Below are 144,179 nucleotides of genomic sequence, written 5' to 3'. Positions count from 1 at the left end.
TTCTCCTCTCTGTAACTTGCTTTATGTAGAAAATGACTGTTCAGTCAGGGATATACTGCATGTAAGAGAATACTGCTTCAGCCTGTAAGTTAAGACAGTGTCTAAAGTGAAAGAAATTAATAGTGACATGCCCCCAACACACACACACACACACACACACACACACACACACACACACACACACACACACACACACACACCTTGTACAACTCATTTAGAACATCTAGCTAGGATAACACATCCTAGGATAAATGTTCCCACTCTCAAACCACTTCACCCCAAAGTATCCTCAGTTTCTCTGTGTTTCTTATCTGACTTTGATTGAGTCCTCAGTGCATCCTTTTGCCACACTCCGGTGTAATATTACTTTTAAAAGAGCAGAACGAGGAGAGAGCCCTCACAAACAAACTAGTTCCCATCCAACCGTTTGTAGCTTCCATTAACCCGGACTATGCAGCCTCACTGGTTTCACACTACATTCCCCTTCATTCACATTAACACGCCATTGAGTCTCAAAAAGAAAAGGGTAGGATGTAATTGCCTTTTGAGCGATGTTTGTGTCATTATCTTGCTTCAAAGTCAACTACTAACAACAACCATTTAGCACCACACACTCAGAAAGCTTCAAAAGTCTCAGCTGGTAATTTGGAGCATAGATAGTGACAATCAAAGGACAGACTTTGGGTTTTAAAGAGTCAATTTCAACAGTGTTTAATGCTGATCACAGGTTCCCTGTAGAGTAAATAAATATTGGAAGGAAACTTTGGAATGCAGGATTTTTCAACAGCCTGCATAGCTTTTTAGGAATTTAATATGTCTGTTCTTTTACCATTCTGAAGTTGCTCTTAAGTTAGTTTTCCAGTCCATATAATTCTCAATTATGCATGATTTTATTTTGGGCATGTACTAGAATAGCTTTATAACATTAGATTGTGAAAACCACCGTATTCTTCCCACAATGTACCACATTTCACCCTCTGTCTGAAAGGTTCCACTGGCTTTTTTACAGCACTAATTTTAACATGGTGTTACTAATAACATAAATGAAGGATCTGCTGGATCTAGTTATTAGTAACAGCTGTGTTTACTTGCTATTCAAGATTCAAGCCTTATCTACTCTGTATGTTCAGTGAAAATGAGGCAAAGGAATACCAATTATGTCTATTCCTATCCTTAATGCCATTGTACTGGAATAAATGAATAGAAGTAAATAAAAGCATTCACACCTGATTTTAGACAAAATAAAACATCACAGAAGACATAGCTTTCATTATAGATGTGATTAAATCAGTTTAGCTAGGGAAAGCCCTGTAGCCAAGAAAGCCCTAGCACTCTGCTCTGTATGCTGTTAGGTCTGCTAAGAATTTACAGCTAAATGTGACAGAACATCCTCAATCCATGACAATTACAGAATTAGGGAACAAAAGATAGAACAAACAGGAAGTTCAGAACCTAGAAACTCTCTGGTCCTAGAAACATAGTTGCTGTAAGTATAAGTACAGTTTTCTGAGAGCAGAACTCAGCTGTGCAGATGTCGATCAGCATCAGACCCAAATTAAGGAGAAACACTTGCAGAAGTTGCTGTGTTACACAATGCATTCACGTAATGTTGTTGCTGTTTTTTTGGAAAGTACTTGCATAATCATGACTTAATTTTCTCATGTGCTAGTAGGGAATTATTTTCAAAATATCAAAAGCTGACTTTTGAGGCAGCACTTTGAAACACAAGGTGACACAAAACACATTAAACTCCAGTTGTTAACTGGTTTCTAATAGGGATCTTTAAGTATCTACAATCTTCCATTGCTTTGACCTGTGGTCATATATTCAAATCTGACGTGGTTTTAAGTCGTATATTTTTAAGAAATTAACTTAATTAGTTTAAGTTCTGAATTGTTATATTGACAGTGGTAATAAAAACCCTTAAAGGCAAGAGTATATAGGAACACTGTGGTTCCTGAAACATTATATAAATATAATTTTAAAAAAAACACCTTTTGCAGTTTATATAATTATCATTCGTGTTACAAGCATGATATACTGTACATATATCTGAGCTTATTCAGCTACAGATGTATCTGATATGAAAATGGGATTTCCATTCATCATAATGTGATACACAACACTGTAATAGCTATGTCTAAGCTAGGTTTCATTATAAGCCAAGCTGACTCCAACAGTTGCATAAACACAGCTGTTGTTTGTTTATGTTTAGAAAGGCTTGCAAGCACCAGTTGTTCTTCAATTCCAGATTCAAAGGATAACGGAATTACGTGCTCAATTTCTACTCCAAAAATCTGCCGAAGCACTGACCAGAAATAGACTGCTGTTTGTCAAATTAATGAGGGAGTCGTTTGCCAACAACAGACATGCTCAGCTGGACTCCCTTATCAAATAACCATAGTTCAACCCAAAACACAGCTTTGGTTCTACCTGGAATAAACAAAGGAATAAATCATATTCATATTCGATCGGTGTTCTGCAACAGCGTGGCGACCTGAAACTTGTCGTCCTTGTAGCCTGAGTCACGTGCTCCTATAGCATTGGCACATATGTTGCAGCATGCATATTTTAATGTATGTGTGCTAGACTGTACAGTTTGAGTGTGGTTTTGCTGTGCTTTGAATGCTAATCTGCTCAGACAACAGGACCAGCCGGGTCCAGGGGCTATGGGCTAAGGACAGAAGGACCTTGACAGCGCTGAATCTGTGTGAGTGTAAAGATGCCTCCACCCACACTGACTGGTCGGCCTCTTTCACCACATGACTGTCAAGACAATTATGATTGCTCCCATAGCGTAGAATTGGATAAATAAGGCTTGGGGGAGACAACTGGCTGAAATGTAGACAACCATCTAAAACGCAGGCTCGGAAGCAAGTTGGCCATTTTTCAAATACAAGAGGAGAGTCTTTTTTTTTCTTTTCCTTTTCCTTTTTACATTAAAGTGAAAAGACTAAGATAGAATAAAAAGACAGGAAAGCCTAATTGAGTGATGGGACAGAGAAAAAGATAGGACCTTGACAGGAGAGTCTGAGATTAAAGAGAGAGAGAGACAGATGGAGAGAGTGTAGAACAGCACACTAGTGTTATACAGTATATTGCTATTAAGGCACTGTTGAGTTAAATGCCTCCAACAGCCCCAGTCTTAATATACACACACAAGCAAATCTATACACCAACCTCTGCACTTATGCACCTGCACTCCTTTTGCTAAAAAGCCGGCTCCAGTTATTACACGATAGATCTTTGGCCCCCTTGCTAGAACTCTTGCTAGAACTGAGCCACCTGGATATCAGATGAACTAAAAAACGTATCCTCCTACCGTTGTGCAACACAGTGAAAGAAATGACTCAGTCAGGGAGTTAGAACTAAGATAAAAAGAATGCACATATTTGCCAGGTCAATGTAATAGTAGCAGTCACCATCACAAAATCACATGCATCATCTCTAATAGTGCTCATTTATCACAATGCTCACTAAGGAAAGCCAACCTTATGCATGCAGTTCTCCCTGCATTGACTTATTGCTTGTTGTCAGTGTGAGAGGCAATTCGCAGACAAGATTCGTCACTGACCTCATCAAGTGCACAAAGAAAAACAAATTGTCTGAAAATGTAGCAGGTTTATCATTAGTTGACATGTGGCCTATTTTCCACCACCTCTTGTCACTCTGTAATTTGAAGCATCGACGCCGCAGTCTGCCGCACAATGCACAGAAATGTAACAGCGCTGCTCCACGGAGAGCGGGCGTTGACTTGTATCTAGACAAACAAATCGATAAGCAGTCCACTCTATTCCATTATCGGGCAGAAAAGTTAACCACCAACGCCAACAGTGGGAGCACAGCATCAGTGGAGACTAGCAAGGGGGAGGAGGAACAAAACAAAATGAATTCCCAATTTATTTCAGAGCAAACACTTAAAATGGCATCTTATTGATTGAGGACAAGTTGGGTGGAAACTATTCTGTCAGTGTTTTAATGCTGAATTCAGCAGAGCTTTCCCTGCAGTGCCGCCACTACTGCTGCCAAAAATATCACATATGGCATTTAAGCTCGACCTTAGTTCCGGCTAAAGTTTAGTCCACACTTTAGATGAAACTTTGAAGGCATGTTATGTGCAAGGCTGTACTTACTGTAAATATCGGGAATTAGACTTCTCTTTCAGGACATCTGTTGTCAGTTTAATGGGGAGCATGTTATTTTTTATGTCTTTCAGATTAATTTAATTTAATCGTTCATGAATGCATTACTTATGCTAGAAGGACTCTATAAGAACAGATGTTGATGGATAATTTATCCACAATGGAAATGCTACTTCCTGGAACAACCAGAAATAAATGCTATTATTTAAATGAGTAATTCTCTAAAAATCTCTTGGAAATGCACACTGTGTGCTTGTTGTCTAAGGGAGCCTAAGGCAGTGAGGTTGTAGCCTCTGTAGGAGAGGTCATTGCTAATCACCCAAACCAGTCGGGGCATTTAATCTCTCTCACCTAAGCAGCAGAAAGTCTGGCCACTCTAAGGGCTTTTGTAGCCTGTGCGTATATTTTCCAGACTGTCTCCCTCATTATTTTCCTGCTTTCCCTCTTGCCTTTCTTTTGTTTTTTAAAAAAACAGAGTCTTGCTTCTTCAGAATCATTGCCGGTGTTACTATTTTTACCAATCTAACAAGGTTGCTTGGTCGCAGAGGACTGTGGGGAGTGGTGAAGAAAAAAATGCTCACTGTGATCGAAGGCGAATACATGGAACTTCTCTTATGCCTGCCCTTAGAGCAAATGGCCCTGGGGCTGAAAGTAGAGCCCCTGAGATGGAGAGAGACGGGAGGAAAAGAACACAGAGCAGGAGCGCTAGCTCCTGCTACTGTCTAGACGATGGTTAGTCAAACTCTTAACCTTGAAGACAGATGAAAAGAATCAGCCTGGAGCTGAGTGAATATGAAGGAAAATCACAGTTTAAATCAGACTTGTGTCCTTTCATTTGGCGAGGAAAAGTTGGAACCTTTGAACAGTTAAAAAACTAAAAGGACTAAAGACTTTGATGTAGCTACTAAGTGAAGTGGAACTTGTGTGAATTGTTCCTACCCTCTGACCATGTTAATGCCATCCAGAAGCATCAGGTGATTTAATGATTGAATTTGTAATATTTTTGTTTACACAGAGTTGTGTTATATGTTTTCTGCTTGCTTTTAACTTTTGAAATTACCCATTCCTATATAGTTCTCTGTATTTAACAAATGATATGAGCCTGAGATTAGTTTTAATTTAACTATGAGAGTTAAAAACCTCTGTGTTATACAGATACATGTAAACAGATAAACGAAGTCTAATCATGGCACTTGCCTAAAATGAGTGGAACCTCACTCTGAGAGCTCAAATATTCCCTGTGGTATGCAAGATATTTGAAGTGTGTTCTTTAATCAGTCATAGGAAGAAAAAATAAGCAATTAGTGCCCTTGTATTTACTGTGCTTTCTAATTCTTAAAATTAAATTTAGGGCTTCTACATTAGTACGAATGATTAGAATATAGGTGGATGATGTTCTGTTTAGAACTTCTACATCTAAATTCAGGTGTTTTCATGACAAGGTCTACGCCTTCAGAAAGCAAAAGCTATAAATGCCTATGTGGCTAAACTGCCCCAGGCTGGTGGCTTGCAAGGACTGAAAAGAGGAACAAATAAAAACACCTGAGAGTATCCTGCATCTGGGGAATTTTTCATGGAAGAATGGTTTACATGGGCAGAAATCTGTGCCATCAGAAACTGAATTTGAATAAGTTAAATTTGAATTTGAATTGCTCAGATTGAATCTGAATTGTAACTTGAAAAACTGCTTTTAAAAACTGAATGTGAATTAGCATGAATTAGACTAACTATTTACTTTAGCTAAAGTTATTAAGTTGGGATGCTGTGTAAGACATAAATAAAGCTAAAATACAAAGGTTTGGACATTGTTTTGCATGTTTCCCTACTGTATGGGTCTCTGCAAGTATACAGGGCTCTGAGAGGGAACAATAGGACAACTTTGGAATTCTACTAGAAACAGTCGATCATATTTGTTTGTCAAAGCTGAATCCAGGGCAACCTACGCTAAATTAGCGTTTTTAGCTAACAGCTACAATAAGCATAAAAGTTACCTTACAGCTATCATTTGTTAACATGACGCTTGTTCTTATACATGTAATACATTTATTACCAACCTGAGAGTTTATCCGCTGGTCATTCGACATGACGAATGACTTCTGAAGTCTTAATTCAGCTCAAGACGCTGTAGATTCCCATCAGTAACACTTTCTAGTAAAACTTAGTTCTATTAATCATTACTCTTGAACCGGAACCGGATGTAAGTCCCAAAAAATGAATTGTAGAACTGAAACTGAATGGTGGGAAGTGAATCTGAAATTATTCGAGAACTAAATTTTTAAAGGATAAAATACAGTTTCAAAGCAAATGAATTCATTTTCAAAATATAAAATTCAATTTCAATTTAGTGATAATCATTTTCAAACCAATAAATTGAATTTCAAATTAGGCTAATTCAAATTCAGTTTTTAAAAGCATTTATTCAAGTTACAATTCAGATTCAATCTGAGCAATTCAAATTCAAATTTAACTTGTTCAAATTCAGTTTCTGATGGCACAGATTTCTGCCCATAGGTTTAGCTCCTCTGGGCTGCACCTTGGCACAGTCCAATGTTTAGTGCTTTAGAGCAAGAAGGTCCAGGGTTTGAATGTGATGGCCATTATCTTGCTCAATGTAAGAGTTCTCTTACTTTGGTTTATTCCCACAATCTAAAGATTATTACCATGTGAATGGCTGTCTCTTTATATTAAAGGGTAAATGGCCTGTATTGTAGCACTTTATTAGTCCCTAAGGACCCCAAAGCACTTTACACATCCAGTCATCCACACACACACACACTCACGATGGCAAGCTACATTGTAGCCACCGCCACCCTGGGGTACACTGACAGAGACGAGGCTGCCGGACACTGGCGCCACCGGGCCCTCTGACCACCACCAGTAGGCAACGGGTGAAGTGTCTTGCCCAAGGACACAACGACCGAGACTGTCAAAGCCAGGGCTTGAACCGGCAACCTTCCGATTACAAGGCGAATGTGGCGTGGGTGTGGTCCTTGGCCAGCTGCAGAGGAGGCGTGACGCAGTGAGCTCCCGGGGCGGCGCAGGGGCGGGGTGAACAGGTGTGCTGGGATCTGACAGTGATTGTGTCTCTTTATGTGTTGGCAGTGACAGACGGAGAAGGAACGTGACAGCAGAGAAAGAGAGCGCGGAGTACATGTGTCCACTACAACCCGAGCTTAATAAAAAGTTCTGCACTGTCAAAAGTCGCTCCGGCTGGTATTTCTTGGGTCCACCGTTACACTGGTGCCGAAACCCACGCGTGATGTCCGGTCCCCTGCCGGCTCCCCCTGCTCCCCCGGCGGCGCCGCCGCCCGCCCCGCCGCCCGCCCAGCCGCTGCAGATCTTGGGCCAGATGATGATGGACATGGCGGCGATGGCGGCTCGTCAGGCGGCCACGCAGGACCAACAGTTGGCGTTGCTTCGCCTGCAATCGGAGCAGCAGACCGCGGCTCTGGGGCAGCTGCTGGGGAATGCGGCCGCGCCGGCTCCCGCCCCTCCGCTGTCGGTGACGTTGCACCGGATGCGGGATGGGGAGGACCCGCTGGTTTTCATCGAGGCTTTCCAGGCCACGGCGGTGGCCTGTCGGTGGCCGGAGGAGGAGTGGGCCGCCCGGCTGCTGCCGCTTCTGTCGGGTGAGGCCCAGACGGCGGCGCTGAGCCTGCCCCCCGGCTCGCGGGGGGTGTTCGAGGACGTGTGCCGGGCGGTGCTGGATCGTTTGGGGCTCTCCCCGGAGGATTACCGCCGTCAGTTCCGGGCCAGCAGGATGTCGGGGGGGGAGCGGCCGTTTGCCTGGGCTCGGCAGCTGGAGGATGCGGCGGCGAGGTGGCTGCGACCGGGCCCCTCGGCTGGGGAGACGCGGATGCTGACCATGGTCGTCCTCGAGCAGTTCGTGGGAGGCCTGCCCGAGGCGACGGCTCGTTGGGTTCGCTGCCACCGCCCGGCGGATTTGACGGCGGCGGTGACGCTGGCAGAGGACCATCTGGCGGCCGACCCGGGACCGGGCCGTGAGGAGCCGCGGCGGGGCGCCCGTGTTCCGCCGCCCAGGCCACCGGCGGCGGCGTCGCAGAGGAGAGGCGGCGGCCCTGCGGGAACGGAGCAGGCAGCAGGGTGGAGCCCCAGGAACCCGTTCCGGCCGCTGCTTCCCGCCGGAACCCCGGCGGCCGCCGAGGTTGCCCCGGAGCCACGGGGAGCCGCACAGACGCCGGGGCCGGACTGTTGGAAGTGTGGGCGGCCGGGGCACCTGCGCCGAGACTGTCTGCTCATGGAGGTGGGGCAGGTGTTCCGCGTTGCCGGCGCTCCAGCGCCCGCCCCCGGTCCAGGAGTGACGTACCGCGTGCCGGTAAGGTGTCAAGGGGGTATTCGCCATGCTTTGGTGGACACGGGCTGCACGCAGACTCTGGTCCACCAAAGTTTGGTTCGCCCCGGGGCATTGTTGGAGGCTGACTGGGTGGAGGTTAAATGTGTGCACGGGGATGTTCACAAGTACCCAGTAGTGTCACTGTTGCTGAAATTCAGGGGCAAAACGCATAGAGTGAAGGCGGCGGTTAGCCCGCGCCTGTCGCATCCCCTTATTTTGGGTACGAATTGGCCGGGGTTCCACAGCTTACTGGGGCAGTACGCGGGGATGCGATCGCGGTCTGTAAATTCGTGTGACGTTTGCGCGGCGCTCGGCGGTGACGCGGGGTCGACCGACGCTGACTCTGGGGGGGAGGAGGAGGCGGGGACTTCCACGGAAGCCCCGCCGCCTCCCGTTGTGTACCCCACGGAAGATTTTCCACTAGAGCAGTCTCGGGACGACACCCTACGCTCAGCCTATGACCAAGTGATGGATATTGATGGTCGCTCGGTGCGCCCCGACGCTGCGCGAACGTACCCTCATTTCCAATTGCGGAACGATCGGCTTTATAGAGTGAGCCGTGACACTCACACTAATGAAATCCGCACACAGTTGTTGGTGCCGCAAAGCCGCCGGGAAATGATTTTCCAGGCGGCTCATTCGAACCCCATGGCAGGGCACTTGGGTGGCGAGAAAACTCTGGAGCGCATAATGGCCCGATTCTATTGGCCGGGCATTTGGGCCGACGTGCGCCGTTGGTGTGCGTCGTGCCCCGAATGCCAGCTGGTTAACCAGCCGGCCGTACCAAAGGCGCCGTTGCGCCCATTACCGCTGATGGAGATCCCGTTTGAGCGTATTGGCATGGATCTCATCGGGCCATTGCACCGGAGTGCACGCGGCTATCGCTTTGTGCTGGTCCTGGTGGACTACGCAACGCGGTACCCGGAAGCAGTGCCGCTACGCACCATTTCAGCGAAGAGCGTGGCGCAGGCACTGTTTCAGGTCATCTCCCGAGTCGGTATTCCGAAAGAAATACTGACTGACCAGGGCACGTCGTTCATGTCGCGCACATTGCGGGAACTGTATGAATTACTGGGTATTAAATCTATTCGGACCAGCGTCTACCACCCTCAGACTGATGGGTTGGTGGAGAGGCTGAATAAGACTTTAAAATCCATGATTCGTAAGTTCATTCGCGAGGATGAACGCAATTGGGATCGCTGGTTAGACCCTCTGTTGTTTGCAGTGCGGGAGGTGCCCCAGGCCTCCACGGGATTTTCTCCCTTCGAGCTGTTATACGGCAGGAAGCCGCGGGGGGTGCTCGACCTGATTAAGGAAAACTGGGAGGAAGGTCCGAGCCCTGCGAAAAGTGAAATTCAGTACGTGCTGGACCTGCGAGCAAAGCTGCACACACTGGGGAGGCTCTCGCGGGAGAATTTGCTCCAGGCCCAGCAGCGGCAGCGACGCCTGTATGACAGAGGGGCTAGACTCAGGCAATTTTCACCGGGAGATAAGGTGCTTGTGTTACTTCCTTCTTCCAGCTCTAAATTACTCGCCAAGTGGCAAGGACCCTTCGTGGTCACACAGCGAGTGGGGGACGTTGATTATGAAGTGGTACGGTCGGACAGGGGCGGGGCCACGCAGATTTACCACCTCAACCTCCTCAAAGCCTGGAGGGAGGCGGAGACCGCTTCTCTAGTGAGCTTGGTAAGAGGGAGAGATGAGTTGGGGCCGGAGGCGCCAAAGTCTAGCATCCCCGCCTCCCTCCATTGCAGTGACCATCTCACACAGGCCCAGAGGGCGGATGTTGCTGCATTGCAACAGCGCTTTGCCGACGTGTTCTCCCCCTTGCCCGGCCATACTTCTCTCATAGAGCACCATTTTGAGACGCGGCCTGGCGTGACGGTGCGTTCACGGCCCTACAGGCTGCCGGAACATAGAAGGCAAATTGTTTTCCGGGAATTGAAGGAAATGCTGAGGCTGGGAGTAATAGAAGAATCACACAGTGCTTGGTGTAGCCCCATCGTCCTTGTAGCAAAGAAGGATGGGTCTATACGGTTCTGTGTCGATTATCGCAGAGTGAATGAGGTGTCACGTTTTGATGCTTATCCCATGCCCCGGGTCGACGAGCTCCTGGACCGGTTGGGCACCGCTCGCTTTTTTACGACTCTGGATTTAACCAAGGGCTACTGGCAGATTCCCTTGTCTACAGAGTCCCGGGAAAAGACGGCCTTCTCCACTCCGTATGGGTTATACCAATTCGTGACGCTTCCGTTCGGCTTGTTCGGCGCCCCTGCCACTTTTCAGCGCCTCATGGACCGGGTGCTGCGGCCCCACGCTGCCTATGCTGCCGCCTACCTAGACGACGTCATCATTTACAGTGACACGTGGGCGGGGCATGTGCGGTGTGTGGCCGCGGTGCTGGAGTCCCTGAGGCAGGCGGGGCTCACGGCCAACCCGAAGAAGTGTGCGGTTGGACGGAGGGAGGTACAGTATTTGGGGTACCACTTGGGGAGCGGGCAGGTGCGACCTCAAGTGGAGAAGACGGCGGCGATTGCATCCTGCCCGCGTCCCAAGACGAAAAAAGAGGTGAGACGGTTTCTGGGGCTGGCCGGCTATTACCGGCGGTTCGTCCCAGGGTTCGCGGACCTGACCAGCCCCCTGACTGATCTCACCCGCAAGGGTGCCCCAGATCTGGTCCAGTGGACGGAGCGGTGCCAGGCGGCGTTTGTGCAGGTGAAACGGGCTCTCTGTGGAGAGCCGCTGCTGTTCACACCTAACTTCTCCCTCCCTTTCTGTCTGCAGACTGACGCCTCGAGCAGAGGGCTGGGGGCCGTTTTGTCCCAGCAGGTGGGGGGAGTTGACCGGCCGGTCGCTTACATCAGCCGGAAGCTCACGGACCGCGAGTCACGGTACAGCACCGTAGAGAAGGAGTGCCTGGCGATCCGGTGGGCGGTCGACTCCCTTCGCTACTACCTCCTGGGCCGCCCGTTCACCCTCTGCTCGGACCACGCCCCGCTGCAGTGGCTCCACCGCATGAAGGATGCCAACGCCCGGATCACTCGGTGGTATCTGGCCATGCAGCCCTTTAAGTTCAAGGTGATCCATAGGCCGGGCGCGCAGATGGTCGTGGCCGATTTCCTCTCTCGCTCGCGGGGGGGGGGAGTAGGTTCGGCCGGATGGGCCCCGGCCTCAGTCGGGCGGTGGGGATGTGTGGCGTGGGTGTGGTCCTTGGCCAGCTGCAGAGGAGGCGTGACGCAGTGAGCTCCCGGGGCGGCGCAGGGGCGGGGTGAACAGGTGTGCTGGGATCTGACAGTGATTGTGTCTCTTTATGTGTTGGCAGTGACAGACGGAGAAGGAACGTGACAGCAGAGAAAGAGAGCGCGGAGTACATGTGTCCACTACAACCCGAGCTTAATAAAAAGTTCTGCACTGTCAAAAGTCGCTCCGGCTGGTATTTCTTGGGTCCACCGTTACAGCGAACTCCCAACTCTTGAGCCACGATCGCCCATATTAGCCCTGCGTTACACTGGTGACCTCTATATGCTCTCTTGACCAACATCAAGAGAGCTTCAGCCCTGCTAAAACCCTGAAATGGGAAAGACTATAGAAATGGACGAAGAGGAAAAAATCAGCAGGCTTATATTAGAAAATATTGGACAATTATGGAAGGGGGAAGTTGGCTGAATTTTTTGTGCACAGAAAAAATTAAAAAACAAAGAACTTATTTCTGTTGAATATATGACTAAAATGGCTCTTTTCAAAGGGAGGGATCCAAGTGAGTGAATATCTGTAGAAAGTAGGGGTGCAACGATACTCGTATCGATATTGAACTGTTCGATACAGTGCTTTCGGTTCGGTACGCATATGTATCGAACAATACAAAATTTGTAATTGATTTTATCAACTTTCCTTCCGACGATGCTGTCTGTGTTGAGCGCTCAGTGAATCTGAGTTCGACTACTCCGCCTAGGCTGCACTGTCGAGCGCAGATCCACTGAGCGCTCAACACAGACAGCATCGTCAGAAGGAAGAGCGCAGGGCAAGCTAGCGAGACAGAAGTTAAGCTCTCCTTGCAACATGGCAAATTGAACCTCCCCCACCCTCATTCAGATCTGGTGTTTGGAATTATTTTGGTTTTCATGTGACGTATGACCCTGAAGGTAAGCGCGTCATGGACTAAAGTACAACAGTATGTTGGATGTGCCACGCAATGCTCAATTACATGGGTGGGAACTAGTGTGTTAGCGCAGTTAGCTCGTTAACGTGTTGGCCGTCTAGCCCCATGCACGGGGCGATCAGGGGTAGCTCGTTAACGGAGATTTGCCGTGTTGTGGCGTTAACGTCATTTCGACGAGATTAACGCTGACAGCACTAGTGGGAACACAACTAATATGACTGCACATTTACGCCGACATCATCCTAGTGCAAAGACAAGTGGAAGCAGACAAAACAACAAGCATGCATGCTACAAACTTTACCCGAGTCATTTAGACAGCCGTTTGCACATGATTCTCCTTATGGGGACCTGATATGTTTAATATTGTGGTGAGCTCAGACAAGGTGGAGACGGAGGTGTCGTTTGGTCTTGCTTCACGTGAGGTGAGCTAGCCAGGGAGCACAGCCGTTTATTGACATCTGCAGAAGAACACTGCCGCTAGCTAACTGCTCAGCGCGGCAACCACACAGCAACAACAACAAAAACACACAGGGCGCCCTCTGACCCCGGAATGACACACCGTCGCAGCGAGAGGGCGTCACCCGTCACTATGGCAACATAAACAAAACATAACTGTACAAACAGAACCCCGAACAGCCCTGACCCGCTACATAGCCCCCACCTAAGGGGTCAGTCGTCCCCGACGACCCCATTACCCCACACAAAGTCCTGCAAATGTCCAGGTGCCTTCTTTTGGCGCACCGGCCGGTCACGACCGGCGGGGGAAAAGTCACTCGGGTCAGAACATAGGGTGCCACCATCATCCCACTTCTGACACCAATGTGGCGAGCTCAGACAAGGAGGGGGCGGAGGTGTCGTTTGGTCTTGCTTCCCGTGAGCTAGCCAGGGAGCACAGCCGTTTATTGACATCTGCAGAAGAACACTGCCGCTAGCTAACTGCTCAGCGCGGCAACCACACAGCAACAACAACAAAAACACACAGGGCGCCCTCTGACCCCGGAATGACACACCGTCGCAGCGAGAGGGCGTCACCCGTCACTATGGCAACATAAACAAAACATAACTGTACAAACAGAACCCCGAACAGCCCTGACCCGCTACATAGCCCCCACCTAAGGGGTCAGTCGTCCCCGACGACCCCATTACCCCACACAAAGTCCTGCAAATGTCCAGGTGCCTTCTTTTGGCGCACCGGCCGGTCACGACCGGCGGGGGAAAAGTCACTCGGGTCAGAACATAGGGTGCCACCATCATCCCACTTCTGACACCAATGTGGCGAGCTCAGACAAGGAGGGGGCGGAGGTGTCGTTTGGTCTTGCTTCCCGTGAGCTAGCCAGGGAGCACAGCCGTTTATTGACATCTGCAGAAGAACACTGCCGCTAGCTAACTGCTCAGCGCGGCAACCGCACAGCAACAACACACAGGACGCCCTCTGACCCCGGAATGACACACCGTCGCAGCGAGAGGGCGTCACCCGTCACTATGGCAACATAAACAAAACATAACTGTACAAACAGAACCCCGAACAGCCCTGACCCGCTACATAGCCCCCACCTAAGGGGTCAGTCGTCCCCGACGACCCCATTACCCCACACAAAGTCCTGCAAATGTCCAGGTGCCTTCTTTTGGCGCACCGGCCGGTCACGACCGGCGGGGGAAAAGTCACTCGGGTCAGAACATAGGGTGCCACCATCATCCCACTTCTGACACCAATGTGGCGAGCTCAGACAAGGAGGGGGCGGAGGTGTCGTTTGGTCTTGCTTCCCGTGAGCTAGCCAGGGAGCACAGCCGTTTATTGACATCTGCAGAAGAACACTGCCGCTAGCTAACTGCTCAGCGCGGCAACCACACAGCAACAACAACAAAAACACACAGGGCGCCCTCTGACCCCGGAATGACACACCGTCGCAGCGAGAGGGCGTCACCCGTCACTATGGCAACATAAACAAAACATAACTGTACAAACAGAACCCCGAACAGCCCTGACCCGCTACAGAAGAAGCGTATAGTATAGCTTTTATTTTGGAAAGAGCCATTTCTCTGTAATAAACTCTCTTTTCCAAAGATGAGTGATTCCTCAATCAGGCTTGCAAAATCGCTAGCCCGACGTCCCGGGGCTAGAACACCAGGAAAAGTATTGTAGACCTGCACCAGACTGGGAAGAGTGAATCTACAATAGGCAAGCAGCTTGGTGTGAAAAAATCAACTGTGGGAGCAATCATCAGAAAATGGAAGACATACAAGACCACTGATAATCTCCCTCGATCTGGGACTCCACGCAAGATCTCATCCCGTGGGGTCAAAATGATCATGAGAACGGTGAGCAAAGATCCCAGAACCACACGGGGGGACCTGGTGAATGACCTGCAGAGAGCTGGGACCAAAGTAACAAAGGTCACCATCAGTAACACACTACAACGGCAGGGAATCAAATCCCGCAGTGCCAGACGTGTTCCGCTGCTGAAGCCAGTGCATGTCCAGGCCCGTCTGAAGTTTGCCAGAGAGCACATGGATGATACAGCAGAGGATTGGGAGAATGTCATGTGGTCAGATGAAACCAAAGTAGAACTTTTTGGTATAAACTCAACTCGTCGTGTTTGGAGGAAGACGAATACTGAGTTGCATCCCAAGAACACCATACCTACTGTGAAGCATGGGGGGTGGAAACATCATGCTATGGGGCTGTTTTTCTGCCAAGGGGACAGGACGACTGGTCCGTGTTAAGGACAGAATGAATGGGGCCATGTATCGTGAGATTTTGAGCCAAAACCTCCTTCCATCAGTGAGAACTTTGAAGATGAAACGAGGCTTGGTCTTCCAACATGACAATGATCCAAAACACACCGCCCGGGCAACAAAGGAGTGGCTCCGTAAGAAGCATTTGAAAGTCCTGGAGTGGCCTAGCCAGTCTCCAGACCTCAACCTCATAGAAAATCTGTGGCGGGAGTTGAAAGTCGCTGCTCGGCGACAGCCCCAAAACATCACTGCTCTCGAAAAGATCTGCATGGAGGAATGGGCCAAAATACCAGCTACTGTGTGTGCAAACCTGGTAAAGACCTATAGTAAACGTTTGACCTCTGTTATTGCCAACAAAGGTTATGTTACAAAGTATTGAGTTGTATTTTTGTTATTGACCAAATACTTATTTTCCACCCCAATTTACGAATAAATTCTTTACAAATCCTACCATGTGGATTCATGGATTTTTTTTTCACATTCTGTCTCTCACAGTTGAAGTGTACCTCTGGTGCAAATTACTGACCTCTGTCATCATTTTAGGTGGGGGAACTTGCACAATCGGTGGCTGACTAAATACTTTTTTGCCCCACTGTATCTCACAGCAGAACATGCAATCAGTACTGTTCACTTGAAACAATTCTAATCTTTAGAAGACTTAGTGTCCTTCTGCTAATGGCTTTGGTGACAAATACAATGAAGAACATTTAGATACTTGATGGTTTCCCTTTTATAGACATACTCTGTCCAAAAGTCTTTGCAAGTATCTGTCATGTGAAGGCTGTGTGCAGGCAGGAAAAGGACTCAAAGGGCAGACACTCGGAGACAAAAGGTGATCTTAAATACAGCTTTAACCCTCTCAAGGCAGGCGTTGCCGATTTGCAACAGTTAAAAACTAACAACCTGATTACCCCACATACATATGTGGTACCACTGCAGGACTTGGTTGTGCATTAGCAACAAAAAGTTTAATTTGAGCCTGAGACGGTTAATGGTGAACTAACAAAACTAAGACTCCAAGGTAAACTTACACAAAAAGAACACACAGCAAGATAAGGGTAGATCACAACACGGACACAGAAACACAGGGCTTAAATACACAGAGGGAGCAATCAGGGAATGGGTAACAGGAGGGAAACACAGCTGGGGCAAATCAGGCCTAACGAGACAAAGGAAGCAAAACCAGACGCATTTACATGAAACACGGACTTTCAAAGTAAAACAGGAAACATAACACAGAGACGCGAACTTGACAAGGGGATACAGCTGACAGGGGAGACAGAGCAACTAGAGAACACGGCGACATAAACCATAAGACAGCACTCTAAGAAACCAAAGACTAGAAATGATAAATAATATAATAAACTCAAAGCCCTGGGTCACCGGCTCAGGCATCCTAACACGATCAGGTTCTATGAAATCCAATATCCTCCTGTTTACATAGAGGTCACACATGGTCCAGCTGATAATCACTTCTGGCTTCCATGTCATATGAATAATCATTCTCAAAAAACAGAGAAGCGGATTCCAGTGCAGAAAAAAAAATCATTTTTTGCCTGTCAGACATGGAGATCCAGTCATATCAATTTAAATGTGGTCTGTATTATGTCAAACTAGCAAAAAAGATGAGAGAGGCTGGATTTGGGAAAGACAATTTATTTGGTGCTTTAATGAAGATGCATAGAAGCAGATTTTTCTGTAAAATGGAAAGCAAATTCACTGAGTGACTCGGGACAAACAGAATACCTTTAAGGTCATAGAATATCAATATTAATAGATGTAAAACTACAGAGAGCTGTGCTATTCCCCAAAGGTTAATGCTACTGACAGGATACATGACATAACATCCATACAGTCTGGCTAAAGATGAAAACTGTAGTTAAAGGTGCCCTTTTTCTGGTGCCTTATGGTGACAATTTGTGGCACAACTAATTACAGGATGGCATGACGGAAAGATACTGCCATGTGTTCAAATGGTATTCACATTGTGTTCCAAATGCTCAACATTGGATTTGGCTTTGCAAAACTACTTCCAGGGTACTAGTGAGCATTTTTACTGATGTGAAAACAGCTGACACAAATTATCTACTGTCATGTGCTGCTTGTGAGAATGAAAACAATGGACTACAGCCAGATCCAACTCTACCAATATTTTCTGGCGTTAATCTTGTGAGAGTAATTTACATTTTTTCAGTAGCTATTAATATTAATAGAAATGTATGATTGCTCGTGGTCTGGTAAATAATTCCGAGTGACCCTGCTCATCCTCTGACTCTTAACCATCACAACATCCTTTGAGCTGTTTAAAAAATGAAAACATTTAAACAAAAGTTTGCTTTCCAGTGTAAAAAGCCTTAGCCTCTTTTCATTTCTTGTCAAAATTGGACTCTTCCCTTCCTTCTGGGGGACTTTGTCATGTAGAGCCTGATTGTGCAATAATACTGCAGAGTGGAACTGCGCACCATTACTCTTATGACAGCTAAGCCTTCTTGAACCGCCTTTGCAGTCATATGAGGGTTTAACTTTCCATTTCTGCCCTGCAGTTTTATTGGAAAGTTTTCTTGCTCTTTCAGGTCTCTACTGCCGCAGTTCCCCTTAACTGCCATTTCTTAATGACATTTTGGACAGTGGAAATTACAAGCTAGAAGTGTTTTCATATCTTTTTATAGCTGTTCTGCTCTGTAGGCATCAATTAGCTTCATTTTCAGATCAGCAGCAAGAGGAGTTCATGGTTGTTGAGCGTTACCGCAAAGTTTGAAGAGTCAGATAAATTTTCATGCTCTGTAAATGTCATTCACTGTCAATTTTTAATGACAAGTCACCTAACCAGTGAATTAAGTGTTTTACAAATAGAATACATGTCGCGCAATTTTTCAGTTCATGAAGTAAAAGTGTATTTTTATTAATCACAGATAGACTGTGCTGCTAGTACAGCAGTACTTTTCTTTTTTTAAAATGTTTATTTATAAGATTTTAAGTTCAAAGTTACACAACGTCACACCAGACAAAGGACATAAGATTCAAAAACAATAACATTTAAGCACAGAAAAAAAAAGAAAAACCAGAAACCAAACACACAACAACAACAAAAAAAAACAAACAGGAAAGAAAAGGAAAAAATAAATAAATTAAAATACACCAGTTAGCCAGTACAAATCAAAAGTTCAAAAGAAACACCATTGTCCAAAGAAGATGATCTTCTGTGTGAGTTTAGACAGGGCAACAGAGAGTTCACCAAGACCAAAAGATGTGGGAAACAAGTCCAGGAAGGAATCAGGGTCCGGCAGAAGTGCAGTTTCACACAAACACAAAGTGCAGTCAAATGGGTTAAAGTTTATGTTGAATTCCCATTAATATGATTGAGAAAAGGGCCCCAGATTTTGACAAACTTAAAATGGGTGTCAGCCAAACGATAACGAACCTCTTCAATATACAAACAAGCAATCATCTCACGTAGCCAAACCCTGAACAATGGAGGAGATGGTGATTTCCAGGCTCTAAGAATAAGTCTTCTAGCTACAATCATGCCAAACATTAAGGCTTTCTGAAGAGGACGTCTGAGTGCCAATGAGGTTAGGGAGCAGCCTAGCACTGCAAGTACACCATCCGGCTCTAATTTTAAGTCATAAATCCAGTTATATATATTAAATATCTCTGCCCAGAAACTCCTGAGTGTGGCGCAAGACCAGAAAAGGTGACCAAGGGTTCCATCCATTGCTTTGCATCTATCACACAAAGACGAAATAGACGGAAAAATGCTGCATAGCTTTGTTTTAGAAAAATGCCAACGATGAAGGACCTTGAACTGTATAAGTTGTAGTCTGGCATTAACAGAGCATTCTTTAATCTTCTTCAACCCATTGGCCCACAAAGCATCCGATACGTCTACTTCCAAGTCCTTAACCCAAGCATCCTTGATGTGGTTAGTAGGTGGTATAAGTGTAAAAAGTGTAAGTAAAGTAAAGTAAATTGGCTGATTAGGTGTTTGGAAGTGGGATTTTTATTCAAATAATCATAAAAGTCACTATGAGCAGGGGGCTTATTCAGATGGGTAAAAGAGTGTTTAACAAAATTCCTAATTTGTAAGTATCTAAATAAATGAGCAGAGGGGAGCATAAATTTTGATTGCAGCTGAGCAAATGAAGCAAAACAATTGTCGATGTAGAGGTCCTTAATAGTGTGAAGACCTAATTCTGACCAAAGCTTAAACACAGGGTCCATCAAGCCAGGTGAAAAAGAAAGGTTTTCAGTTATGGGAGCAAAAACGGATAGGTCTGGAAGGCACAGAGCACCCCTAACTTGCTTTAAGATCCTAAGAGAACGACCTAGGACAAAATCAGCAGTACTTTTTAAGCTTTTTTTCTTCTTTTTCTTCTCTTTAATGCACAAAGTAGTAAGGACTAAATATAACAGGAAACAATTATTTATTGTTAACATGGTGGGAGACTGCAATGCGATTTCACCCAAACCACGTTACCACCATGAGCTGCTTTATTCTCTATCTGCTGTTCTAACAGGCAAGAAACCAAAACAGAATTTTTCTTCTTTATCTCTAAATGGTTTACACCTATGAGTGAGAACAAATCAATTATCATGACCGAGAAAACTGTAAAATGCTTTAACTGCCCTGAAAACACAATACTTAGTAATATGTACAATGTGTAATTAGTACCGACGTGGAAATGATATACGCCCCCTAGGATGGTTGAGAATGGCCAAGCTAAGAAGTCCTGTGGGACTTCCGAATACAGATGCACAAATTGGTGATGGCTAACCAACCGGACATAGTAGTGGTGGACAAACAGAGGAAGATGGCCGTAGTGATAGATGCAGCCATACTGAGTGATAGCAACATCAGGAAGAAGGAACATGAGAAGCTGGAGAAAGGCTAAGACCTGAGAGAAGAACTCGAGAGGATGTGTTATGTTTATCAGACGTACAGTCAGTGTTGGGAAGGTTACTTTTAAAATGTATTCCACTACAGATGACAGAATACATGCCCCAAAATGTATTTTGTAACGTATTCTGTTAAATTACTCAATGAAATACTAAATTTTGCTCTACAAGGTGATATCTACTTACAAGGAATTTTGTAGGTTATTATTTACAAAATGGGCATATTATAAAATATGAAATAATAAAATATTAAAACTTTTTTAAATTATGTTTTTTCACTTACATAGACACAAACTGGCGTTTTCCAGTTTCTATGAAAACTCAGAGCATCTATCTACACTCACACCTTAAGCCAATTTAGAATCAGTAGTTAATCCGCAAAGGGGCTTTAGTAGAAAAAGATCATCCCTGTCAGACCAATGTTTCTTTTTTAATCTAACTTGAAAGATCATTTAAACTTTACATCTAACAGTAGAATTTATTATTTGTCTAATGTCTGTTTGCATTTAGACAAACACAGAAGGTCTCATGATATTCCAGACTTTAATCTAGAAAAAATACTTTCAAGCAGTTATCATTAAAAAACACAAACATGTGCCTTGTACTGGTTGATAACATATACGCCCTTTCAGCCTTCAGAAAGGTAGTCATAATTACCTTGAGGTCCAATAATTGGCTGAAACGTATGCATTCTTGCAGGCTGTAGACGACACTATCCATATTTCTCACAGTTCACTGTCTGTTCCACATTCAAGTCCCATTATGCTTATATAATAACTAAGTAGTCGGTTAATTTAATAAGGTCTATATTAACTTATTGAAAATCATTTTAAATGTAGTTTTTATTTCTGCAGGGACTAGACATGATCTGTGCTAATTCACTTTTTTTTCAATGTCATTGGAAACACTGTGAAAAAGTAAAACAAAAAAGTGGGAAGGATAAAAATGCACCCCAACTCCACACTGATATATAGAAACACGAAGGACAAGCTGTGCTAACCTTTTCCAGCTCTCCCAAAGCAGTGGCAGCAATGAATTCGTTTTATGGATCCTTAAAAATGGTGTGTTATGTTTGTCATTTGTCATCAACTAATGTGGTCTTACAGATCACTATAAATTCCTGTTATATAAAGAAACAGGAATACCATAAGATTTTGCATTTTAATACAAGTTTGTATAGTTACAGTGAACTTAAAGGGGAACAGAGTCTATTCTTAATAGCAAAACAACCAAAGTAGGTGGGTCTTTTCTTTAACTATATATATAGCATGCTAAATATAAACCCTGTTGCCCAAGCAAGTCAACATTTCTCTTGGATCAAAAAATGTCTTAATGTTGGCTAGCATACACAGCATCTACCTTTGTTGCTTAGCAACAAAAAGATTTTATGGAACTGCAAAAATGATGGGCTGAACTTTTGATTTGACAGTTTTTCTTTGAAGAGGACATCGGAAACCAAAGGCGCACAAAAATCTTGATATAACAAACACGAAAATTAGCCCAATTCCAGCAACACATGAAATCACCACTCTGATGTGCAAATATGTTTCCACATCTTTTGATGGTCTCCCACTTTAGAAGCTATGTGGCATTAATGCACTGTCTTGTAGAAATTTTCTTGTGCCCGACTTCACTTTTTCTTATCCATTTGCCCTTTTGAAGCTGTGGATTCACATTGTACTGGATGGTCTTTTTCCCTGGAGGTGATTTCAGCTTTGTACCTGATAAGAAGTGCTGTGTTCCTCCAGGGTAAGCTGTCTGATGTGAGAGAAGCTTAGTACCCTGGAATACATCCATTTCCTCAGGAAATACACTCACGTTCATACACATGAGCACACACGCCAAAGGAAACCTACAGCTCTTCACTGTAAGGAATACAACAACTTGAAATTATGGTCCAAATAAGCCAATCTCAACAGCAATCTGTACTTATTTACCACAAGCACTTCACACAAAGTAGGTTTCTACAAAGGCAATATTTTGATTCTGCCTTCAACTATATTTTCTTTTATTGTTGTTATATATGCTTTAGGATAATTCAATTCAATACAATTTTATTTTTTAAAACACCAAATTACAACAACAGTCGCCTCAAGGCGCTCTATATTGTAAGATAGAAACTACAATAACACATACAGAGAAAAACCCAACAATCATATGACCCCCTATGAGCAAGCACTTTGGCGACAGTGGGAAGGAAAAACTCCCTTTTAACCTCCGACAGAACCAGGGTCAGGGAGGGGCGGGCGTGTGCCACAACCACTTGGGGTTAGAGATGGATGACAAGATAAAAGACAGATAAAAGTGGTAAGAACTAGTCTTGTGTTGAACAGGCAGGCACAGTGTTAAGAGACTCTGATTGGACTTATAAAATGGGTGCACAGGAAGATACTAATGGCAATGTTGCAGCCAGAAATAAATCAGCAATGAGAGATGAAATAACTGTTAGCGACACAGACTGCACAAGTCCAGAGCTAAACTGGTCTTAACTCTGGTGAAGTCTGAAATGTTTTAGATGGTTACTTATACAACCACAGTCTGGAATGGTCACTAGAGTGGCCTTTTGTCAAGTGCAAAGCAATATGAAATGTGACAGTTTTAGAGGTAAATCGGCCTTTCGGCTAAGTAGGTATGCCATTTTCTTAAAGCAGACCATCTAAAAATCTAAAAAACACTAACTAAAAATCCAACTCACATATTTTCTACACTGTAGTGTTTTTTTTTTTTTTTTTTAAAGGCACAAATTAACTGTCTTTTTGAGAAGGATTGCCTCATCCTTTTCACAGATATTAATAATTTAAGTCCTAACTTATATGACGATATGAAAAAAAGTCCTCATCTTGTTTGGGGTAGGCTTAACATATTAGTATTTGCCTTTTCCACAAAGAAGCAACTTTCCTTAGCATTTAGATAAGAGGTCATTTCACAGTTAGGAGGTTTCCTGTAGAAGAACGAGGGACTCTTTGACCTCGTCCTGTGTCCGATTCTGTAAATCCTCTCAGTGACCGTTTGCTAAGCTCACCCACTTAGTGTTGCAACACACATGTAATTTACAGTGAATGTGGTGCTATATTTAAACTTGGAATGTACAGTAATTAAAGAGTACACGGAGATCTAGAGAAGAAAAAAAACAACAAGACTGCATGCAGCATTGTTCATGAATTTGCAAAGTGGAGCTGTTAGTCTTTTTTAGAAAAAGAAATGCAACTGTCTTTTAACCCCTGGTTGGTTTTAATGTTTGAATGCATATATAGACAACACAGAGCTAATATTTGCAATTTAGCATTTGTGTTTCTAAGCTGTGTCTATTCAGCAAAAGGATTTTATGGTGTAGTGCCTCTCTGTAACCCCTATTGCCCTTGCATTGGCAATGCAAGAGTCACGTCTGGACTAATTGTCTGCATCAAGGCATGCCTGGGTTAGCTTGGGAGATGGTTTTCACCAGACCTTATAGCCTCTTTGTCTTAATAACATTTAAAACAAAATCTGTGTTTTTAAGAGCTTTCAGGACAGTGTCCACTGTAATATTTGGAATGTGAGTTGGGTCAAGAGGAATCAGTTAATCAAATAAAGAGCAGAAAAGAGCAGCTAACATTGTTCATATCTCTGATAGGGAGTGTCTTGGATTCTATTATGCAGATACTCCCTTCCTTCCCTTTCTTTTTTGATAATATTACCAATAGCTTTATTGAATCAAATAATAAGCATAATGCTAAGCTTTTTGTTTGTAGAGGGCCATTTAGTCGGTGGGATAGCTAAAACCAAAATGAACAAAAAGCGTATCGCTTAATACTGAGCTCAAGACTGACATCACCTGAAATGTGTACCATAGACCATATGGCCATGTACCATATAGCATTTTATTACATGTTAAACAAGTAAAGTAAATTAAAATAAACCTTTATTGATTGTGAAAATTTTTTTGCAAATATAAAACTGGATTAGAAGCAAGGTGTTCTCAACTTTTTGATGATGCCATTTTCAGGCTTTGACACAGCAGTGATTACATGCGATGACACGTCTTATTCTTTTAAGCATCTTAAACATTACACGGAGAGTCTAGCAGCTTCTTCTCTCCTGTGCATACCGTGGCCTCAGCTATGTATGAACAATGTCTGCTGCTTTAGTCTCTTGTCATATCACGGTGAGAGAAAAAAGACTCCCACTGGTCCCCTGGGGCAGCTCTGTCAAGGACACCTGTCTGCTACTGTGTTTCGCTGTGTTCGACTGCACTCCAGTCAGCACGCTGGCTGATTACATAAAACACTGAGTGCAATAAAGTGTCCTACAGCAGGACGCCTAAGGCTTCACCAGTCCTGTTGTGCAGGGCCCATCCAAGTTCCTCTCCCTCCTGTCCCAGACTCACTCCACCAGCTGTCTGCTCATCTGTCCTCCTCTCTGCCTCGCTGTTATTTATTCCTCAAAAGACACAGGCGGGCTGTTTGAGAGGACAACTGCATGCTTGCTTCAATATCCCAGCAAGTTCTTCTGGTCAGTCGATGTGTGTGTGCCTGTCTGGTAGAGTGACAAAGAGGTCGGCTCTAATTAAAATCAGCATTTGTTGCCGCCGGGAATGGTAACCATCGTTGTGGCGATAGTCAGCCCACTTGGTCCCCTAAGCAACAGAGCTACAGCTAATGAGACGGGAAGACATGGCTCTGCTGCCAGAGGAGCAGTGCCGCTCTCCATCTCATATTATTTTTTTCTTTTCTCTGGCTTTAATCTCTTCATATTGAGTTCATAAATGGTTTTGTTTTTCCTGCTCGCTGTCTTCCAGTGATTATAACATCATCTACCTTTCATTCATTTTCATTTCATTTATTTATTCATTTTCAGGCACAACAAATACCTATATTGAACATAAAATACACAAAACAAAACTTGCCTGAAAAAGGAGTGGGACGAAGAAAACTTATTAAATCCCACCCCTATACTCACTCATCAACAAAAAAAAAACAATCTCTACCTCTCTCTTTTACTCTTTACTAATTTAGTAGACCTATAGGCACACTTGCCATGCTTTGATTATGTTTTCTATTCTCCCTTCCATTTTCTGACTTCACCCCTACTTTCCAATTACATCTATTTTCGTCCTTTAACTATTCTTCATCTGGCTCTTCTTTCATTTTGCTCTCATTTGTTGCAGTATGTGCATCTCCTCCCTCACTGCCTTTCCTTCCTCCTTCCTTGTTCTCATCTCTGTCGTAATTAACACCTTTACTTCTCTGCAGTTTGCAGCCTCTCTTCCCTCCTCCTGTCTCTCACTCCTCAACAAAGTAAGAATTAACATTTATAAGATGCTCAAATATTTTTGGAGTGCCTGCGTGCATATAAAGAGATTTTGAAATTCAGTGCAACAGTCTGCGGTCTGGACCCTTATCTCTGAAATGTTCGCATTGTTTGCCTGCAGAAATGTCACCAAGTTAATCACTTGCATGGCAATTCAAATGCTTCAAGAAATCTGTATGATCAGAACACAGATTAGGTGTTTCAAAATGCAGAAACCTACCGAACTTTACTTTTTGACAAGGACTTCACTCAAGCTCCATTGACATTACTTTTCTTCCCATCTAACTGCATGATAGAAGCAAAACAAATTCATTTCCCTCACATTTTCCTTGAAATGGCCCGCTTCTTTTTAAAAGTCTTTCCTAAGCGAAAAGTCTTGTACAAGACAAACTTGGAGTTAAGCTGAAAATAAAGATGGAAGCCTGAGGATGGTAAGAATGTCTTATTGCCTTGTCACAGCGTTAACAGCTCACATTCTTTGTCTTGTATCAAGCTGTGGTTTGGGACTGCGTGTGCTTTGTGTCTGTGTCAGTCAAGGCATTCCTGAAGATGAAAAACTGCAGTGTGAACCTCAAAAAGATAATTTCAAACCCACTACAGCATATACTTTACTTTCCAATTCTGTGCAGGATATATTCACACAATGACTAGTGTCAGAATTTTTATCAAGAATATTTTGTCCATTCTACTTCAATTATGTTGTTTTGACTTTCATTTAGCTACCAAGTTGCCAGAAAGCTATAGCCACTGTCTGTGTCCCACGTGTCTTCTTATTTATTCACCTTGGTGTTGTGTTACTCCAAAACAAAGAAGAATGAATAGCTCTCACGAAAGACTCGATTATGAAATAAAGTCGCTAGTGATGTCTCATATATCCAAAAGCTTTCTGATCCTTAGTGCACAACCAGCACTTAGGATTTAGCCAGGGTCAAAGAAAAAATCAAAGCACTATAGAAGTACATTATTGTTTAACGACATGTTTAACTGACATGAATAACTAACCCAATTTCAATCCCAGGTCCTCAAATAAATTGATTATAATGGATGATGAATATAATTGGATACAGTTTTGTGTCATTTTTCTTTAGTGCAGAGGATAGTCTGATAATTAGTGTATTCCCTCAATATTGGGCACATTGAGTGTTGTAGGACACAGCCATGGAAATGCTGGAAAATCTTGTTCCAGCTGGGAACAGTTATTCTTTCAATATGCATTCAACATAGTATTGAAAATCAACACTAAAGCCTTGAAAAGAGCATTTAAATATCTCTTTTCAAGGCTTCCTGACCACTCAAAGCTATTTTACATGCATACACACCAATAACAGCATAGGGGGGCAATCTGGAGTTCAGTATCTTGCCCAAGGATACCTTAAAACATCAAAAAGAGGAGGTGGGGATCAAACGACTGACCTTCAAATAATTTGGCAAACCACTCTACCTCGAGAGCCCTCGTGCAACCGAGGAAGTGGATCTCATGTGCAACTTCTTGGATGTGGACAAATGGGAAGGTGTAAAGGTCTAAGTAAGTTTGACATGAGCCACAAGATTGGGTTGGAGCCAAACTGCAAGGCCTGCGGGGTGCTCCCAGGCAGCAGGGATAAGAGCCTACTAACAGTGGTTCAAGTAGGTAGGCACAAACAAGTGATGGGGTGTTGGGGGATGCTGGAGTCCACGGTAGCTCATACTCCCAGCTTACAGGACATAATGGAACTGCTGTTAAAGTAGATCCTTAATAATACAGGACACATTTAGAGGTCTCAAACAGCCCATGCCTAAGTGGGCCTGGACTGTTTTGATATATAGCACAGTAGGTTTTGGTAGACATAATGTTTTGACACAATTTTTTTTAAACTCTCCGGACAGTAAACCATTTTAAATTTGCCTTTTGAAATGTTTTTAATAGTCATCCTCATTTTTCTTTAGTCGCCTAAAGCTCAATCACTTATTCAACACCACAGAGTAAACATGATAAATGCTTCAAGTAGGCAGCAGGCTATTTTTTCATTTACCAATTCTCAGGGTCTGATGTAACTGTCCCTGGTGTGTTATGTCTTGAAAAATACTCCCCGCATAGCCCAGCAGCTTGCATTAAAAGCTTCAGTTTATGCTTGAATGCAAGACAGATGAAACTGGAACCGTTACATCAAATAGAGCTGTTCATTTTGAGTGATTAGACAAACTAATGGTATGGCTGCTTGAGCTTTAACATCAACAGGCTCGGTATGTTGGATCAATAGTAATTGTTGATCACGATGTCGCAGTTGTAAGCCACAACACTGTGAGGGTTTTACTTTCATCATCACTCATTCTTGTGATGTGTCTAATCAAATTTAAGTTTAATAATCAGTGTGTGAGTGGATCAAACACCTGTATGCTATGTAAAAGGTGTTGCTTTTAGACCAAAAAACAAGACAAAGTTAGTGACTTGCTAATAAACACTGTCAAGTATTTGACCCCACCATGGCTAAAATAAGCTGAAATTAGAGGGATGCCTCCCATGGTGTAGTTGTTAGGGCATTTAAGGTTGTTGGTTCAATTCCAGCCAGAGACAAAAATCTGCCCTTAGGAATATTTTGGAAGAGGATCTAGTAGAAGTCTGCCAATTCAAACATGCAGAGCTACCTTCTGTGGTCAGCCCTTGTGGCAAGTACCTGAAAGTAGGCCCCAAATATGCTAGATTTTCTTTTTATTAGAGTTGGAAAAAAAGTATAGAAATAAGTCTGTGTAAATGTTTGCTAATGTTAGATATAACTTTTAGGCTTAACGGTGTTCTCTAGTTTTTTTCACTCTCCCTTAATGCTCAAAATTAGTGAGTTAAGGCAAGAACAGGTAGGAATATTAAGGCTAATCATGATCATAATTATGTAAGATAGCCAGGCACCTTTATCATAAAACATCTGACTGGGAAATGTGAATTTTTCAGAACTCTTCTCTTAAAGAGATGTATATCACAGCCACAGGGAAACTCAAGGCTAAACATCTAGTGGGAAATTGAAGGGATTGTCCTCTTCTTCTCTCTATAGTAAACTAACCAACAGAGAGAGCCTTGTTTTCTGAGTCACCACTGGTGGATGGACTGCAGCTTCATCTCATGGTCAGTTTGCAATACTGGGGCCAGTATACAGTCACCCACGTAAATTACAGTCTTCAGTGGACTTAATGAAATAATCTGAGAGTACATTCTGCATATAATTTAAAAATGTTACATAATATCTTTACATATATAACATGTTAAAACTATTCTCATCCCCTATATGATTTAGGGCACAGCAAGGAATTTATTGTAATGCAGGCAGGAAGTGCACATAAATGTTCTAATATAAAATAAATATGCAAAACAAAGAAATATGCATATATTATATATAGAGACCATATGTCTAATAACTTCTAAAGGAGAATGATCATTTTTAATGAAAGGTCTGTTCGTGTAAACAAAGGAAATTCAATGGCTGTGTGTCAATTAAACTAGGACGTATCAGAATTTGCATTTCCTGGGTTTGACCCAAAAGAACCAACAGAAAATGTAAAATCTAAAACAGTTTGGATGTTTTATAGTGAGTGGCCGCCCATAGGTGTGCTGTAATCCATGTTGGATGGTGTAATGAAGCCCTGATACATTCATCTCCCTGTGATTGGCTGATTGACTGAGCACATTTACTGAGTGTGGTAGCACTTCCTACGGAGCCCACTGAGCCCAGTGGGTAGGCCACTGCTGAAATTCAACACTCAATGAACTTGATTTCAAGATTAGTTTGGATTCAGCTTTAAGTTTTTGCACCCTGTTACACAGTACTCAGCCCTACTTTTGTTATTTTTTTATTTTATTGACTCATAGGTGAAGGTTTGTGACTGCTTTTAGTGATATATTGCATTTATTCTATAACAGGACCAGGTCTTAACCATGGTAGCGTGAATGTAATCCTACTGTAGAAACGGAGCATAACCAAACTGCAGGTGTAGGTGAAGTATGGGGCTGTGTATCTAAGCTTTCTATCTCTGTTACTCAGAGATAGAAGAGCCAGTAGAGCTCAGGAAGCGTATTTAACACCCATCTCTGAATCACTCCGAAGAGTTCAACTGAAAGTTTGATTGGTATAAAAATATTCGCTCCTCAGAGTGGGACATGAGAGTTATTTGTGAAGCTTCCTACACAAACTCTCAGCGAGCGAATCTCCTTTTAAGTGTGAATGACATCATCAGTGCCAGATTCTTTTTCTTTTTTCTTAGTCTGAATGTAAATGGTAATTAGTAACAGTAGGTGCAGAGTTTGGTGCGGGCTTCTGGTTACTCGTCAGCATTACAGAGCTTTGGATTTTTTCATGGATTCATTTCTAAGGTGTACGTACGCCTTAAGAAATGGTTTTATGTAAGTGATTAAGTGACCTATCCAAGATGAGTCACCAGTCTGAGGAGAACTTTTTGAAATTAGGCTATGAAATTACTGAATAAGTGTGTCACTGGAGTGAAATAAACACAAACACAGTTGCTAGAGAATCAGTGACACTGTGGCGTTGTCACTGGAACTCAAATGGCAAGATTTCCTTTCTTCATATTAACCCATCATAATACCTTACCTAACTAGCTGTATCACATGTTAATTCAATTCAATTCAGTTTTATTTAACCAGCGCCAAATCACAACAACAGTAGCCTCAAGGCGCTTTATATTGTAAGGTAGGCCCTACAATGATACATACAGAGAAAAACACAATAATCATATGACCCCCTATGAGCAAGCACTTTGGCGACAGTGGGAAGGAAAAACTTCCTTTTAACAGGAAGAAACCTCCGGCAGAACCAGGCTCAGGGAGGGGCGGGGCCATCTGCTGCAACCGGTTGGGGAGAGAGATGGAAAACAGGATAAAAGACATGCTGTGGAAGAGAGCCAGAGGGGTAAAGCTAAACTATAAAGCCATTAAAGATATGTCCTTCTTTATGAAAATGCTAATCATTTGAGCATTTCAATGTCACTTCTAGTTGTTTTGAAATGTATTTAAATTCTCCTAATTTTGAAGCCATTCTGGAACAATAACAGAAACTTTTTGTGTAGTTATGTAGCAGCATTGTCTAAAAATTGACTTATAATTTAATGGTTATGTGGACATTAAAAAAAAAAACAATATGTAAAAAAATAATAATCAGTCAAATCTGATCCGATAACAAAAAAACAAAAAAAAAGTTTAAAATGTTTGCTAATTTTGCTGTTTTAAAAGCTTTGAGTGCTTTCACTTTCAGTTTGGTTGTCTCTAGTGGTTTCTGTTTTTTTCTCATGAGTGAGATGTTAAACGCAATAAGCTGCATGTAAATTTAAGATAATAATAATAATAACAACAAACTGGTGCCATTTGCATGAATATTCGCCACCTGCTGATTGTTAGGACAGCTCCACTCTCCAAACACAGGCATTTTTCACATAAGTCATTTTGGCATGTCACAGCAGGGAAAGCACAGCTGTAAAAGAATAAAATTATTGATGACTGAATTCTATTCAGCTTCCTCAGTTCCAGGCTCCTGGTATTCTTCATGCTGGGTCACTGTTGTGACTTACTGGAACACTTGAGCCATTTTTAATGTTTTTAGCAACACCTACGCTTTTTCTACAATGGCAAGTCAAAATGCCTGCTGTGTATAAAAAGGCCTGTTGGAGGAGATATTATTACTTTCTTTCTGTCATTTATAAAAAACCTGGGAACCATGGAGCGTTTTAGAAGAGAGAAAGAAAGTGTAAGACAGAGAGAGTGGCCAAAGAGAGGTTTCCTCAGAAATACTGTACAAGTCAAAATAAAATAAACTACCAACGAACTGAAGGATGGGAAAATAGTTTCATCTTGAATCTATCAAAGGGTTTAGAAAAGCCTTGGTAAGATGGTGAATCCTGCTCTCAGTCTATTCTGAAATCGTAATTATGTTGCTGGTATGAAGGAAGAACGTTAGAGAGAGCGAAAGACTCATTAAATCCATGGCAGAAGGTGTGCTACAGTAACCAGTCAATGAGCACTTCTCTTCCACACAGTAACAATAAAAAAACAAAAAGTGGCTGTGTGGACATAATCACACAGCCAGTACTAAAAGCAGGTGGGTCTATTGGTTAAAAGGACAGTTGACCAGATGACCAGCCCCCATAATGAAAATTATATTTCATTTTGGACTGGGGGCAAATCACCAGCTTCATTATTCAGCTGTAGCACATGGGGGAGGACAAATGTAATTTTCCTATTGGATCCCAGCTGGGCTGCAGCAAATGTAGTGCAAAGGAGATAATCTTTCTAAAACCCAGAAAGGCCCTAAAAAATTCCACTGGGGTGCATTAGATAAAAGCTGCCAGTGTCTGACAAGAACCCATTTAAGCCTTACGGCTGTTTTCTGCCCTCTAATGATAGTGACATCGGCCATTTCAAACATTTGCAGGTAGCTATTTGGTCATTACCTGAATTCCTTTAAAAGATGAAAAATGAGACTTCAGTTCCTCTCACGGACAGTGAACAGCAGAGACAGCCGTACAGATGCCGGGAGCATCCTCTGCTGCTGGAAAGCTCACCGAGTTTCACCACACGGTGGCCCTGTGTCTCCTTCTCGACGCTTCTCCTCGCCTCAGCCGCCGTAAAACCGAGACTCCCTCCCTCCTTCTCCACCACGACCTCCTCCTCCTCCTCGTCCTCCCTCTACTTCCACTCTTTCCTCCCGTCGCGCTGCGCAGAGCCACAGACGGTCCTCCAGCTCCGTGCAGCCCGGTGCGAAGATGGTCGGCGGCTTGTGTGCTCGCAGGCTGGCCCGACGGTCGCGGTCCGCGCTCATAGCTGCCCTCACGGTGCTGCTGGTGCAGACGCTGATTGTGTGGAACTTCAGCACCCTCGACTCCGGGGAAGAAAGAGAAAACGGAGGGTCAAACGTGCGGGAGAAGAGGGACCGGGTCGCGGGCAACAAAGCCGCTGGCAGCCACTATTTCCAGCACGGGGACAAGCAGCGGCAGCATCTCCCTCCGCCTGGGAGAGGGGGGTCTCGCCACACACAGCAGCCGGTAAGACAGAGGCGCTGCCGATGTATTCATATCGTATCCCCCGCGAAAAAAAGACTGTCTCGCCGGGGATGAATGGGGTTGGCAGGCAGGTCAAACATCTCCACGCACACGGCAGGGCCCAAATGAGTGTTTGAATTGTTGTCAGTAGAGCAAAGGCTGTCTCGCAAGGAAATGATAGGATGTCAGATGCAAAGCGAGCCCTTTTTTTTTTTTACTCTACCAGTGCTGGGAGACTGGCATCCTCGGCTGGATGCTCGCTTTGGTCTGGAGCCACACTGCACCGTTTGAACGTCCGTTTAAATGAACGCACTCGTGTCCAGACTTGAGTTTGAAATGCCAAAGCTGAGTATGAAATCTGGAGTCAGCCCGCACACACGCTGCTCTCTCCAGTGTGGAATAATAGCACAGAGGGGTAAATCCTTCTCTAAATAAGGCTGTTTTAATAGCAGAGTCAGTGGCTGAGGTTGTAGCCTATACCTGTCATGCTCTGTTTGGTATTTCAAGTCAACTACAGTTGCTGCATGGCTCAGCAGCACTGTCTCAGCAGGCCAAATAGAAACATAACCTAATTTGCAAAGTAGTTTTGGAGTGTACAGAGAGCCTGTTTGTGAAAACAGGAACAGTTTTATTGGTTGTGGCAGCGTGAATCACGAAGCACAAGACAGACGTGGAGCCGAAACAAACTCCCAGACCAGCATAATGAACATCTTGAAAACAATATGAATAAATCAATAATACTAAATCAAGTTAAGTTATTGCCTGTGGGAGTGTACCCATTTACAGTCATTTAGAGAATCTAATTTCATGTTTGACTCTTTGAAAATCTTTAAAAAAAAACTGGCTTCTACAAATCCAAATATTTATTTGCAGGTTCCACAAAATGACATTTTTTGCCAGAGGCTAACATACTGAACGGTTCCACAGTTCTTCCACACATCGTTTGATTAATTTTCACAACCTGATGTATCAGATTACATTCTCGAAAACCGAGCTTCTGACTGGGGTTCTTGTCAAGCAGCTAGGTTGCCCTGAAAAAGTTGGACACCGTTGTTCCTGGCAAGTGTGCAGTAGTTTCCCTTCATAAAGCTGCCAGTCATTCATGTGTAGCCCACTCCTCATCCACCATGCAACCAGTAGATAACAGGCTTTGATGTAGTTTGATACACTGTGCGACAGCCAGTCTCTCAGAGCCGTGCACTGTATCATCTGTCTCCTCCGCAGATTTTCTAGTGATTCACTCGCTTCATGTGGTGGGACACTGAGTTCCACCTGCCGGCATCTCCGCAATGCAAAGTCACGCCGAAGCAAGGTTATATTTGAGTCAGTATTCTATTTTTTGACAGAGAATCCTCTAATGAAATATCCCTGCATAACTCCTGTGTAGACAGTGGTCCTTCTTAGTGAGTTTATCTTCTAACGCTTTATGGTTTTATATCTATTTTAATGTGTTGTACATGTATGACATAAGAGTAACAGTTGGGTGTCAAGACCTTTTTTTTCCTCGCTGCTTTAAAAACAATCTGCCAGATGTATATGACTGTTAAAGCACATACAGTCAGCCTGTATCCAGTCAGTACAGCCTATGAGCGCACTTGCTCCATGCCTGTTGGATTTCTGCTTGCTCTCTCCACTTTGGTGGCCCCCCCGGATTCATAAATTCAACTGGTGCTCTCGGCCACATACACTGGTTAATCGCTGCATTTTTTTTTTTGCCTTGTGGCTGGTTTGTGTGTGTGTTTTTGTGTATGTGGCTTGGCATGGCAGAGTTGTCCAGCCTAAGGCTGATGCATAAGCACCTGCTAACTGATGCTATATGAGTCACCACATCAGAGAGAGGGGATAGCAGCATTTTGATCCAGAATAGAATGAGCCACAAGCTACAGTATGACAATAGAAGAATTTCTATGTGATAACTTGTGTTGGATGGAAACATTATGCATAGCTTTGGATGTGTCATCCCAGCAGGCAGGAGCTACAGTTGTCATTAGTGGTTGTTTCCTGTCGTGTCTCTTCAGGGAAATTCTGCTCGAGAGTGTAGACATTTTCTTTTCTAGTCCAACAGACACCACGGCTTTCCTTCACAAATAACTGGATTTAATCACGAGTGATATTATGTCAGCTCTGAATTTGTCTTTTCACGCACGCTGTGGCTACCTGTTAAAGATTCATGACCAAAAAGTTCTGCACGTATTAATTAGTCTGTCTTGTTTTGCCTGACATCGGTTTATTACAAGAATTAGTATCATGATTATTATTAATAGGTGCTTATTAAGGCGGTGCTGGTGATAGATGTGAAAAACTGTTAATGTGCCAGAATTAAACCAATCTACCTTCAGCAGCAGACTGAGGAAAGCTCTGAAAAGAGTCTGGCTTCACATCTGGTCGTCAGCGGTTTCTTTCCATCTGCTGCACTAGTCATATACTATCATCATCCCCATGTGCCCAGCGGGTGTCCACCTCACACGTGTTGTAAAGAGTTTTCCCATTAGTCATGGTAAGACACGTAACATTACCACTGATGTACACTTTTTCCATTGTGCTGAGTTTTCCTAATGGTTTCCAATAGCAAATATGGCATTACAAACCATCTGGAGATGTCTTTTTACTGTTTTTTCAACATGTTTCCACAGTGTGGTGATGATATATGATGTGCTTAACCTCAAATTATTATAAATTTTATTGTAATATAAAGATATTCAATACAGAGACACATTTGGCTTTGGTGTATATCCAATTTCTTCAAAGAAGCAAAAAACAGCAGATATGTTAATCAAATTGTTTGTGATTGACAAGGCCTTGTTAGTTCTGAGTCGGAGCAAAACACAAGTTTTGCTCTCAAATTAGGGAAAATTTTTTGGGAGGAAGCTTCCGATTGCTGTCCTGTGAGCTGTATCTCTAGGTGTTCACATCCTTGGCCACACTTTGCTTGAATATCAATATTTTATTGTCATTAAAATGGATTTAAAGAGTGTCAGAATTAACATCAAGTTTAAAATGGAAACATTTTTTCTCTAGTCATGCTGGGACCAACGTTCATCTTGCCATCATGCACACCGCCTCACATGTACACCTTAGATTTGTCATATTTAGGAGCTTTGTTAAAATCCATTGTTGCTACCATCTATCCTCCAACTACCACCACCACAACCAACACTGTGTCCGTGATCACACTGCTGACTCACACTGACACACATACACACCAGCACGCTCAACAAACACCCAAAATGTTGTGTGCGTGCAGGGAAACAGTTCCCCACAAACACCCACATGCACTTAGAAATTTATAGCTACACACAGAGTGTGCGTCATTTTTTTGTTTTCAAATTTCCCTTTTTGAATGTACATATACATGTAGTGCTGTAGTTTAAAGAGCAGACAGGATAAACGATTGCATTTGTGCTAATGTTGTCTATATTTATGAGCAAATGTTCATTTTTTTTTTCCAAGAAATGTCCACTGCTTGTGCTTCTTGTGCCCCCTTTTGCTAGCAAACACTGGAAAATAATGATAAAAAGCTTTTTAAAAAGTGTAACATGAAAGAGCAGCTCAGATTTACACCACGGTGAAACAAATAATAGATTAAGATACAGCCGCTCACCTAACTGACAGTAATGTTGGCTTAAATCCCCCCAAGTGAAGCAGTAAAGAACTGGCAAGTCTGCAGAGATAGTTAAAGATTAGACTGTCTGCTGTGTTTACATTCATCCATCCATCCATTCCATCCATTCGCTTCCGCTTATCCTTTTCAGGGTCGCGGGGGGCGCTGGAGCCTATCCCAGCTGTCATAGGGCGAAAGGCAGGGTACACCTTTTACATTCATTCACATGTTAATTGTCATTCATGCAAATTTGATTTTTGACTGTGACACTTCAGGCATGCACTGTAAATCACTGTGAAGTAATACAAAAGTGTGATTGTATTATGAGTTTAGGGTCAAAATATTCATTTGTCCTTCCCTGAAAGTCTTTTGTTCACTTTGTGATAAAAGCTGCTTGTTCACCTTGTTCACCTTCTTCCATTTTTAAATTCAGTGCTTTCTCACGTTGCCTTCCTGGCGGTATCACTTGCCCCGGCGCTACTTCATGCACCAGTCACTGTCAGTGCTGGGTTTTGTATCCTGTCAAAGCCATTTTCACAGTGGTAATTGTCAGTTAAATTGGCACTTCCCTAAAGTAAATCGTTGTAGAGTGCGAGCTATTCTGTTTTAAACAGACCTTTGAACGTACATAATTACAGTCCATGAAGATGCACTGTGTGATTTAAAAATTCAAACGTCTCAATCATTACATCAATAACCACACAGTACTGACCCACACATATGGTTCTTACACACACACTGGACTTTCTGGACTTTGGTTTTGCACAACACTGGTCACTATATTCTTCATTTCCGGTTAATACTTGTACAGCTGCTGTTATTGTGTATATATTTATTTATATTTAGATTCCTTCATACATTCTTATATAGTTCTATATTGTGTATTGTGTATTTTGTTGTACAGTTATTTTATTTTCAACTTTAATTTATATATTTATCTTATTCTTCCCAGTTAAATTTACCCTTCATTCTAATTTGTGTTGTACAGTTATTTCATTTTTAACCTTAATTTATATTTTATTCCTTCCTAGTTAAATTTACCCTTTTTAATTTTTCATATTTATTTCCTATCTTATTCATAGCCTTTTCCTTTTTTGTTCTCTTTAGGTCACGAGCAGTTGTCCAAGCATTTCACTACATATCGTACTGTGTATGACTGTGTACGTGACAAATAAAATTTGAATTTGAATTTGATAAAGTGTTATTTTGTTAAACCTGTAATGAGGCAAAAGTAAAGCACAGCCTGCCCGTCAGTGCATCCAACTGTGGTTGTGCTTTTACACACAGGGAGTTTCTTTTTTTAAGTGCCTTTAGTCACAGAGAGAGGTGGGAACATATTCAGATCTAAGGGAGGAAGTGTGCACCTCAGACTTGAAAGAGACACATCGAAAACCCAAGACACTTTGATGTTGAAGTGTAATTTGTATACGTGACACCGGTGCTTCTTCCAGCAACGGAAAAAACATTTTATCATTATCATAATGCAATACTCTTAAAACCCTGTCATGTTATTTCACTAAGCTGAGCCTACTAAAAGGCAAAAATGTCAGTGTCAGTGTGGCATCCTAAAACTTTGATTATGTGCTCTGTAGCATGGAGACTGAAAGTTTCATAGAATCCACAGCACAGATATTTCCCTGTTTAACACTCTTCCTAGCACACATTATGCATGTATTGGAAGCTTTTTCAGTGTAATCAGTTTGCAGCATTCGCTCCCTTGTCTTCCTCTTCTCCACTGACATTGTGCAAAGGAGGAACAGCCATTTAACTATTCAACAGGTGTCACAGCATGAGAAACATACTTATCAGGAGCAGAACACAGAGAAGAATGACTCACACAGTCCTGTCAGTCATCTTGACTCTTGCTTAGGAGATGAGCATCAAGCGTGTTCCATTAATTAATTATTTAACAGTTCAAAGGGCTAACAGCATCATGAAATTAACTCACTGTCCGGTAGGTTTCTACTATAGTTTACAAAAAAAAAAACCGGAATCAGCAGCAATAATTTTGATAATTGTTTAATAGATCAACAAATTTATGCAAGTGCATTTCTTTTATTTATTTTCATTTTCTCAAATTTAAGCGTAAGAATGATGTTTCTTTTGTTCTGTTGGTTGGAGATGATGGTCGATCTCCATGCAAGATGACGACGCTGACATTTTATTCAATCAAAAATTAATGAAAAATCAAACTGATGAGGTTAACGTCCGTAATGACAAGGCAGATGCTTATCAGACAAGCTTCGCAGCTTTTTCCTTAATGACTGTTTTTCTGGACAAGAGGAATGAGAATCTAAATGTTATTCTCCCGTTTACCGAAAAACTGTCAAACGTGTCACTCCAAAATCGGGCTGAATTTTGGGGAGTCCATGAGGGTTAACACCAACTGCGGTAAACCCCTAAGAACTATATACCTGTCATTGATATTTTTTTTCATATTGCATTTGCATCTGCAACTTATTAGTTAGTTAGCTAATGGGTGGCATAGTAATAACTACAACCACAGCAATGACATGAAGTCAGTGACAAAGGGGACCTGGCTTTTGCCCTAGAAAGTCCAAAACTATGGACAACCTGCCTCTTATTTATTTATTTAATTCACTTTTTATTTTTTTATTATTTCTGTATATATTATTTCTGTGAACCTTATAATCAAGTCTTTTTTTTTTAATAACAATTCAAGCCCATGCATTTTCTCAGCTGCATGAAAGCTAAATATAAACTGGATTTACTGTCAGTCCATTTCTACATGTGCTACCCAGCTATCTGTTGTTTACACAATTGCTTCCCAAGTGTTTTTATAGTACCTCAGCTAACTTTTACATTTTTTTAAAAGAAATATGGGAGTTGTTGATGTTGCATCAGGTCAAGCGCACTTAAATCCATATGTATTACAGTACACTCCATCAGGTTGTTCTTTTGCTGATAGTTCCTTTTTCCTGCAGTGCACACACAAAAAGTGTGAACTTCCTCCAAAAGCTATTTGAACTACAAAAGCTTTCTCCAGTCCTAAAGTGCTTTGTGAGTCTTTGTGTCCTGTGTAGATGCCGTTGTGTTGGTTATGTTTGTTCACTCGTTTATGCAGGTTTTCCCATAAATTTGAAAGGGATAAAGTTGAAAGAAAATCAGCTTCGGTGTCTCTCAGTGCACTCTCAGAGTAATGTGCCAACACATTAGACTCTGTATATGGATGTGTTTCTGTGTGTGATGTGCTCTGCTTGATGCCTTTGTTTGCCTCATCTGTAAAACTGCACAATCAAAGCTCATAACTACTGTTCATGGTGCTTCCGCCACGTCAACTCAAACAAAGCTCACTATTATCACTCATTACAGCTCTGCGTCAACCCGACATTTGCATACACAGAAATCACTACACACCACAACTTCAGACCAGCCAACTCTCCTGCCTCAGTGTGACATACCCCACCTCTCCGTCACCCACCCTGCCCTTCATCCTCCCATCATCCGTTGCCTGTCGTTACAGATGGTTTCATTCCCCAACACATTAATAACGCATCATCCAGATGAATAAAGCTATAAAATACGTAGCGTTGCCAATAATCCCACAGGTAAGAGGCTTAGCAGACAGCCTTAAGGGAGGGAGAGACAGAGAGACGAACTTTGGGGGGGGGGGGGGGGGGGGGGGGGTGAAATTAGATTTATCTAAAATCGGGTATCCATGTTAATATTTAGCACAGAGTTTAAAGGCTGAATATAAATGCACACATACACGCACAAACACTGGTTTGGACTAGAACCTCGCCATATGGAGGGATTATTATACCAGTTTTTTGTTTTTTTTTTAATCTTGCTGTTTTTGAGTTTCAGGGTTATCCCTTTAAAAAGAGCGTTTATTTTTTGTGTAAACAGTAAAGAGATGAATGCCACCCACTGAAAAACTCAGATTCCATATGTAAAAATGTTTTTTAACAAACAATGAACAATCAGTCTGACAAAGCTAGATGTTTGAAGCTCAGTTAAACAAAAGTAATACATATTACCATGCACAGTAATCAGAGATTAGCAAAACTCAAGCGCAGTCCTGTTGATTTTCATTTACTAACGCTTAATAAATTACAAATCTCGTGAGAGTCTTAGATGTAACTGAGAAATATTCTGCCAATTTTTTTACACGATCATGGTTGATTGGCAATTTGCTGATTAATAAAAACAGGTGTGAGCATCTCTGAAGCAGTGCTGTCTGAGAAAATAAACTCGATGATGACATACTGAGGTCATAAGCGCTATCTTAGTCTTTCTGATTTGATGTTAAAAAGCCTATTTTACATTCAGCTTGAAGAAAATTGGCCATTAAAAGACTAAACGCTGTGAGAAATTATCACCCACTATTTTTTTTTTAAATATAAAAATCATCTCTGCCACCGGTGCACACAAACTGTTTGAGTTCAGTTTTTGATTGATTTAACAACTCATTTCTGCAACTCTGCAGCTGGTTTCTGCTAAAACACAAACTCAAGTAATCTTTATCTTTTTTCTAAAGGAACATACAGTAAGTGATTTGCTTTCCTCCTGGTGTAGGCTGTCAAGTAGACATGATGAGAAACTGCAGGTCAGATTTTCTGTACTGGCACTCACGTCTCTTTTCTTGCTGATGTTTTGGCCTTGATGACACTGCACACTGCATATGTAGCATCTCTGTTGGATACCCTGCAGCATTCACCATGAATGAGCTTTTGCTGTGGCTCATTAAACAGTATGGAGATTGTTCCTCTTTTAACCCTAATGGTCACATCTTACTTAGGATGACAGTCTTGTCAATGAGGAAGCACATGACAGACTGTCCACTTCCCTTAAATCGTTGCAGTAACATGCAACACACTGGTCCACATGTAAAATGCAAATACATTAACATGTAATCATGCCCACACGTACTAATGACACTGACAATGAGCCAGCGCCTTGCTATTTCCTCCTCAACATGCCATACACTAATCTCCATGTACTGTGTTATTGTAGTAAGACAGAGGGAGGGAGGATGACAGAAAGAGAAAAGAGCACATGGCGGTGTGGTGAAGACACAGGGTAAAGACATGATGGCTGGGTAGAGATAGGGCTATCCGGTCTGTCAGGGAAAGCTTTTGTCCTTCCAGTCCCGTAGAGCAAGAGAAGAAAAACTGACAGCAGTGCTTTTATTCCTCTTCCTCCTCCTCTTTTTTTCTTCTTCTCACAACTGGAGCTGAATGCCAACAGCCCAGAAGACTTGTCTGCGTGATTAAGAGAGAAAGTCAGAGGGGAAAGAAAAGAGAGATAGAGACATGCAGAGAAAGAAAGACAGATATGTAAGACAGAAGAAAGATGGAAGAAGAAATGTTGGATGGAAAAAAGAAAAGATGAACGTCTCATCCCTTCTACAAATCCGATGTCGACTCAAATCCCAGCGTAATCCTCTGGGGAACCCGGTTTGGTTTGAAGGCTTGTTAGTGTAGCTTGAGTCCCACTGGCATAGACTTCTGTGGTTGGAGACCGTTTCTGGAAACTAACCTGAGCCCAAATAGTCTCCACTCCTTCAGGGTTCAGGTCTGTAATTTTTCTCTCTGTTGGTAAAATCTTAGATTTAGTGGAAATCTGGTGCCAAGACAGTGATCAGCAGGTTTTATCAACCGTAAATATATAATAAGAGCTCTGATTTGGGATTAGACTGAGGAAGATGTTTGAAAGAATAATCTCAGCTTGATGTTTCAACACAACTGACTTGGTGTGACTCCACTGGTTTACTTCTTCACTCTGACTGATAAGTTGTTCCATTAGGATATTTCTTTGTATTAACCATGGATAAAATTCTAGCATGCAAGCTCCATGCATGCAATGGGGCAGTCACCTACCTGGTTTACTTTAAATAATAAAAATGCAAGCAGGTGAATATTAAAGAACAACATCACATTATTTGCAAAATAATGCAAAAGTATGATTTAAATTCACCTATAAGTATCAGTATAATATGTATCCATTCATGTATTCTTCCCCTTGTGGGGGAGTTGTGGGGGAGCTGGAGCCTATAACAACTGTTGTAGGGCCAAAAGTAGGGTACATTCTAGACAGATAGCTAATTTGTGGCAGCGACAGAGACAGATAAGACACAAATAGAGACAGATAACCCTTCAAACCTTCATTCAATTTAGAATTACCAATTAATCTAACCCCCTGCATGTCTTTGGACTGTGGGAGAAAGCACAAGCACCCGCAAAGAATCCACGCAGAAATTGGGCGAACATGCAAACTCCACACAAAATGGATGGAAAGTACCGTCCCTACACACTGCTCCCCGGGCACCCAATGGCTGCCCACTGCTTCACTGAGTGAATGGGTTAAATGCAGAGAGGAATTTCCCCACGGGGATCAATAAAGTACACCTTCTTTTCTTTCTATGAGGCAATAGTGCACCACAACACTGTGCTTCCTACCCCAAATCAGTCTTTTTTATTTTTTTCTCTTGCTTTAAAATTTTCTTTGCTCTTGAATGCTTGACAAACAAAGACACAAACGACAGAATAAGAAACACAAAGCTAAGCAAGCCAGAGTAATTAGGACACAATTAGGGAATTAGAGAAATGAATGAGACAAAGACAGGAAGTATTATGATTAACAAAATAAAACAGGAAATGCCAAACACAGTAACAAACAGCACACTTTGAAGCAGGAAGACAGAAAACTGGAATGGCCAGAATGGTTAAAGACTAAGAAACCTGAAGGAGGAGAACTATAAAATCAACACGAGATCATAAACATAACAAAAACCGAACTAGGACTATTATTTGTGTGAGTTTTTTCTCTCCTCATGAGTGTCCCGGTTTAAGCTTGAGTTTGGTCTCCAACAGCTCCTAAGGTAAATACCATTTCCTGTTTAACTGCATTGACCAGCTAGTTATGGTTTGGCCCGTGGCAGGTTGCAGGTAGAGTCATACATTCAACAGAGCTGAAACCTGAAAACCTGCTGTGTTGGAAATCAAGTTGATTGTATCAAGCAGTCAAGAATAAAAATTGTTGAAAAATAGTCAAATATGGTGTGATGGGGGTAACTGAGTCACATTTAGTCACAAATTGGAGAACAGTCATTACAAAGCAGAGGGATTAAAAAACAGTTAAAGGCATTTGAAAAGGAGTTAAATCTAGATATGAAAGTCTGTAGTAATTAAGAACAAGAGCAAGTAACACTAAAACTTAAAATTAAAATCCACAAAGGAGTTGCTGGATAGTCAAATGTTTGGTTGAAGCCCTAGTTGTATTAATTCAACAATATTCTGAACATTATTTAGATTGCACAGAGTGGTTTAATTAATCTCTTACAAATAAATATTTAGAAAAGCAGCATTAAAGATACATTAAGGATATGTTAGATTAAAATTAATGTGCTCAGATTACACTAACATAAAGAGGTTATCTCCTGTGATAAAATTGTAAAGTGCGGCGATGTTTGAAAGAACAAATCATAATCGTGATCATGACATGTTATGCGGGAGAGTTTATTGCCAAGGTCATATTAAGTAATCCCTCACCATGAAGTCAATTGTAACAGTTCAGCTGAAGCTGCCCTTGCTGTCGGGTAGCCACTGTACAGGAAATTCTCAGGTACACTAGAGACAGCAGGGATGCACCAGTAGATGCAAACACCTACATAAAATGCCTACATGTGCATACACACTCCCACACACTCTTCAGTGTCCCTTCTGTGCTAAAGGCACGCAACAGCAGAATGCATAAAATCATTAAAATGGTCTCTGTCCTGAATCACAAAAAACACTCACACATGCAATCTGCCTCTCACAGACGTACACACCCCTACTGCATGGACACAAAGGTTTTCATCATTCTGCTTTCTCCCTTGGCTCATGCATAACATACACACACTTTGGGAGTAAATAAAATTATAAAGCACCACCTGAATAGCTGCTCTTCAGTATTCATATTAAAGCACCGGGAACAGCCGGAGAGCTGGTACCCATTACTGAACAGGTGTTTTCTCCATCAGCAGCGCATTTAGATCCTGTCCTTCCTGCCTGCTTCCACTCTGCCGAACACTTTAAGTGCAGAGCTCATGAGATTTCGACGCAGACGCTCCCATATTTTTCACCATTCTCCTTAAATACTCGCTCAGTCTCTTCATACCACTCTTTCACTCCCCGGTCGTCCTCTCCTGCCTCCTCTTCTTCTCCCTTCTCAAGTGGGGATGTCTTACCGCACTGCTGAGTCGTTCTCTGCTCCTCCAGATGCCGCAGGCCTCCCAAATCAGCTTCAATGAGGAGCCCTGCAGAGGCTGTCGCTGCCGGGGAGAAATTGCGGTGTAATTGAGCTGCGTGATAATAATACGTTCTTCTCTCTGATTTCCTACCAGCGGTGAATCATCAACACCATCATCATCATGCCATCACATCAGCAACGCTCCGTAGACGCTTCCACACTGCCACCGCCTGAGTTGACCTGCTCTTTCACTAGATTCTCTTTCTTGTCGATTGCTCTCGTTCCACTTATTTTATTCCCATTTCCTCTCGCTTTTACTTTCCCTCACTTTGTGCTCTCCACTACTCACCCTTCTCATCTGTCTCCAGCTATACTTCCAGTTTCTGTTCTACTTCATTGGATACAGGGCCTCAGAGGTATAGAGAAATTACACTGTACAAAAAAAACATGTATATGTGTGAGCAGGAAACAGGGGGCAAAGGAAGAGAAGTTAATTAGGAAGTGTGATTGTGCAAGCGTAATATCAAACACATTTTGGATACATACTACATAAAGCATTCATGATTCTATTTCAGTAAACAGGGAAGCTTGGTCATTTTTTCACAATAGCACTTAACAATTAGCTCAAGTGTTGCATGTTTTTCACTCTCAAGACCCAAGCTCACGTGTATGAGTTATACTTCATGTATAACGGCCTCTGTGTTTCCTGCAATGGCCGTTACAGGGAGTTTGCTAAAGGTGAAAGACTGGGTATGCCTGCATATCAAAAGAAAGGGAGAGGAAAGGTTAATCCATACACATGCACTTTGTTGTAAAGGAGAAAAAGAGAAGTTAAACGGAGGTTGAGAATTTGCCAAGGCAGGTTTTAGACTTGCGTGTGTTTGTGTTTATATCTGTGTTTGAGCAGGAGTAGAGTTTACACATGGCTTTCAGTGTTTTAAGCATCCTCAGGAGAATTGGCTTTCCATAGAGGAGAACCAGGAAAATCATTGACCGCTTATTGGTGTCAGCACTCTGCTAGTGTTTGTGTGTATGAGCTCAAACAGAGAACAATGCTGCTCTTTTTTCCTCTCGCGTGCCCCTCCAAATAGCCAGCCTGAGATTTTCTTCTTTTTTTTCTTTGTCCTCAAGTTTCTTTGCTTAATTGCCGTGGCAACTAGGCCTACAAGAACAATTTTAGACAATTCTCAGTTTAATTGGTGTATAGATGATACCTCTTTTTTTAGAGGTCTGGGCAGAGCTTCTGTGGGGCTTAAAAGGAAGTACACCAATCCTGGCGTATACATTGGATGGATGATTTTCAGCGTGTGACCAAGTTGGTGTGTTTATTCATATTAGGCTCGTGCACATTTGCTCCAGAGGTATATAGACTGTGCAGATATAATTTTCTTAACTGCTGAGAAAGAGATTTGGTCAAGGCAATTATATTTCAGCCAGGGCATGTCTGCTTGCTTAGCACTCAAGTCTATTTGCCTAAAAGACACAAATGACTGCAATTTAACAGCAATAGAGGGGGAGTGTAATGAGTTGGTAGCTATTTGCCTGATGTGAGTGTGTTGCTGTAAGGTACAAAGAACAATCAAAGGCATAGAACTATATTTTCCCTGGCATTATGTCCAGTGGCAGTGAGGGAGATTAATAAGCAGGATTATTAGCTTCTCTAAATTATTGTGCGTTTTTTGCTAGACCTTCTGTGAGTATTACATTGCTTTAACTGAAATTATTCCTGCACAATCCTGTTTAACCAAAAATGTCAAAATTGTCATATGTGCTAAATAGATAATAGCATGTTTATGAGTGAAGGATTTTGTTACCTCTGAATAAAGCCTGGCTTTCTGTTTCTCCCAGTATACAGTCTGCTTAATCTTTTCTTTTTATAACTCAAGAGCAAGAAAATTCACAAGCAGATCTTCCAAAAATGTCAAATATTCCTTGTAAATTGCCATCCTGGTTTTGATCATCCTTGTTTGTGTTTTGTTGGTGTTTATGGTAGTCCATGTCCACAAATGCACTATGTCATTTTCTGGGATTTGGTGCAAGGATGTTGCAAGAATGGCTCTTTGTCAGATCTTTGATGTCTAAGTCCACTTTTTTCCCCCTGCTGCCTTGACACAGGCAATTTTAAGACGAGAGCAACAAGTGAGACTTTATCTGCTACTACTTCACATAATCCCCTCTAGCATGTTCCTTATCAGCAGATGGAGGCTGCTCATTTAGGTCATGGAGATTTTAATGCTCAAATTTTCCATTATACCAAGCGCCATCTGCTAATAAGGATTGCTTAATATTGTCAAAAAGCAGCAGAATATGTAGGTAAGAGGACCTTGAAATTAAGCTGTAGTTTGAACAGGACCTCCAGGGCTGAAAAATGAATGGAAGTGCTACAGAAACTACAGTTTCTGGAGTGGCCACTTTTCGCTGGCTCAAAAAAAGTAAGGTAATCCTCTTAGATGTCCACCAATACAACATTAAAAAGTATGCTTACAACCAAGGCAGTTGTAGTTTTGCTCTCTATAGCTAATATATATATATAGCCCTTAATACCAACTGTGAAAGGAAGTACTTTTACATCTCACGCAATAAAAGTTGCAGTATTAGGTGTGTGGCCGTGACTTACAGGTAGATGCAGTGCACTGCAGTGGTTTCTGTCTTTTAGGTGCAGTTTATCCCACCTGGTGACAATGCAGTCATCAAAAAAGTGAAACCTAGTTAGGTTATTCCACCCTAATTTATGTAATTTGCATAAATGCAAAGAGTGAGTTAGCTTTCCACAACAAATGTGAGAACAAATTGCTTTTTGCAGTTTCTTCAACATAATAAAGCGACAGCATGTTATAGGTCGCTGCATTCCTCAGTTATATCTTTTTCCGTGCCCAATAGGAAGAGTAAGAACATCCCAGAGAAAGTACATGCACAGTAAATTATAAATGCACTGTGTGGTAAGCGTCAGAGAGATGCCCGAGATCTCACTGTTTGTTACTTGTAAGGCCTGTCAGTGTGTGCTGCATACTATATATATCATGTGCAGAAAACCTGCACCTTATTATGTTTAATGGATGAGAGTTTGTGAATTTATCATACCCCTGAGTATGCGCTCTTTAAGGGTGTATGTGGGTAGGTGGATGCAGCGTTGAACGTCAGAGGTCAGGGAAAGCTTTAGTCCTGTCTTGATATGTTCGTGTGTGTGTCTGTGTGTGTCTATGTGTGTGTGTTCATGTCATGCTCTGCATGTCGTCTCAGCCTCCAGCTGACTCGTGATTCAGAGGACACAGGCTGCGTGCCATGCACTGTCTTTGACCCTTTCCTATAGCAGCTGTTAATATAACGCTGCAGCTGTGTGTATATTTTTGTTGTAATGCTAGTAAATATGGTAAATGGGGCTAAATATGTATATTTGCCACACACTTGTCACAATTAGTATGTAGTCATTGTGATATGTGCATATTTTGCTGCTTTCCATATCAGTGTACAGCTGTGTGTATTTAGTGCCTGCTGGGTCACCCCAGGCACTCTACGCTCATACCAATACCCTGCTTTGGCTCCCAGGGGCCCCAGAGGATTTTTGCTGGGATATGTTGACAAATTGATACTGCCGGACTGGCTAACTGCTTCTACTGTGGTTGGCACCGGCTGCGATGTACTCTGAATACCAAGCGACCATGAGCCGTAAACACGTTCTTCTGTCGCTTTGTTTCCTACAAATACGCACATAAACAACATGACATCGCTGAGCAAACCCTGACTTTCAGATGGACCCAGCTTGCGGAAAAAGCTCCAAATCCAGACTAAAATCTGGATCAAAAACTTAATCCTCAGCTCTGGGGTATCTTATCTGACTCGCTCTGGGGTATGACTTTGGACCATTGCTCCCTTCCTCATTGCACTCTCTTTCTCTTTCCCACTCTCCCTTGTTCTCTTATTTCTCTCCAGCTTACACTCTCAAATTTTGGACAGCTGTTTCACGATGTGAAAAAGGGGGAAGAAGCTTTAATTTTGCCAATAATGCCTCAGTCTGTGCATCTGCTATGTCAGAGTGATTAGAGCAGCAGAAGCTGTCTTTACTATGATGACAAGCCCATATGGTTTCCGTATGTACTAGTAGGCATTAGGCTAGATCTGTCACTTTCTATTAGAATTTGTTTTGCATGGTAATAGAATCATTAAATCTCTCCACAATACAGTGGATAAAGGCAATGTTTGCACATTTTGGTCTTTGATATTTTTTGGCACTCTGTTCAGTCTTATCACTGTTTCTGTTCACTGTGTTTTTGTACACTTGTATACTTCTGTATGCTGGACTACTGGGAAGCACTTTGGGTCAGCTCCTGTTGTTTTTCAGTGTATTTTAAGTGACTTGATTTTGTTGGAGGGCAATAAATGCCCCAAACAACAATGCAAAGGTCTGTGGGTTAATCCAAATTATGTTTGTGTCTGCTTAGGGAGGATAGTGGCCAGTGATTTGGTCAGTAAGTGACAGATTTTTCTTTGTGCTTTTTTAGAGTTTGGAACTCTTAAATCTAATCCCCTGAACACATACAAACACCCAACACATGCATACAAAGCAGTCTTTAGATTCATAGTGTGGCTGAACCCAGTGAACCTAGGCTATCCCTGCACTCTTAAGTAAAAGTACTCGCTGCATCGCATTCACACACACATGCACACAGGAGACTCTGTGTGGCTCTTTAAACAGTTTCCTCTCGGAAAGAGGGAGTGTAGCTCCCGACTGGTTTCGGTTTGCCACACAGTGCATCACTGTAGCTGGCTAGCGGAGCCTTCGGCTTCTGGTCCTTCAGTTGTACCAAGAATCAGCTATCCCCCACCACTTGCCAAGGCTAACCACATAATTACTTGTCTGGCAGAATCTCTTCGAAATGGAGTGCAGAGACACAATTCGAGCTGCAAAGAGCTGCTTTAGCTGAACCCTCAAGCACATGAGACAACAAGGCTAGAGCTCAGCCTTTATAGCCCTCACTGTGTGGTGAAGATAGAGCAGGCTTTCTCAGCTTATCTCTCTTAGAAGGTCATGTATTAGCAATCTTTGGGCCTTGTAGCTCTGTTTCATTCTTATGGATCAGCACTGAGCGCAGTCAACAGCGTAACAGTTTGAAGTGCTCCGAGTTGTGGTAGGAAAGTCTGATTGGTGGTGGTTGGACTGTGGTAGATCAGGATGTGGCAGGCATTCCTCTAGAGGACTGTGTCTCTATATCAGAGTACCAGAATCGACCAAACAAACTCTGCAAAACGATTAAAGTATTTCTACTTAGTTAGTAATTTAAAACGTTGTTTTCATGGTAATATCAGGTGTATATTTATTTATCTGTGTGGCTGAGTGTACAGATGTCTGTGTCTTTTCGTAACTACAAGTGTGCAAGTGGATATGGAAGACTTGAATTTCCCCTGGCTACATCCCAACTCCATAACAGGAAAAGAAGCAGCAGACAAAACTAAGCCAGGAAATTCTTAAATCCAAAGTCTCACAGTGCAGTCAGTCCTTATGTTTTTTCCTGAGAGCGAGAATACAACTGTAAGGAATACAAGACCCAAAAGAACTTCCTTAGTGGGTCAACTAAATGAGTTTTTATATTTAACCTCCTAAGACCCGAACTCTTTCATGGCATGCATTTTTGATTTTTCTTTGCTATTTGGGTTGATTGGGACCTGATGAATTTAAAAACAAAGAATTACTAGATTTTTATTTTTTTTTACCGAATTTTTGTTTCTGAGAAAAATGAGATCCACATATGAGGACATTCATTTTAAATTTTGATAGAACAGTGACAGTATAATGTCCTCGTAAGTGGATATCAGGACCTTGTAGAGAAAAATTACGTATTTTGGTCCAGGCATCCCAAAATGTGATGCCAGGTCCTGGGAGGTTAATTCACCTTTCTCTGCTTGAAAATGCAGCATTTCAGTTACATTAAGTGTAGCGTGAGTGATATGACCCTGATACTCAGAAACGAGATAAGAAAGGAGTATCAAAAGGCCATCAAGCCCAAGTTGGATTTTAATATTCACAATCAACAAATCATTACTAGATCAATAATCTAATTATTCACTAGCTAGCTAGCTGGACAGAAGAGGTAAGTCCCAAACAAGTCCTCTGTCCTCCTGACTCTCAGCGTGGAATTCCATACTGACTTTTTTAAGCTTTTGGTCCATCTCTTAGCATCATGTTACACTAGCGTGTTTACTGCATTAAAAATTCTTAATGACCTCAATGGAGGGACCCATATCTGGTGTGGACATTCACAGATTGAATGTCGAAACCAGTTTAAAACTGCTTTCATGTGGTTATGATTAACATCTCTCATCTCTTTCTTTGCAGTTCCTAATTACAGTTTATTGACTTATGTGCCATGCATCATATCACTCGACCAAAACATCAGCCGAAACATGAGTGGCAATAGACAAAACAGCCGTACACGCTACCAAAACTACTAGTGACGGTCGCATGGAGACATTTTACCACGACCTAACAGTCACCATACCAAACAGTCATCTGTCAGCGTGGTGTTTTAGGGCACTTACTCCTACTGACTGATCATTAAAGGGAATTGCAACCAGAAGAGAACTGTTTCTGTTCTGTGTTAGGCCCCTTCAGCAAAGCACTTAAGTCGCAGTGTATGTCCTGCTGCGCCACTGGAAAACGTGGTAAGGATTTTGCCTTGTCTGATGCTTTGCAGAAAAGTAATTTCCTCTTGTTTCCATTGAGGCTGGAGATAAGCCAGAACTCCTGCCACACTCAGAAACAACTTACAGATTATACAGAACATATTTTCTCTTATAGTAGAGAACAAAAAAACTCTCAGAGTACAACTACACACACACACAGAGGTGTGCATAGTGCAGGGAGCCATAGGAACTTTGTATAAGGTCTCAAGGAGACACTTATGCAAAATATGATGTCACGCCTCCACACACACTGCAGACACTAACCTACATTAACATATATAAGCACATATACAGCACAGACCATAGCCATTTTAAAGTTGACAGAAGCACTTCAACTATTTATTTCCACTAATCTTTACATTTTTTTCTAATACATAAATACCGAGAAGACATTTCTTTATTTAAACCCACTTTTTAAAAATGTATTTCCACGATTCAATTATGTATTTACCTCTGCTGTATTTACTTTTGGCAGGAGCAGGTCGGAAAACTACCGTACATCATTAGTGAGATAACCCACTGAGCAAAACTGACAAGTACGAAAAAGGAAATGAAAAGAGAGAGAATGAGAGAAGAAGCAGGCAAATGACAAATATGATGAAATAAAAAAGTTTTTCGGAATAACGCTGCGTGGGAGGAGATTTGGAGTGACCTAATTAAAATGTTGGAATTCTGAGAGGAATAAATTAAGAAAATGTCAGTTAGGCTGAGCCAGAGGAGGAGAGATTAAGAGGCGCAAGCTCATATACTGTCTGATTTCTGCTCTTCTCCTCTTTTATCACTGCTGCATGGGAACATTGGTCTTTAATGACAACACAGTGAGCTGTTGTTGTCTCAGTATTAACTGCTGGAGCGTATGGAGAGAAGTTTCAGTGGTGCATACAAAAAAGAAGGATGCTGCAGATTCAGAAGGGGTTAAGGTGTCATGAAAAAATCAACTGAATAGGCTGTAACTCATCTGATATGAGTGATGTTCTGTTCTTTAAACTTCCTGAGAGAACTCTGAAATAAAAATGAAAAGAAAGGAGACAGAATGCAAGAAAATAGTCCCACCTTGCAGTTTAAGCAGCTTACGTTTCCACATCATTACAGCACAACAGTCACCGGTCTATAAGCATCATCTAGCTACTGTCCCCACTGCCATCCAGGATACATTCCCTCTGTGAGAAAGCTCCCTCCATATGGGCCCCGCCTTTTTCTGCTGTGCTGGACAGGTTGGGACCATACGGGTGCTGTTGGACTGCACGGATTGCGACTTAGAGCAGATGACAGCGATGGTAATGTGTCGATTGTCAACACGGGGGGGAGAGAGATGGCATGAACAACGAGAGGCAGCCCAAGAGGAGGAAGGGAGGAGAAGGAAGAAAGGACAGCTGGTACCAAGATTGGTGTTAGTTAAGGATGACTAAGTGACATGCTGACAAGAGGCTGATAAGAGGACTCCATGGAACAAAGATGAAAAAGGCGAGTATCAGTAAGCCTCTGATGCCAGTGTGCTTCCATAAAGTACAAGATCTTTGATTCTACTTCCCTTTGAAGTGATCCGTGGAAATAACACCATGTGGCATGCATTAATTTCAGCACTGGGTGGAAAAAAAGAGCAAGTCAGGCGCAGCATCTCTAATGCGGAGGCTTCACAATCGTCATTGACTTGCACAGCTACGGTAATTTCCATGTGCTCTGACAACATTACACCCGCGTGCATCCTCGCACTGTTTGGCCAATAAGAACTCACTTTATTTTCAATTGCAATCAATTCTGAGAGCTGGATTCGATAAAAGTTTGAACAATGCAAAACTTCTGCTCCGAAAAGGATGTTATATCTAATCTATTGGGCAATAATCGCTTGCAAATGAACAGCAGTTTCAGTTTACATTTTCAAGCAAGCTGAAATGAAAGTAAATTACCCCCCAACACTTGTGCGCCACACTCCAGCACTCAGCCCTGCACTGTGTAATCCACGCATGGAGTGTTTGCTCAGAAAGCATCTATTTCACTGCTGTGCGCCACAACAACATCACCAGGTCATTTGTTTCAATCTAACAAGAGATCTTTACAACAGTAGGAGGGTAGTTTTTTCCCCGTTCTCTCAATTTCTCCCCAAAACTCATGTCAGCTGGAGGAGGCTTTACATAATTTCTGTCATCATCACTTACCACAACCTCAAATCTCCTGTGGACTGTTAGGTGTGTGGTGCTCTGCTCAACTTTACAGCAGCAGCAGCAGCAGCAGCAGGGTCGGGACTGGTAGTTATTGGTGATACTGTTACAATGGCTGTGGGGCTACACTCCACTTAAGCTGTCACGCCTGTAATAAACAGCAGATTTCAGTGTGAAGAAGCTCATCTGTGGGTGTGTGAGAGTCTGAAAGAGAAAAATGGAGGGTAAGCTGAAGTGTAACACGGCACACACAGTACCTAACAGGAAAACCGCTGTCCTGACCATTGTGGGCTCAGGTGTCATTATCCGCATCGGCCACAACAATCGATCGCTTTTATCCCGTGGAACGTGACAACCAAAACAACATGTTAGCGACAAATAAGACGAGACAAAATAAGAAAGGATATTGTCTTTACCCACAGGTTGGGTCATAACAGCACACATTTGCCGGCATGCATTTGCCAAATCAAATAGGTGTCTTTATATATGTGGTTTGTTTTTTTGAACCACCGTTTTGTCCGATCAACAACCCCTATGTGTTATTACTAGGAAATATCACAGCACTGCACTTCACTGAAGAAAGTGCACGAAAAGCTTTCATTTTATTAGCTCCTGCAGAACTTTTGAATCCACCAAACAAGGAGTTTAGATTTTGTCGTCAGACTATGCAGGGATTTATTCAAGGAACGACTGAGCCAATGGAAAGGATTTTTCAAATTCACTTTCATGTGCAGAATCTGCTTTTTGTGAAGGCTCCTGCTCTGTAGGTTGATTTGGATTTACTGGGTTTATTTAATATTCTGCAATCTGTTCTATGGCGTTATTTTTGTGCCACTATTCTGAGCGCACGTAAAAAAGGTTTGCAGGTGCAAGTGTTGCAATTTATTTTGAGCGAAGAAAAGCTGAATTTGAGTGAACAAAATTCATTGCTGCATGCAAAAAATGTATATCCGTGTTTGCTATTATCCATATACACACGCACAATAGCAGCCCCTCTCGCTCAGTTTTTGTATTTGCGCTCGCAATGTGTCGCTCACGCTCTCAACATTTCTGCCCGTGCACGCTCAACTCTTTCTGTACACCGTTATATTTGTGCCACAAAACCAGCCAATCACAGACTTGGATGCAAAAAAAATCTGATTGGCTGTTTTTGTCTCCAATCAGCTCGAAAGGACGAAATGCAATATCCCAGAATCCATTTCGTCCAAAGCTCAAACGAGGCAGTGGCGGAGGAACACAGAGTGGCGGAGTTTGAAATATTACTCTTTCTGGGACACAAAATAAACTTTTAAGATATTTTCATGTTAGAATGTAGCTGTGTGAACTTCAAATATCTGCTCGATTTATCAAGACATCACATATTTGCATAAGTGCTCCAACGTTTTCGGAGATGCCTGTTACCCACCAGCTGACCGGGTGGGAACTCGGGTTAAACATAATATATAAGGCTGAACTGACAAAAAAATCACCGACTACACCACCAGGTATTATTGGAAAAACCATAAAGCCTTTGAACGAAAACAAACGCTGTTGTGACAGTGATGTACACTGTTTTGTTGGTATATATGTATGATTTGTATCACCTTCATGTTTCCAGCTTTACAGCTGTGGCTCCAGCAAACATCAGCTGATACTAGAAATTAATTTTAAATAAATTCTAACAACAGCTGATCAATTTTGAACGTGCTGCTGTTGTTGTTTAGCGCAACATCCGCTGGTTTCCTGTTTCTGGCGCAAAGTGGGAGATAAACAAACAAGAGAGACGATCAGCTGATCATTGATCAGTTTCATGATTGAAGTAGCAACAGGAGAGGGAGGGAGAATGAGGAGAGAAGAGGCAGCTAAGACACAGAATAACTCCAGCTTTGTGTCTTTTTTATTCTCGCTGAAGTCTTTTCCCCTCAATACGGATGTATTGTAATTGGTCCAGCCCAGAGTTGATTATTACCAGCTGGCTAATCCACCACCTTTCATTGTTTATACCATTACAAAAACAAACAAACTAACATAAAAATGAAAAATCACCATTGGCCCACCGGGCAAATGCCGGGTAAATGCCCAATGGCCAGTCCAGGTATTCGGTCAGCTGGTGGGTAACAGGCATCTCCAAAAACGTTAGAGCACTTATGCAAATATGTGATGTCTTGATAAATCGAGCAGATATTAGAAGTTTACACAGCACCATTCTCGCATGAAAATATCTTAAAAGTTTATTTTGTGACCCACAAAGAGTAATATTTCAAACTCTGCCACTCTGTGTTCCTCCGCCACTGCCTCGTTTGAGTTTTGGACGAAATGGATTCTGGGATATTGCATTTCGTCATTTCGAGCTGGTTGGAGACGAAAACAGCCAATCAGATTTTTTTTGCATCCAAGTCTGTGATTGGCTGGTTTTGTGGCACAAATATAACGGTGTACAGAACGAGTTGAGCGCGCACGGGCTGAAATGTTGAGAGCGCGAGCGACACGTTGCGAGCGAGCGCAAGTGCAAAAACTGAGCGAGAGGGGCTGCTATTGTGTGTGTGGATAATAGCAAACACTGAAATACATTTTTTGCATGCAGCAATGAATTTTGTTCACTCAAATTCAGCTTTTCTTCGCTCAAAATAAATTTCTCCTCAAAATGCAACACTTGCACCTGCAAATTTTTTTTTACGTGCGCTCAGAATAGTGGCACAAAAATAACGCCATACTGTTCTGGTTCATTTTGGTGTCGGAGTGTGAGTGGGTGGTCTCGCGTGTCCCTTGCTTGTCTCTGGCGTCAGCACCTTACAACACTACACTACGTCCTTACACAATTACACTGCCGACACTGCGGATTACTACGCTTTATGTGCACCTCTTGTTTCTGATAAATATTTCATCTTTGCTAACATTTTGCATGACCCATTTTTGTCACAGACCATTAGCTGGTTTATGACATTTTGAAGACAAAGTATTGGCTTTGAGCTAAAACTTTAAAAAGGTATAAAACAGAAGAAGAATAAAAACTGTGGGCTGTTGATTCAGAGGTGTATGTGCCACGAGTGCAAAGCCCAGATGGGAGTCGTAACTATATGTCACCCGTATTACACTATCAGCTGATGAAAACAATCATAAATAAAAATGAATGCATCAGATTTGCCACAGCAATGAGATGTTGTGATTTATGAGTTACAAAGGCTCAATTAATTTTGTAATCTTATCCTGCGGAATATGTTAACATGACTGTACTTGAAAGAAGCACTTATTCACATTTTATTTAGCAGCAACGTCATACTAATGAGGCTCAATGCCGTTTGATCATAATGATGATGATGTTGTCTGGCAGAGCTCAGAAAGTTTTTCTTCCCCCCACTAATATTTTTTAATCATTTTCTCTCATTTGCACAATTCCCTGCATGTTTTTCTCTCCTGCTGTACATCTGTGTCTCATTTGTTTCTTTTTTAGTTTCCTGCTCGTGTGTTTCCCCCCCCCCCCCCCCCCCCCCCTTTCACTTATTTTCACACACTAGCTCTGTCGCCTCAGCACTTCTCACACTGCGTGTGTCTTCTGCTCGGGGTGTGTGTGTGTGTGTGTGTGTGTTTCTTTTCGTGGTGACATTTCCGTGCCAGGTGTGACAAATGGCAGGCAGAGAGGAAACATTTATTCCCTGTGGTGAGCTTAATTAGCCTATCAGCTAAGCCTTGGCACCAGCTTGTTTTGAAAACCACACAAACACACACACGCAAGGATGCACACGATATCCTCAAGTAAGGATCACCAACAAGTGCACATGTAGGCATGCACACAGCACACATACAGCAGACAAATCACTTCAGTATATGAACTGCACAGATAATTGGACAGTACAATTATATGATGTCTAAATCACTGCTCCAGTCCATATTTTTCCTCTCTGACTTTACATCCAGAGGGACTCAGTTGTAGCCAACCTCATCTTTTCTCTATTAAAAGGTTAAATCATTTACAAATTATAGCTCTCTTCTAGCCATTAGCATATGGTGGGTGTGTAGAGGCCATACAAGGCCAGCAGGAAAGGCTAGAGGAGAGACAGTGAAGAAAAAGCCTGTGTGTCCCTGCTGTGTGCGAGTCAGTGCAGTTTTACATCACACATCCATCTGCGTGTATCTTTCTGTTCATATGTGTATATGTGGAAACATCTGTCCATGCCAAACTGTACAGCTCGGATGGGGGCGATGAAGAAATCCTGGTGTCCAGCAACCCCTCTGTTAAGCAAGATGGCTGTAACGCATTGCTGCTAATTACACACACACACACACACAAACACAAGCTCATAAATGTGCTTTCAACTAAATGAGTGGTGTCTGAGGGCTTTTCTTTGTCTCTTCTGGCCTCAATCTGTGGACAAATTACAGACATTATTGGCTGCAAAAGAGACTCCCTGTCTACCTCCATCTTTACCTCTTTCACACTGAGCCGGGCTTGGCATGTCCCTGCGCACCCCTGCTGTGGAGAAGGAAATGAGAGCCAGAAATGTTGCTGATGTGTCCTGCAAAGCGCTGGGTTTTTAGGCTTTGATGCCAGCCAGGTGGTGGAGGGGATATTAAGGTGCCCTTTAAGGGTAGAAATGGGGGAGGTGAACATTGTAATTTGACCAGATTGTGTTGCAGCTTGTTTTGGGTGTGGCCTGGTCAGGCAGCCCTGCTGTCTACACACGTCTTTTGATGTTGGGTTTAAAAGGTTTGGTGAGATTTTAGAGAGACTCCATGGTGTTTTGAGGTGGGATTAGTTTTGAAAAGTCAACACTGAGGGGAAAAGCTTACTTGTTCTCTAGAACCTTGGCAGTTAATTTAACAGTTTCCACAGAATCTGATGTTGCGTCTATGTAAATGATGCCAAAAGTGTGTTTTAAATATATGCAAAAATAGGTTGATCTTATCGGTATTAAAGGCAGTCCACTCATTCCACTCAGAGTTTGGCATGAATAAAAAGTCACATATTGGCGGGACAGGCAAAAAAAAAAGAAGAGAAAATCCATCAATCCATCAAGCAGTGCTGCTTCATAGCTTACCAAAGTCGTGCTAAAACAAAAAATGTTTTGACAGATTTTGAGCGCTGTGTACCACATAAAATCGGTTCGAGGTCAGTAAGCACAACCAGAATTCATACACAAGGTGCACCGGATTATAAGGCGCACTGTCAATTTTTGAGAAAATTGAAGGATTTTAAATGCACCTATTAGTGTGGAAAATACGATATATATTTCATTCTCTTATTTTTTTTGAGACACCAGTTGAACACTGAGAACAGCACTCTCCCATCTCACTTTAACTTTTACTTTGATCTCTGTAAATGTGTGGAGGGCAAACAGTTTCAAAGGGAGGATCTCACAAAGACAAGCTCTGATTATGACACACAGCGGGAGTGTGATGTTATTGTCTGCTAAGAATGGCATAACTTTACAACATCTTTACAGAGCAACTTGTTTGTTGCTAGGTCAGTGTTTCAAATCTCTCTTATCTGATCTTTAATCGAGCGCAATGATGCCTCAAACTCACCATTATGTTCTGTATTTCCCATAAAATGCCAAGAAAAGTGTTATTTTAGAGAACCTTTGTGACCCTGGTAAAACTGTAGTTAAGCAGTGAAATCTCTAGATTTTATATAAGAAAAACATTCTGTTACAAATTGATGTCTTTTTTGTTTTGTTGTTTTTTTCAAAGCCATAGTGCAAAATTTTCATTCTGTAAATTCTATTATTGTGGCCTGTTGATTTTTTTTCTGTGTGTGTTTCTGATAACTGTGAAAACTGCTTAAAGGCTGAAATCACCTCTGTGCCTCAGGATTGTCTCTGTTGGACAGTGGGGCCTTCAATCATTTAGAAGTTTTAATGATCTGGGTGTCAGGCCTGAAGATCGTATCAGCCATCTGTGCTCTCGTTATTGCTAGCTTAGGTTCTTAACTCCTCACCTTCACTTTCTTCCCCTCCAACTGCTTTCCCTGTTTTGCTCTGATCTTTATCTACCTGTCATTCTGCTTGACAGATAACCTCTGGACTTCTGTGACTTTAGACAGTTATTAACTGCATTCCTCTAAAGCAGTAGATTGTTATTTAAGTCTATTTTATTACATTTTTAGAGGCGACAGCATAAACGTGTTACACATTGGCAGTGTGTCTCACAGGATCACAGCTGTTTGGAGAAAAGTCATTCGTTTGTGTGCATTTTTTGTTCAAATGCTAATCTGACGTGACTTCCAAATGAATTGATTATAATCATTTGGAAAATTATATTCAAGACGAATGTTTAACTGCTCAGCATGCAGAATGCATTAAGCAAATGTAAATGTAACAACTGAACCATTCACACTTTTGAAAAAGTAATTTTTAGAGTTTTTCTGCTTCAGTAAACATTTGTGCTGCACCCTGACAGATTTGCACCCCCAATTCTCTCAGCAAATATCCAACCAGAAACTTCCTCTGCACACGATTTCTGATTCCTGCATGACAGCACCAACTGTTTTCTGTCTGTCTGAGATGAAATCATTATAAGGGACCAGACTTAAATTATCTCCTGGGGAAATAATTGGCCCTCTTAAGGGGTCTTCATTCATACTGTAATGCAGTGGTAGGCAAATAGCAGTAAGGGAACCCAATCTAATCCTCCAAGAAAAATATTTGCCACGCAATAGTGAAGCCGTTTCTTCTTTCATCGTCTAATTCAAGACCTTTGCCTATTTTTCACAAATCTACTGTTAGTTAGCAATGTTATACCACCCAATATATAACAACAAAAATGACTCTGTAACAATAAATATAATTTCATGTTTTAAACATAATTATGAAGCTGAACAACTAACCACAACTGAAGTGAATAAATTAAGTCACCGATTATTTGTTATCTACTGCGGGAACTTGCAGTTCTTTTAGGGTGGCCTGCAGGTTTGTGCGTGTTCAGACTTCACAAACGGCCTCTGAAGGACCTCTTTCAGGGCTGTTTTTTGGGTAGAATTGGTTCAACTCAGAACAAACACCATTTTTGGAAAATAAAATAAAATAAAAGGATCAAAAGCAACAGTAAGAACAGACTGCTTCTCTCGCTCTTGCCATCACAATGCAAAATTCGCCATGTAGGTGGACTAAACAAACAGGAGTGCAGAAAACACTATTTCCTCCCGTTTTAGACATTTTCATTAAGTCTTGCCGCTATCTAAAATTGACAATTTAACATGTGTCAATTCTCCCTGACCGTGTAATTATTAGCTCTTGCATAACCTTGTGAGGGCCTCATATATTGATTGCTGAACAGCGATATAGACTTTTGCTTTGAGACTTGAACAGATGATGCTTTGTGTCAACTCATTTTGACCCAATGAAAAGATTGCAAATCTTTTTTCGTTGGCGGCATTAGAAAATACCAGTTTATGTCTCCTTTATAATATTTAAATAAAACATTATGATTGACACCTGAGGGAAGCCAAATAAATCTCTAAGCTTCTTTATCCCGAAGGATCGTATGATTCAGTCATCTACCTTTAGCTCAGGAAGTTGTCTAATCTCAGCTAAATGGTTTTGCATACATGGAGAGATAAATACTCTCAGCTATAACTCCTCCTTTATCTTTCCTGTAGCAATCTGTAGTTTGGCCTGTAAGAACAAGCAAGAACATTATGCATCCTAACTATCTTTTCATCACCTTTTCACTGTGAGTCTGTCAGTTCTCCAGAATTAATTTGCAATCCGGGTATAAATGGACAAGATAGGAACGTAACTTCTGTTCATAATACGCATGTTTGTTGTATTAGTGCGACCCAGGTCACTGGCAATACAGCTATACAGTAGTGCAGTTAAGATAGGTGAGGGTGTGGATAATTTCTACAGAGGCTATATAAAGTGCTAGTGGTTGTGAGTGGTGGTTCACTCCATGTTATTATTGTGTGTTTGAGGGTACAGTTGTCCATTTTGTGTGTGTGTATGTTCAGTCCATGAGTTTAACGTGGGTCAGATGTCAGGAGGCAGAGTTCAGGAGTCTGACAGCTGTGGGGAAGAAGCTGTTCCGGTACCTGGTGGTCTTAGTCCGGAGGCTCCTGTAGCGCCTCCCAGAGGGCAGGAGGGTGAAGAGTCCATGTGATGGGTCACTGGGGTCTTGTTTTTGCCATTTGCAAAATCGTTCCCCAGCAAAATATCTACTGTTATTGCATGGTCCTTGATGTAGTCATGTACCATTCTTTACATTTACACTGAGTAAAGAGGAGAACAAGTTAAAGCATGTGTGGCAAGAGATGCAGCTAAATTTATCCGTGTAATTAACAGGTGCCTTTCATCCCCATGACAACATGTGTATTAGTCACTAGATCAAAACAATTTGAACTAATACCCCGAGCTGTGATTATCTCACACAGAAAGTGTTTGTTTCATGTTTGTTAATCAGGAAGCAAAACCTATAAAGAAAATTATGAAACAGCAGGGAGAAAATTAGGCTGTGGCACAAGAAAAAGGTGATTTTTTTTTGTTTTCTGGTGCCAATCTGTTAGCACTAATCCAGGAACCTTTTAACAGATTAACAGTGTTACACAAGGAGTATTTGTTGGTTTACTGTATGTTTCCATGAGCCTGTGCTGTTCTCATTCTGTTCTCATTGCAATAAAAGATCCCTGTTTGAATTTCAAGTTGAAGCTTACATGTTCGCTGTGTTCCCCGTGTCGGTTTTCACTATAAAAGGAGGACGCATCCACCATGACATCACACATTTTGCAGCTTCAGCATTAGCGTTTTGCTCGCCACCATGTTGGGTTTTTTGTTTTGTTTTGTTTTTTCTTAGAGCCAGCATTTGCCTCTTATGTATGGAAGGGTGAAGCGCTAATTTATCAGTTAACAGAAACTAGCTTGGTTCGAAGGCTACGTTCACAAAGTCTGCAACGCACAGATACACATATTCCCTAATTAGTGTCACGGATTGACCTAGTAAAATACTAGTATTTCCCTCACCACTTCTAGGGGGTTGTTACTTCTTAGCAAACCACAATATTAGTCAACCAGTACATGGAAATTGGTCCAAAACATGCAGACAGCACACACACAGTGGACAGAGCCAGTGGATGAGACAAGAGTCAACTCCAGCTGCCTGTCTCAGAACTGCTGTCAGTCAATGCATTTTTTGCTCCTTCTGCGTCATTTTCATTTATCAGCTCTGGAAGATGCCCCGAGGATTACTCTGGGTGCTACAGCTTTCTTCTATAGGCTAAAGACTTATATGTTATTTTAATAATAATGTGTACTTTATTAATCCTGTAGGGGATTGCTTAGTCCTCTGCATTTAACCTATTCACTCAGTGAAGCAGTGGGCAGCTACCAATCCACCACCCGGGGAGCAGTGTGTAGAGACAGTACCTTGCTCAGGGTTACCTCAGGTTTGATTTGAACCCCCGACCTTCCGATCACGGGGCAAACACTCTACCTACTGAGCAATCCCTGCACAACATGCTGTAAATAAAAGTAGTCAGAATATCAAAAAGGCGTACCATAGCAAGAAGTAAAACCGGGGAGAGTTCCTACTATAACCATTGAGTAATACTACCCCAGATGTGACTGAGCTTTCTCTGCAGAGCTATTCTGTCACCATATTTTATTCCACTGACTGCCTGGACCCTGTATAAAATACACCTCTTCTAAACGCTATAGCAGTTTGTCTTATTTCCCAGAGGCTCTTTCTCTGTATTCTGCACATTGTCTTATTTTTTGGACATATATTAAATGCATTACATCATTCATATGTGTGACATGGCCTCATACAGATAGCAGACGAGCCAAAACATGTGAATTTCTCTCTGGGATCAATAAAGTTATCCTTATTCATAAATAGTCCATCATTCTAAATATACCATAAATGTGTATGTGAGCAAGAATAGTTTTGCCCCCATGGCCCACTGGCAAACCAGGATAAAATGGGAATTTAAACCAATGTATTAGCCAAATTGCATTTTCATGTTTGTTAAAGTGAAAGAGAATCCAAATGATTATAAATTATCCTCAGTATATCTTTTCTGTATAAGCAAGACTACAAGAAAGAGGCAGCAGAGTTCGTCATCTGGAAGTCTGCAATTTCACGGCAATCGATGAAAATAGTTTTTGAGATACTTCAGCATGAAACTGGTGGCTTGCCCAACCATTTGTCAGATTGACGTTGCCATTCACAGAGCCTAGCCGTGTGCATGACTAAATACATTTCTAAAAATTCTGAATATTTCTAGAAGGTTTGTCATGGTGCAATTTAAGCCTGTGCCAAATACCCTTTTTTGAGCTTTGAAGCTTCGGGAGTCATCAGTAGTGAACATTTGACGCTTGTAATGTTACTGTGAAAAAAGCATGATGAGGTGTTGCTTTTGTTGCGATTTCAGCTGTTTTTTTTATGTGTAAAAAAAGTTTGAAGCAACAAAATGTTTCTTCCTGCCCCCTTTTTTTTTGTCCTTTTTGGCATCTCCAATAAAAACGTCACTACCTGTTCTGTCACAAAAAGCAACAGACACAGCTCTTTAACTTAATGCACATTTGCACCCAAAAAAGTCCAGTTGGTCACCAGGGAGTTTTTGTGTTTTTCATGTTACGCAATAATGTGATTCTAGAGGCCAGTCCTGCAGAATTTGTGGTTGCATAGTGGAAGTGGAAGTGAAACCGTAATGCACGGCCTTGATATATTTGCACATCATTAGCATGTTATTCTGAAACACAAGGCACAAGAGTGAATTTGCACATGCACGCTGTATTTAACCCAATCCTTACTGTATATCACAGTCATGAAAGGGCATTGTTTACTGTAGAGCCATATCCAGTCTGACTTCTCCAGTAGGGTCACACTAGGGTCATGGTATACTGCATCACTGCTATGCCACACACAATCCTGGTATTTCAGCTGTTTTCTGACACACTCACTGCAGAGCTTACATCATAATTTCACGTGTTGCTTCCACCAGACTATTAATCCTGTAGAAAGAAAGCAAATGTCCCAGCCCTTTCCTTACCGTTCTGCTTTTTCTCTTGGTCTTTATCCTACACTACCCCCCCAACCTCTTCTATGTGTAATCTCTGTTTATCATTTCCACACCCTTCCTCCCCTTTTCTGTTATTCTTATCCCCTGGTCTCTTTGGATGGTATGTAAAATGTTTGTGAAGGGCCCTTGGTCCTTGTATCATACCTCCTTTGCATTACTATACATTAGCAGTAAGATCCCTCTGTGCTGTCGGACCATGTGGTCTCAATGCATAGAAGAGACCCTGTCATTCCTTTTAGCGGGCACCCATGATGTCACGGGGCCTTCATCTTTCACACACACACTATACACAGAGACGCAGCCCCTCCCCCACCCGCTTTTCTTCTCATCGCCGTGGTGAATGGAATTGCATGGCTGTGCAGTTCAATCACTGTCAAGTGCAAAGAAAAGGGGTCTCTTGTGCAAAATTTCATGATTCACAATTGATTAAATAGGGGTGTCATTTCATGGCTGAACAGGGAGGTGTGCAGTGGGGGGAGTAAGGCGTTTTCATGCCCTTGCAAGATATGGCTCAGAAATCGCTTGATGGGGCCTATTCAAAGCTGGAGATGTAAAGTTCTGGGGGTTTATTCACAGAGGAAAATAAGAGGTTGGTATAAGAGAGAGAAAGGGTAAAGAGACACAGTGGGAGAATTGCCAGTATCTTCTAACAGCCTGTTAAAGGACTTTCATGCTCTTGTGAGATATGGGCCTAATATACTGTATATAAGCTGTGTGATTTAGATTCCTGTTGTCATGTGTAAATTGCAAACATTCACCCATCTGCGAGGTAGAGGAGGACAGGGGACAAAACGATGATGATGGTTTTAAAGGACTGAGCATAGTTAGACACCAGACAGTCAGACATTCATGATCAATATGTGAAGAGCAAATTTTGAGCATTAATTCAAGTATTTTACACCAATTCTTAAGTAAATGCAGTCATTAACATTTAAGGATTGTTTAATTTGAGGATGAAAATCAGAAGATGACTGCCTGGCTTCACCAAATGCTTTGTTTCCTCCTTTGAGATGCTGTGCCAGGCCTTTACTGCAGTCACCTCCAGCTGCTGCTTCCTTTTGCATTTAGCGTTTCATGTAATACCTGAAAAACATATTGTACTGGGTTGAGATCAGATCAGAAGAATATCCCATTTCTTCGCCTTGAGAAACTCTTGGGCTTCTTTTATGCTTTGTCTCATTATCATTTGCAGTGTGAAACGCTGCCCAACCAGTTTTGCAGAGTACACTTCTGTACACTTCAGAATTGACTTTGCTACTTCTGTCAGCAGTCACATCATCAATAAACGCAGCCTTACATACCCATGCCAACAGGGATGTGGTATGCTTGGGATCATGACCTCTTTTTCTCCTTCTCCATACTTTAATTTCCTGTTATTCTGGATAAAAGATAAACTTTGTTTCAAACTTGCTCATACCTTTATTAATTCTCTCTGTCTTTGTGTGTCTTTCACTTGCAGTGACCTCTATTTGGAGCTCATATTTAAAAAATTATGATAAAAAGCTAAAAATACAAATTCAACAGTTTGAATCAACTTCCGACACTATGTCTGCTTCATTTGTCCTGAAATAACAAAGGAATAGCCCTCACCTGCTCATGAAACGGTTTGCCCACTTAATTTTGAGCCTGTTAAAATAGAGAGGACTATAATATTAATTATATTGGTTGCGATTCCTAAAAGGTTAATGGTTAATTTTTGTAAAACCCATGAAAGCTTTTTGCAGCTGGAAGTCTATTCTTCCGTGAAACTGGATTGGTATACAGAGGCAAAATCGGAAAAAGGTGGAAAAGGTCTTTGTCCAAATTATGGACCCAACTCTAAATGTTTGACTCAAATATTTCCAAGCTATCAGAATTGACATGAGGAAATATACAAACTTGAGGGACAAATATATTTGTCAAGAAACAGCAAATAGTGGGGACACAAGAGGGGAAAATACTCCCGGCATTTTATTTATTTCTATCAGCTTGCATCAGGTCAAGACCACAATGTAATTACCACATAATGCACAAGCACAAGCATAAATGCTAGCAATGGTGTCAGCCACTTGCATAGGTTATGTCACATGGTATACAAAGTTTCCCTGAAGAAGTCTAAATCAGTGCTTATTCATCTTATATTGAGCTGTAATGCAGCCATTGAGTCCATCCTCTAATTGACACAAGCCGTCATAGCTCCCTTGTCGCCCCTCTTTAATCAGCCTGTCTTTTCATTGGCTGTCCCTCAGTAAAATGTTTGCTCATGGCCAACGCTAAGTGGCTGAGATAACCATATCGATAATGTCCACTCTCACTAGCATTATACGGTCAGAAGTAGCAACCTTAAAAAAACATGTTTCTTTGTGTCATTTTTTACGACATTTACTAAAATATTTGTAACTTTTTATATTTAAAACACAATTATAAATGTCAAATCTAAATTTTAGATCTAAATATTATATTTAAATCCAGCGATTTAGCTGAAAACATCGGAAGAGCCATTTTGTCGGCCATCCAAAGGTTCAGCAGTAGTGCACCCTAAGCAGCTGCAGTCTCCACAATCGCTGCAGCACATGTCCAGCTAAATCACTGGACATGTTGGTAGGCAAGAAGTGAAGCAGCTCATGGCGGTGAGAAGTGACCGTCAGGGGAGAGCAGACACACAACCTGACCACTAGCGGCTATCAGGTATAAGTATAAGTATACAGGTATAAGTGGTTAAGAACAAAGCAGCCATCGAACAAAGAACAAAAGAACAGTATAGGTCAGAAATACCATAAAGGAGCATATAAGTACAGTAAGGTGACCTATCATATAAAAGTTAAAAAAAAAAAAAAAAGTATGCACATACAATCTAGCTACATCAATTGAAAAGCTGCATCAAAAATTCAAGTAAGGTGTGAGCTTTATTTAAGTCTAATGAAGCCTTCCACAGCAGGACTTCATTTTTAAAGCCAGGAAAAATCAGAGTAATTTTCAAGAAGCGACATTTGTGAACGAAAGATTTTGCAACTATAAATAAGTTGTTAATCCCAAATTCTATTTTTTTTTTCTCTTTGTAGGCTAAATCTAATTACTTGAAAGGTTAGAGAAGGGCAGTCAATATTTTTGGAGGTTAACCAGTACTGAAAATCATCACAAAAAGATGTGGAACTTTCACATGAATAAAAAAGATGCTCTGTAGTCTCTATATCAGTATTGCAGAAATTGCATGCGTTCGTATCTATATTGAATTTCTTGTGAAGATAGTCATTGGATGGCATTTACAATTTTAAAGTAATTTTCTTTTGCTTTAGGTGGAATTGGAAAAGAAAGATACTTAGTCAAAATTAGCGGCACACTTTAGTACCGGAGGTTTACATAAAGCTTTTATTTTGATATTTCCGTTGACCCGTACCATAAATTTGCATGTTAGCTAAATATTTAGTTTACCGTAACATTTAGATTTAACATTTAGATTTAAATATAATATTTAGATTTAACATTTACAATTGTGCTTGTAAATGTTTGTAAATATTTTAATAAATGTTGTAGAAAAATGACTCGAAAAAACACGTTTTTGTAAGATTTTGAGCTAAATGTGGAAAAATGTTGCCGTTAATTTCAGCGTGTTTCAGTTTACAAACAGTGCCCCATAGCTTAAACCTATTTTGTCCCAGATATTTTAATCACAATGACTACCAGCTTAGAACAACCTGTCTTAAGTGTGGCATTGTCACATTTAATAACGAGTTACTGTAAGATTTTTTTTGACTTCATAATCCCATAGATAGTTAGCTGGTTTTACAAGTTATCTCATGTTTGCATTCACTGTTTAGTCTACATAGTTTTTTGCCACATTTTGACTAGTTGTGTGATGCTAGCTGTTGGTTTGGGAAGCATTGCTATCTCAGTGCTACATTTTTGAAGAAGCCTCAACTCGAGTAAGGGAGCAGTGCGAGGATTTCAGGGTAATGGGCCGTAGTTGCTGACCCAAAAAAACATTGTCTTACATTGTCATTTAAAAAAAAAACAATGACTGTACAATAACTGGTGCGTTTTCCTCTTTCCAAGGTCTTGATTTAGTAATGCTAATGGATTAGGAAGCAATTTTTTGCTGTTTGCCATGCATTGAAATATTTTGGTGGAAATTAATTTGCAAATTGCACTTTTCTTTTTTCTTTTTACAGTTCTTTCTGCTATACATAAAAACTGAAACACTCCCAGCATTACTCTCAGTACTCTGCCGGGCTCTTGCTCCTCCACAGACACAAACACAGGCAGTCCTCAGGACAAATGTGACTTGCACTGAACAAGGCTCACATGTGACTGGTGTGCACATGTGTGTGTTCAGACGTCTGTGTGTACAGTACTGTGTGGTGCGTGTGTGTGTGTTTTTATTAATCCATCTGTGTAAGCTTCTGAGCTTCCAAGTAAAGATTTTTAACAGGAGAAGGCAAACCAAACCTTATGAGACTCAGGCGTGCCAGCCTTATTTTTGCCTCATGCTTTGGGGATTTTAGCTCTAACATTGTTCTCGGTATGAATTTCATTGTTGCTGTACACAGTCAGAATAAATCTTTAGGGTTATTTAAGGCTATCTCTCAACTCTATTTCTCTTTAATCCACTTTAGGCAGAAAGTATGAGAAAAGAAAAATGTTGATATAAAAACAGTTTTTTATAATTTTTCAAATGTCGAAGTCACCTAAGGTCATTTTCACAGCATTGAGTGGATTCTAAATTATACTGTGTCCATTAAGTGACTCATTTACATTTTAAACATTTATCTGATGTTGTTATCCAGAGTGACTAATAGTAAATGCAAGAGATGAATTCGCTTAAATTCCTCGATTTCAAATGCCCAAAACAACAAGCAATAAGGATTTTAATGGTGCAGAGTGTAAGCCAGGAATACAAATCTATAGTAATACATGAAGTAAGAAACAGAGAGAGCAAATGATTTCCCGCATTGCAGGAGGAAGGTGATTAAACAGCAAGGTGGGTTTATTGAACATGGCTGAATATGGTGGATAAAGGCCAAAAACACCCAACTGACAAAGAGACAGGAGGGGGATTGGCCGTTAAACTTTTCTGTCATGTTTTATTGACACAACCTTTGTCTTGTCCTCTTCATTTTTAGATAATACTGTTAGATGACCGATAATTCAGCTCATATGTTTATCCACAACAAAATTGCAGAGTTGGTTGAGAATATCGACACTATCCTACGTTAGATAGAAAAAAAGACATCCTGCAGGTGATTAGTTTAGCTCTGCAGAGCTGTGCAGGTCTGGAAAGAGAAGACAGCATTTATTGAAGTATATTAAACAATATGTTTGACCTGCTTACAAATCTGGGACTTTAAGTATTTGCAGGTACCTTTGTTAACTTCCCACGCTGTGATTGGTCCCCCAGGATCACACTGTCATCACAGTGATCCTCTGTGAATTCCTGAGGTGTCTAAAAGATAGAATTCAGTGCAGACGACCTGAACTGGTGTTTTCAGTAATTGTAGACAAACCAAAGATTTTCAGACAAAGAACCTGGCAATGATTATGAATCATGGTGGTTTGCTATTGTTTTGCTTTTTCAGAAGCTTGCGGTCACTGTTCCAACAATGAATTCTGCGTCATATCAAAGACTGCTTAAAGATTATATGAAGCCATGTGTCCGAAGTCTGAAATGGAACCAGAAGAGGGCCTTTCACCGGAATAATGATCCGCACGCAAGCAAATCCACAAAGGAATGGCTCTAAAAGAAGATATGAAGGGTTATGGAATGGATTAGGCGAAGCCTGAGATTTGAATCCCATTAAAATGTTGTGGGAGATTTGAAATAGGCAGCACATGTAAGAAAAGCCACAAACATCTTGTAACTGGAGGAATTTAGCATGGAAGAGTGGTCGAACACTAAGCAGATGTCAGAGAACGGTGCACAGTTATGCGAAACACCTAAATGAAGTTATTACTGCTGAAAGAGTGGAAAAAAGCTATATATTGGGCTTATAAAAATCCACCGTGGAGTAATGGCATGATTTGATTCTTTATATATATAAAGCAATCAAAGGACACAGTTCTTTGAGTGGGCTGAGTATTGTGGATACACAAGAGGGGCTCTGTGGAAACTATTGTAAGGGATCATAATACAAGTACTGTTATGGAATGCAAACATATTGCGAAGTAAGCAAAAGTATTTTTTAATTCCACTGCGGCCTTAAAGAAACCCCCTGGAGAGTCCCCCAGAGTTAATAAGTTTCTTTATGTGTATCTTGATGGCGAGCTTCTCATGCAAAGCTTTCCTGTCCTAATTTTTTTTTTAGAAATAGAAACTTGTCTCTTCCTTCTGTCTGTGGTTTCAAGTGGAGAAGTCTGTGCTTTTTGTCTCCTTGCCTAGCTTAAATTCATGCATTCAAATATAGCCAGTAAAATCATATAATTATATTACAAACATGTCCATCAGGAAGGAGCAGGAAGTCTACTGCAGTGAGTTCACCTCTGCCCTCGTGTTCCGAATACCCACAAGGGTCAGCCTCCGGATCATTACATCTGGAAAATATTTAACATTTACTCAGCTGTTTTACATGTATTTCTGCTTTCTTTTCAACTAGAGCAAACTTCCTTCCCTTCTCTGAAAGCTCACATCATTTTTTTTAGATGTTTGTAACACATTTGCACTCACATACAAAGACACAGTCTGCTTCCGATACTTTTGCTCCAGGGACTTGTGCGCACGTCAAACCCGAACTATTCATTAGGAGCTGCTGCTAATCACGCGTAAACTTGTGACCAGCATCTTCCAGTTTTAGCCTCCGGGAAAGAAGAGTGTTGAAGGGGAAATAACAAAGAGAAAGGTACTGGACAGAATACACTGAACATCTTTTGGGATACAAACAAGTAAAACTGCCACATGAGATTTTTTTTTCTCAAGTAAAACATCAGAAAATATCTCTTTGTAAAATGTGACTGTTCTCATTGTGGGTTAAACTACATTTTAGACCCTTTGAAAGATTTCAGACACTTTGTTTTGAATTGAAGGTCAACCTTCTTTGCTACTTTATAAAGAAAAAGCTTCTTTTCTTACCCCCTCCACAGCTAATAAGCTATGATGAGTAAAATCTCTAAGAAGCATTTAGGTTGTCCCCACTCTACCCTGCGTGACTCTCCACGCTCTGTCCTGAGGTGTTTGAGCAGCTGTGAACTAAGTCTGTCAGTATATCAGTCTCCCGTGTCATGCCAGATGCCACATCTTGCTCAGAGTATTGCAGGGATTCAGTTCAGGTAATTAATCTGAGCTCGTTAACCACATGGAGGGCAGGTCGTAGCAGAAGTTGGCTTATAAGCTGTTTAGTTGACATAGCAGCCACTCACTCACGCATGGGCAGTACTGTACTTCTTAAAAACCTCAACTGCGTGTTTATGTACATTTTGCCCACAAAGCTGTCAATACACCAGCTTGTGTTGACAGAGCGCAGCTTCCTGGCACACACAGGAGCTTGTCTCAGCTCAGGCACCATAGGAATGATGTCTTTTAAAAGAAGCGGGCTGGGAGGGTGGGGTGAAACTAGGGCTGCCACGATTTGTCGACTAGTCACGATTACGTCGACTATCAAAATCGTCGACGACTGATTTAATAGTCGACGCGTCGTTTGAAGCTTTGTAAGATCACAAAAGACACAGGAATAAGTGGCAGGATTTAAGAGTGTAATAACGGACTGAAACAGAAGATGGCAGCATTGCATGTACAAGGATGTCAGCTACCGTTAAACCCTGAAGAAGAAGAAGAAGAAGAAGCAGCTGTGTCCCAGAATTCATAGCGCGGCCCAGCGCAGTTTCCAACAATGGCGGCAGTTAGTTAGTTTTAATGTTACTCTTATTATTCTTTCTGGGTCACAAAATAAACGTTTAACATATTTTCAGGCGAGAATGTAGCTGTGTAGACCTCAAATATCTGCTCAGTTTATCAGGACACCACATATTTTCAAAAGCGCTCCGACGTTTTCGGAGACATCTGTTACCCACTAGCTCGTTAGCGAGCCGGGGGCTAGGCTTACTAGCGCCGTGAGAACACCGGACTCCCCGCAAATCGTTTTCAAACCCACCGCCGTCTTTCGCTACTCAGGTTAAATATATATGAGTCACTTAGATAACTTAAAATGTTATTGTTTGGCTTTCTTTTTGTATTTTAATTGTTCCTGAGTAAATCAGTTTGTCTGAGATTAAAGTTATAGTTTTTACACAGCTGAATAAACGTCAAGCAGACAGCTGATTATCAGAAGTGTGAGATGCTCCAGAATATACTCCAGTGTCCTGTTATATTTTAGATAGCAAGGAGTTTATTAAACTTCACCGAAACAATCTGCAAATTTCATTAAAATTTAATAAACTATCATCTTGTCTTTATTTTTAGTTAGCACAGACCTTAAACACTTAAAGCTGTAAGCTAATGATAGTTATATAAGAGCAGATGCTGCTGGTGCAATAAGCTGTAGTTTTACGTCCAATGGATGATGATCTGATTAGTCGACTAATCGCAAAAATAATCGGTGACTAGTCGACTATCAAAATAATCGTTTGTGGCAGCCCTAGGTGAAACTGATATGTGCTGCTACCTTGCTCTTCTTCACATCTACCGTGAGGCTGCAACAGCAAATGATGGCATTAGGGAGGTGGGGAGGGTGTGGAGCAGATGAACTGCTTTCCCTCCCAGAGCAAGTGATGATACGGCAGAGGGGAGGAGGACAGGGGAGAAGCTGGACAGGTGCTGAGAGAGAGATATGTGCTTTTTTTCTTCTGCTGCATGGGAGATTGCAGGGAATGGAGAGAAAAGGAGAGAGAAAGAGAGCAAAAAAGGACAGGTGAAATATTTCCCCCTGTGGCAGAGGAAATGAGGGAAAGTGGAAAGGGCCAGCTCTGTATTGAGAAATGGACTAAGCCATCCCCAGAGGGGGTTCTGAAATTCCCAGCTCCACAAGGCTTTCTCTAAATGTACCCACTAGTGATAGATGATTTTTACGTTTACCCCCTCTGCTTTTGCCTCAGTCCTCAGCAGAGCTCAGGAAGCTCACTGTCTGCAAGTGTGTGTGTGTGTGTGTGTGTGTTCACGGGCCTGCGCAACCACCTCACTGCATGCCAGACAATCCTGGCTTCGCTTCCCCAACATTCCCAAGGAGCAGAAAACATATCCCCTGTAACAATCGATAGCTCCCCCCAGCTCCCCGCCCCATCTGCAGCCTAACGCAGCTCTGTCTCCAATGGCCGCCACCGCTATTAATTCTGTGCCCCTCCGCTTCCTGCTTAGTGCCTGGTCCCTGAGATTAAAGAGCAGCGCAGCTACTGGAGTCCTTTACTCACAGGAGGAGGGAGAGGGGGAGGGAGAAGGGAGCCCAGTGTAAAGATTGTTTTGCTAGCTTACAAACACCACTCATTTCTACTTTAGACCACACGGGACCAACCGTGTGGGGCTCTTTGCAGTGTCAGTTAATTGCAGGAAATCTAAACCTGTGATCTTCTTCCCATCCCTTTAAGTGTGTGTGTGTGTGTGGGGGGGCAGTTATGGGAGGTAAAAGAGTTAATAGTTTAAATAGAGTAATCCTATGCTAAAAACTAATGCCACACATTTGCTCAAATGTGATGATTTGCTGTGTTTGTCTACATGTTTGCAAACTGAATATATTTGGCTTTTGGAGTGTGGATGCTTCCACACCTGACTCTTGCTGATTCGGCTGTTTGTCTTTATTATTCTCAATTCAAAAGAACTTTAAAGGTTGCTTCTTCTTTTTTTTTCTTGATGCTACAAGACAAAGCTCTGATTAAATAATGGAAGAAATCAATCAATGAATGCCAACTGTTGAGCTCGATTTGAAAAGTTCCCCCACACAATTATTAAATAGGAGTTTTCTTTGTGAAGCTTAGCACAGATTAGCTTTGATCAGTAACTTCCTGGATCCACTGAAACGGAAATCACCCAAGAAACAACAATTTTCATAATAGTAGTTTAAAAAAATCACGCAGCTAGTATTTGGACTAAATCAGATGATCAGCTGAAGTTTCTTACTTTGCCTCTGCTCACTCAAACGTTATTCCAATTTAACCGTGTCCCTCATCTTCTCATGTCTTTCACTGTAGGAGTCAGAGTGGGAGTATCCCCAGGGCAAACATATGCTGCCTCCACTTTGCTTGCACACTCAAGTCTACATTTCTTTTTTTTAATCACAAGAAGCTTGCCCAGTCTCCCATAATCATGAGTGCACACATACTCATTCTACCTCTGCAAACAGCCAGTGACTTGCACTGCATGGATTAGCCTTCTAAAGCATTCCCTTTGAAACTCTGCAAGTAAGGATTTCTTTTTAGGTGATCACTGGCCTAAGCAGCTGTTACACGCAGGATTAGCAGGTTCTGCCATTCAGACAAACATGTTCTGTTTAAACTGGCAGGGCGAAGGAGGTAGAGAAAGACAAGGAGGAGAGGAGAATGGGCGAGGTTACCGGAAGGAGCGGGGATGAAGTTGAGAATAATAACAGGGAAGCAAGAGAGTGGTAGTAAAGGAGGTGTGAGAGACGTGAAATGGGGAACAGATGATGAGAGAAGTGGACCGATATGTGGAGCAGAAGGGATGAGAGGTGAACGGAGCAGAGCAGAAGTGTGGAATCGGGATGTGTGAAGAGAAGTGTGAAGGGCAGGACAGGGGGAAGAGGCAAAGATTTCAGGAGAGGAGAGGCAGAAAGCTTCAATTCAGTGTTGTTAGAATCAAATCTCTGCCAAGGAAGAAGCTTAAAAGGAGCTGATGATAAGCACGTTGTCTTCGCCTTGTTTTCACCCAGGTTTTTGTTTTTTGTCTCACCTGTATAATATCAGCCCTCCTTCTGACTCTCTGAGTGTGAAAGTGTGTCATCCAGCCACCTCTGTAATTGCGCTTGTACAAGGTGTTTACAGAGAGAGAAGGTTGATGGGCTGATAACGGGCCTTGCTTTAGGGCCGGAAAGACATTTCCATGCCGAGCCGCCGGCTCACAATGGCTTCTCGCTTGCTTCTCTCACTTCACCTCCTTCTTTTCTGTCTCACATACATCTTATTGCGCCCACCCCACCCTCCACCTCCCCAGCAATCTTTTCTGTGTCTGTAAATGGAGAAACACATCTGGGATCTCTGCTGTTCTGAGCTTTATATTTTCATGGCTGCTATTGTCATTTCTTTCCCCCTCGCTTTTTTCCCCCCTCTCTTGTGTGCCTAGCAAGGGGGATGACAGTGGCGTGGCAGGCAGGCAGCTTTCTTAGTTTTTCATTTGAAGCATCACAGCACATTTCACTGGAACGCGCCGGCTCTTCCCGGGAGAAGAACTCATGCCTGGTGTCAGCGCTCCTTCCTTGCACTCCCCACTATCAGTCATTACCCTTTTTCCTCTTTCTGCTGTGCCCCTCTTTTCGCTTTCAGGCTATTCTACTAGAAAGATACTGAAATTGTACGTTCAGACATGTGCAAACACTATTTGGTAAATGTAGACAAGTTCAGCTTTTCCAGTCAGATGCCACGACGCTACAATTTCTTGGGATTCTCATGTGGCTCCAGTGAAAAAACTGTACACATGTGCGCACACACATACACAAACTGACAGTCATATTTTGGCTCTTTATCCCTACTTGGTAATCTGTTTACGGAGTGCTGGGCCCATTTGAGGGAGAATTTAATTGAAACCGGGGCTAATCTGATGATGGCACAGAGCAGCAGCGCCCTCGGCCCTGCTTCACCTCCAGTTAGGTTGCACCTTGTAGCCCTCACACATAATACCTTGCTACTTCATTTCATGCCTCACGGTTCAATGCAGTGCTGCCCACTCTTACATGCCACATTGATTGTTAATCCAACACTTGATATGCGCTGTTTTCACTCAATTCTGATCTTGTTTTCCTTGTTTATGTCCCCCTTTTCTTCTTCTTATCCCCCCTCCCTCCTCCTTACCCGTTGCTTCCCTTGTCTTTCTCCTTCCTATCTATGTCCAGGATGGATATTACTCCCACCGCCCAAAAGAGAAAAGTAGAGTCGACAGCAACAATGAGAACTCTGTGCCCAAAGACTTTGAAAATATAGACAATAGTAACTTTGGTGCACGCTCACAGCCGCACCGACAGCCTGCAGGGGCCATCAGCAGTAAGCAGCAGCGGGAGCATCTGCAGGAGAAGGCCCACGCCCAGCAGCAGGCCTGGCGGGACAGCTCCCCCGGTCTGGGCCGCAGCTCAAATGAGGTTCTGCCATTAGGCCACCAGCCACTGGCAGTTGGCAACAACGCCTCTTATCCAGTTGGTGGAGGACCGCAGCAGCGCTACCATGCCTCGCAAGCGCAGCAGACCCAGTCACAGCACAGACATCAGCATCCCCACAGGAAGCAAGCAACTGCAGCAACTCTGGAGGTGACCTACGACCAGCCACCTAAGTGTGAGATCAGTGGAAAGGAAGCCATTTCAGCTCTGTCTCGAGCCAAAAGCAAGGAGTGTCGGCAGCAGATCGCTGAGGTGTACTGCAGACACAAGGAGGGGCAGTTAATGCCTGAGAAGGTCACTCGCTACTGCCCAATTGAGGGTAAGTTTTTCATTTTGATTGAAAGAACTGATTGTTTGATTTTAGTGAAAGGGGAGTCGTGCCAAGCTGGCACAGTCACAACTGTCAAACGTCCCCTTTTTCCACTATATCTGTTTGGAGCTCTTAAAAAGCTGCTTTCCAGATCTGAAATACTTCTTTTTTAACATTTCATTTTTATGACTAAATATACACTAATCATGACCTTGAAATAGGTACATATCAAGAAGTTATTGAGACTGTGACACTCAAAAATGTAACTAGTCTCTTTCAAGAGTTCTGTGTGGATTTGACTGACTGGCAGCATAAGCAAACAACCCCACAACACATATGTATTGTAATTGTTGCTAAACTCAAGCCCCCAGTCAATCCAACCAACTTAATATCAGTTATAAACACGAGGACAATAAAAGAAATCAGGAAATCTCAGATATAAAATAATCAGGGACATTTATCACTTTGTAGATAACCCAATTTATTGCAGTAAGTAGTCTGAATGAAAAAAATGGGTTTCCAGGATGTTCAACACCTCGCAGTTTAATTATTTACCTGGGATGTATACTTTTATATTAAAACTGCTTTAGGTTTAAGTAAACAAAAAAAAAATCTGATTTACTTTAAAGGATGAAGGACATTTATTCTCGCCATCATACTGTAAAATACACCAGAACCAATCAAATCAAACAGCTCTATGACATATAGAAATGTATTAGATGGTGAGTGGGAACTGCTCTTATTCTTTGAGTATTTCTAAATCTCAAATTTAAGGACTACTCAAATAAATTCAAAGTCAGATAAGTGATCGAGTTTGAGCTGATTTTAGGGCTGTTCGATATAACGATATATATCGGATGACGATATAAAAACGTCTATCGTTTCATTTTACGCTATCGTTTGTTTCGTGCTGTTGCGAAATAAACTGTTTACGGCAATATTTTTTCATCGTTTTGATGGTCACTGTAGTGGCTATATTCATTTCCTAAAGTTCTCTCCTTCTCTTATATTTAATATAACCACACTACAGACGGACAAGCGCCTGTTTTTATGTATTGTCGTTAGCAACAACGACGGTAAAACCATCACGTGTCCGCTTGTTTATTTTCCACGTAAGCCTTTCACAATAAAGCTCAAGATCCTGTTGAGACTTTTCAAAATAAACTGAATCACGTGAAAGAGCAGATTATTTACGGATGAGAATGAAAAAAGAGCCGTCAGGTGCTAAAAAATAGACCTTAGAGTCAAACGTTAGAACAGGCTTTTCCCCGCAGCACGCCGTGTAATAAATACTCACAAAGAAAACGGCGGCTGTTACAACTTATGTCTAGAAATGTGTAGTTTCATGCATTGGTAAAACACTCGACTCCAGATACACTATGCCCAGCTGGAAACACTTCACATACCTGAGATTCACAGAATTTACAGAAAATGTTAGATTTTTGTGATTTATATCGTTATCGGACGATAGATGTTTTATATCGGGATATGAGATTTTGGTCATATCGCACAGCCCTAGCTGATTTGTCTAGCAAACAGACTTTACTTTTTTATTATTTTAAAATATACCAACAAAGCTTGGTATAAAGGGTGTAGTCTGACAGACATGGATGGTCAAATAGTTCCTGCTCTTGTAATTGCAATTTCTCATCAAAAGCAAGAGCTGTCCTTTTTGCTGATGTCTGTGTAATTGGTGAAGTAAATTTGTTGGAGGAAATTGAGATGCTGCCTGTATTTGATTCAAATTGGTTTTCCATTTTCATTTGTTTTTTCAAGCTGGCCACAAAACATAGGTTCCCCTTGGTTTTGCACACACACACAGACACACACACAATTTTTCCTAAGAGTTTATAGACATCTGCAGTCTGGTTGTAGATTCTGTAAACAAAATCTGTTGCGGCTGCAGCCTTCAGTGAGCACCACGCATCAGCGGCCATGTTTAAGTGAACATCACATACACACCATCACATGTGCCCGCATGGGAGTGGACTGAATACAGCATGGACAGCAGGGGAGGAGGAGAAAGCTATTCAATACCTTGTCTGTCAGGCACCTTCCCAGCCCTCGTTCATGTTTTATAACTTGAAGAGGCACGTATCTAACTGTAGCTACTTTTGTGCATGTCCCGTCCCAGGAGCAGGAGAATGTGCCTCCGCCTGAGCTTGTGTCATCGCACACAGCAGCTCACCATCTCACTCAAACTAATAGTTTGATCAAAAGAGACATAGATATTGAAAAGGGCTTTCCCCTGGTGGCAGGGCTGTGACAATACGACGACAAAATTAAATCACTTTTCTTTCTCTCTGTCTGCCAGCCTGCTGCCTGCCAATGTGTTATTCACAATTCGAGTCCTAATCTCGTTAGCCCAAAATTGTCCAATTTGATTTAATGTGCATTCTGTCCTTGAGGCCTTTGCTAAATTAGCAATTGTGTCAGTTCTTTATTTGCATCATTGAATACAGGAGGAATGTGTTCACTCTCTTAGCTTCCCGTGTGTAAACTTTTTCTAATAATGATGTTACCCGGCTACATTGCTCCAGCAGGGAAAGCAACTGGCAGCTGATGCATCATAACAATCGAGTGATATCATAATGGCTTTGTAGTGAGAACGATTCCATACTTAAACATGCTATAATGAATGTTTTTGAAGGGAAAGCTCTGTAATGTGAATGAGCTCCAAATGAATCCTGTAAGTGCCAGAGCTGCACTGTGTGTAACAGAACCTTTATGTGTGTTTGTGTGCGTGTGTACATATTAATTTGGAGAGGATTTGTCAGAATTTGAATATAAATTAGTTATTTTTAAAAATAACCTGAGTAAACATATCAAACGTGGTCCAGTTCCCGAGGGAAAAGGGAAAATACTTAATGTATTTATATAAATAAAATCCGTCAGTGTGGTTTATATCCACAAACCTTGCTTTGTGGCTTGTTTCAAGCAGCTGGCACTATCCCTGAGACATTTTTAAATGCAATTTGGTACAATCCCTTTGGGATATAGCTCGGCTCTTGTTATAAGTCCTCATATGAGCAGTTAAGAAGGGGTGGGTAAGAACTCCAAAGTTATACGAGATGATGGAGGAAGAGAGTGGGGTGATAGCAGATGAGGGAAGGGCAGTTTAAAAGATTGATGGTGAAGGAAAAGATGATGAAGAGTGATGAGCTGAAGAGGAGGCCTTCTGTTTTCTTCTTTTTTTTCTTCCTTTCTTTACAGCGAGCGCTGTGGTGGCTGCAGGTACATAGTGTGATTTTTAAAAACTCGACATGTGAAGCTCTTCTGCGGATAAGCACACGTTTGACAAGTCTGACAGCAAAATTTAAGCACACACACACACACACACACACACACACACACACACACACACACACACACACACACACACACACACACACACACACACACAGCCATGCTCATTAGTTCAGCTAGCTAGCATGGCACACACTCTCAAAGTGCTTTGTGAAGCGACTGGCCAATTATCCGTGTGCAAAGCAAACCAGTGAACCTTCTTAGCTGGCCACCAATTACTGTTCAATCTGATACGGCCCACAGCAGATTTTCCCCTGAGCAGTCACTCACACACACACACACACACACACACACACACAAACGCACGCACGCACGCACGGAGACAGAGAGAAACAGCAGCAAGAAAGATGTGTGAGTGAATGACAGAAGCCATGGCCAATTGGAGCTAAGGGAGCATATCGTTACCTTGACCCTTGTTGTCAACCCTTAAACACAGCCATATTGGACACCTGGCCTTAAATTTGAATGAATAAGATTAGCTGGAAAAGAGGGACTTCTTAACCCTGTTTCTAAAGAGTATACATGTCAGACACAGTAATTAAAGGACCTCATAGCCAGATGCAGGCAGGAGCCAGGATGGGCTTTTTCTTTTTCTTTTTTTTAGGAAAACCTTACCCCAGGGGAAAGAACAACCCCCAGTATTCCCTCAGCTTCCTCTGCTTCTATAGCAAATACAGGCTCTTGGGAACTGAAGTCCCAAATTATAGTCATTAATCTCCTTAAGACACGTTCTGTGAACAAACATGTCTCGAAAGCTGCGTGTATGCATTTGCTGTAATAACTGAAGATTCAAAACAAACAATGTGTGTAAATGTTGGGGGGCTTGACAGTGTAGAACAGCTTGAAGGAAGGTTTTTTTTTTTAAAAAGATAATTTTTTAAAGTGTTTTTTTTTTTAGTGGTTAAAGGCAGTAAGAAACCACACAGTGGAGCTATGTGAGGTTAACAACGACTTTCCAGAGATTGCTGGAATTGTTCTGTTTGAAAGTGGCCTGGCTGGCCACAAGCAGGGCTGTGTTTGTTTGCACGCTTATTGTTGTCATTTGTGCAAAATCCCATTCATCTTTTGGGAGTTTCGCTTTAGAGGAATGGTGGCATATTGTCAAACGATGCTCCACCCTGAAAACCCGAAAATCCCAGTGGATTCGCTCGTAGGATTCCTGTCAAGGGGAGGATAGTCGTTAGAGTGGTTATTGTCTGGCTGAAAACTGTCATAGTTCCAATTTAATTACATAATAAATGGATGAATGGCTTTGTGGTCCTTTTGTTGTGTGGCTGAATTAGCTTTCTAACATTTCTGTTCTTTTTTCACTCACTTGTCAGTACCACAGATCTGACCTAGCTTTCTTGTAGATGTGCATATTTTGACTCTAATCCTAACCTAGTGGTATCAAAATGTGTGATTTTAGCCCTGTGATCATTTTTCCTGGCAATCAAAAACTTTTTATTTTCAAAAACTAACTAAATAAATGCCTTTTGTTCTACATTTAAAGGTTAGAGTTAGGTGAAGTGTTATTGCTCATGTCTAATAAGAACACAAACCTCAGAGGGTTATGGCTAAAACTGTCTAAAATATGCATATGTACAAGAAAGCTATAACTCGGTCAGTGTTTTCTTCTTACTCTTACTGTATATCTTCATATTTACAAGAAAAAACAGTCTTTCTCTATCAGGAAAACCGTTACTCAGTGAGCATTCACTTGTGACATAGCCGTTTAATTATTTTGAATATGCTAATCATTACAGAAACTTGTACTCGCTGTGTTGCTTAGCAACCTTGTTATATAGCTATTTCCTTGAATTGTTTAATAAGAGAATGACATTTAATTATCATTACTATTTATAATCATTATGCTTTGCATTTCTTCATCCTCTGAAGATACGTACAGGTGCTCCCCATCGTGTACTGACTGATACACTGTTTGCACGGCCTCTCACAGCTTCCATGAAATAACAGATTTGATTTAGTAATTAAACATGTAAACAACCCACGAATATATCACTGATGAAGGATCCATGCAGTCTTGTGTGAATTAAAAGTGCAACAGATTTATAGGAACGTGAAGACATGGTGTCTTTTTACATGCATAGGTAAAGCCAACGTGAATATCCAGTGGGATGAGGACTCGGCTGAGAGCTTTCCATCAAAACCAGTGAGAATAGCGTTCGTACTGGTGGTTCATGGACGAGCCTCTCGCCAATTCCAACGTCTCTTCAAAGCCATCTACCACGCCTCTCACTACTACTACATACATGTCGACCAGGTAAGGCGCAGATGGCCATTTTCTTTCATTTCCAATAAGTGAAGCTTCTAAAATGTATGTGTACCGTTAGTCCATGTTTGATCAATCTCTTTGTTTCAGCGCTCTAACTACCTGCACAGGCAGGTACAGGCCTTGGCTACCCAGTATCCCAATGTGAGGGTGACTCCATGGCGCATGGCCACCATCTGGGGTGGAGCCAGTTTGCTGACCATGTATCTTCGCAGTATGGCTGACCTGCTGGCCATGAGAGACTGGAGCTGGGATTTCTTTATCAATCTCAGTGCTGCCGACTACCCCATAAGGTAACAGCAGAGGACCTAATAATTAAGGCACCTCAATAAAGAAAGATGTGAGATGTTTGAAGGAAAAGTAGTTACTCCTAGTGACTCCGTAAAGAATTGTCCTGCAAGGAAAACTGCAAAAGGTGCAAGCATCCACTGAAGGTCAGAAATCTGTGCGCTTGGTTTTCTCTTTAGGAAGCCATGCACCACAGTAGTAGTTCACAGCCAATATGGAAGAAATTCAATACACAGTAGTCTGAGCTCTTGTGGTTAACTGTGAGCTTTAAATACAGAGTCACTCCAAAGCAAACAAATCAATGGAGCCGAACCTCTACTTTCTCCGACAGCATTCATTCACACCTTCCACATCTTCCAAGTGCCTGCTTCAGCGGTGAACTGATTGCAGTTTAATTGCCAAGGGTCAGTGCCTAGTGACTCTCCAGGCCTGTTGTGCACTGTATAGTCTAAAAGTCATCTTTTTACTCAAAAACCTCCCACTTAAGAAGCTGCAAAATGTAATTAAAAGCTACAAAGTCTCTGTGAACTAGAAGTGAAGTCAGGGAAGTAGCCTACTGGAAGAGAAATTTCATGACTTTAAACTCACATTAAAAAAAACTTGATAGTCCTTCTGGGAGTTGAGGGTCTGCTGGGTTTTTGATGTAGCTCTGCAGCAGCCAATTAAAATCCTCCTATTAAGGAGCGAGTTATCTTTTCTGCACAGCCAGATGTCCACCAGTTGAATTTAGACAAGCTGTAATGGCCAGTGGGTGAAAGGAAGCTGGGTGTGATGTCTCTACAGCTGGAGCCAAGACGCTGAAACAAATGTGGATTTTGTTCATGGGTGGGTTCAGTCTTGTTGAGTTAGTCAGTTTCACCATATCGATGAATGCTGCTGACATGCTGTCCATGTGCGTTTGCCTTTTCGTGCGCGTCTATGTTTCTGCACCACTTTGTGCAAGCCTGCCTTTCTGTCTTGCCGTCTGGATAGTTCGGTGTGTCTCAGCACCTGCCTGTACGCAGTTGTGTGTGTTAGGCTCTCTGTGTGTCTGTCAATGCATGATTAAAGGTATTTGCGAGTGTGCGTGCTGTTTTCTTCCCATCTTTTGTCTCCTCATTTGCATTAGGGTGATGTTGTTGAGAAAAGGGCTGACGTTGGAGGTTTTAAGCCCCATCTGTTGGGAGACGAAACGATTGATGGAGCGAAAGAAGGAGCCGAGAGGCAGAAATTGCAGGGAGTGGCGGAGGAACAAGAATAAGTTAGAGAAAGGAAACAAGACGAAACGGCATGATTTGGATCCATGCGATATAAAATTATGTAAACTGAGTTGTATCTTTGCTTAGTAAGTGCATTTGTAACCACAGCTTGGATTTGACTAAGTCTATGCAGTGCCCATCTACAGAGTTAAACTTGCAAATATAAACCTTTAAGTGGCACGGCTGGGTCCCAGTCAGAGAGTGAGTGCTGCTCAAGTGTCTTCAAGCAACAAAGTGAAGCCCATTCAGCTGGGTTTTTTTTTTCTTTTTTTATGACCAGACAATCCCTTCTCATCTCTTTAGGAAGGAGATCCGGAAAAGAGAGCCGCTCTTCCTTAGGAATAAACACATCAGCATTACATTATCATTATGGACTTAGGTTACTAGCGCAGAAAAACATGTTGGAATAAGCAGATGTCTCCCTCCTGTGCAATGGCAAACCAATACAGCCACATGAGTTAATTCATCACAACCCATAACCCATTACACAAATTGATCCTATTAAATGTATCCAAGGAAAACTCAACCATCTGCTCTAAAATTTCCTTAAGATGCAAAAACTTTGGTCACACATTTTTTTCCCATATTGATCGCACTGTGTTTTTGCAGGCAGGAATGTCAGGGGCTCCCCTGCCCTGTGCTGCTCTGACTATAGCTGTTGTTATCAGTGGGACTGGAGACAAGCATTATTTCCCCTCTAATTCCCTCATAATGTCTGTCCTGCCGCATGGATGGCTCTCAAAGGCAATCCCACAGCCCCTCACACCAGCAGAGGGTCTGTGTGTCCAGGGGGAGATATACCGTGTGGATGTGTGTTTGTGTTTGCCTATGTGTGTCTGTCTGTCTGTGTGTGTGTGTGCATGTCCAGAGAGGCCAGAGGATGAGTTACACGCTTGCTTTGTCAGAGAATACAGTCCCCTTTCCCAGCTTTTATCTACACACTCTCCCTGCTTTTTACCTCTTTTCTTTAAAGCCTCTTTCATAGACTTTACAGCAGCTTTTAAGAAGACTGAGCTTTGTGAGGCAATGACTGGCTGCAGGCATCATATCTTCTAATCTCTTTCGCTTTGTCATCCGCGGCTGAAAAAAAAGTGCAGCATCTCATACTTTACCTTTGCTCATTAGGTGATAGGTGTCATTTCCTGCTGCGAGAAGAAAATAGAACATTAGCCCATTTACAACAACACCAACCCTTTCAAGATCCTGCTGAAAACATCTAGTTCTTTTATTTGCTGAAGTTTTGTAAGCTTCTACAGGCCAGATCCACGTATGAAGGATCCATGCAGTCTTGTGTGAATTAAATGCAACAGACTTACAGGAATTTATCTGTTAACATGCAGAGTAAAAAGACACTCTGCGTGCATTCAAACTGTTTCAGCTGTTGCATTCAGCCATCCCCTCTTGAGCTGCATATTAAAAATGTTGGATTTAAAACAACACATAATAAATATAACAGTATGATCACAGCTGTCATACAGTGGCATAATAATTAAGTTTAATTGGCCCTTTTATTTAAAAGGTGCATATTTTTTCAGTGACAGGTGGGGTTAAAACTAACAGCGCTCTCTCTGTGTGTGTGTGTGTGTGTGTGTGTGTGTGTGTGTGTGTGTGTGTGTGTGTGTGTGTGTGCAGAGCAGCCACAGGGCCGAAAGTAAGCAAACTAGACCCAGTGGACAGGGTGACCACTCAGGTGGCAAATCTGGAGGTTGACATGAATTCCCTGTGTAGTGTGCATGTCTACAAGCATTTGTTCGTCTGTGAATTTGCATTGCATTGTCACTTGTAGTCACAGTAGCAGATACACAACGCGTAAGCATTTGTTTGTGTGTGTGTGCGGAGTTGAGACGGCGAGGACTGCATGCGTCTGTACAGCACATCATCAGTTAGGATTTATGGCTCAGGACCTCCTGAGATAAGCCCCCCAGGCTGTGAAATTGCTCCTTGAAGAGAAAATGACATAAGATAAGATAAGATAAGATAAGATAACCTTTATTAGTCCCACACGTGGGAAATTTGTTTTGTCACAGCAGGAAGTGGACAGTGCAAAAGTTATGAGGCAAAAATTAGAATACAATAAGAATAAATACAGTACACAACTGTACAGAATAGAATAAAATAAAATACTATATACAGTAGAATAAAATAAAATAAATGTACAATAAGATAAAATAAATTAATATGCGCTTGTCCCTCCCCCCACTGATCCTTGAGCCTCGCTGATCTTTTAGAAAGGCAAGCCAAGCCATCATGAAAGGCTCCACCGCAGATGAAATGTTAGAACCACTGACTGGGGCATAGCCTGTGGAGCAAAGCTTTTAGCCTGTCTGGCCTGTATATGAGGAACTAGACTGCTCTACAATGTAAGAGCAGCATGAAGTCATTCATCAAAATCATGGATAGCACAATCTTTTGTATAACCCTAAATAGCTTTAACAGCTTGAAGGAACTCAGAGACTGATCCTGGGAGCAGCTGAGGCCTTTTCTTCTAATTGATTGATATGTGACTTTAAGCCCTCAACTATTTCCTCATTACAGTAAAATTCCCCTCCGCTTGAAAATGTGTTTTCATTGTTGTTACATCACTTAAATGTTCGAGCACCATTGTGCTGAACTGGACACAGGAATGCTGTCTAACATGAATCTTCTGAAGGGTAAAGTTTGCAGTTACAAATACTTTGCGATGTGAAAACTCTGACTCTCCAGTGAAAATAACAATGCCTAATAAGTTGCATATTGCATATTTTGCGATTTTATGTGTCATTAAAAGTGTGTGGAGATGATCAATAAATAAGACCTTGATAATACAGCTGATCTGCTAAACTGGGACTGTGGGTGTAGTCGATCAAATATACCGTATTTCCCGGACTACAAAGCGCACCTGAATATTAGCCGCACAAGCTAAAATCAGGGGAAAATCCTGTTTTGTACATACATTAGCCGCACCTGACTAAAAGCCGCAGGTGTTTCAATGTTGACTTATCATATGTAAGAGAATATGCACAAAGGGAATTGTCAGGAAAGAGATGGCTGTTTGGAGACATCACTTTTATTAATATTTTGAAAAACAAGTTATGGGTACATATTTGCACATGTAGTACATAACAGTAACCTACAGCACACCAGAAAAATAGATTCGGACTACCTTTTAGGCTCAGGTGCAGTGACACGGCTTTAACAAGAAGAAAAGTCAGTCATTCACCATCTTTCTCTTCTTCCTGCGCACTAAAACCACCAAAGTCCTCTTCTCCAATGTCGGAAACGAACAGGCTCAGGATGGCTTCGTCATCCACTCTCCGCTTCTCTCCTTCGTTGTCACTTTCAAAACCAAAGAAATCCTCGTTGTCAGTGTCAGAGTCGAACACCCTCAGAAAGGCCGTGGCGGTGTCCTCCTCTCCATCATGCAGCAGTCCAGCCCTTCAAAATCCGTTGGTGATCGTGGATGTTTTCGCACTTTTCCACGCTGTCAGAATCCACCGGTGGAGTTGAGCATAACTTGCTTTTCGCAAGTTTATCGCCGCTCGTCATCCACGCCTCCCGCTGAATGCGTAGCGCTACTTTGAAGTTTGTTTTTCGCGCTACTTCGTACGGCACTACGTTGCCTGGCGGACGGACATGTGACTAACATACCACTCTTGAACCCCGATCCTTCCGCCAGGCAAAGTAGTGCCGTACAACAGCGGAACAAACAAAACAAATCGTCTTACGATATCACAAAAATCATGGAAAATCCATAGAAAAGCCGCACCTGACTAAAAGCCGCAGGGTTCAAAGCTTGTGCAAAAAGTAGCGGCTTATAGCCCGACAATTACGGTAATTGTTATTGGTATTACATAAATCACATTTTTTCCCCTTTTTTCCATGTGACCAACTAGAGAACTGTAACACATATACTGAATGTTTTTTATGTGAGGCAAGCAGTCAGCAGAAAAGAATTACGTGTTCATGATGAATCACAACAATCACAATCATTTTCCATGCCTTTAAAGTTACCATGAAACACAAATGATCGTTTTTCCCTTTGTAATGTGACGCATTTCAGAATGAGACTGAATTTATGGGAAAGGGCATTTAAATCCGATCACATGTGTAGAAAAACTCACATTAGTCACCTCCGTGTCTGGTCCAGAATGGTTTCTCTTAATATATCATATTTAAGCTGCAGCACCTGTGAACTAATAACCAAAAGAAAAAAAATACAGTTATGTCCGTAACTGTAAAAGATGTAATTTTGTTCAACTTCCTCTTGTACTGGAGCAATTGTGTATATAAGAATATGGAAAATGAGTGTTGTGTGTCTATAAAACAAAGAAATAAAACAAAATATCAAAATGTGGAATTATTTCTTCACTTGAAATTAAAATGGCACAAGTGAAAAAAATCGCTTACTCAGAGGCCCTGGCTCTACTCTGCATCTGTTTCATGCCTCCTGCCTAAACCAACAAGTTTTACTTTTCAGAGGCGCCCTGGGGGGACAGGGGCATAACTTTGTAGATTTCCTATAGAATCTTTTCAAATTAAAAGCCACCGCTTTGTTTTGAGGGGATAAAAATACTCAGTGACCTCGTACTGTAACTGGTTATGGCCACAATGATGCTTCTGACCTCCGTGAGGGTTAAAAGATTTAAAAGGTTTGATGACTCTGCTCCGAAATAAAATGCAAAAGCTTCTTTACTTCTTCTATGGTGCAGGACACCATAAATATCTATACAGGATTTCCTGAGCACTGATTTAATGTCTACTGCAAAGTTAAATTCAAGATGTGTAATCAGAATTGTGAAAACAAAAAGAAGTCAGTGCTATCATGTGTTTTTCATTTGTTAAAAGATAGTTTGCATAATTCTCCTCCAAAACTGATATTTGTGCTTCAAAATCAGTGTTTCCAGCTGGATGCTACCACATGTTCCTAGTCATAAGTAAATCATTATCTGTTATGTTTCAGGACCAATGACCAGCTGGTGGCCTTCCTGTCTAAATACAGATACATGAACTTCATCAAGTCCCACGGCAGGGACAATGCAAGGTGAGATGCAAATTCTGAAACGTAATTTTAATTTCTCCACAGCAGCCCACCCTCTCCCTTACTCTCTGGCTAGCTCTGTCTGTGTTTCTCTCACACACATACAGCACCTATGTGCACGCCCGACGCGCTCCTGCCAGCACGGTGTGGTCACTGAATCATAATACAATTAGCTCCCATCTGTGGCTTCATTAATTAACCTTCTTGGTGGGGTGAGCCAGAGAGGTGGCTGCCAGAACGTTTGTCTCTGCTGACGCCACCCTGCCTGCCCCCCCCCCCCCCTAGCTTTCAGCCACATCACACCCCGCTGGCAAACCAGTCATCACCAAACACTGTGGGCAAAAATACCCCATAGCACATGGAAAAAAATGTCCTGCATGAGTCAGCATGAGTCAGCACTACCTTTTTGTGTTTGCAGTCAGTATTTTATCAGTGCTGTATGATAAGAGTGCAGCTGTTTTGTTCCTCGTTTAACCCTTTATTAACAATTTGAGTGTGTCTGTGTGCCACAAGTTCACCCACTGTCACCTTTCAGAAGGTGAGTGTGTGTGTGTATGGGTGATGTCACCACATTTATAAAGTCCTTTATAGCCGAGCTATTATGACAGTCTTCACCTGGGGCACTTTCTTGGGCGACCGTGGCTCAGGGGGTTGGGAAGCACATCTGTAACCGGAAGGTCGCCGGAAGGTCGCCTGTCCTGGTCGTTGTGTCCTTGGGCAAGACACTTTACCCTACCGCCTACTGGTGATGGCCAGAGGGGCCGATGGCGCGATATGGCAGCCTCGCTTCTGTCAGTCTGCCCCAGGGCAGCTGTGGCTACAACTGTAGCTTGCCTCCACCAGTGAGTGAATGAATAGTGCAATTGTAAAGCGCTTTGAGTGCCTTGAAAAGCGCTATATAAATCCAATCCATTATTATTATTAATTTTTCCAACTTTATTAAATACTAAGATTTTATTTTTAAAGAGAAAGTGAGACTTTCTAAGTTTTGTGTCCTTCCTACAGGAAGACGGTTGCTCTTTGCTATAAATGAGCGGAGCTTTAAAAAAATCTGTTTACAAGAAAGAAATTGGAGGAAAATATAAATATGCTGATGCAACAGTAACTGACCTTTCTGAGCTTGTTTTTATGTAAATGATATCTCAAAAAAAGAAAAGAGGACTTCACAACAACAAGCTCTCACATAGTCACTGATATTACCAAAACGTTGTTCCCGTGTGCTTGCTAGGTTCATCCGTAAGCAAGGTTTGGATCGTCTGTTCTATGAATGCGACACCCACATGTGGAGGCTGGGTGACCGTAAAATCCCAGAAGGCATCTCTGTGGATGGTGGGTCCGACTGGTTTCTTCTAAACCGCCTGTTCGTGGAATATGTTATCAACTCCAAGGACAATTTGGTCACTAACATGAAGCGCTTCTACGCCTACACTCTGCTTCCTGCTGAGGTAACACACACTGACAGAAGCTGCTCTCACAGGTTCGAGTGTCTCTTAATCTTTGACTGACAGGTAAACACTGCTTTGGACTTGCACCGTGTCATATATAGAAAAGTTTATTCTGTTCTCGTTTCATTGCCTGGAAAAGAATTTGACAGCAGAAATAAGATGAGAACTGAATGATCTCTGTGGGGAAATTGAATGTTTATCACGAGCTACTGTGAATCTCCTTTCTCTGCTCCTACTCTATTTCCTCTTGTGAATTGGATGGTGTAAAAAATAAAAGGTATACAATTTTCTAATTTCGTCTTTTTGTCTTTGCTCTCCGCCTCCCCCTCCCTCTCCCTATTCATTTCTGTTTCTCATTTTCCAGTCATTCTTTCACACTGTGCTGGAGAACAGCGCCCACTGTGAGAGCATGGTCGACAACAACCTGCGCATAACAAACTGGAACCGTAAACTGGGATGCAAATGTCAGTACAAGCACATTGTGGACTGGTGTGGATGCTCTCCTAATGACTTCAAGCCAGCAGACTTCCATCGCTTCCAGGTAGTAACGATACACAAAATACATTTAAACAAAAGCTCTTTTGTGATCATTCAACAATAACTGTTAAAGGAGTAATTTGTAGAAAGGATTCTCAATAACAAAATGTTTAATCTTTTTAAGGCTGGGCCTTTGTTTTTTCATTTTTAAAGACAGTGTTTAAACATTGGTAAAAACAAATAATAAAAGGCTTAACATAGCAGTCTCCTTATTTGCATCGTAGCTAATTTTCAGTATCACTTAAGAATAAGGCGGGGTCAGTCTTTGGACCAATCACATTTGAGCAAGACATGTTTGCATATAGTTGAACAGATGGTGTAGAGAGCCAAAATGCAAGATTGAAACCATCACCTATCAGTTTTATTTTTTTAAATAGCTGTTTAAAATATATATTTACTGAGCTGCAGGCTGAATATGAAGCCCTGACATTTTTTGCTAATGTCTCCAGAGGTTAAGTAAGTGTTTGCAGATTGCTTAAAACCAGAAATCATACATCAAAATGACATACTTGACGTGCAGTTACAACATATCTATGGCATAGATTTAACGAGTGAGCATTTCAGGTACAGTAGTGTCTTATGTTTTTGCATAAGATTGCTAATCACAAAGTGCCTAAAGATACAATTTAGAATTTGTTCTTTGCTAACTTTTCTAACGGACTGCAACTTAGGAAAAAAAAACACCAGCAATGAGAAAAACGCTGCAAAACACAATGGAAATAGAACAAACAAAAACGGAAATAGGAAAAACGAAAACATAAATAGGAAAAAGGAAAAAAGAAATAGGAAAAAACAGGTTTCCAAAAGCATGAGGGAAGTGTTTCTGGGGAGACAATAACCTGACGGACCAGTTGCAGGAACCAAAACATGCTAAGAATAGCACTGGGAGACACTTAAAAGAAGTGGAGGATCAATCAGTTTTGTGAAGAAAGAAAAGATGAGAGGTAAGTGTGTTAGCCTAACTAATAACCTAAAAATCTGCCATCAGTATTATATGAATCATGAGATTAAAGCACACTTACCTAACATATTTTGGTTCCTGCAACTGGTCCGTCGGGTTATTGTCTCCCCAGAAACACGTCCCTTGTGCTTTTGGAAATCATTTTTTTCCCTTTTCTGTTTTCGTTTTTCCTATTTCCGTTGTGTTTTGTGTGCTTTTGCAGCGTTTTTCTTATTCAAGTCAAGTCATCTTTATTTATATAGCACATTTAAAAGACATCAAGTGTGGGCCAAAGTGCTGAACAGAGGGATAATATAATAAAAAGAATTAAAATAGATAAGATGAAAACATTATAGAAAACATTGTAAGACATCCATATATGTTTATGTTTATTTTTGCTGGTGTTTTCTTAAGTTGCAGTCCATTTGGCCTCTCAGGGCCACTGTACTTTTCTGTTGTGTTCAGACACAACACTGGCTAATCATTAAGTTAGGTCCCTTTTTTGTTCTCCAATTATTTATAGAACAGTGTTAAGTTCCTTAATAAAAAAAAAATCATTACTCTGAAAATGCTCAGGTAAAAAGGAGTGAAAGTGAGTGGAAAAAGCAGCCAGAAAGTTTAGCTCCTTGGAGGGTAGCTCAGGAGTTGTGCACAGTCCTGTACTAAGTTAACTATTAGCACTTCTTAATTAAAAAGTCTACCTTCTTGTCCAGATATGGTTACTTCCAGCCCAAACCCAGATGCTAGGCACAGTGCTAAAACTGAGGCTTTACAGATGTCATTCTGTAAACATTTAAATTTTCTGTGTTTGATTTAACTTAGAAATAAGGGAGTCAGCAAGTTGAAGCAAGACTAATAGGTTTTAAATCCATGAGAAGGGCCAGAGAAAAACTGATGCTCCATTTTCTTTTTTTGTTCGCTTTGGATTTTTTATTTTTTATTTTTTATTTCTTTTAAGGAGGAGGAGGGAAAAAAGGATTACAGTCAAAAAACGACTGTACAGCAAAGACAGAATAACATTGTTGTGGCTTTTCCTCATCATAAGCATGAGTTGGCAGTATTTATGCAAAAACTCTTAGAGCCACAGCAGTGGGCTAATGGCTCTGCACTACAGATTAAAATATCATAGAAAATATAGTGCAGAGAAACGTCTGCATTGTCCATTAAACTATATGACCATATATATGAAAACAAACTACCCTATCATAAAACTACAATACGAACAAACATAAAATGCAGTGAAAATGGAAAGAATTACGTGGCAGACAAGATGCAACTTCCACAGTTTAAAAAAAAAAAATCAAGCTAACAAAAAGTGCAGTTCCTCTAATGGCCACTTGAGGCTGACACCAAAAAGCAACTCGGTGTTAAAATGTTCAGCCTATCACCAGAAATAGACGTTTACACGCTGGTGTTGATTTACTACTACTTCTCTACCTTCTTCTCCAAATATGGTCACTTCTACCTCCAACAAACCACAATGGTGATAGCCACAGTACTAAAACTGAGCCTTTACAAACTAATGGGTGGCATCACCATAGCAACGTCAACTTTTTATGCCCAGTCTTTTGTTGTCAACCTGCTAATTTAGCTTTAAAGTAAAGTTAAGAATTAGAACAAGGCCTTAATATGAATACAAAGGCATGTATCAAGTGACTTTCTTTTGCTGGTCATGTAATTTTAGTCTAATAACTTTCGCCAGATGTCACAAAAGAGGGCGAGATGGGAAATTCTGCAGCTACAACAGGCCGCCAACCTGGGTGGTTGTGTTTAGTTATGAGGTGAGGAAAGTGAGGCATGTTAGTGTATATGACGCAGTGCAGTCGACTTTCCAGCCTGAACTAGCTCACAGGCTTTGCTCCATAAAGTGTAATAGAGCAGGTTTCTGTTTATCACATGATTTATCACATATGCAGTGTCTTCAGTCCAGCAAAAGCCAGTATTGTTCATTCTTAAAGAAAAGTCAAGAGCAAGAGCTCGTATAATTTTGACATTTATTACTGTTTCATTCGTGGGAAATTTGTAATATTCCCCACAGCTATTAACACGACTGCCTTTAGCTTCCAGCCAAATGCTATAGGCAGGAATGAAAGGATTTGCAAAAATGGAAATTCCAGCTGTCCTTTTATCCCATGTTAAGGAAAAGCTGCTGCTTAAGAAGAAGAAAAGTATTTAATAAGCAAAACTGGCAAAAGGCCAGGGGAAAAGACTATGCAGCGGATCCTCATCAGAGATGTCAATCAGACACACCTTCAAACATACAAAAATGAATGTTAAAAACAGCACTACTTTCAGCAGACGGTTGCAGCACATCAGTATGTTGCAGGAAATCAGCAGCAGTCAATCCTTAAATTCTTTGCTCACAAGGTCTGTCCTCTCAACCTCAGCATCCAATGTATTCCCACAGCTTTCACAGTCGATATGTGCAAAATTATGTCTCAATTAGTATGACCCTGAAAGGAAAAAAATGGTAGGAATAATTAGATCTTCTCAGCCTTGGGTCTGTGATTAAGGAGACAGTTAGCTAGCCTTTCAAAATGAAAGTGAATGAGTGGCAGTGACTCTAGAGCCCCAGAGAAAGTCAGCGTCACACTTTTAATGCGCTCCTAAAATCTTAAAGCTGAATTACAAAGTGAATACAAATGGTCTGCCTCAGCAGAATATCACTTTAAGTCGTATCCTTCAAGAACGGTGAGTCATTTCATCTCTCCTCTTCTTTATATACCAGTCGGCGCACGGAGCTCAGTTCTCCCTTCGCCAAAGCTGTCTGCCGCATGTCTAGCCTCAGTCTCAGTTTAGTGCCAACCCTTTACCCTTGGCACTGCCGCTGGGTCTGGTTGGCACCTTGGTATCAGTGAAGTCCAATCCTGGGAAAAAAGACTTTCCAGAAGCAAGCCAGAGCTTGGGATTACTAGGACTTAATTTACCGTAAAGTAATCTCTTTGAGACGGTACAGCCAAGTATAGAAAACTTTCATTTGTTTTCCAGATCAGAACAATTTTTTAAAGTCAGTACAGCTGTCAATTTCCTACCATAGTTACTTTAAACTGTACTCATTAGAGGAGGAGTTTTATTAAGGAAGATTGGTGTAATGTGCCTTTTCTCTTTGTGCGTCTTTGTTTAGTAATGTGTTTAGAATGGGTACATTTTGGGAAGAATGTGAGAAAGACAGGCTGTGACAGGCTGCTGCTTTCAGATGATTCCACAGAGGGCATATCAGAACACCCACAAGCTCTAGGACTGTCTGGGAACTAAAACCCACTCCTTTGCATTTCCTTTGATATCTCGAGCCAATCTCTGAGTGTTAGGGCAACATCTGGTACTGTGCCACGCCACACAAGCATCCAACAGTTTCTGTGAGAAAAAAGCACATCTCTCAGAAATGTGCCACAGCGTGATTTGGTCTCCTTTTTTAGCAAGTAGCACCGATGTGTTTGGTGCCGGTTGAATAGTTTGGTGTCTAGGACTTAAAAGATGTCTTTGTGTGGAAGCCAGGCTGTGAAGGTGGCAGATTTCGTGATGCACCATCAGCTGCATAACCAACAGCGTGGCAGGGACAAATACAACGTGGCTTGAGTGGATGATTCTAGGCAGAGCGATTAATGCAAAGAACTGATAAGGAAAAAGACAAATAATGGATAACTAAAGAAAAGCATGCAAATGTTTATAGGGTATAGCTTCGTGTCTAGTTCTTGCTTTTCTTTGTCTACTAGTATTGACTGTAGTTACTATAATGAAGCTGTCTGATACTGATACCCTAAGTGACTTACAAGTCCAGTGATGCACCCAAAGTCCTTCTATCAATAGCAATTGCACCATAATGTGATTAACCTTTAAACATCTGTGTTATTGGCGTGCAGGTGGATTTGCTTGTTCTGCCTCACAAGTTTCAGAATTTGTAGGATCATCTGCTGATGTGAAGTGACGTGCACAGGAGCAGCGTGAGGTTTTCTACGGGTTTTATGTCAGTGTTTTTAGTGATTATTTGTCCATTAATCATATGCATTAATAAATAAGGCGTTAATATAACATGTTTTCTAGTTTCTTTTGTTCTTATAAGCAGCTGTGTGATTATTTTACACATCAAAGTCTGTTTACAGGTCTGGATTTGTACTAAATTACCAATCATGTGAAAACTGTTTTTATAAAGCTGTGTCACTGCAGGGGGAAAAAATTTAAATTATGTCAATGTCAATAAAGAAAGGAATTTACCAGAATACTGTGTGGCAGCTCGAGGCCAATGACTTGAGGCTACATTAGCTGCTACAAGGCTACGCAGTCAAATTTCCAGCCAACTGGCAGCAGAGCTTCATTGTGGGTAACATAAGCGCCAGAGCCGATGAGGAAGAAAAGACTATATTTGTGGTTTGACATTTTTGTCTATGGTGATTTTGTGGTGTTAAATTAATGGGATAATCTTTTAAGCTCATCTAAACCCTCCAGTTTATCTTAACATCCCTTGTGGGGCAATGACCAGGATGCTGGGAACCGCTAAAGTACAGGACACCATTTGTACTGCAAAAGAATGAAATAGAGAGATAGTCTTGGGAGAGAGTATATTTGATTTAATACATAATAATTAATTCACAAACCCATATGGTAATGATTTCCCTATTTTTATCTGCTACTTTCACTCACTTTTATACTACCTCCTATCTAATTCTCTTTCCTGCCCACATGTCACTTCCTCACATATCTCACACATCGCATTTGTTCGGCTGACGTCCTGGCGCACAACCATTTCTTAATCTTCTCCTTTTTTTCTTCTCTTTATCTCATCCGTCTTTGCTTTGCTCTCCCCCCACCTTCCTACGCTCTCTGCCTGCAGCAAACAGTGCGGCCCACCTTCTTTGCCAGGAAGTTCGAAGCCAGCGTTAACCAGGAGATAGTGAACCAGCTGGATGCCTACCTGTTTGGACCATTTCCCCAGGGGTCGCTGGCATTGAACTCATACTGGGAGAACGTGTACGACGAGCCAGATGGCGTGGCCAGCCTGTCCGACACGCAGCTAACGTACTACCATGCTTTCTCACGACTGGGCCTGGCCAGGGCTGCCGCCTCGCTGCAGGGGAACCCAAAGGATCACAGCTGCAGGTTAGTTTAGTGAAGATGTGCACAATGCACAATCCCCGCAGACGTCCATGTATGCATGCTAATAGTTCTCAGGCCCTTGATCTTCTGTCCAGCCACACCCACACGCACTCATTATCATTATTATTACGCCGCACCTGCACCTACATCCACAGGTGCATTCAAGTTTGCTTTTGCTGTCAAAAGCAAGCCATACACGTAGTATACGAAACCACAACATAGAGTATACAAAAGCCTTTTGTTTGTCTGCTGATGCATTATCTCACATAGATCACATGTCATGGAAATAAGATAACAATGAACAGTACCAGTCAGCAACTGGGAACTCTGGGTAATGCTATTCGTCTTGTAACACAATATGACACTCAATTTATCCGTCAGATAATGACGCTATATAGGTCATAACATTGAAAGCTGGCCTTTATGCTAGGGTATAATTAGTGGAAATGCATGAATTCCAGAGTGCTGTTAACATACAGTGTGTGGTTAAATTAAAAGGGAAAACCACAGTATGCGTTCATATTTAACAGGCAAATGGAACATTTCAGCTTCATGTCTTTTAGTAGGATTTTTAATAGCATATGCTTTCATCAGTTTAGTTTATTTGCACAGTGATGAGACCTGTATGCAAAAGAGTCACAAATTCAGTATGCTAATGTGGAACAGAAAGGGGAAGCGTAAACTGCTAATTTGCGTACATGCGACACAAGGCCCCATGTATCTCAGTGCATCCAGGAAACAAACGCCTACAACATCTTAATGATGTCAGCAAACATTAACACAGCTTGGCCCCACATGACCAGGAACAAAAAAACATAATAGAAAACAGCATGAAGGCAGGCTGTTTGAACAGCGTATGGTGGCAAAAGGCGATATGATCTGTCGTGGCTTTTGTTGGGAGTCATCCAAGCTGCCAGTCTGTGTTTCCTCTCATGAAACTTTCAAAAATCATCAGGTGTCTTCGAAGGCAGTTTCAGTTGCAGTTTATAGAGTAAGTCAAGAAGGCAACTCTCGCCCTATGACAGCTGGGATAGGCTCCAGCGCCCCCCGCGACCCTGAAAAGGATAAGCGGAAGCGAATGGATGGATGATGGATGGATGGAAGAAGGCAACACGAATGCCATTACCTCAGCTGGCGCGCGCTGCATGTGAGCTGAGATAGTTTGCTCCTCACAAGCAAGTCCCCACTATAGCAAGGCGTCCGATGCCCCGCTGCATTGTGGGTGTTCTGTGAAATCTAGTAGGTAAAGCCAGGCAGTGAAAGAAGGCATGGTTTCAAAGTCAAACTTCAAAACCATCTCGCGGCGACAGCTCTTGTTATTCAAACACTGTGCATCTGTTAAAATAGAGAGCTAGAGCACGGGACAGGTGTGCGTGTGTGTGTGTCTGCACGAACGAGAGAAAGTAGAGGCTTCAAACACACAACTTATATTAGTTTCCAATCACTGAGAGGGCAGAGGTCATAGATTAAGAAAACAGAAAGAAATGCTTTAAATATCTGCATGTGTGTGTGTAGTGTGGGTTTGTTTGTGTTTAGGTAAGCGCCTCATAATTGATGCTGTTAATGTGTCTGTTAACATACATGGTAAATAGACTGTTTGTCATATAGCGCTTTTCTACTCTATCTCAGCCCTCAAAGCATTTTACACAACTTGCCTCATTCGCCCATTCATACAAGCACTTTTCTTTTTCTATGTCCTTTCTATGCAAGTGCTTTCTATCTAACACACACACACATTAATAGTCCACTGGATGCATCAGAGAGCAACTTGTGATTAGTATATATTGTTGATTAGCAGATGGCATGAGTTGTCAAACCTTTTTCCTTCATGCCCCACTAGAGAAGACAGAAAAGTTTATACCCAACACCCCACAGTTTTTAGCCATCATTAACAATAACAAGGGATCCAGGTTGAAATTATACTGCAATAAAGGTCAGTACAATAGCATCGGTAAAGTGTTTATTTTCCCTAAAATAAAAATCTATTCACTCAGCTTATTCGACTACTTGTACCTGCATTTAAATAATTGATAGCTTAGAGAAAACGAGTGATTACGCTGGTATGTGGGGTTCTTTCTTGAATTACCACAAGCACAACAGACGGTTTTCTTTACAGTAACCGCTGGTGTGTTTTTTCCACAGTGAGTGACAGGATTAGAAAAAAGTAAACCTGGAATCTTACCCAACATTAGTCCCAGGTTGTACCTTTCATGTATTAGCATTGCATTAGAGGCATGACAACACCTCTACCTGGCTATCTTTGAAAAACGCAGTAGGTTTTTTAACCACACTAAACCACTTTGAGGTAATCCCGGAATCCTCACAGCACCTTTTCACCACTGGGAAGATATATGTTTTTTAAATTAAATATGTCTGCTGTACAGTAAATACAAAACATGTAACAAAGTCTTGAAGGTATATACCTGACGATATTAGAATATTGATAATCTGTCTGCATTTTATGTACAAAACTGTGTTAAATGCAACAATGTGCATTTATCCACTTTGATTACTAAAGACAGCAATAGAAATATTGAAAAAAATATTCTTTGTTTAGCACATTAAATATGTTAAATGTGTTAAATGTGTTTCACTTTGATTTTTATGTAGTGATAACACATCAGAGAGGCAGGCTGGGCCTAAAGAACATGTACATGATATGCTGTGTGAAATGTTATGATGTGATATTTTAGTCTCATAATGTGGTCTTAATTTTCCATAGCGTCATATGATGTCATAACTTAGTGCTTGGTCTCACAGTCCTCGCTTGTCTTTTGTGTTTTACGTCACATAAGTGTTTCCAGCTGAATCGCTTGCTTGTGATTTTTGTAATTCCACCACTCTGTGGTTTATTAACGTAATAATTAAACACACAATGTGTGTGCTGGCACTCTGCAAGGCCTGCCTGGAGCTGTCCTGTTTAAGTTTTATTGATCTGTAATTTAGTTCGTGAGCTGAGTAATTAAAGCTGATCACGTTTTTGCTTAAAGCGAGCCCCAGCAAAGCTCACATTTGAAAATATATCTTTTTCAAGTGTCGGTGTGATGTCTCGAGTCTGCTCACATATGGTGTGCGTGTGTGAATGTGTTTGTGTGTGTGTGGCCACGTGTTTTGCATGCATTTCAAATTCAGATGTGCTACCAACAGATGGATGGGTCAACTTCATTGTGAGACCTGAGCAGCAGAGAGAGAGAAAAATGGACACAGAGAGTGATTTGGCTCTTTTAGCAGCCTGCTGTGACTCAATTGGAGAGATTGTGGAGTAAAAGCCTGAATGGAGCTTCTGTGCAGGCTACGCCCTTGCCCCCTGCTCTCTGCTTCTCACACTGGCAGCCACGTCTCTTTTGGGAAAGATGGGACAGAAAGCAGAATGAAGGAAGAAGAGCGATGAGGGGAAGGGAGGAAAAAGCAGGTGTGAAAATGTAGAAGAGGAGAAAAAGAGAAAGACTCGGGGAAAAGGAGCTGGAGTGGAGGGTGTGTGCAAGGCTATTCTTGTGAGTGTAAATATTTGCTGTTCTGCTTGTCAGGGTAGCATTTACCAGGACGGGTTGACTCCTGGCCCTTTACTGGAATACTGATGAGGCCATAGGCACAGGGGAGCAGGGAGAAACAGTGCGTGGATGTGCGTTTGTGTGTGTTAAGCTGTGCAACCAAAAAGGAGGAATAAAGAGGAGTTTAAGGAAGCAGAAGGATGAGAAATCTGGGCGAGAAGGACTCAGGACGTGTGCAGAGAGCAGCTGCAGCGTGCTCCCCAGCAGTGCCTGCCCTGGCCCCTTTTTTGTTTTTCCAGAAGTCACTCCGGCTGGCTGCCCTGAGGGCAGACCCTCTGTCACGTATGAAGCGACACACACAAATAAACAACAGACTAATCAGAGGGGCAAGACCTTTATTCAGCTTCAGCTGACTGGATGACCCAGTTCAACTTTGTTCAGCTGTCTTGTAATGCTTTAGTTGGGTTTTGTTCGTGTGTGTGTGTGTGTGTGTGTGTGTGTGTGTGTGTGTGTGTGTGTGTGTGTGTGTGTGTGTGTGTGTGTGTGTGTGCGCTCGCGCATCTGTGACTAATCTGAATATGCTGCCAATGCAGCCCATGACTATTCTGTAATTTTCAGACCACTGTGGTGCCGCCTGTCACGTGCCTTCTTAATGCCATCCCTTCCACTTCAGAGCACATGTTAAAGCAACCAGCACATTGTAGCACAAGAAACTTTGTTGTTTACTCAGAAGTTCATATCTGATCTGAGATCTACTGCAGCAGCAGTCATGAACCCACAAAGTGTGGACACAGCAACTCGCAAGCAGTGCGGTTTGGGAATTATCTGCCTAGTTGACACATGTCTTTTACCAATTGGATTTCTGTTAAAGGTCATTGAATTAATGTCGGCCGTGTCACACAATCACACAGCACATTGACTCTCCACTAACCTTCACGGCAAGCATTCATTAGCATCCAGCCACATTAGCATGTCCAAGGCCCCCCAGACCTTATCCACATGAATCTTGATATTCTCCTCTCCTTACAGTATCAGCTCTGAAAAGCAGCACCGTCAAGTAGGTAGGTCAGAAGGTATCGGGTTTGCTAATGGATTCTCATTTTCTCAACGCTCCATCAGGTATTTCCCCATGGGCCACCCAGTATCAGTGCATCTCTACTTCCAGTCAGACCAGTTCCAGGGCTATCTGGTCAAGCACCATGCTACTAACCTGGCAACAAGCAAGCTGGAGACCATGGAGACCTGGGTGGCACCCACAAAGAACTTCAAGTTAACCACTCCTCCTACGAGCACATTCAGCAGGTTGCAGTTCGCAGAGGTGAGTCAGCATATTAGTCTGCATGCCCTTGCATTCATTTTTAATTTGAATTCGCTTGTTTGGCGTGAGTCACAAAACAATCAGTCAGCTGCTGCCAGTGTCAGAAAATGAGTTCCATTAAAACTCTGAGCAGCACACAGCAAAAACACACTCCTCAGCATATAATTAGAGGTGAGATATACAGCTCATTGCCATGGTGACCTCATATATCGCCCTTGCCAAGACTCATAGCAGTGCATCTCCACACAATTAAACTGGTGCCTGTAATGGCCTTGTAAAATGTAAATTGATTGAATTCATCCCAGTTTACAGGGATGAGCGCTTCATGTGCTCCTTATTTGTTGTTTCCTAATAGAACGTCTTCTCACCTTCACACTGGAATGCTTCCCTTGATTGTCTTGTTATGTTAATGTGTGTTTCTGTTTACCACAACGCCTGTTTAGGATACAGCCGCTCGGCTGTGATGTGACAGCCACAGAGTGTCTTTTTAAAAAGGACAAAATTAACTGAGTGAATGCAAATTGACCTTTTTCTCTGCTTTTATCGTGCAGAGCTTTAGTAGGAGGCAGAAATGTCAACAAATTTGCGAACAAATTTGTTTGTGCCCGCGGACAATGCTCGTGCACCTGGATACACTTTGACCACGTTCGACCTTTTGCGGCGCTCTCATTCTGAACACGAAGGGATGCAGACGCCCGGCCGACGTGTGGCTCCCTCTTGCTAAGCCCTGTTTGTCTGTCTAACCTATGAAACCGTGAGTGACAGAGAAGTGATGTGAGTTGTGGCTTTTATCTGAATGCTCAGCCTGAGAAAACATTCTCTGTCTAGCACTGTGTAGTGGCTGTCAGTCAATCAGTTTGTCCATCTGTCATTCAAAATACAAGACGACAGCACGGCGTAGCTGCAGCAGCGCACTGCCTTTTCTCAAATTTGTAGATATGGACCATTATGCTATAGCTATATACTGGGGTTTGCTAGATAAACCATATGGTTGGCTTAACAATGGTTTCCTTGTCCTCCTTTGGATATAAAGAAAGACAGATATGTCTTTTCACTCCCCTGTTGCTGCCTTTATAGGCCTTTTTTACAGCACTTTAGTACAGGACCGCTTAAAACCTGCACATTAAAAACCAGTATTTCACCTCAAGTCAGATTTGACATTGAGAGGCATTTTAAGCTGTGCATAAATCCTACAGCACCATGACTAACTTTAACTGAAGATTACGTCCTCATTCCACCACAGTCTAGATAATTTATGTGGACATACATGGGAGGAAAAAAGAGTAGCAACATATTATGATGTAATGTAACAGAATACAATGTAGAAAAGCAAGAGTAATGCTTCTGACAAAGTGTATGCATTTTTGAGCATTTTAGCTTGAAACAGCTGGGACCTTTCTTTGTGGAGCGCTTCCCATTCTCTCCATTATTCCCGTTACGTCCCAAAGACATGTAGGTGTTTAGTTAGCTGATAGACTTTAAACTCATTGTAGATGTGAGTGGACAGATGTCTGTGTCACTCCTGCAATAGACTGGCAGCTTGTCCAGATGTCCACAGCAAGAAGGTGGACATCTGGTGTGGAGTTTGCATGTGCTTCCTTTGTTTGCGTGGGTTTCATCCGGCCTCATCCCACTCTGCTTTTTCTTCCACACATGAAATTTGGACAATGATGTAACTACCTTTAAATTTACTGGACTGGTACATGGACTATTCTCACAATAGCACAAATCATTTATTGTCCCATTCGTGTCAGATGTTTGCATTTTTCTTTTTTTGGATAACGTCTAGAAACGTTTAGCTCCAGAAAAACATGTCCAAGAATAACTCCAGTTTGTGCTTTTATAACAGAAATTGTCTTGTTTTCTCTTGTTTTCTACTCATTGCATCACTGTGCATGTTTATTAGGGTCCTTCCATCTTGCCTCGGTAGCGTAATGTGTGCCCCCGGAGAGTCCTCTGGTGCTGCTAGTAGACACCTGTATTTGATTACCACTCCAAAAAGTGTCCCTAATAAGCCTGCAAATGCAGCCTCGAGGGGCATTTGTGCCCTATGTTTTTAAGCAGGGCCAGATGTAGAGTGGGACTGTCCATGACCTTGCTTGATAAAACTGACCAGACTTATTTAATGGAAGTGTCAAACTATAGGCACCGACTGCCCGATGACATGGAGAAGAGGTTTACAGGGTTACTGGGTCACAGAGAAAAAATGAACTGTAGCTGGATTATGAAATAGAGTGTTTTATGCGTTCTGTTAAGTCAGGTACAGAGCATGAAACAAGTAATACAGGTAATAATGGTGAACAATGAATTTGGGAAAAGTAATCCAGGTTATTATCAAGTTTTTTTTATTTTTGTTTTTTGTCAGGTCAACAGCAGACGATAAATGAGGGCTAAATGTTTCAAACGTAGCAGAGGCTGTTAGTAATTGCTGGTTAAGAGCGGAAAATCTGAATAAATGGTCCAATTGGGTGGAAAGTGTGAGTGAACAGACTGGTAGAAAAATGTAGTAATTGGACAAAGAGCGTAGAGCCACAATGAGGTTGCCAGATCAGCATTTGTTCCACCTAAGCGTGTTCTTCTAAGTACAGCTATAAGCGAAAGAAGGTCGTGAGCCCCTGACTTGGTTAGCACTCATAAGCCTTGATTGAGTGTTGGTCTTAAGCCAAAGCTTATAGGGTAGGAGCACCAAGGGACAGGTTGAGTGTGGAGGTCATCGTAAGCTATAGGCTGAAGTAGGCAGGAAGTTAATCCCTGTTCGACCTACTTTCATACTCGAAGGAAGAGTTTTCTGGTACTGGTTCCATCTCTTATCCACAGATATACCTTGAACGTCATCACCAGGAGAGAAATATGTTAGTGGAAAACAATAATTGCAGTCTTTAAAACAATAAAATGAATGTAGTTAAAATGTTCCAGCCAACTTTTGCTATTGTTAAAACACTGCCATGTCTTTGCAAAAAGACCTCAAGTGTTCTGTATAAATAAACAGCAGATCAGTTTATACACCAAGCAGTCACAACATTAAAACAAGCCTAATGTTAAGTAGTTCTGGCTTGTAGTGTGGTGTCTGGCCTCGGGATGTTGGCAAAGGATCGTCCATGTTCCGGCACATCCAACTGATGCTGTATTGGATTAATATCTGGGGAGTTTGAAGGCCGTGAGGCCTTGTTTGTGTTACTGAGCAGTTTTTGTGATGCGTTAGGGTGTATTCGTCCTCCTAGAAGAGTTTGTTTGGATTGCAAAACTGTTTTTGTGGGTGGTACGTGTTAAAGTTACATCTCAATACTTTTTTTTTTTTTTTACACTTTTGTGGTAAAAATGGCCTTCTGTCCAGTATTTCTGTTGTAACCAGGATAGACCCTGACCTTTGGTCATGAGGCCAGACAGCAGTCAGGCAAGTTGCCTGTGCATCTTATTAACTTGGTACAGAAGTCTGTGGAAGGAGACTGCCCACTCGTCTGACCTGAAACGGCTTAGAAAAAAATGCAACTTGGAATGCAGATGTGCATATTTTATATTGCGCATAGTAGATGCTCAATAAACTGCAAGAACTAGAAGCAGGTCTCAGAGGGTTCCCCTCTAGGCACGTGAACACTGTCACAATCTTCTTCTTACAGCTCAGTTTAGACAGCCATCTGCAAGTTTCCTGGTAGTGGAAAACGGTGTTATTTCTCTCCAACTGCTCCTTTTAACTTCCTCCTGGGGCCTTGAAGGAGAGTGTTGCTAGCCATATGAGCGTTAGTGTGCATTAGCGAATCAGTATTGAATAAAGTAATGAGCTACAGAGGTGCAGGACAAGAGAGCTGATTAGTAATTTAAGGGGCAAGGTCCAAGGGGCAGATATGGCAGAGGTCAGTCCAATAATTGAGAGGAAAGTGAGGTGTGTTTTAACTGATGACAAAACACACACTGTTTCTGTGCGTGTCTCATTTATGCAAGTGGTGTCTATTTATACTGTACATGGTAATCGCAGTTCTCAGAGGACCTAATGCAGAGTCAATTCCAGTCAGGCATTGATCGTCCGGCTGGGTGAGGCTGTGTTAATCAGCTACTATTGTAAGGATGAGCGCTTCTTAAAGCCGCCATCCCTCTCACATTTCTGCAAACACCCTAGACATCTTTTATTGTCAGAGCCTGTGTGTGTGTGTGTGTGTGTGTGTGTGTGTGTGTGTGTGTGTGTGTGTGTGTGTGTGTGTGTGTGTGTGTGTGTGTGTGTGTGTGTGTGTGTGTGTGTGTGTGCGCCTCCCTCTCTATCACTCTGTCTCACAGTTTTGCAATTTAGATGACTTTTTTAAGTTGACCACAGCAAAGATATTAAACACAATTACTGTAATTGTGTTCCTATTGTTATGATTTGTCTGTCTTACCGCTGGATCTCGTTTGTTCTTTCTTATTGCGGGATGTTTTGTAGCGGGACTTTTGGCAAAATATAAGTTAGAAAGACATAACCAATAACCTGCAAACATGTGTATTCTAAATGTTAATTATGTAAGCTTAGAGGACATTATAATCTTAAAGTGGCTCATTGTTCCATTGGCAGCCCTCCAGTGTTTTGCAGGCTGGCAGCTTCTGCAGCCAGAGGCACTGTATGTCTCCTAACTCGCCAAAGATATATTTGACTTACTGCTACTGTTTGTTAAATTTATTTATCTCAAAATTCACGCAAAGAAAAGCGCTTTCTCTGATTTTGTGGAAGCATTGAAACCCAGTTTTTATTGAGCTTTTCTCCCTAGATGCTTTTTTTATCCGTCAAAAAGCTGCAGTTCCCTGTCTCTGCATATAATCTGTGTCTTCCTCTATTTGAGATTTTTTACTTATTTAGGGTTTTAATAATCTCCACTGTTGTTTCTGTTTGAGACAAATAGTGTTCACACTGGTGTTGGTGTTCACTGCCTTCTGATTTTGTCTTTGTGTGAAACGGGAGTGCGTTTGGTTTTCACCCCTTTGAGATATCTTTTTTCAGCATGACTCCTTAGCCTCATAGAGTCAGTCATAATAGCAAAACTGTAGCCAAATTTACTTAAAAGTGCTTGTCAGAAGAATCAGACTTGTCAGCTTTTGCAGATTAAAATAGTATATAACAGCTGTGTTGAGAGTAGGGCTGAAGTGCAGGGCTTTTAAATAAAAAATGCATACTTAAAATGACTCCCTATGATAACATAGTTGAGATATCACTCAACTAGTTGATATATTGACAACAGGTTACAGAATTCGGTGGCCATTAAATCAAAATGTTTTGTTTTTTAAATAAAGACTAAATTTGTAATTAGCTTTTTCATCATTCTGTGAGCAACAGTGATGGTGTGTCATTACTGCAAAACAGCACAGGAGCACTATGAAAGGGAGTTGGTTACCTCGCTGCAGCCTCACACCTGCAGTGAGAGGCTGCACATTACTCCCTGCAATATTTTAAACTGTCCAGAAAAGTTGAAAAAGGTCGTTGCCTTTTGCATTTTTATGAATAACAAACCATTTCCCCCACTTAAATGTTTTTAATGTGTTGCAGCAGCTCCTGTGCGTTTTTGCTGTAATCTCTCTGCTTGTCTTTGTTCTCACCCCAGCCTATCACCAACTCACGTGCCTATTCTTTCTCTTCTGGGGCAGATTGGGACAGAATGGGATGCCAAAGAACGCATTTTCAGAAACTTTGGCGGCCTAATGGGTCCCATGGATGAGACGGTGGGCATGCAGAAGTGGGTTAAAGGGCCGAATGTCACCGTCACGGTTGTGTGGATCGACCCTACCAACGTCATCGCAGCCACTTATGACATTTTGATTGATGCAAGCGCCGAGTTTACCCACTATCGCCCACCGCTCAACCAGCCTCTGCGGCCCGGTGTGTGGAACGTCCGCATCCTGCATCACTGGAGTCCTGTAGCGGAGATGCGCTTCCTCATTGCCCCGTTGGCTTATAACAAACACCAGCCCATACGACAAGGTGAGAAAGAGATTCAAGTTGTCTCTGTGGTAGAAGGCTCATGTATAAGTAGCACTTGCCATTTGTTTCAGCTTTAGCATAAAATTACTATTGATTGTGTTATTTGCAAAAGTAGCCTTACTAAGCATATTGCACTGATGTGCTATTCCTCAACAAAAGATGACCATTCATCAAAAAAAAATACAAAGGGTGTTTTTCTAAATGTCAAACATTTCTCTGCTCGTGGAGGTTTAGTGGAAGCTCTGCAATTACTTTATGGACCTTGAAAGTGCAATTCAATACAGCACCACAGTTTGTGATGCATATAATATTGAGTCTTTGTGAAACCGTGTCATAAAAAAAGACTTGGGTAGTAATTTTGTGGTGTGTTTTCTGGGTTTTCTGTCATTATACTGTCATACTTTACTTTATGTTTCAAAGGACATCTGTAGTTGCTTGGCGATGAACATTTTATGAAGTCGACATACCGAGTCTCAGAGAGCCCTAAAAGTCCAATTTTAGTCAGGAGTTTGGCTCTTTTGTGGAACCTCCTTACACTTATTTATGCATCCATGGAAGGCCAGAGGTGAAGAGACCAGAAGCAACATGTTCATACCGAACAAAGCAGGCATCAGTCACAACAGATTGAGTCATACGCAGTACGACAGGCAGAATTGCTGTGGAAGTGTCTTGTAAAGGGGCTTATACATGTGGAACAATCACAGGCAGATTAAAGCAAGGTTAATAGGCAGCCTTGCATGAGATCTGCCAATTGGATGCGTGAAAGTGTAGAAATCAGCTGATATAAGCTGGCTTTAAGAATATGGTCCACGAAGCTCATTGTGCTTTTAAAAAAATAATAATAATCAAGCAGAACTGATGAGATCACTTTGATAAAAATCAGTCTTCATGAATTTTCTTAAGTGTCCTTTTTTTAAATTTCTGCAGTGATTCCCACATGACAATATCAGCTCAAAGGACTGAATGGGATCAGTTTTATATCGCACTCTTTACACAACAGGTCACGTCTAAAAGAAGCGATTGCTGATTTAGGTGTTTCGAAATGTCTGCACAGGCACGCACACAAATGCACACAGCCTTGCATTTGCAGCGATGCCCTTTCTAATCAAGCCTCTGGGCCTCGGTAGACCCTGGTTATTTGTCATCAAGTCAACCCTAATAACCCAGCGAGCTGCTCATACATACTAAGCAGAGTGTTAAACAACAGTGCACTTAGCCCTCCGAAAACAGTGACACAATTAAATCAATCAGTCAGCATGGATAAGGGGCAGCACTGCAGTCTTGTAATCCATAAGCAGCCAAGTTGCTTTGAAAGTCACATGAGAGCTGAGACGCCAGCTTTGGCATAATCATGTCTTTCACTGTTTAATAATTTCACTGAGCTTTTTAATGATAAAGGGGAACAGCACATGGCATTTTTTATTTTTCACCTGAATCTCTGTGGCACACTGGCTACAAGAATAAGAGGAATATTAATAAAAAATGGTGATATTATAAATATCACGGTTAGATGTTTTTTTTAAATCACTGTGCATTATGCAGTTATGTTTCTACTGATGTATGGATAGAAAGGGCTGCTGCGTGAGCTCAGTCTTTTTGTCCAAAACAAAGGGCCTTCTTACAGTTACACACTGAACCTCTGTTACAGTGCATCAAGAAATAGTAAATACCACAATGCTCCCAGGTATTTTGAATTTTGGATTTTTTTTTTCTTTCCTTAAAGTAACATTGAAACATTGTATTTGTTGTATTTTTAACCTAAAAAAATCTATTTAATATTTTTTCTAAATCTGCAGTTTCTGTTTCTATTTTTAAAAGCACTTATTTTAAGAATCTATTATAAGTGAGACATGAAACAGAACAGACAAAGCTATGTTAATGGTCAACACAGGTTTTTAGGTTTTTGTTTTTTTCAATACATTTAGCTTATTAAAACTTAAATATAGGATTCGGTAATAAAGTAACCATTGATTCCAGCTATCAGGTAAGTGTAAGATAGTAAAAAGTAAAATATACAGTCAATGCAGTGAAGCAGAAATATTCAGTACGATACAAAGATTACACTTGCACTTGAATAAATGTGTCTAATATTGCAAGCCAGCTATACACATTAAGTTGGGCTGGGAGCTGAAAGAGCTCCCTCAGAAGGATCGAGCACTTTTTAAACTCTGATTAGATACTTTAAAGCGGGGAACCATGAAAATTTTGGTTTAAAGTAAAATATCCATGGACATCAAAGAAAAGCTGCTTTAATTTTTCTGCTATAGCCGTACTTTGTGGCAGGACACAGCTTACTGTAACTTTTACTGTAATTTGTAGCAGACTAAAGATTAATATAAAGATTGTGGTAAAGCTGACATTTTTGAATCACTTCACTTACATTCTCATTTCCTCTTATACAACATTCAATTCAATTCAATTTTCTTTATATAGCGCCAAATCACAACAGTCGCCTCGAGGTGCTTTATATTATAAGGTAGACCCTACAATAATACATACAGAGAAAAACCCAACAATCATATGACCCCCTATGAGCAAGCACTTTGGCGACAGTGGGAAGGAAAAACTCCCTTTTAACAAGAAGAAACCTCCAGCAGAACCAGGCTCAGGGAGGGGCGGGGCCATCTGCTATGACTGGTTGGGGAGAGAGAAGGAAAACAGGATAAAGACATGCTGTGGAAGAGAGACAGAGGTTAATAACAAGTACGATTCAATGCAGAGAGGTCTATTAACACATAGTGAGTGAGAAAGGTGACTGAAAAGGAAAAACTCAATGCATCATGGGAATCTCCCAGCAGCCTACACCTATTGCAACATAACTGAGGGAGGATTCAGGGTCACCTGGTCCAGCCCTAACTATATGCTTTAGCAAAAAGGAAAGTTTTAAGCCTAATCTTAAAAGTAGAGATAGTGTCTGTCTGCTCAATTCAAACTGGAAGCTGGTTCCACAGAAGAGGGGCCTGAAAACTGAAGGCTCTGCCTCCCATTCTACTTTTAAATACTCTAGGAACAACAAGTACGCCTGCAGTGCGAGAGCAAAGTGCTCTAATGGGGTGATATGGTACTACAAGGTCATGTGTTTACATCGAGTCTGCTACAGATAAACATGTCAGCTGTGAAACTGCAAGCAGAAATTCAGTGCATCAATATGCTGTAAATATGAAATATTATTAGTTAGTGTTGGACGTGGGGAGCGATGTGGGGCATCTCTTTAGCTTACTTTGGATCCGGACATTTGTCTTTAACTGATGCATCACCCGAAGTGGCTGACGGAAAATAAAGTTGTCTTTAAAATTTATAACGTAAGGCTACATAATTATTAGACCCGCTAAGTTAATAATGTTTGTGTTTAATTTATAGTTATTATGTAATAATCTTGTTTTTGTTTTTCTTGATGTGTGTTGTAATGTGTTCTTTGGTTATTAGCTATTTCATGAGTCCACATATAATTTATTGCCATGGCTGACATCAGGTTTCCCTCCTAAATGGTGTGCCAGTCAAACTTTACGATGTGGCCTTCCATGCGCAAAGAGAGCGAGCAGCAGACGCATGCATATACAAAAACTCTACACAGATGCATGACTTCATACTGCACGCTGCTGCCACAAAGCTGGCTGGCATTGGTTGGCCACTGCCATGTCAGACTGCATCTTTCTGTCATCAGTGTGCAAAAAGTGCTGAAGTCTGCTAACATCTGGATGAGAGGAAGCTTGTGTTAGAAGGGATGGCTAGCACCCCAGTTAGAGTGGCAGTGAGGAATTTAAAGCTTCACTGGAGCTCAGGGTGGAGAGGGTGTTTTAAGGAGAAGTTCTGTCTATGTTTACCATCTTCCTTCAGCGCATAACCGTCATGGGAAGAAAGGATGACTTCATGTCTTGAATATTTCTCACTGTTTCCAGAAAGTCAGCACTGCAGTAGCCTAACAAACCACATCAAAAAAAGTTGTAAAAAAAAAAAAAAAAATCAATGCAAGCATCCAATTTACACTTTTAAGATAATAAGAAAGAAAGTCACGTTCACTTCTTTGATATTGTACTTTTTCCCTTTTCCCCCTTTTCTCCATGCCCAACTTTTTCCCCCTTCTGCAATCCAATCTGCATTTTTGACCACTGACTACCACCTTTTTTGTTCACTGTCTATAACTTCTTTGTCTGCTCTCTCTTTCTTGCTTCCCACAAACCTCCAGAGGATACTCTGACGCTCCACAATGGGCCAGCTAAGAATAGCTACATGGAGCAGAGTTTCCACGGCCTCAACCCGGTGCTCAACATCCCTGTCAGTCTGAGTTACGTGGAGCAGGCCAAGAGGAACGCGGCCCTGACCGGCCCTGAGCTCGAGCGTTGGATAGACAGCCTGGTGGGCGAGTTGTGGGAGGCAGCTGACGTCTGTGCTGTGGGCCCTACGGCCTGTCCTGTCATGCAGGCGTGCCCCAAGAGCCCGTGGAGCTCCATGAGCCCAGACCCCAAATCTCAGCTGGGAGCACCTCGTGCCAATGGTCGTATCAGGTAGCAGCAAGGCCTCCAGCTGGACAGGAGGTCGTGGCACTGTTTATCTTTATTTATTTGAGGTGTTTGTTGCAGATGACAGGGGGGTGAGTGTTCTCCATCTCTCGCGGAAGATGTTGAAATCAAAAGAAAAAGTGGATTTTGGGGGGACAGAAAGCGCAGGGGAACATTTTCCTCCCACAATATTCCTTTTTTAGGGGATTATGCTGGCTTTGCTTTCAGTTTCTCTGTGTATTTATTTTTCTTCTCACGGCTGAGTTTTACTGTGATCAAACATTGCAATTTTTAAGCATTTATTTGGCTGCTGAGTGAATTATAAAGTCAGCTTTTAATGCCTCGCACAGGGCACATGGGTCAAGTGAGTGCGGGCTATCGACACTACTAGCAGACCAGGTTCTGCTGCGATAAGGCCTTAGTATTAAGACATACACAAGAAGATAGCTGGGTACTGAATTAAATGTGCCTACTTAGAGTTTATGTCAGCACCAACAAAATGACACAGTGTGTGAGTATTCACATATCCCCAGTTGAACAGATTATTTTGTGCCCACTCAAACATATCGTCAGTAAAAGCAAATTTCTCATTTTTAAGTTTCTTAAGTTTGTACATGAGTAGAACAACTCAAAACGTAGTTCATATCAGTGCCTGATTAGATTGTTGAACATTTTGTTGCTTGGCTAAATCTTCACAAGTCACATTTTGTTGTAAAACTGCAAAAAACAGAGAAGAAAACAAGTACAGTCACTTTCTCAGAGTAATTGGAGGCTACGGGGTTCTATTAGGAATTTCATGTAGACATTTTAGTGTTAAAAATGTACTAAATTCATAAATGCTTCTTTTGTCATAGTTGTACGATAGCATTTTGAGATTTAGCATTTCCACGGTGCAGTTTTCCACACAAACAAAACACCCAGAGGACAGAACGAGAGCTGTTCTTTTATTTTTTAACCAACTTGCCTCAAACTTGAAACAAAACTATGTCACATTAACCTTAAACGTATTGTCCTGGTTTTATGTGTTGCCTTCTTTTTCTTTATTCCAGTTATTTGAACACCACTTTATGTTGTACATAATTCTACACTAAGTCTCAAAAATGGTGTGGATGGAGGGGGGTGGGGGCGGGGAGGTCCATGAAGTCGCTATTTATTTATAAGTTTCTATAAATACTGATATTTTTAGTCAGTGACTAAATAACTGCAACGCTGCCTTGGCAGCTCGATAAATATTTTTTTGTAAAGAAAGCTGCCTTTATTTACAAAGGCCAACACCCCAAACTTATACTGTACCTTTTTATGGCCCACACCTATGTGTTAGTCAGTGTTGTCCTGTCTGAATAGATCTTCTTGTCTTGGGTTTCTTACGTGGCCGCTTGCCAAGTGCATCACAAGAGAAAGCCACTCTGACCTGTAAGGTAAAAGGTCAGCTGCCTAACAACCTGAGCAAAAAACAGAAAAGCTGAACAAAAGCAGTCTTCACTAGCGAACACACTGGACGTTGTTTGTAGGAGAAACTGTGCTTTTTTTGGTGTTTAATGGTCGCCGTCGGTTTCAGAATGGTTTGAGTGGTAGTGATCTTCATGCTGTGACAATAATGTACAATTTCAAGTGAATATCATATTGTATCTCTTGATTATAAAGTGACTAATTTATTGGATCGGGTCTGTCGCGCCTTTGCAACCCTATTTACATTTAAAGTACTTTTTCTCTCATCAAGACAATCTCTGGACATTTGAGACAACCTAATTACACTAAGTATGGCACTGTACCACAATAAGAGGTGCGGTCACATATTTGTTTTAACTTGAAATAAGTTTCCTCTGAAGCCAATTAGGTTTTCAATCTGTGATTGTCAACATTGTTTAGTCATCACATGAGCTAAATGAGTGCTTTTGAACAGGCTAATTAGCAGACATTGCTGTTCATTAATGTCAAGTTCACCTTGCCTCTCTGTCAGATGTGTGTATTACGATTGCTATCTCTCCTTCCTCTCAAATCTGCATCGTTTCCGGGGTTAGGTTGTAAAGGGCGGCTTTGTTTTCCACTTTCTAGTGCCATCATGCTCTGTACAATTACATCACACAGTACATTATGATGTAAGCTCAATGACCGTTTTGGAAAAAGTGAAATAATTCAATGTAACTAAATGTGAAAGTCCTATTTTGTAACAAAAATGAATAACAAATGAAGAGGATGTACATAGGTATTTTGTATCGAAATAATGTTTAAAGGGTATTGTACGTGTAAATACAGATGTGGTAAAATGACATTGAAAGTGTTGATAATTGGGCACAAATAGTGAATTGATGGTGTTTATTGATCAAAGTACATAACCTGTTTCAGTGTTTTTGGACAGCTGTGACAACGACCTTGTCCTATTTGCCTCTCAGAGAAAATCACATGCCAGATTGTTGTTGTTCTTACTGGAATGTATTGTTGAGCAACTGTTGCACAAATTTCTCTGACTGACGTTTCCCCGTCGTTCTGATTTTTTCTTTTGTTTTTTCGGGGAGGCTCTGTGTGCCTTAGCTGACTTTTAGAACCTTCTCTGTCCATTGAAATAAAATCCTTATTTTGCTGTTTGTTTTGAACTTATGTGAAGAATACCATGAGTCTGTCAAGTGATTCACTGGTACTGCAACACCAAAATGATGTCTGCTGTTGTATATATCATCAGGCCTTCTGTCATTATCAGCTTTTACTTCTTCCCTTTCAGGGATTTGTTTTGTTGTACTTGACTCGCTTGTTTTACTTTTCTCCAACTGCTTTTTGGAAATAAAATTCTATGGAAAAACAACTCATGGCTCTGTGCTGCTGCAGTGATATATACTATGAAGAATATGGAGGCTGATAACAAAACACTAAGCCACTGACGCATGTTCACACTGTTACTCTATTGTTGCTTATTAAATAGTGTACTTTTGCAGCTCCAGTCGGTTGTACTGGGAATGCAAGGACTCCCCATTCAGCGGTTTAATTTTATTTTACTGTTTATTTATGCGGTTTTAGTGTTGTATGTCAGAATACTAGTCTTTACAACTAAGACACACCAATCGACATGTGATTTAAATTGACATTAAAACTGCACTTATTGAAAGATTAATATTGTTAACTGCACAAATAACGTAAAGTTCAATGCTCACACAGAATTACAAGTATATGATAGTTCTTCTCAACTCTGGAACATGTTTTTCTTTCAGCTCAGCGTTTGGGTTATGCAGCTTCACTGTTTTGGTTAAGCCATGTCATCTCTCACCAGCACTGCTGCCATTATAGACTGTACGTAAAAGATGGTCTTTGTCATGTAACTTCATCTTCCTGTTTTGTGTTTTGAAGTCTCAATTATAGCATTTTGACTACCCCACGTTGGGTTTTTGGTTTTTTTGTTTGTTGGGCCCAGGAGTGATCATATTTGGCCAAGAGGGCAGGGTGGTAAATTATGTACCAACATTAGCAAACTTCAAGAATTAAAATAAAAAACAATTAAAATCCAAAAACGTCATTATGTTGCCAAGCTCCCGTTTAATGACACCACTTAGTGGAGTGACCAACAGTGTTGGGATTTTTACTCACAAAAAGTGTATTATTTCACTTAATTACTAACTTTACTAATAAAGTAATACTGTTTACTGCTCGGTACACTACTACTACTACTTCAGTATGTCCTGAGATGTGGTTTCACATACTTAAGTTAACAGTGTAAACCTAGGCTGCAGGCCTCACACTGATATGAAAAACTACTGTAATGAAGAGCGCACTCACAACATGTTTCTTTCAGTTTTTTAGTTTAGTGCAAAGCTGACAGCAGCCTAACGAGCACAGCAATTAAACCACCTATTCTACTGCAGAAATAGGTACAGGAAGGGGTTAACCAGAATGATCCAGAAAGGTGTTTCATCTATTCAATTCAGTTTTATTTATATAGCGTCAAATCACAACAACAGTCACCTCAAGGCGTTTTATATTGTAAGGTAGACCCTACAATAATACATACAGAGAAAAAAGCCCAACGATCATATAACCCCCATTGAGCAAGCACTTTGGCAACAGTGGGAAGGAAAATCTCCCTTTTAAAAGGAAGAAACCTCCAGCAGAACCAGGCTCGGAGGGGCGGGGCCATCTGCTGCGACTGGTTGGGCTGAGAGAAGGAAGACGGGATGAAAGACATGCTGTGGAACAGGGGCGGAGCGTGGGGGTGGCTTACGGGGCTTAAGCCCGGGTTGTTTTGTCAGAAGCCCGGGGTATTTTGGAGTGTAATTTTTTCATAGTTAGATGCCTGGCTGACAACTGTATAAAACAAAAAGTACACACAATATTCGAAGCACATAGTGCACACTGTGGGAATTTACGACTGTGCGTGAATCCCCCCCTGATATTGGTATGATCCAAGCTCAGGCACTAAGCGACTGAGCGAGGGGGCGGGGGGAGCTGCTGCCCGTGAGTGCGCTGTTTGAGAGACGGAGCCAGCCATACTAAGGAGAGCTTAAGTTTGAGCAGGTACCAAAGCAAATCATTCGTACCGTACAAATAATGTAAATATGACGGTGCATCACGAAAGATTGATATGAAACTGATCACTTGACCAATATTATTTTACTTGCTCTTCAAGTGAATCAACAAATGGCGAAATGAAAAGCCGAACAAATGCTATTTTTTAGAGAGTCTTAGCTTACGTGTGTTTATTTCATATTTTCAGTTCTTACCCTCCCCGACTAATTCGGTTTCAGTTATGTACTGAAATATAAGAATGGACATTAGAGGGTTCTTTCAAAGAAAAAACTCAGGTAAATGTTATTTTATATATTATGCTTACTATGTTGTTCAGTATATTTCTATGCAAAACAAGAGGGATTTCAGTACACAGCAGGATATTCACATTTGTAACCAGATATTTACATACACTTTAGGGAGAAAACATAAAACATTTTTACTGTACAACATCAATTTAGAGTAAACTTTTGTTTTAGATAAATATTGAAATATATTTTGAATTAGTTAAATGTCAGAATAAAGAGAGACAGAGCTGTCTATTTTTTATCACTTTCATTAAATTTAGGAGTACATGTACACTAAGTTTGTTAATTAATAAGAAAACTCCAGACGATTCCATTCTGAGCTGAAGAAGCTTCTGATAGGTTAGTAGAGTCCATGTGAGTAAATTGGTGGCACAGCTGTGGATGCATATAAGGCAAAACACAGAGCCTGTTTCTTTGACATGGGAAAATCCAGAGATGTCAACCAAAACACCAGGAAAAGAATCGTGGAGTTCCATAAGTGTGGCTCAATTTGAATACAATTTGGTGCCATTTGCAATTAAAAAACACAGACAGTTTCTCTCTTTACTCTTAAAGTTAACAAATATGTTTTTATATTTATCAATCTAAAAAAATAAACATTTAGTCTGATTTGATGTTACAATTAAAAAAGTGTTTGTGTTTTGATCTGAAGAGTTTGTAAATATCTGGTTTCAACTGTATATTTGATGATTGTCAGCACAAAGAGGGAGAGAGAGGAGCAGAGAGGGCGAGAGAGGAGCAGAGATTGAGATGGAGAATGAGGACAGAACAGAGATGGAACAAGAGCAGGTGAGACACACATGTTAGTCACATGGTTGTTTACCAAAAGTATCACTGTATCATAGGTCCTCATGTATCTCGTACCTAGTGTTTCTTTTTAGGTTTGCTATTTTTCAAATTCTATATTTATTAAGTTCTGCAGGCTTGTTTGCACAACAAGGCTAAATAATTATATAAACTTTTCTCAATCTAAATATTGTACTTTGGTAGAATTAAATAAATAAGTGTAGTGCAGGTCTATGATGATTTTTAGTGCTACTATCATCTAGTTCTGATTGTGGTTCTGTCTTGGTTAAGTCCTCAGTAATCCTGCTTTTGAACTGTTGTAGTCCTGTTTTAATTCTGGATCAGTTCTGGGTCTGGTTGAATTGGGGTTTAGTCCCTGTGTCTTGATACAGCCCCGACTTCGTTCTGTCTTGCTGCTCAATTAAAAAACTAGTTTAAGGTGTCCTGCATGTGTGATATATATATTTCCCTATATGAAGTCATTCTTTTTTGAACAAAACTCAAAACAGAGCCTATTAATCTTTCAGTCATTTCTACACCCCCCCCCCCCCCCCCCCCTTCAAAAAAAAAAAAAAATCCCACATGCATACTACCCTTTAGGGCTAAGCCCCGGGTGTTTCAAATGTCTGGCTCCTCCTCTGCTGTGGAATCTCCTTGAATTACTTAGCAATTAATGCAGACGCAAAAAGTTTGCATTTCAGCATCTAACTAGCACTACAGAATAGGTTAAACCATCAGCAAAGTAACATTTTACGTGGCTCATAATTTCAAATGCAGCTTTTTAAACAGCTCAATAAATATCCCAAAAAACACAAACTGCACAGTATGTGTTCATTCATCTCTAAACATTAACATGAACTAAGATTTAATGTTTTTCTGAAACTGTACTAATCAGTTTAGTGCAGGCTGAATTTGTCATTTTGCAGTTTTCTGAGACAGTATGTTGGATGCAGAGAGAGATTAGATTCATTCACTGAATTAAACCTTTTATACAACCTCTATTGTTTCCGGTGGTGGGAAATCAGCCGTGTAGCTTGTTAAACATCTGCTTATTTTTTGTTAAATTCAGTTGTCTAAATCCACAAAGAGCGGCAGCACAAGTTAACTGATCACAGCTTGTCTACACCAAAAACTAAGCTGGAGCTTGCAATACAAGGGATTATGTGACTTATTTTCCCTGTTTTTCACAGCACCTTATGTATTAGTGTTTCCCAACAACTGGATATGAGGAGGTTGCAGTGCTACCGCATTTAATGCCAATCACTACCTGTGTTGCATTTTGAAAATCCTGCTTCAGCTGCTTAGCAGTCATATACCTCGCTTGAATATCATTCTCAGACCTGGGGTCTTCACTGTTAGCTCTGTGAAGCTGGAGGGTGTAGAAAAAGGGTTAGCAGTCGTCCGTGTCTATATTTCCACTGTAAAAGATGTAGATTAATATATTATTTTCACTTTCATTTACATGAACAGAAGTCAAATAATGGCATCTGCATTAAGTACAATGATGTGTGTTACAGAAAAGGTAATGTGATCTCAGCTCTAACATGTCTTTAAGTCTATGGGCATTGATTTACTATTGGAGGCAGTCTCAAGTGGCCCCTCGAGTAACTACAGTTTTTGGTGCTTCAGTGTTTGCTTCATTTTCCACTCCTGGAGCTAGCCCCTTGGTTGCCACCTGTTAAGACCAGCTGTTTTCAGCTAAAAGCTCTGATAAGCCCATTCTACCTTACTTTCTCAGAACCAGACAGCAGGCGGACAAATTTAGTAACAGGCTGGTGAACATGGTGGAGCACTTAGCCGCTAAAGAGCCAAGTATTTCCCTCAAGGGTTGATGGAGAAAAACTGAAGCTTAAAGCTGAAGCTGACAGTAATTAATACACTTTAAAGGGTCCAGAAAGGGAGCTTCAGAAACATTGTGTGCTGAATGTGTAAATTTGAATTGTTTTGTATGTTAGTAAAACAACTGATAAAAGCATATTTAATGATGAAATAAAAACAATAATGAATACAAATGTAATAACTCCGAATTGAGGGGTACAATCAATTTCAAAAGACTATCCTACTAAATATCACTTGAGAGTGGTTCACTGCAGATAAATCTGTATGTGCTTCACAGTTGGAAATCATTTGGGACATTAACACACACTTCATGCCATAAGTATTTTCCTCAGTCAAACCGAGGAGGTTGAATTGTTAACTGTGGGTACATGTAGTTGCTCCCATATGTTTTCCCCCAAATTAGCTTCAACAATTGTTCTCACACGGATTTTCTAAGCCCACACCCACAGCACAGCATAGCTCTGTGAGCTATGTGGCTACAGGGAAAGTTTTAGTATGTTGAATTAATGTTGGCTTCAGTTTACACATTGTGCCCATGAATACCAATACAGCTGTATGCAACGGGGCAAGGCAGACCTGGAAAAACTGCACACTTTTTAAATGAAAATAAGCAAATCTACACAACTAAATAAAACAAAACATCCTTTTATTGGTGTGCTCTTGCGGTTTATTTTATGAACTTTAATTTCACAAAAATAAAACACACTCTAGAGTCAAAACTTGAGGTCTTTACTGTGTTGTGAAGAAATGTCATTAGGAATTGTCAGCTGATGAATTTGCTGACTGTTTGAACCTTGTGGTAACATTTACATCCCTTGAGCAAGTACATGTCGATGTGAGAAAAAAAAAAAAAAAAGGTTGTGCCTGCAAAGCAGAAAGGCTGTAAAAAGATCTCAGGGCCCTTCCAGCTGGCAGTTAAAGCAAAGTGGGGAAGTAAAGACAAGATCTGTAAGACTTAGAAAACTGCCTGCCTGTGGTGAGCTTGTTCACAATCAGCAAATATACTGTTGCGTCCAAAAGTACTTAATCTCCAATTTAACAAATTATAGCATTTTACAAATGATATGCGCTTAAACTCTAAGTAAAAACAAAGATGAAAGATGTACATCTAGACCTTAATAGTTGATAATACCCATTACTGCTTTAATGACAGTCAAAAACCTTATAATCCTTGTTAGCTCACCGTGGCTCAAAAGTTGGGAGTTTGCCTTGTAATCGGAAGGTTGCCGGTTCGAGCCCCAGCTCCGACAGTCTCGGTCGTTGTGTCCTTGGGCAAGACACTTCACCCATTGCCTACTGGTGGTGGTCAGAGGGCCCGGTGGTGCCAGTGTCCGGCAGCCTCGCCTCTGTCAGTGCGCCCCAGGGTGGCTGTGGCTACAATGTAGCTTGCCATCACCAGTGTGTGACTGGGGTGGATGACTGAATGTGTAAAGCACTTTGAGGTCCTTAGGGACTAGTAAAGCGCTATACAAATACAAACCATTTACACTGGTCTTGGGTTCCTCTTTGTTCATGTCAATACAGGAGGATGAAGGACATTATACCACTGACTGACCCCCAAACATGCCTGAAATCCAATAGAAGACCTTGTAACAGCCACTATGGTGTGGTGTCCCTTTAAGACACCCAAGTCGAGGGTTGATGGTGTCATCAGTGTGTGCCACTGGTCTCTCTGCTCTCTCTCTCTCTGTGATGGTGTGGACATGTGCTTGCACGCTAGTACATGAGGAGGGACGGATTTTATGTTTTACCTCTCCAGACACCTTTGTTTGCAACGTTATGGGTTGTACGAACACTGTGCGCTATGTTTGTTAAGCTGCAGCCGTTCAACCGGGCTTATATGGTTGATGAAGAGAAGGTATATTAAAGAACACACTGTGGAATCCCCAACGCCAGCGTGAGTGTGTATTCTTTTGGCTACCCTGCTAGGTGTTTTGCTGCCTCCTCTCAACCACTAAACGCAACCCAACGTTACAAAATGGCACCCGAACATCTTCTCTTGGACCTCAGTATGCAGTATCTTCGAGCATCTGATGATTGGTACATAAAAAGGTACAACGCGGCAAAGTGGCTGTCCGCCATGTTTCGCGGGAACGGACCAGGACGAGGACGTCGGGAGGATCAAAGGGTCGCGGTGGTGCATTTCCATGGCAACGACTGGAGCTGCTCCAGCATGGTTTGTGGACTGTGGCGCCGTTCTCTGTTTGGCCTCTTCGTCGTGGCTCCATTGGATGTGCGTGGACCTGCGTTTCCCGGGCGTGGGTTCGATGCAGCTTTGCCATAGTTCCTGAATTTGCATTTTTTTTCTTATGTATTTCGTGTTGGTTACTGTTGTAACATGACTGTTGTTTGGGTTTTCTACAGTACTTTCTGGTACTGTTTTCACATATTATGCTGTCTGTTGCAAGTTTGTGAAGTAGAAGAAACGCAATGAAAGAAAAAGGGAATTTCATTCTGTAATTGTCCTGGCTATGCTAAGTTTATTTTCTTTCTTTAACATTTATTTAAATGGACATTCACCATGTGGGACACTGTCATGTATGCCAGTTTGTCAATATTGCACTGTACATTTCCCTGTTTTGGTTTTAACTTCTTATCCTGCTGACCATGTATGGAGGCTGGTTAAGTCTGGACTGTACCAATGCTGTACAGGTGTGTAACAATTCCTCCACGACCTGCTTACTACCTAAAGTAGCTATGTGTAGTGAAAGGGGGTAGCGGGAGGAGGGTCACCTGGGTCCGGCTGAGGGCAGCCTTTGTTTAACCCGGGGGGAATATGTAACAGCCACTATGGTGTGGTGTCCCTTTAAGACACCCAAGTCGAGGGTTGATGGTGTCATCAGTGTGTGCCACTGGTCTCTCTGCTCTCTCTCTCTCTGTGATGGTGTGGACATGTGCTTGCACGCTAGTACATGAGGAGGGACGGATTTTATGTTTTACCTCTCCAGACACCTTTGTTTGCAACGTTATGGGTTGTACGAACACTGTGCGCTATGTTTGTTAAGCTGCAGCCGTTCAACCGGGCTTATATGGTTGATGAAGAGAAGGTATATTAAAGAACACACTGTGGAATCCCCAACGCCAGCGTGAGTGTGTATTCTTTTGGCTACCCTGCTAGGTGTTTTGCCGCCTCCTCTCAACCACTAAACGCAACCCAACGTTACAACCTCTGTAACATTATGTTTTGGTCCATTCGACTCACCAGGTTAGACTGTTCAGCTCAACCCTCAAATGGAACAAGATTCCCAAGACGTTGTTGTGTCATTAGGAGCATGCTCTGACATTGTCAGACATGCATACAAGCACTTAGGGGCCAAGCAGACTACTGAGTAGTCATTTTGAGTTTCTGCAGTAAAATTCCAGCAAAGTGGATGAGCCTGCTTCATCACTTTTTTACTGTCTTTAAATTCAGCTCTCTGTAGGTTGATCATTTTAATTTCAAACGATGTGCATTACCCACTCCATATAGATTTCCAGCATGATTCTTTTTTGCACTAATATATGATGTGTTTTCAGAGCATTACTTTATTTTTTTGAGCAGTATATTTTCTATGTTCTATTGTGAATAAAACATGGGTTTAAAAGATTTTCAAATTGCTGCCTTTTTAAAAATTGACATTTCTTTTCATATTTATTTGCAGTTTAACATACTTCCAATACGGAGCATGAAATTGATGTGTTGCACACAGAGTTTATAGCTATTGCTAATTTTCAACTCTTGTACGGTGGCCCTGAGAGGCCAAACGGACTGCAACTTAAGAAGACACCAGCAATGAGAAAAACGCTGCAAAAGCACACAAAACACAATGGAGATAGGAAAAAAGAAAAAGGAAATACGAAAAAACAGATTTCCAGAAGCACAAGGGAAGTATTTCTGGGGAGACAATGACCCGACGGACCAGTTGCAGGAACCAAAACATGCTAAGAATTGCACTGGGAGACACTTAAAAGAAGTGGAGGATCTATCGGTTTTGTGCGGAAAGAAAAGATGAGAGGTACGTGTGTTAGCCTAACTATTAGCCTAAAAATCCGTCATCAGTATTATATGAATCATGATAAAACACACCTACCATGTTTTGGGTTCCTGCAGCTGGTCCGTCGGGTTATTGTCTCCCCAGAAACACTTCGTTTGTGTTTTTTCCTACTTCCGTTGTGTTTTGTATGCTTTTGCAGGGTCTTTCTTATTGCTGGTGTTTGGCCTCTCAGGGCCAACGTACCCTTGTCCTTTGCTGTAGTGATGGGTCGTTCGCGAACGAAATGGCTCTTAGAGCCGGTTCTTTGACGTGAACGACGCGAGCCGGCTCCTTATCGCGAGCCGTCACGTGGGTTTTTTTTTTTTTTTCTTTCTCTCAGCCTCTCTCTCGCACTTTTTTCCCGCTTCACTCTGCACGCGGGCCTTGTGCTTTACGCTGGGCAGAGGGGGGAGGGGCGGTAGTTACACTCAGTAGCACAGGAACAGAGCCAGAGAGAGAGAAAGAGAGGCAGGGACAACAACATTAGAAAGGTATAGTAATCATCCACAACTATTTTCGGTTGCAGATGATAAAGGATTGAGAAAGTTTATTCATGCAGGTCCATATGACAGAGAATATGCATGTTCTTTTAGTTTTCATATTATAATTTATATTTAATTGTGTTGTGGTTTGCAGTGTTTTGTGTTCTTTTCACTTTAAATTTGTGAAAGGAAAAAGCTGAAAATTTAAATAGTTAAAACTTGAAATGTGAATAGTTGATTTTTGTATTATATGATTTATTTATTACATTTTATGTGGAGTGAATAAATAAAAGTATATTTACGGTGGCCCCTAGAGACAAAGCACATACAAACTTCAAATCACGTACGAACTCTGAAGCATGTACAAACTCCAAAACACGTAAAAACACGTACAAACTCCAAAACACGTAAAAACTCCAAAACATGTAAAAACACGTACAAACTCCGAAGCACGTAAAAACTCAGAAGCATATAAAAACTCAGAAGCACATAAAAACTCAAAACACGTACAAAAGACAACAGAAGTGCTCCAGGATGCTGGGCGCAGTGTTGAGCCTTTGTTATCTTGTGGCTACACAAGCCAGCAAGTACCAACGACCGGATTTGGTGTGTGGTAATAACAGGTAAATGAACTTTTTTTAAAATTATTTGAATATATATATCAGAGGTGTGGACTCGAGTCACATGACTTGGACTCGAGTCAGACTCGAGTCATTAATTTTATGACTTTAGACTTGACTTGAAAAAATGTTCTAAGACTTGTGACTTGACTTGGACTTTTACACCAATGACTTGGGACTTGAATTGGACTTGAACCGGTTTACTTGAAAAGACTTGATATTTTACCCCAAATATAAAATTTAACATGCATATTATATAGAGATTGAAAATGTGACGTCATTCACGGATAGAACCGCAAAGGATTCTGGGAACTCGTGGCAAGCGGTACTAGCGCACGCAGGCTTTCAATTAAAATCAGTTATACAGTGATAAAAAGAAACACAAAAATGTCAAGAAGCTGTTGTATTATTAACTGCAATAGCCGGTCGCATGACAGCCACGGGAAGCCGACGGGTAAAGAGATCGGTTGTTATCGGATTATGTCGTTGAAGAGAAATTGTTCGAGCCATGTTTCCGAAGTAACAAAGAGGCGACTGGATTGCAGCCATTCAAAGACAAAATATAACGTCCCAGAACACTCCAGCTCACATGTTAGTCTGCTCCAAGCATTTACACAAAGGTCAGTCTGCTGTTGTAGTTAATACGTCATTTTTTTAACATAATTGGTGATACAGGTTACAAGCAAGTCTGGCACTGAACAGAAATGGTCGCGCTATGCTCCTTTGTTTATTGTGCATAAATAGTGAATTGTCCTGACACAATATTGCGTTTCGCTTCTGTTATTATGGTACATTGACAAAAACATATACTTTTATTCACAGGATAAAACAGTTGTTTTGTATCACTAATTGCACAGTAGGATTACAGCATACAATATTATTGTCACTGCTACATTTCTGTGATGCTACCAAAAATTATTTCCACTGCTAATTAATTACCATTGAGCTCAAAGGTCCTATTAATAAACGGTTAACGAATGTGTATTTATGACGACGATTTGTGAGACTGGTAAACTTATGATACGTACGATGGTCTTTACTTTCTACACGGTGCATTTCAAGGTCCTGCACCCATCCGTCGGTAAACTGTACCTGGGCTTGTTGCAGTGACCGGAAGTTACTAAACTTCATGAGTGTATGCACTCACTCCAAGAACCGTATGATTATAAATATGCATATAAATATGCTAAGATGAGATAGCTGACTTCATCTAACTTGCAAATGTTGTCCAGGCTACGTTGGTGATGCAGTTTTTTTTAATGTGTATGATATTTTTGTCATGTGATTTTAAAGCCAGTCCTACAACCGCATCCAAGAATAACATGCAGCTTATCTCAGAACTGTCGGTGAAAATTATTCTTGGAGCTAGGTTTAATTGAGCTGCATTTTAAAGAGGTGCAATTTCACAATTTGTGTATATTTTCTAAGTTCACTATTTTGTCATGTGTTGAGAAAAACACAGATTTAAAAATTACATGGTCTAATATTTACACTTAGCATAAAACTGCAACATGCTTTTTTTCGTTTTTTTTTAAAGACTCGAAATGACTTGAAATTCAAAATTTCAGACTTGTGACTTGACTCGGACTTTTACACCAGTGACTTGAGACTCGACTCTGACTTGCCTGACATTACTTGAGACTTGACTTGAGACTTGAGGATAAAGACTTGAGACTTACTTGAGACTTGCAAAACAATGACTTGGTCCTACCTCTGATATATATGAGTGCCTGTGTATAAATACACAAACAATACACACATGCTTTCAATTGTGTAATTTAAGTGATCTAGTAGCTCTGCTTTGGAAGTTCAGTTCATGCTAGAAATGTGTTTTGGAGTTTGTACGTGTTTTGTCTCTAGGGGCCACCGCATATATTTATATATAAACATATATAAATAAAACCACTTGTTTTTACGTTAGTAATTCCTTTTGTGCATAATTTTATATTATTGTTAATAATAAATTAATTAAAGCAACAAAACAACCTGAAGAGCCGGTTCGGAGCCGAAAGAGCCGGCTCTTTTTAGTGAGCCGAACCGAAAGAGCCGGATCTCTAAAAAGAGCCGGAAATCCCATCACTACTTTGCTGGGCTTTAACACAAACAGCATTACAACACAGTGCATTGTGTCAGTTACCTAAAATCATAATACACTATCACTACAAAATTACAAAGAATTCAGTGTAAAATATAGTGTAAAAAAAGGGAAAGGGAGAAAAAAAAAGAAAAGAAAATTATTTTTAAAAGTATGGATACTAAAAATATAATATGATTATCTAAAATGACTACAGCTCTGATTTACCTTTAACCAACAATTACTGTGAAAGATTTCATATCTGTGTGTTCCATAGATGACAAGCCTTCATAGAAAATGCCGCTTGCCCTAATTTAGATCTCTGATATAGTATTGTACAGTTGTACATGCTCATACTATTGCGCTCTATGTATCTAGAAAGACTCTCTGGGGCCAGATTGCGTGAGCATTTGAAAACTAATTTAAGAAAACACAAATAAAACTCTCAAGACTAAAGTAGTACAAAATATTTAATTTGCATACAGGATCCCAACCCTCTGATGATGAGATTAAATCAAACTATGTGGTATTTAAATACTGCAGAAGAAGATATATTTTAGGTGAAGAAACAAATAGAAATTTATGTACAAATTAAACTTTAAGAAATGTAACTTAATTTAACTTAACTAGCACTGAATCCTTTATGTTTTCTCTTCATTTTCTATGTCATTGATTTTGTTCTTACTATTCCAGATTAACTTTAATATAAGTATTTGTAAGACCTGGAAACGATAGACGAAAGAAACTGTCCATTAATTTACATCACATTCTTAAGAGAAAACATTATATGTATTTACGTCATCGTCGTAATATTTGCCAAAACTTTTGCGTCATTCATATGATGCAGAGTAACAGTCATTCTGCCAGCAGCATTGAAAAACAAAAGCAGAAGCCTGTCAGTAGATAAAGAAACCGATGTGTATGTGCGTGTGTGTGCGCGCGCGCGTGTGTATCCCCTGGAGGCTTTCCAACATAAGGCAGTACTGTCCAGTGTTTGACAGGCGTTGATCAAAGGAACAGTGCCAACAGATCCTATTTACTGTCCCGTAAGATAGATTAGGTCCACTGGGACACGCAGTCTAATTAGTCCACACTTACAGTGTTGTACGTTTATGTGTGTGGAGGTGTGCACATGCTACTGAGTAATAAAGTACTAAAGTCACAAAAATATAGCACGCAGGTTTACATCCATGTGTGGGTGTGATGTTTAACATGGATGTGAAGTGTCGCTGCTGAATTCACAGGCAGCAAGGCAAGCAGTATTATGTTTGTTCGACTATGATGTGAAACACTAAAAGCTATCCTGCTGGTGTTGAGAGGAAATGACTCGGATTAATAGCACATAAACATTTTGATGATCATTTTAAGCTTTTAACTCTAGCTCAGTGACACACGCTGCTTGATTAACAAGCATCTCTTTACGCACAGAGCCTGTAATAACAGTGATGGAAGACATCTTTCTCACTTTGGTAACATCTGCACGAGAAGAGCAGAAGAAGCCTTTTTGTGAATACATTTGAGCCACATATAAAGATCACTTTCGATGCACGATGTGTACATTTTATTCTTAAAACCACATTTGTATTAAGTGATAACACATGTTTTGTGCCAATCTGAAAGGACAAAGGCTGTTTTTCACTGCAAACAAAAATTTAATTTTCACTAGATTGGTAGAAGAACATGTTTTCATTGTTGTCTGCATATCTCTTAAATGTTAACTGATTTATTGATCTTAACAGGAAGCATTTACTGAGCTGATACTTTCTGCTTTATAGATTATTCCTCTGTTCCACGAGCCCTCGGTGTTGTTGTAAAGACTATTAAAAACACATCAGTGAGTCACACTGCTGCAAAGCATGGCTTGTTCCTTCATAACAACGAATATGGGTGCTGTAGTATTTTCCTGTAGCCCTTCTGTCATAAAATATACATCAACCCACAATTGAAAATAGTCTTTAATAAATTCCAGTTTTATGCAAAAAGCAAACACGCACACAAAAATTGCTGTACCCAGCTGCAAAATGATTAAACATGGGCCAAAACAAAATGAATGTTAATTAGTGTCTCTATGTGGTTGTTGGGAGTAACAAAAATATAAAGTATCAACAGCTATATTCCCATTGTTGACTGCACAAGTGACTCATGAAAAAATATTTTTGTGATGAGTAGTTTGCTGCTTTGGTCTCATAATTATTGCCTTACAAATACTTCAAGAAATGTGTGTTTTAACAGTGAGGCACAGAAACTTAGAATATTTGAACATGAGTGCATTCGAGAAATTCATGTATTGATGACCCATGTGGAAGAACATGATCCCAGCGGTGGTAGGATTTAGGACAGGCACCCTCAGGAGTTTAAATGCTGGTGGTGGTGAAGATAAAGATTGAGACTTGAATAGAGCCCTGGCTGAGGTGTCTGAGGTGGAGACGGGGAGGAGGTGGGTTGCACAAAGGAGGGTCTGAAAGGGAGAATGATGGAGAGCAGAGATTTAAACGATGGGAAGAGGAGGCTGATTGGCTCAAAGAAGGTGGGTGAGAAGATGATTGGACTAGAGAAATGATGTTGGTATTGAGATTGACAGCGTGGAAAGCAGGCAGATGAGACATTGCAGATCATAGTTATTGAACTTGTGCATAAGCTTCTGTCATGGCTGCACTGGCAGACCATGGGGATGTGGGGAAAGAGGACCCAAACGCTGGACTCTTCAATACAGACAGTACATTTATTTACAGTAAGGTAAATAATCACACAACAATAAATCCCCGTGCACCCCAGACTCCTGTGCCGTGTCTTCCTCCCAGTGTCCCTGCTCCTTGTCCTCGCTTCCAAGTGTCCGTGCATCCCGTGCTTGCTGCCCTCTTATTTCCATGATCTTCCTGTGAAATCACAGAAACAGACGTTAGACACTCTTAATGTAACCAGCTCACACTCTCTGAATAACTATCTGGAAAACTGACGGGAATTCTCATGCAACAATTCAGCATCGATGGGAGCGCAGCCACACTGCTAAGTAGCTCCCCTGACAATCCTGATCAGCTGCAGGTGTGCATGATCATCCTCCTCAGGTGTGGCCAGCCTGTCAACGGGTCACACCCACCAGGCCTGACAATGCCTGTAAACTGGTCCTCCGGAACACACACACCCCCACACCCACGCGCAAACACCTATACACACAAACCTGGAAATGAGGGACACAAGCGCCACACACCAGCAAATATGCACAATTCCACAACCTGCTCAAGAACCCTGGGTTTGCACACCCAGGTCCCTGACAGCTTCATGTTAAAAGTGCAGTGAATTCTCTTATCACCATAAACATTTTAAAGTTTCTTTTAATAGGAAAGTATGGGCACACTGTTGTAGATCTAAATTAATTTGGAAGTGTAGTCACTGGACTGCAGCAGTAAACTCATGTGTGCTGCCTGTGTTGCTGTCTTCACGCTCTTTTTGCTTATAAATTCCTCTGTTGCAGCTGATTTGCCCTCATCTCTCTTTTGGTGTTATCTTCTTTCTGTCACCTGCAGAGTATGACATTTTGAATTTCAAGCACAGTATGTGCTCATTGCCTCTGATTAATATCCTTAAATAAAATGCAATTAGAGTCACTAACTGGCCATCTAATAGTAAGATACTCAATGATTGATTTCAACTCTCATCCCTCATCGTCCATCTGTGCAGCCGGCAGATCTGAGATACTTAGCGTCAAGATTTCACATCCAAGACTGCTTTGCAGTCAAACTCGTCTTTAAATAAGGCCAATATCCTCAGCGTTTACTGAATCTGAAATACGGCGTATGATGAGTATAAATTTGATTTTGAAAACCAGAACAAAGGAAAACAATGTTCATTTGAATATTTTTTGCAAATGCACTAAGGAATAAGCACAAGTTTAAATGAAAACCTGTTATCTGAAAGAGACATAAAAGATTGTTTTATGTTTTTTAACTGTTTCACTGATCCCAAACAAATTGAGTTTAATATTACAGTGAAACTTAAAACAGTCATCTTCAGAGAGGTTTGAACTCATTCCACTGGCACTCTGCTCTGCTTGATGCTCGATTTCAAAAAGCCGCTTTGCATTTAGAAACAATGAAGACTTTAGCAGTAAAGTTTGCAGCCATCTAACCATAAAACTCACTGCCAAGTCAAGTGTCAGTCCAAGAAAGCATCAAGTGGCCATCTGGTCACTATTGCCAGTAAGTCTGCAAATACACAGATGGCTGTTTTTATGCTTTTCCATATAATTTAGGGCTTCTCTCTTTTGAAAAGCACATTAGAGAAGTACTTAATACTGAAACTTGCCTTTTGCTGAGGTAAGGTTTGCTGTTTCTTTGTTTCTTCTACTGTCCAAATCTTAAAGCTAACTTAGGAAAATCACACATTAGGTCTGTCAACAATTGGCAGTCCCTTTGTAAGTACACTCATGCATACCAATTACAGGCTGAGCTTGGGATGTGTCCCGCTATGTACCTCAATGAACCCAGAGCCGCACAGTATTCCAGGCTTATGAAATAACCACACAACTCTGAAGACTGAATATAACTTGGGATTTTGGTCTGTCATGTAAATTTAACTCTCAAAGAAAGCGGGTGCAACAGATGCACAGAAGCAAGAGCTTGCTTACAGTGCACGCTGTATTTTTGCAGTTATATGTAATTCAATTCAATTCAGTTTTCTTGATATAGTGCCAAATCACAGCAACAGTCGCCCCAAGGCGCTTTATATTGTAAGGTAGACCCTACAATAATACATACAGAGAAAAAAGCCCAACGATCATATGACCCCCTATGAGCAAGCACTTTGGCGACAGTGGGAAGGAAAAACTCCCTTTTAACAGGAAGAAACCTCCAGCAGGACCAGGCTCAGGGAGGGGCGACGGGTTGGGGTAAGAGAAGGAAGACGGGATAAAAGACATAAAAGACAGTATATATATGAGATCTTTTTACTTTAAAATGACAAAAAAAAAGGAAAAAATACACTATTTACAGTAAGATAAAATGTTATTCTACTCTGTTGATGTTCAAGATTTGTAGGAACCAATTTCCCATCACTCTCACTCTACAGGACAGTGTCCATGTAACCATAACAAGAAGCTCAAACATGACAAATGTGTTGTTAGCTAGCTTCTTTTGGTGGTGGTTGTAGTCAATAGAAGTCATATAGTACAGTATGAACAGCTACTAAGAACCATCCTACTAAAAAGTACATCCCATCAAAAGATGTTGGCTTTTATGTCATAATTAGATAAGCAAACATCTTATCAGCTTTGATCAGCTTTGCTTTCCTGATAGAAGAAGTATACAGGGTGGGCCATTTATATGGATACACCGTAATAACATGGGAATGGTTGGTGATATTAAAGTCCTGTTTGTGGCACATTAGTATATGTCAGGGGGCAAACTCCTCAAAATGGGTGGTGACCATGGTGGCCATTTAGAAGTCGGCCATCTTGGATACAACTTTTGGTTTTTCAATAGTAAGAGGGCCATGTGACACATCAAACTTATTGGTAATGTCACAAGGAAAACAATGGTGTGCTTGGTTTTAACGTAACTTTATTCTTTCATGAGTTATTTACAAGTTTCTGACCACTTATAAAATGTGTTCAATGTGCTGCCCATTGTGTTGGATTGTCAATGCAACCCTCTTCTCCCACTCTTCACACACTGATAACAACACCGCAGGAGAAATGCCAGCACAGGCATCCAGTATCCGTAGTTTTAGGTGCTGCACATCTCGTATCTTCACACCATAAACAATTGCCTTCAGATGACCCCAAAGATAAAGTCTAAGGGGGTCATTCAACTGGCCCACGACGACCAATCCACTTTCCAGGAAACTGTTCATCTAGGAATGCTCAGACCTGGCACCCATAATGTGGTGGTGCACCATCTTGCTGGAAAAACTCAGGGAACGTGCCAGCTTCAGTGCATAAAGAGGGAAACACATCATCATGTAGCAATTTCAAATATCCAGTGGCCTTGAGGTTTCCATTGATGAAGAATGGACCCACTATCGTTGTACCCCATATACAACACCAAACCATCACTTTTGTTGGTCCAACAGTCTTGGAGGGATCCATCCAATGTGGGTTAGTGTCAGACCAATAGCGGTGGTTTTGTTTGTTAACTTCACCATTCACATAAAAGTTTGCCTCATCACTGAACAAAATCTTCTGCATGAACTGAGGGTCCTGTTCCAATTTTTGTTTTGCCCATTCTGCAAATTCTGTGCGCCGATCTGGGTCATCCTCGTTGAGATGCTGCAGTAGCAGTAGCAGTGTTGGCAAATCCAACACTGAACCAGTTTCACGAAACTTAGCAAGCTGTTTGCTAACTGTAGCATGGGAGATGGGTGGTCTCGTAGGGTGTCTTGCACTGAAATCTGCTGCAATGACCTGGTTACTGCGTTCACCAGATATCAACACAATTTCGATCGGCTCCTCACGTGTTAACCTCTTCGACATGTCAATGGCTGTGAACAAAGAGAAACTTGTAAATAACTCATGAAAAAATAAAGTTACGTTAAAACCAAGCACACCATTGTTTTTCTTGTGACATTACCAATAAGTTTGATGTGTCACATGGCCCTCTTCCTATTGAAAAAACAAAAGTTGTATCCAAGATGGCCGACTTCTAAATGGCCACCATGGTCACCACCCATCTTGAGGAGTTTGCCCCTCACATATACTAATGTGCCACAAACAGGACTTTAATATCACCAACCATTCCCATGTTATTACGGTGTATCCATATAAATGGCCCACCCTGTAGATAAAGAAGACAGGGAAAATAGTTTATCTGGTAATTCCTTCAGCAAATATATGAAGAAATTACCTCCTGTGAAAGTACAATATCATCCATGTAGTGTTACTATCCAATCATGAAATTATTAATCTGCAGTGTGCAATTTTCCATTTCATTTATTTTTCCATTTCTATATGTATCAAAATGCAAGACTATTTACTTGCTCACTGTCACAGTCTTCAGGAGTTTTTGTTTTGTTGACACTACATTTATCACCCAACCACCACCACCACCCCCTGTATCCACTTTCCCTTTCCAGGACATTGTTGATACATCTGCAGCCTTGAAATGTATTCAGTTTAAAGAATTTGTTACAGCTCGAGTGTGCATGTATTCTTTCATCAGCTACACTGAATATGCAATGAACCTCACCTACTTTCTCCTTGCATGTTTGTTATGGTCCAACCCCACTGTTATGCCTTTATGAACAATTCCTTGCTGCATCGTTCACCCGCACAGCTCAAAATGTTGCTTCTTTGTGAATTTCAAAAATCCACGCCAAGGCCAGAATCAAGCTGAAAACTGGGATGGGGCAACTACCGTTTCAAACCACCATCATCAGCCACTAAAAGTTTTAAACAAATGGAAATAGTTAGACTTTGATCACAAGCTGCCTAGTAACAGTGCTTATCTTACCAGTGGACAAAATAATGATGTTAACTTTCAGTTTCGGCATGATCCAGATATTCTTTGGAAAACAGCAAACTTTTAGCTGCACGTCAGAAAAAAATTCCTTAACAGTCGACTTCGATTTGAAGCACCTCCTCACCATACAGCTCCAAGTTAAACCACCAAGCCAATATATATCCTAACAGGCAGAAAGAAGGCAGTACATGCTTATGAGTCGAGTGGGTGCTAAATAATTCAGTAACAGCTTCCAGACAGTGAGAAAGGGCGAGCGAGTGCAGGGGATGCAGCGGGGCTTGGTGCTAGACGCTATGGGAGCAGCAGTGAGGGGCGACAGGTTGGTGCTGGTGTTACATGAGGAAGTGTCTAAAAACATCAGCAATAGGACGAATAACAACACCTGGAATGTAAAGAGCAAGAAGGGATCCATTGGGTCTGTACTTATACACCTGCTGGTACAAGGTGTTGGTGAGCATTAGAGAGGCAGGAGGAGACAGGCTTTTCCTCTCACAGACAACATGACTCGAGGCAAAAAAAAACCAGCAGAGAATAATGCGAGCTCATACCTCAGATTCATAAATCTGTGAAAGGAGAAGAAGAATGTTTGCTGTACATCACGCAGAAATGAAATCAAACAAACAAAAAGAAAAGTGTGAAGGTTGATGAATGCTAGACAGAGATCCTCTGAAAGTCTGCTTGAAAAAGTGCAAGTAAATGTAATTTATTATTCTTGCTGGCTGGTTTAGTGCTGAACCCAAAATCATATATAAACTGCAGCAAACACAAGTCAAAATCCGCCTGCATCCTTTTCCATTCTTCAACCAGAACCAGCCCTGCGTGCCAGAAGGTTCATCTGTGCTACAAAGTTGACCAACTTACCATGTTGAGAAAACCACTGCTGTCTCAGAGATACATGCAAAGCAACCTTTGGCACCAATGCTGCGACACAGCAGCTGCAGTACTGGATGCCAAAAGACTACAGCTCAGCTCGTGTTTTGCTTTTACACTTCTTGCTTTTACTCACTGTTCAGTCTCATTTTCACTTGTGGTTTGGTTCTGTTTAAACTCTAAATTGCTCGGTTAGGTTTTGGAAAATATGATTTTGGTTATAAAATGCCTGTTAGAAATTTTAATCACCCACACTGAAAAATTAATGGCCAAACAGTGTGAAGAAATGTGGTAACAAGGGCTCCATATGTCACCTTATGAGCATGAGCACTGGCTTAGATGATACATTGGTAACTCACAGTGGTCCACTGAGGTCACCTGACCTTTCAAGTAAAACAGTGAATGCCTGTTCTTTCATCCTGTCCTCTTTTTAAATCCCGGTGTTGTTAGTCTGAATTTTATGCTTCATACCTTTTCGTACGCCAGTCGTGGAAAGGAAATACTTGTGCCTCATTTTCCAGTCAGTCCACTGGACAGTAGCTGTTTTGAGCTGTGTTATGATCTATTATATTATCTGTTATATCTGGGTTTCTTCCAAAAGGGGATATGTCTGTGAAGGTTCTCAGTCATCCAGGTCATCGTAGTCAAAGGAGCTTGCAAAGAAAAGCGTCTGGACTTCTTTAAGTTGCTTGAACACGTTTCACCTCTCATCCAAGAAGCTTCTTCAGTTCTAAGGTCAAATGGTGGAGAGTCCCAGAGTCCCAGTTCCAAAAGGGGAAAAAATTCAATAATAATGAAAGCTAAACTGGGAGCCCATTAAAACATACATAATGACTTCATACTTTTCAAAAAAATTAAAACTGCTCAAAATTAGAGAGAAATTAGAAAACTACATTCCTGCTGACTGATTTTGATATAACAGGGTACTGTTAAGGTTCAAATATTGAGGAAGGAGAGTACAAACAACCATTGGTCCAGAAGAGCGTGGCCAAACAAGTGATTTTTGCTCCACAGTACTCTATATCCACGATTCACGGTTGATTTACTATGTGTTTTAACATACTTGTCTATATCTGATGCATTCACCAGACAGCCCCTTTTCACAAGTCTTGGAAGAACGATGGGCACTATAAACACAATGTATGCATGTTGTTGCTTAAAACTTCAATTCAGCTCAATTCAATTTCGTTTTATTTATATAATGCCAAATCACAACAGCAGTTGGCTCAAGGCGCTTTACATTGTTGGTAAAGACACTACAATAATACAAGGAAACATCAAACGACCCCCTTTGAGCAAGCAATTGGCAACAGTGGGAAGGAAAAACTCCTTTTTAACTTGAAAAAGCCTCCAGCAGAATGAAGCTCAGTGAGGGACCGCCATCTGTCGCAACCAGCTGGAGGTGGTGGGAGGAAGACAGAATAAAAGACACACTGTGACAGACTGATCTTCTTGATAGCTTTTTCAATAATATAAATGCTTTTCCCAACTTGTTATCAGGTTGTTACACTATTGCTAATATGTAATTTTTTAACTGACCTATAGTTAAAAAATGTTACATATTAGCAGTAACTACATATAATTCATTATAAATCACTCTACACCAATGTCAAAAAAGGAAATGTAAGCAAATAATAATAATAATGATGATGATGATGATGATGATAGTACACAATATGTGAATTTGCACAATTAATCAAATTTCTTATTTATTTTCTGTCTTTCTTATTCAAATAATTAGTATCACACTATATGAATGACTCAGTTTGATGAGGCTATAATTGCGATGCTATTATTACATTATTAGGCTGTAGACCGTATATAAATAAATTTATATGTGGTTCAAGGACTATACTGGCTGCTTTTTAAATCTTTTTTTTTTTTTTTAAGACAATAACAACATATACGGCTCAATTTTAGCTAAAGTGGGCTAAAAGAGTAAATCAACACAGTTTAGTTTTTCTTCATTACAAAGAAATTCTGCTTTGGTAAAGAAACGCGTCAGCAGGACTCTTTGGGCTCACGCTTTCAAAAGCAAATACAGTGAAACCCCGACTTACGAATACCCCATTTAACGAGAAATTCAAGTTACGAAGGCACTTAACGACAATATTTCTGCCCTTGTTACGGCAAAATGCCCGCGTAACGAAATCCACTGGCTCTGATTGGCTGAGCCCAAAATGCCTACAATGCCCACAATGCCTTCCGAATCATGTGACAACCCCCTTGGCTTTTGTAGTAGTGATGTGCGATACCACTGATTTCCTTTCCAATCCGATACCAAGTAAAATTCAGGGTGGTATCGATGATACTGATCCGATACCGATACTTTGTAAAAACACGTTTTATTTATTGCATCTCAAATTATAGCGTCATAATGATTACAGGACATCAGATTACTTGTTCTTATCACTTAATAATACAGAATTCATCATATAGAAATAAAAAAAAACCTGAAGCTGTGCGCTATTTGAACACCTTGCCTGCCTGCAGCACTAAAGGACTCCATGAGAGACGTTTGTCTTGCCCTAGCAGCACCTGTCCCTGTCCTCCTCTTCAGTTCGCCTCAACATACGCTCGTCATATTCTGTGATATTATTTACTCTGAGGTGTTTGACAAATTTGTGGTGTTGCCACAACACCTCACTTTCTTGCCACATGTATCGCAAACCACGTTTGTGGATGTAAAATACATCCGCACATGACTCCAGTTACGCTCAGCCATTGTTGTGAGTGCGCACGCCAAGGGGCTGCGCCACATTTATACAGCCATATTTCGCACATGACTATGAAAGGCAGAAGAGGAAGTAGTTCCTTCCAATGTAGACAATCTGAATGAAATAGGTTCTTCCCACTGTGTTCCTGTTAATGATAAACTACAAATTTACCCTAAATTACTAAAGTATCGATATTTTAATGTGAGAATCGATTCTAGAACATAAATGACTGGCATCGGAGGAATCGATATTTCACATCACTATTTCGTAGTTGTGCTTCACTGTTCCACTTGAACGACGTATTGTTGGTGCAGTTAGCAATTAGCCTATAGCCTATCGTTCACTCAAAAGGGGCGATGGGTGCTTTGATTTACAAAAATTTTCGACTTACGAAAGACCCTCGGGAACAATTTAATTTCACAAGTCGGGGTTCTACTGCCGGGAAAGGAGAGTTCGTCCGTTAGTCGAACCTCGGATACAGGAGGAACAATGCGGTTTTCGTCCTGGTCGCGGAACACTGGACCAGCTCTTTATCCTCTCCAGGATACTTGAGGGTGCATGGGAGTTTGCCCAACCAGTCTACATGTGTTTTGTGGACTTGGAGAAGGCATTCGACCGTGTCCCTCGGGGTGTCCTGTGGGAGGTGTTGCGGGAATATGGGGTGTCTGGCCCATTGCTACGGGCCATTCGATCCCTATACAACCGTTGCAAGAGCTTGGTTCGCATTGCCGGCAATAAGTCGGACTCGTTCCCGGTGGGTGATGGGCTCCGCCAGGGCTGCCCTTTGTCTCCGGTTCTGTTCATAATTTTTATGGACAGGATTTCTAGGCGCAGCCAAGTGGCGGAGGGCTTTCGCTTTGGTGGCCTCAGAATCTCATCTCTGATTTTTGCAGATGATGTGGTTCTGTTGGCTTCATCGGGTGAGGGCCTCCAGCTCGCACTGGAACGGTTCGCAGCCGAGTGTGAAGCAGCGGGAATGAGGATCAGCACCTCCAAATCTGAGGCCATGGTTCTCAGCCGGAAAAGGGTGGAGTGCCCACTCCGGGTCGGGGATGAGTTCCTGCCCCAAGTGGAGGAGTTCAAGTATCTCGGGGTCTTGTTCGCGAGTGATGGGAGAAGGGAGCCGGAGATCGACAGACGGATTGGGGCTGCAGCTGCAGTAATGCGGACGCTGCACCGGTCCGTCGTGGTGAAGAGGGAGCTGAGTGTAAAAGCGAAGCTCTCAATTTACCGGTCGATCTACGTCCCTACCCTCACCTATGGCCACGAGCTGTGGGTAGTGACCGAAAGAACGAGATCGCGGATACAAGCGGCAGAAATGAGCTTCCTCCGAAGGGTGGCTGGCCTCTCCCTTAGAGATAGGGTGAGAAGTTCGGCCATCCGGGAGGGGCTCAGAGTAGAGCAGCTGCTGCTCCACATCGAAAGGAGCCAGCTGAGGTGGTTCGGGCATCTGACAAGGATGCCCCCTGGGCGCCTCCTGGGTGAGGTGTTCCAGGCATGTCCCACCGGGAGGAGGCCCCGGGGCAGACCCAGGACACGCTGGAGAGATTATATCTCTCGGCTGGCCTGGGAACGCCTTGGTATTCCCCCGGATAAGCTGGAGGAGGTGGCTGGGGAGAGGGAGGTCTGGGCCTCTTTGCTTAGGCTGCTGCCCCCGCGACCCGGCCCCGGACAAAGCGGATGAAGATGGATGGATGGATGGAGGGTTCTACTGTATGTAAAATTACAGAAAAAAACTGCTTATACCTCATTAGTCCAGAAATGTAAATCTACTAATTCAAAGAAAATGTGTTTGACTGTAAAAAAAAAAAAAAAAGAAAGAAAGAAAGAAACCCTAAATTTCTACTGTAAAAAAACACAAAAACAAGAATTTAATGTAATGAAAAAAAGAAAATGTTTTTAAACCCACAAGAATTTCTATCATTTAACAATTTCTTTCCAATTTTTACATTTTCCAGAGACATCCACTGGGCTGGATTGGGCACTTTGGTCATGTGTTTGACACATACACGTCCCATTTAACCCTGTATTTTGAGTTTTAAAGACAACTTGCAATATAGCAGCTAATCTTAATTAGCAACCAGCTGATTTAATTTAACATGGTTCATATCAGTTCATAGCTGTAATTACCCAAGATTTGAGATTGTGGTTACAGGCCAGCTGTTACAGGCCTTTGTTCATTAAGTCTACATGTCACAGGAAAAGAAGATGTTGTGTAAGCCATATCTTATAAAAACAACACAACACAATACTGAAAAGAACAAATACACCTGAAAGGAGGCTTGTTAAAATAAATTGATACGCCTACAGAAAACAGACAGGAAGAGGTTGTTTTTTTAACAGCTCCCGTCCTGAAACAAAACAGTTATTTTTCCCCAGCCTACACTATGTCGAATTAACATACTAGAATTATTCACTCCCAGTCTAACACAGCCATTGATTCACTCAGAGCAAAGAGCCCGAGGTCAATTTTAAAATGCTGATCAGCTGCACCTTAGAGTTAAGATGTACAGTGGAAATAAGTCAGCAAGAGGGGAGTGGATGGAGACTGAGAAGGAGCTAGAACGGTAGAGACAGAAAGAAACAGGAAAGAGTGTGTATGTGTGTGAGAAGAGTGAAACAACTGAGAAAGAGACAGAGACAAGAAGACAGCTCCCAGCAGAACTCTAAAACAACAGCGCGTCTTGCTGACGGATGATACGCAGAGGCCGGCTGACCAGTCAAGCGAGCAGTCCATTCCCTCCTGAACAACCTGTCACAGAATGGGATCCACATCAGCAGCACATGAGAGGAGAGGATAAAGCAAAAAGTAGAGGATAGGAAGGTCAAAATAGGGCAGAAAGAAGTGCAAGAGGAATAGGTGAGAATCGAGATGATGGCACAATAAGGGAAATACACAAATCGGGCGGGGAAGAAAGATGAGAAGGAAGGAGGCAAAGTGAATCACAGAGGAGGCCATGGAGATTTGAAAAGGGCAGTTAAGCCATCTTTCTCAATTATTCATTCAGAAATCAATACAGCCTCTGTGCAGTAGAGATGAGAGGTTAAAGAAAGAACATCAGAAGAAAGGAGCTGGGTGAATTTCCAGAGATTTACTTTTTAATTTGTTCAATTATTTAGCTTTGGATGCATGGAAAATTTGGAAAATTCCTATGAATGTTGTGACCTGTGAGGTCAATTGTCCTCTCTGTTGGTTTACAGCAAATCTAAGGTTAAGAATGAAATGCTGTTGGAGAAATGTGTTCTCAAATGACCTGCCTGGCTTAGGGAAGAGGTTGTAAAAAAGAAAATGGCTGTAAAAATAACAATAAAAATACGCCATGAATTTACCTTCCAGGGTTCACTCATGGTCTTTTATTTGTTAAATTGTAAAACTGCTGACTGGCATAACAAGAAAAATAACTCATAAGTGAGGGTATTAGCCTTTTGTTTGTGATCAGATCAAGCCATTACACCCTGTGACTCATGGGGTCCTTACAGCCTCCTCTCCAAAGTTTTCCTTTGTGTGCAATGGCTAGGGGGATCGAGGGATATATCTCTTAAATGTCATGAAGACTGATGGCGGGTGTGTTTAAGTGTGGTGACATTACTGCCTCTATACTCTCCCTCTTCCTAAGTCAGGCTTGTCTGCTTTCTGCACTGACATTTTGCCAACCATGTTTACGTGGAACTTGCCGGCCAAAATGTCACTCCAAGATTTATAGCTGTGAACATTGACCGGTGGAGCAGAAAGAAGGTGTGTGCAACCAGGTAGAGAAAGGCAGAGAACAAATTAATCTGAGCAATCACCGGGTCTCCATCTTCGTCTTTTTCCTTTTATAATATCCATTGCCTCCTCTTTTCTTTGATGTCCACTATCATCTCTTCTGTTCTGTGAAATTTTCTTGCCCTCCCAGAAATGTGTTTGCTGAAAATAACTGATTCTCCTTTTGGTTCAACTTTTCTTGTTTTGTATACGTGTTAATATTTTTGATTTAATAGAGAGAAATTAGCATTTTACGTTTTACCATGGTGGTTTTTTTTGTGCTTTCAGATTTTGCAGTAATACCATTTGTTTCTTCTAAATATTAAGGTTGGTCATGAACATCGACAATTTGAACATTGAATAAATTACATATGCTCCCTTGTTTACCAGGTCCTATCTAGTTGTATGTATCGCAATGCATGTTGTGTCACTGGTCCTCTTCTACACTTCCGTTGCATCACATCTTGAAGCTGCCAACCACCATTAAACAACAAAAGAACAGTACCAAAAGACACCAATGCTAAAAAATGCTGAGGTCTGGATTTGGACCGATCCAATGCAGCACCTTGATACTTTTCCTTTTTCAGCTACTCTGTTGTGGATGGTCTGTTTGGGATTGTTGTCTTGTTGCATAACCCAGTTTGAGCCAAGCTTTAGCTGTCAGATAGATGGACTCACATTTGACTCTACGGTGCTGTATGCAGAGAACTTCATGGTCAACTTAATGACTGCAAAGTTCCCAGGGCCTGTGGCTGCAAAATAAACTTCAAATCATTAAAGGCTTGCAGTTTGTTCAGATGCAACTTTGCAAACTGAAACCATGCTGCTGTGTTCCTTTTAGAGTATTTATTTATTTATTGTCATTGTCAAGAACAATGAAATTGCGTTTGGGGCTTCCATACAACCCAAAAAAAAGAAGAAAATAATAAATACCCCTTAAAACCCAAGTGTACATATTTAACCCAGAGGAGAGGTTTTCTTCTGGCAACCCTTCCAGTCAAGCAGTACTTGCTCATTCTTTTTCTAATTGTACAGTCATAAACGTTAACATTTAACGTGCAGTTGTAATGAGTTGTACTGTAACTCTCTGTTTTTTTGTAGTTTTCCTCTTTTGGTAGGACATCCACTCATGGGAAGATTGTTGCATTGTGAAAAGACAACACCAGACCAAGAAATCACCAACACTTCTGTTTTTATCAAGGAGGTCACACTAGCTGATGATCAGTTAATCAAGTACAGTCGGTTGGGAGCACCTGGTACATGGAAACAGCAAGTGTGTCTTTACTTTTTCACAGGATTCTAATCAGTGTTTTTTCAGATGAGTGTAAAAGATGGATGTAGTTTCTAGGTTTGTAGAAGGGAAGACGATGTCAAAGTGCCTTAAACTACCATTCTTTCTATGACCACTTGGGGGCAGCTCCCCTGGTTGCGAAATATAGTCTGATTGTAAAGAAGTTTATTGGAAAGCAACCCTACATTCTCCTTCTTTTATGGCTTTAGTAAACACATTCCTGAAGATTTTATGGTCACTGAATACAACATGATGTTCGTTTTCTAAATTATGCTTCCATGAGAATCAAAAAAGAGGACAAAGCAAATTGGGTTTTACCTTGTGACTGATTAGTTAAAATTGTTTGAGTATCAGACAGTTTCTAACTTCAGTCCACACCTCGTTTGCAAAATCCTGTTTTAAAACACCAAGATGGTGATGCACAACCAATGACATCATCTTTTGTAGTTATTTCTCATTTCAGTCACATGATGGTTGCAGGTTAGCACCTATAGTTTTCCATTGTTCTTTTTCCCCCCCTCATAATTACGCCAAAAAAACCATCCTGTTTTTACACAGCAGTTTATAGTTCAACAGGGAATGATTACATGATACTGGATGGATGTGCTAGTTTTTCAGCCAGCTTTTGTTATTTTAAAACTCTCAGATACTCCATCATTGCAAAGGTAAGAGCTTGTAGGATAGCATATTGTTGGTCAGTAGTATTGATTAATTATTACACAACAAGCCCCCGGGCCCCAACTTCTCACTTGAATGTTTTTGAGTTTGCGTTGGTGGTATTTGATTCTCTTCAAGGTAATTTGTTCCTTTTCTATTCTCTGTTTTATTTTGAAACATTTTTACCCAATTTGTGTTCATTCTTTATCTGCTTTTGACACTTTTGTGTCACTTTTTATTTAATGTTTAGGCTTTATTGTGATTTTACATCTCTTTGTAGAAATATGCTTTTGGTGTCATAGCAGTCCTTTTGCCCTTGTTTGCATTGTTTTGCATATATTGTTGTTGTTATAAAATGTTTTTCATCTCTTCTGTCTCTCTGCATCTCTTAATGGTTCTTCTATAATAAATACAATGAATAAATGAAATACTTCCAAACACTGACGTTTTTACTATTGCAATCAGTTCTTTTATCTTTATTCTTCTTTATTTTGCAATAAAACAATTTCAAAAGGCAGTTTATCTCCTGTCCTACCATATTTAGGGCTTTATCACTTGTTCTTCCTGATGTTTATGTTGTTTCAGATTCTCCCTTTTCCCTTTTTCTTCTTTTCTGCTATTTTCGTATGGTCCTATTGAAAATGTTAAAAGGAAAGTTGTGATGACTACATATCACATATCACAGTTTCTCCCAGGCCTAAATCCTCCCCTGG

The 144,179-nt window shown here is 41.4% G+C and overlaps 2 protein-coding genes across 2 annotated transcripts; both read left to right on the top strand.

The window, feature by feature from the left end:
- The first annotated feature begins 6,898 nt into the window (after nt 1-6,898).
- LOC308396332 (uncharacterized protein) lies at nt 6,899-12,288 on the top strand. Its single transcript, XM_080881544.1, has 2 exons — nt 6,899-8,478; nt 11,819-12,288. The coding sequence occupies exons 1-2, from the start codon at nt 7,294-7,296 to the stop codon at nt 11,819-11,821; spliced, it is 1,188 nt and encodes a 395-aa protein (XP_080737670.1). The 5' UTR covers nt 6,899-7,293; the 3' UTR covers nt 11,822-12,288.
- Nucleotides 12,289-32,243: 19,955 nt separating this feature from the next.
- On the top strand, nt 32,244-114,967 carry xylt1 (xylosyltransferase I). The gene is made up of 11 exons (XM_080879451.1): nt 32,244-32,596; nt 76,175-76,751; nt 82,139-82,311; nt 82,411-82,613; nt 88,786-88,866; nt 90,092-90,308; nt 90,673-90,849; nt 96,614-96,879; nt 101,487-101,685; nt 107,290-107,623; nt 111,810-114,967. The coding sequence occupies exons 1-11, from the start codon at nt 32,318-32,320 to the stop codon at nt 112,130-112,132; spliced, it is 2,829 nt and encodes a 942-aa protein (XP_080735577.1). The 5' UTR covers nt 32,244-32,317; the 3' UTR covers nt 112,133-114,967.
- The last annotated feature ends 29,212 nt before the right edge of the window (nt 114,968-144,179 follow it).

Source organism: Rhamphochromis sp. 'chilingali', assembly GCF_963969265.1.
Source record: "Rhamphochromis sp. 'chilingali' genome assembly, chromosome: 4".
Taxonomy (NCBI): Eukaryota; Metazoa; Chordata; class Actinopteri; order Cichliformes; family Cichlidae; genus Rhamphochromis; species Rhamphochromis sp. 'chilingali'.
This window is presented reverse-complemented; position numbering and strand designations above follow the sequence as displayed.

What these genes read in the sequence shown, in the direction of transcription:
- LOC308396332 (XM_080881544.1), top strand. Translation starts at nt 7,294, where the DNA reads ATGTGTCCACTACAACCCGAGCTTAATAAAAAGTTCTGCACTGTCAAA.
- xylt1 (XM_080879451.1), top strand. Translation starts at nt 32,318, where the DNA reads ATGGTCGGCGGCTTGTGTGCTCGCAGGCTGGCCCGACGGTCGCGGTCC. An exon ending in CACGGCAGGGACAATGCAAG is followed by an intron (nt 88,867 to 90,091) that starts GTGAGATGCAAA and finishes TGTGCTTGCTAG; the next exon opens with GTTCATCCGTAAGCAAGGTT. An exon ending in CCAAAGGATCACAGCTGCAG is followed by an intron (nt 96,880 to 101,486) that starts GTTAGTTTAGTG and finishes ACGCTCCATCAG; the next exon opens with GTATTTCCCCATGGGCCACC.